The sequence below is a fragment of the Pholcus phalangioides genome, unplaced genomic scaffold, assembly GCF_987345545.1.
Source record: "Pholcus phalangioides strain wild (caught in Gottingen) unplaced genomic scaffold, Ppha-v1.0 ptg000010l_1, whole genome shotgun sequence".
Classification (NCBI taxonomy): Eukaryota; Metazoa; Arthropoda; class Arachnida; order Araneae; family Pholcidae; genus Pholcus; species Pholcus phalangioides.
The window spans coordinates 27,319,418-27,463,596 of NW_028301603.1; the positions used below are offsets into that span (position 1 = coordinate 27,319,418).

Consider the following 144,179-nt stretch of genomic DNA (forward strand, 5'->3'; position numbering starts at 1 on the left):
ACATAGATTATAACTTAATCCCTAGATACAGTGCAGAAAAAGTTTTTTCACATAATCCTTCTACCAATATTGTCATTAGCCGCGCCCCCACAGTCTGATATCTTTGCAGGTTGTTAAATAATGCTATGGAAAGATATTATTCATAATGTTTTCATCTAACCTTAGGTTCCGATAACATCACAATTGTGTTTCAAAAAAAAGAGAGGGAGGGAGATAAACTTGAAACTCTTAATAAAACAAAAAGAGAGAAAGTGTGGAAGGCATACTTTATTACACGGATTATGAAAGTACAAAGGAGGAGAGAAAAGGGAGGAAAATGCACGCACACACACACAAACAAGCGCATCAGTAGCTTTAAGCGTTCTTTCAAAAATTTCCACACAAGCAACATGGGGTGGGGGGAAAGAACAGATGAATTTCATTTCTTAGGTGCCTCCATCTGTACAGTCATCTCAACTAGATGAATGGCTAGCTTTGTAAAGCTGCACTATGCCTAGTGACATGGAAGTCTATTATTATACTCGATCATTTTTTTTAAACCTCCTTTTGTTTTTTCTTAAAATGAATTTAAGAGACAGCTTTGGTTAGCTCCGACACTTTTTTTATAGACTAGTACCCTTCTTTGTCTTCAAAATATTGCCCCTCTTTTAAATTTCGAGAAAGACTTCAATCAGCTGCAAATGTAAGGCACGAGCAGTTCCAACTTTCGGCAACGGCACTCTCGTCTGCTGCTGGGGGAAAACTGTTCGTGCTGGGTGGAACAACATAAATAAGGAAGGGCAACACAAAAAAACACACACACACAAACACTCATGATGGGACAATCAGAGATCGCTTTCTCCATACAATGCTGTTGAAAACGACATGTAATCCAGAGCACCTGGAACAGCACCAGGACCTTTGAAAGGACCCATACGTTGGATACAATATTCCGCTTGGTCTGGTGGCAATTCTCTGCGCAGTTCCTCGGCTGTTATATAAGGCTGAAAAAGTATAGTGGAAAAAAGCAAACATTAATACACACAAGCTATGCATTGTAATGATTGAATACAGTTTTTTATTTTATCTAAATGTAGTAGCCTATAATTGACGCTCGTTTTCATGAACCCTTATGGACGCAAAAACTAGTTTGTAAAATTGAAAGTTCATAAATGGGGAAGACATTTAAAGGAATAGGGGATTCTAAGATTAGTTCTCGTAAATTAGAGATTCATAAAATTGAGCGTACACTGTCTAACAAGAATGTGATTCTCGCTGTTTGGAGTGATTAATGATGCACCACCAATAAGATAATATTGAAGATACTTCTAATAAAATGTCCGTTTATAACAGAAAACTTCCTAGCTATTGTAAGCTTTTGTTATAAGACCATGTAGCTTATGACCCATGCATTACTGTAATGGTTCTCTGCCTTTAGTTATCCACGTCTTTTTTTGGTCCATAAATCATTTACTCATGACTCCCTTACCCACACTTTCAGTCACCCACACCTTTCTTATCCTATCTCCCCCTTTACCTATGGGTCCCTCAAACTTGTGGTCATGTATCTCCTCCTTGGAGCTTATATATACAGGGTGTTCTGTTAATGGACCGACAAACTCAGAGGGTTGTTGGCAGACATCACGAAGAAAAAAATTACAATGGAACATGGTGTCACAAACCACGTTAAGAGGGTGAAAATGGCGAAAAACTCATACAGGTTTCGACGTCATGTTGGAATGACAAAAAGTACAATAATAACTACAAAAATATTTATTTGATTAATTATTACAGGAGTTGTTGGAAGTGGTGGCTGCTGACGTCATTGCACAGTCTACAATGACGTAAAAATGATTCCCGGACCCGCTCGAAGATACCAGGTATGCTTTTGATCTCTGCCACAGCGACAACAATCTGCGCTATGAGATCCTCTGGTGTGTTCACAGGCGTCGCATAAACCACAGCTGGTGTGTCCCAGCGCATGAGTTTCACGACACTGCTTACATCTGATATTGTGAGTGAACCCACAAATGCATTCAGCGGTCAACTGACATCACCCTTTCGTCTTCTCTAGAGTCTGCATGCATTTTTCGCAATTTTCACCCTCTCAACGTGGTTTGTTTGACACCATGTTCCATTGCAATTTTTGTTCCTCTTGATGTCTACTAACAACTTACTGAGTTTGTCGGTCCTTTAACAGAACATCCTGTATGCTGAATGGCTCCGTGCAATGGATGGTGGCAACATTCTGCTAATAGCTCGCAAATGACATCATGGATATTTTGACATCTAGATGGTGATATGTGACGAAAGGCGTCACTCTCCCTTGTTAATATGACAGATATGGAAAACTGGCTGAGTGAGAAGATATTGTTAATTTTGATATTGATCAATCGTTTCAGGAAAGGAAAATTCCTCTCTGCCCTCATGGGGACTTGAACCTCGGCCTCTCGTCCGACAGAGAGACCAGGAGTTGAGTCCCTGTGAGGGCAAGGATGAATTTTCCTTTCCTCAGGCGTGGGAAGTGACCAAGTCCATTTAACCTTCACCTGTTTTCAAAATAAAACAACTGCACACACTGTTTTTTGTTATCAAACATCTTTTCATCAGCTTGTTTTTTGCTTTCGGTGTTTCAGGCTTTTGACACCTTGTTTGAAAGAGCGGCTGTCATAAAATTTTTCACACCAGTCTAAGATGATTTTTGCTTACTGAGGGCACTATTTGTGGTCTGGAACAGCAGCACTTCAAATGGACTAAAAATTTTCTATAAGTTTTCAATTTTTTTATACTCGGAAAGAAATTGTTGCAAAATGGAAGAATTTCAGAAGGATCAACACAATGTTTGGTGATTCAGCACTCGTTATTTTGCGAGATTAGCAATCTCACGCTCGTTGATTGACGATCTGACACTCGTTATTTGGCGATATTGGCAATTTAACACTCGTTATTCGGCAACTTTATGATTTAATGCTTGTTACTCGGCAAAGTTTCTAAATTAGCATTCATAATTTCGTGGACATGCTTTTTTTTACTCCCAGAATGAAATTTTTTTCCATGAAACATCAGGATTTGATGCAATGACGATTGACCACAGTAATTTCTGCTGCTTCCAGTGGGGACTTTTTTTTAACACGGAAACGGACTCACATTTTGCACTTTAAAGCTGAGACCATTGCAAACCATTTTCAGTTGCACGATCACCGATATTTTCGGGTTTCGCAATGGAAAGCCCGACGAGGGGCCGATAGTTTAAGTACAGTGGAATAAAATGCACTCTTCTTGGAAAAAATCGTTTCGCTGCAAGCGGGAACAAACATTTTTTGTTGTCCTTTCCGGGCATACTGAAGCAAAATTTGCTACTCTCTTGGCACAGAGAAATACAAAACTACACAATTGGAGCAGGATAACGCAAAATGTTAATTTTGCCGCAGTGCGGCGCAAAGTTCCCACCTCTGTTTTCCTGAAACATTGATATCTCCTCACTCAGCCAGTTTTCCGTAGCTGATGTATCTGTTGGTCTCCTAACTTGGCCCAGTGTTTTTCGACAGGTGTGCCATGAGAGAGTCATAGATATGCCGCGAAAAATTCTATATGACATTATTTTCTAAAGAATTCCAAAGCATAATCAGTTCAAATTTTATAACAGTAAGTACATAAACCTAAATTAGGACCCTATGCACCAACAGTAAGCCAGCCCTTTTCAGCATCTCACAAGTTCTGTGGATAAATTTCAATTCAATAAAATAGAAATGCCGCTGAATACTTTGATGTCAGGACCTTACAATGTATTTGCATTTAGTAAAGGAAACTTCTTGCAATGTATTTCTTTTTGATATAAGGGGAGAAAAATCAGGATTTTGGAAATAATACTACAGTAAAAACTCTAGTAATCCGGATCACTGAGGGAAAAAATATAAATCAGCAAAATCTGCATTTTATAAACTAGTTGATCATTTTTGTCGCACCACGGTGATTTTCTGCACACGAGGGCTAATTAGACTGGGACCTACAATTTATTGCCGATTCCGAACGGCAGGCTTGTTTTTTATACTCATCGAGAGGTTGGCGTGCTAACCCCTCGATGGGGGACTCCCTGCGATAGCAATTTTTTTTTGCTGCGGTCAAGTCGTCGTTTTTTGTTGTACCTCTGTGTCAGGAAAGTTTTCTGACAAGGACGAACCAGGTATCGAACTCGCGACACCTCTAAACATCCTTTGGTACTTTAGGCGAGCATCTTATCGACCGGGCTACCGCGCCCCTTATAAACTAGTAAAAGTGGCCACAGAATTTTAGGCCAAGGCAAGTTATCTGTGTGTTAGATGCAAATGGTGAGAAACTATCAGCAGACCCTGAAGCAAAAAATTTTACACATATGTGCAGGGCTGAAACTGGGATGGGGGGGGGGGGGCAACTGCCCTGGTGGCAACAATTTTTTAGGTTCGAACAAAAAACATAATCAAATTATCAAATTTTAAAGTTGTAAGGGCAGCAAAATAATGTATGTTTGCTCCGGGTGGCAAAAATCTTAGTTACAGCCCCGCATACAAGGACACCATGGTTGTCCAGTGCCATATGAGTAACTGTGGTAGACTTTGACCGATATTTTCAAGCAATGATACATCTTAATACAGGATGTAAGTACAGGAATTGTTTTCATAGTCTCTTTGTCACATTGCATGTTAAAGAAAAATTAATTTTTTCACCAAGAAATAACCATATATTTCATGAATTATCCAATCCAACAATTGAGATATTTGAATATCCGCATGGAGTCAGATCTTAATCTATCCGGATAATTGAAGTTCTACTGTAGTTACTTCTAAATTCTGCAGAGGAATATGGACAAGATTATATTCCTCTGCTATAATATGTCTGGTTTAGTAGCAGCAGTAATAGTAGTTCCTTTTCGAACGAGGAAAAAACTAAAAACTTTAAATGAGGTCTGTGAGTCCATGAAAACTCATGTGGTAGTCACTTGCCTAAATTACTCACACACTCTTTTTTTCACCATGCAGGCAAAGCTAAAAATCACATCAGAGTATACTTGGATGCAAAAGGTCCATTACAGATATCAATTGAATCGCTAAATGTAAAAAAGGGTCATGTCATACTTTCTTAAGTTTTCAGGAGAGGCAAAAAATGCATATCTTCTTCAATAATTTTTTTTAGTAAAAAATTTAATTGCAGTGTCTGTGGAATGTATTTAATGAAGCCCTGAGAGAGGATTTTAAATTTTTTTTACTTAAGAATAGCCACAAGAGAGTAAAAATCTGATACGGACATGACCCCTTTTTACAATTAAACATTTTAGAGCCCCAATTATCTAATGAAAAGTCTCAGGAAAACACATAAATAAACAAATGTACGCAATGAAACAAACTTTATTTAGGCTTTTTATACTGTACAAACTTTCTATTAGACGGGGATCAAAAGTACTCCTCTTTCGGTTGCCTCTAATGAGTTAATGGCACTAAAATGGTTGGTGCACTAAAAATCTGGTCCCAAAAATTGTTATACTCCATTGGGATGTATTTTTTGTTTTGTTCAAGTCATCCCTTTTACTTTGGTTATTGGAAGTTTTGTCGATGAATAAACTTTGCTTTGGATTATTATTAGTGGTACACCACGTTTTCTCAGTGGGAAGATTCATGAGCCAATACCATTGACGTATTGCGTACAGTAAACTTGGATGCATTCTGGTTGATCAAATCCACATATTGGTCCATTGTGTACAATCTCACATTCTTCTTGATAAGTATTTTTATCAGGGCAAAATCCTTATCACAGTAAAAAAGAATGCCCTCTGATGGAGAAATGAAATTTAATTTCCTCAAAACATTCAGACTCTACTAAGAACATCAAAAACCTCATCAATGTGTTATTATTCTGCCCTCTACAGTTGTCCATAAAAAGTTACACGATCTTTCCATCTTCAGCTCCATCAATATATTTTTTCAAACAGAACATAACTTTATTAGGCCCTTTGCCTCCATTTGTTTTGTCATAAACGAAACATTTCATTTTACCATTTCTTATGTTATGAATACCGAAGGTATTAACACTCAGCTGCCTAAAATAGTAGATATCTTGCACTGGAATCCGAGGTAAGGGTACAGTAGCCATATAGTCAATACACAGACAGAAAATACAGCAGTTTTCTTGGCAAAGCTCTTTAGCTTCTATGATAGCATCATAAAATGTTTTGCTCCTTTTCTGTACTAATAATTACAACATAATAACCACTGCTACGTTTAAACAAAAAACAATGAATAACAACAAAACAAAAACAATGTAAACGAAGAAAACCTTCTTATGAAGGTAACTCAGCAAGAAAACCCTGCTGCCACCTGTTAGCGGTCTTGAGAACTAAATGTAAAAAGGGGTCATATCCTGGACTTGACATCTTTTCACTTTTAACATCCATTTTTTCTCAGCATCTAGAGGCGAGACTTTTTTCCCCTTTTCTTTATTTCACTAAACTCTAATTAAATAATAGTCAAATATAAACCAACTGCAGGTTGATTCTTCTCAATATTTTGATTCACTTACCTTATCACCAGCCAATATCCTAAATGAGTCAATAATTTGTTCTGCAGTATCAGAGTCGGTACTTTCTCTTGTCATGAAATCAAGGAAAGCATCGAAATGCACATAACCAGTGTTATTTGGATCTACAACGCTCATGATTCTGCGGAAGTCAGCTTCACCCTGCAAGAAACAAATTTTTCCAAAATTAAACTTACAGCTTAAAAAACAATTTAACGACAGATATCTGTGTCAAATTATGCAATATATCCATACATAGGTTATTAAGTTTGTGTAATCACAGCATTGCATGAAGCATAAATGCTGCACTAGAGAGTGCCCGAGTGGCATGGTGGTAAGATGCTCGTCTACCATCGTGAAGGTTGTTGTCAGGGTCCCGGGTTTGAACCCAAGGGAGGAGGATATTGATAAGATATTTTCCATAACGAACTCGAGGCGACCACTGATAGACAGTGCCTTCACTTCCAACCCATCTCACTAATGGCAGTAAATTGCACTATAGCGATATGGCCAGAGTTGGTGTTTGGTGAAATAGCTGCACTAGAGAGAAAGAGGACACATTTATATTTATCATGCCTAACTCATATTTGATGAGAAATTGATAAGAAGGAAATACGTATTGCTTTGAGAGATTTGTGTTAAGAATAAATATCAGAGAAAAAACCAGCTATATTTGCTCACCTGCCTGTCATTTCGTATGTTATAGCCAAGGCTAACCAGGCAAGACCTGAATTCTTCTGGTGTTAGACGTCCTGTTCTGTGCTTATCAAAGTGATTGAACGACATTCTGAACTCGTTGAGTTGCTCGCCAGTTATGCCCTTGGAGTCTCTGGTTAGAATCTAGTGTAACAAATGGAAAATATCTTTTATATAATATTGTCTCTAAGCGATTAAACCATCTAGATGCTTCCAGAATGAGTAAAATTATGTTATATGTAAAATGAACCTAGTGAATTGGGAAAATACCATTACTCTCTAAAAAGTATTAATATACATCTCCTGTATTTCATACCTTGTTTCAGTCTATCCTAGCAAAAATAATATGAAAGTCACCAAGACATTAATGTTAACCAAAATTCTTTCCCATAAAGCACTTTAGACGAAGCTGAATAACAAAATGATGCAAGTGCATTTTAACTTGTTAAACACTGCTTTTACTGTTCTAGTCAGGAAGTGTAAAAAAGTTTGTTTTCTTTCTCTTTCAGTTGTCTCAAAAGCCACAATTTCAAAGCATCGATATAATTGTGGAGAAGGAATAAGTGTGCATTCTAACCATAGGGTACAAAAATGTAGGTACAGTTCTTTGCTTGCAATCAATCAACGAGAATAATTTTATAACGTTTTAACAGTGTTATTAAAAATTTTTTTTGTTAATACAGAGCACATGCTCTTAACCTACTGTGTTTTGATGGACTCTGTGTCAATATTATGAAGTCCATGCACCCCGGCCCCATGCCAATAAAATGCAAACCACAAATCCTTTTGCAAAATTATATTCAATATACAGCAATGTAAAAATGTTTATTTTTTAATTTTTTTTTGGACACAAGCTCCCCCACCCCAGAAATCTTTCCAGCGACCCCTCATTACAAATATCTGAGCAAAAATATACATTTTTTTTTATCTTAATGTGCTCAGATTCATCACATAGCGAAAATAAGGCATGTCAATGTGGGAGAAAAAAATATAGAAATGTACTGACATTTTTCCCGAAATTCAAATAGAAAATTAGAGGTACATACATACCTGGTTTTCAACTTCATTGATATTGCGACTAATTGATGTCAACAGCTGCTCCCAGCCAACTCTTAGAGTCTAAAAATATATAAAGTAAGAGGGAAAACTTTCTGAAACCACAAAACATACGATTGAAAGTGCCAAACAATTTGAAATTCCACACAAATTGAACTTCACAAAATCAAATGGGGGGGGGGGGGGGGGAAACCTTCATTTCTCTAAAAACTATAGCTGTCATTAAATCACCACAAAACATTGATTAATTTCTTTTTATCACAAATTTGTATCTGTCAGTAAATCAATGGAATGAATGTATATGTACAATAGAACCTCATTAAAATGGACCATAAAAAGATCATAATAATAATAAAGGGTCCTTATATTTATCTGACAAGTTTTATATTTCCAAAAAAGTGAGTAATTTAGTAATCATTTAGTCTCCACATTAGACCTAATTGCAGTTTCCAACAAAATCCCGGTTTCTCATTTTTCTGTTTTTGATGGCTGTTTTGACCACAAAATTCCCTTTTTAGATTTCTCCCTTCATCATACCATCCCTCCTTTTAAACGCGCAAAAAAACAACTTTTTAATAAGGCTAACTACCCTCTCATGCAAAACATCCTTCACACTCACTTTTCTGACTTCATCTCCTCTTCTAACGATATTCAATGTCTCTGGAGTAAATTCAAAGCTGTTATCGAAAAATGCAAAGCAACCGTCCCTACCAAATGCTCCTCATCTAAAAGTCTCTTAAACCCTTGGATCAACTGCGACATTATCCATCTGAAAAGAAGAATTCAACGCGATGTCTCTAAACTCAAACTCAATGATTCTCCTACCCTCAGAAACAAAATCTCTGTCTCCACTCGTAACCTAAGACCTCATTTCTCGTCATAAATCCAATTACCTGTCCAACTCGTTGCCTACCTATCTTAAAACAAATCCCTCAAAATTCTTGAATTTCCTCCGCCCCAAAACAGCCGGCATCTCCTCACTCAAAACTTCATCTCAGACCTAACTTCTCCCCTTGATATTGCCTCCGAATTTAACCGAGCCTTCTCTTCTGTTTTCTCCTTTGATTCCACTTCCCCCCCCCCCCCAATACTTCTTTTCTGATTCACTCCACAATTTTAGTCCCATCTCTTTCTCTAAAGCTGGTCTCCTAAATCTTCTAAAAAACTAAAACCCCACTCAACTGGCCCAGATGGATCCCAAATCATATCCCCAAATCCTGCGCAGATTAAATTAGTAATTATCATTATTTTCAACGTCTCACTGAACACATCTAACCTGCCCTCTGACTGGAAAATTAATAAGATAATTCCCATTCATAAATCAGGTTCACTGTCCCACCCTCTTAATTTTAGACCTATTTCAATCACCTCCTCTTGCTGTAAGCTCTTTGAACACATAATTGCCAAGGAAATCCTTACCCACCTCGACTCGACTAACTTTTTCTTTCCCAACATGGATTTAGATCGTTATCTGTATCTACCCAGTTAACACTACTCATACATGACTTATCAGACACCATTGACAGAAATCTTCAATCCGATATCATTTTCCTAGATTTTTATAAAGCATTTCACAAGGTGTCCCACAATAAACTTCTCTTAAAACTCTCTAACCTTGGTCTAAATGTCCAACTGCTTACATGGGTGGAGGCCTTCCTCATTGACCGTAGCCAGTTTGTCTCATTCAAGGGCCAGAACTCCTCATTTCTTCATGTCAAGTCTGGTACACCCCAGGGTTTGGTCCTCTCACCATTACTATTTCTAATTTATATCAATGACCTACCCGACTCCCTAAACTGCAGTATCAGACTCTTCGAAGATGATTATGTCATCTACAAAACAGTGTCCAACAGTGTCATTCTGACCAAGAATCTCTCTAACACAACCTCAACATTATTTCCGAGTGGTGCTCAACCTGGAATTTGCCCCTCAACTTCTCAAAAACTGTTTTTTATGAAAGTTACCTGTAAAAGAATTCCCCACAATTTCCCTTTGATAAACAATTCCTTGATCTCTGAGGTTTCCCATTATAAATACCTGGGCATAATAATCTCCTCTGATCTGCGCTGGAATCATCACATTTATTATATTTTTAATGAATGTCTCCAAAATCTCTTTCCTTTGTCGTAATCTGAAAAACTCCACCAGTCATGTCCATCACTTGTGCTACCAAACATATATCCTCCCAGCTCTCTCCTATGCCTGTGGAGCCTGGGATCCCCATACCCAAACCAACATAGACAAATTAGAATCTATCCAAAATAAGTCCACTCGCTTCATTTTTAACTGTTGGTCTTCATCTGTCTCCATATTGGAATAGAAGTGCCAACTCAATATTCAACCGCTCTCCTCCCTTAAAACTTATTTCTCGTTTAACTTTTCTTTTCAAAATCCTTCATGGGTTTTTTAATATTCACACTTCCAACATTCTAATCAAACCCTCTTATTTCTCCATTAGACTCAATCAAAATTACAGCCCATCTTTGCCTCTTCAGATTGCCACAAATCTAGCTTCTTCCCAAGAACTATTATCGACTGGAACAACCTACCATCAAATATTGTAGATTGTACTACGATTTCTGAATATTCATGCACCATCAACCGTCATTTTCATCATACAGAAAACTTCTGCATCCTCTTGTATAGGACTTGGCCAAACAATATTGAATAAATAAATAAACCAGACTTTCATTAAAATGGAAAACCTTTAGCCCCCCATTAGTCTGTTACAATGAGATTCTGCTGTACTTTTAGGAATGTTATAGGATTATTATCATTGTGGAAACTTTTTCTTATGCACCACACGAACGAGGGGCCCAGACACAAGCGGTCATAGATGGTTTCAGAATTGAAGAACATGAAGGTAAATCAGACTAGTGAATAATATAGTCTCTAGGACGGACCAAATGGATAAGAGCTGCATAGTGTATGTTTTGTCTTTTGTTCTGTTGTCTTTATTTTATTTTGTATATTATTTGTATTTTGTATTCATGTATTTATGTGCGCTGGTTTGCAATTAAAATATATATATAATTCAAAACAACTTTAATTAATCCCATGTCCTAACCAAGATTCAATCTCGTGTTTCTTTTTCCACTTTCATTAATCAAAATTGGGAACTTGCAAATGAAATTATCATTTTTCTTTCATAACATGGTCATTTTAGTGCATACAAGACTAAGACAATAAGACAAGGCTAATGAGACTAAGACCTACAGTTTATAGCCGACACATAATCGCTCTCTTTCAGGTCTTTCACCAAGAGGTTGTATATGAATTTATGGAGCAGCTGCTGAAACAGAAGAGTTATCCCGAGGCTGAGTGAGCACTCAAGGAACGAGTGACAGCTAAGTTGATTCGAGTAGTTACGGGGGGGGGGGGGGTAACATTCATTAGTTGGAAAGAATAAGTTGGCAGTGAGATTTATTTTTCCAATAAAGTTTTATTATTATTGAATAAGACCTGGAAATTAGTCGCTTTCAGTCGGGGCCCATCACTAGAGAAGCTAACAGTTTACTATAAAATGCCAATTTCATCTATAAAAAATATGCTGTGCAGTGTTGTCTTGATGCTGTTCTTTTTCCACAAACAGAAGTACTGCAACCTGCATTGAAAAATATTCTGACGAACACTGATAGGGTTTGAAATCATGAAGCATCTGAACATCTTTTAATAGGCATGATGGTATTTATAAAATGCCTCATCTACCTGGACTATGAATCGATTGACACCATCCAGTTGTATTGATATCGAGAACTTTTCGTGAAATCAAATATTTAAAAAAGTCATACCTTATGATCATTTTTGAGACACACACTCTTATTCTGGAAATCAAAAGAAAGTGATTCATTTGATGATCTGAATGAAAACTCACCTCCATGGTGTATTGTGTGTACCTGTTCTCAAATATCATAGCTTCTTGAATTTCCTAAAGTATGAAAGCAAGGTTAATAGTAAGTAAATCATACTAATCATATACAATAGAGCCTGCATAAAATTAAATCACTGTGATACAGTATAAAAACTTTGCTACATTCAATATCTGTAATAACTGACACACAGTCTGAACACAAGTTTAATTGAAATCTATACGTTACAAAGCATGATAATTACCATCTTATTCAAAATTGATTTTTTTTCGGGGGAGAATTTTAATTTGTACATAAACAAAATGCCTAAAAAACACTGAATTTCAAAATTTTGTCATAATTTTTAACTTAAAATTTTTCAATTTCCTTTAAAAAATACTTTGAAATGTCAACCATTTTTTAAAATGGTGCTATTTTTAGTCCAAACTTTTCTTCCATATCAATCATGATATGCTATAGCAGGGGTCGCATTGCCTGAGAGCCAAATGTGCCTCCCCATCTTTTGGGGGGAGGGGGGCGCACAAGCTTTTTGTTGTGACCTGCCGAATATTTTTAGGAAATGGTTGAAAACATTGAAAGAGGATTTTAATTCTCAAATAAATGAAAGAAATAATTTTGAAATTAATGAAAGTAATAATTCCTGAACACAAATTGATGGAAATTCAAAATTAATGAAAGAAATATTTCCAGAATTGATGAAAATTCAGAATTACTGAAACAAAAAATTTCAGAATTTTCGAAATACATTGTACAGTACATACATGTAGATTTGAGAATTTTTAATGAGAGAAATAATTTCGTAATTTCTGACAAATTATTTCACAACCAACAAAAGAATATTTGTATAATTATTGAAAGAAATTATATCAAGATATATTCAGAAGGAAAATAATTTCAGAATGACTGTAATAAATAACCAGAACTTTGGGGAGGCAATATATAGTGTTGGTCATGTTTTGCTGTGCTCATCTAAGTTGTCATTTTATTCATTATAGCTTTTTAATAATCAATTTATTTTTAATATACATAGTAATTTTTCTAACAATTTAATTAGTTCAGTGTCAGTACATAAATGTTAATCAGTCAAAATTTCTAAGGAAAAAAAAATGGACGGCAAAGATGCCAAAGTGCAATGAATGTGACGGGGATATTGTTGCCTTAGAGGATTCGATTCAATATACTGGAAACTGTAAATGACCATATCATTTTTACTGTGGTGGATTTACCGAGAGAACTTTTCGTGCAGGGAAGAAATGCAAAACTGTGTGTATTTAAATGCGTCAAATAGAGTTCAACAAACTCAGACGGCAAAACTGCCAAACCGCGATGCAATGGGTGATGGCTCACAAGAACTTCCACAGTCCAGTCTGTCAACTCTCATAGACAATCCACACAGCAGACATCTAAGTTTATTAAGAATGATGTTCTTCCGAGACACTTCCAAAAGCACAGTGTAAAATGTGTAAATTACAAGGTCCGATGTAAATAAGTCAAGGTGGACCAGATGGTTTTACTGCATTGCCCATTCTTTTTTTAGAGGGATTTGTGTTTGCATTTTAATGTTCAATACCAGTGTAATAATTTTTGACAAATGAAGCGCTTTAATTTCTAGCTCTTTGCTGAGCGTTGTAAATATTATTTATGCCTCTGCATGCCCCAAAAATACAGAAGACCATTGAATGCTATTGTGTGTGTGTGTGGGTAGCATAAGAATCCCCAAACCTAAAATAGACCTATGTATCCAACTGCTTTGTCATGCAAACTGTTGTTTCACCTACGCACAAAATGCATAATTTTGAATGATAAATGTTACTGTCCAAAAGACAATGAAGTAAATAAAAAATTATTTTTTCTGTCAAGACACAAAGTTTATAATGACTACTCTACATGTTGAACCCTCAAACTAAGCAAACAAAAAATTAATAAACCAAATTGTCAGCATACACCCCCACCCCCGTAAATAATATAACTTCTGCTTTGGCAGAATCATTAATTGCAATCTACAAAATTTGTAATATTTGGCAATGTATTGATGATTCCCTCCTCAATTACAATCAATTTAATGAATTTTGTTGATAGGATTTGGTAAAAAAGTAGGACAAAATCGACAAAGTAGGATATTTTACCAAAAGTAGAACAAGTGGGAGCCCTGTATTATTATTATATACATGAAATGAATTGAAACTTATTCATCTGTGATCACCAGTATGATTCCTTGGTGATTTTATTTGTTCTCTGAAATGTATATGATCTATGAATAATAAATTAAAAAAAATAATAATAATAAAAAAGTAAATAAATAAACAGAATTACTTAAAATGATTTAAGTTTTAAATTCCTCTCAGAATTAATTTAATCAGTAATTAATTAAAAACTTTTCAGAATTAGAGAAGAAAATTATTTCAGGACTAATCAAAATTGATAATTAATAAAAGATATAAGCAAAAGACTTCAATTATTTTTGACCCTGCTTAACTCAGGGCCCCATTGGCCCTCTTCTATTAAGATAACAGTAAATTACATGAGTTTGGTAACCTGCAGGCTTGGTGGGGAGTTTCAATTTGGACCACCGTGTTTGAAAGGTGAAGATCCCTGTGCTATAGTCACATTTTAGATGGGACTGCTCACCTGGTGACACTTCTCTAACTCATCCATGTGAGGTCTGTACTGAATAACAGCCTGTTCGAATTGCTTCAGTTTATTCAGCTGATCCTCGAGACTACCTTGCATGCCCATACCAATAGCAGCTACAGAATCCATATTGCGTTCGATCCAAGGACCAACAACATTTGCTTTGTCTGCAAACTTGCGTCTCAGTCTTTCGTTTGCTAAGGTTTTGAGTTAAAGAAAAAGACATTTCCAATCCAACATGATTGTAAAACTGAATCACATTCATTTAAAAAGTTGTAGGAAAGAAAGTTTTTAAATCCCTTGGAAAAATGGAAAGGGCCATTTGTCATCAGTATAAAAATTGATTGAATACAATGTACAAGTAATGTTGATAAAAATAACACTACAAATGGTAAAAATAACTCTATAAATAATACCCAGTGTTAGGTATTATTATCGGCATCAATGCACTGAGATATCCAAAAGATTTAACCCCTTCTTGGTCGGATTTCTTTTCAAATTTTCTATCCGAAAAAAAAACCCCATTTTTTTTCATTGCTGAAAATTAGTATATGTTCTATCCTGAATTCTAAAATTCAAAATATTTTTGTCAGTAAGCTGTTTTTGCTTGATCTACTGGTGGTCATACATTCACTGTGATCTCCAGTTTTTCCTGCACTGCACCCAAGTTTTAAATTAAAAAAATAGTCTGATAGTACTATATTCATCAAATAGATTTAATTTGATTAGATTAAATTTGATGAATACAGTGAATTCATCAAATATATTGCTTTCAGGCATTTAAAATAAGTATCTGCATAAAAAGAATTATTAAAAAATACATAAAAAAGTTTTGGAAAATGGTTTTACAACCTTGACATGAAAACAGCTTTACAATATAAAAAATATTAGAAAAATTAATATAAAAAATATCTTGAATTTTTTTTTCATTATACGTTCTATATAACAGATATTCACATCACACTAAAATTGAAACAAGGAGGAGCAAGCCACACTGTGTTTACTCTCATTATTTTCTGATTCACTAGACCCGTGTTTCCCGACCAGGAAGCCACGGTATTAGCTAAGGGGTGCCGTGAGATATTATGGAGATAAGCCAAAAAATATTACAGTCCACTTAAGGTCTTAAAATAAATTAAGTTGAATTAACTACTCTCAAGCGTGACAGGCTTATCAAATAAGTCACCATCTGGTGGCAGTGTTAGCAATGTGAGCTTCGGCCTGAGTTAGGTCTGGCTGTCCATGTACGGCTGTTCAGTGCACACAATCTTGTTAACGAATCCACACAAGAGGATTCGTTGGCTTTCTAATTTAATGGTCTAGGGCAGTGGTGCGCAAGCTTTTTGAAGCTCGACCTCCTTTTTGACCAAAAAAAATAAAATTATCAGCGACCCCTACATGTCGTATGTAGTATCTATGCCACTATATGTCCTGGTTTTTTGGGACATTTCTATTTTTTTCGTCAGTAAACGTGCTGTCCAGAAAGCCCTTTTCGGAAAGCTTGTTCTGGTTTTAATTAGGCGATATTGACTTCCAAAGGTATTCAATTTTTTTTTATATCATAAACATTTACTTTGTTTTTTTGATGCACTTAGTGTTACTTATGCAAGATGGAAGTGTAACAAGGTGTATGGTCCTTGGTTTTCATATGCAGGGTGATTAAGAATCATCCGATTTCAAAATGATTCTACACTTGAAATTTACCATTAACAGAAATTTTTCATAAAGCGTCGATACATCCTCCCCCCATATATTCACATATCACTTATCATTCTATTCTGTGTTTTTAATTTTTAAGAAATATACAATTTTGAAATCGGGTGATTCTCTCCAAGTCAACCCTGTCAAAATAATAACTTGATATCATCTGCCACATGCCAGAAACACGAATGTACAAATTTTCGTTTTTTTAAATAGCTGTTTGGATGTGCCTGAAATTCGAACTTGTATTCCTATTGAAACACGCGTCACAAAACATTTTAGGAAAATGACTTGCATAAAGTAACATGGGTAGAGTAATACTTAAACGTCATTCCCCATATTCCTTTTTTGGATTCGTGATTCTGGCATGACGGAACCAATGTATTGATTATTGTACAAGTAGAATTTGATAAAATTACATTCATAATTATTATAAATGGCAATTAGCTCAGCTGAATAAAGGCATTTTTTTAGTTCTAACATATTTCTAAATCATTTCGAGATATCAAAGAAACATTTTATTTTCTGGATATTATGCTGAGGTGAACTCTGAAATAAAAGTCATCCTGTCTCCGCCGGGACTCGAACCTAGGCCCTCTTGCATACCGGGCAAGCATGCTACCATCTACACCACTGGAGACATGACCCTGCCTTCCTTATTTCACGCACTGTGGCGTGAGGCGCTGAAGTAGAGGCATTAGTAGCCTCTCTTAATTTCAGGAAATGGCCCCCGGGTGGGACGGTTTAGAGTGAGATAGTAAGACCATAGTTGTAGCATCTCTTAGCAATATTCAGAAATACTTTTTTGTTACAATTTAAAAATTTTTCTCTTCGTCGCATGGCAATGCAAACCATACGAGCACAAAAAAGCCGAATGTATGACATGCGACGCCTACCTTAAGTGATCTGGGAATGTGCAGGGGGGACACTCGAGTAATCTTTAAATATGATCCCCGTCACTTAAGTTACCTGTTAATATGCTATGAATTTGCTAATGCTAAGTGGTGACGGTAGCACATCTGAGTCTGTATGAATGAGACATAGTTTTAGATACGTTATCTTTAATTATGATGCTATATAAAAGATATCATTTGCATGGTACATATATTAAGAGAGAGAAAGACGACATGGATGCATCGCGTGTAAGAGCTGGAGCTGAACTGATGTTCTCACACACATGGCCCTTTGGACCCTCCGAAGGGGCATCCGGTCACGTGATCATCTCGTGTTTCAGTACAGAATGTACTGAGATTCTCTCACGTGACCAGAGCATGCTTGTTAAGAGAGAGCCAATGTGCAAAGTACTATAATAATAATACATATAAGAATATATATTGAGGCTCTACAAATTTCTTCACTTCTCGGGAAATGTACTGTTGGTCACTTAGATGATCTGGAGTTTTGGTGTGGGTTACTTGAGTTATCTGAAGCTATGCCATGGGGATCTTACAAAATTAGGTTTGCATCGGCAAGTCATCAGATGATTTTGAGGGCTGCATTTGGCAAGTAGGCCATGGGATGAGCATGAATGCATGCTGTATGTCAATAAAGTTCGTTGAAATATTTGAGACATTTTATCAGGCTCAGAAAGGTTGAGGGGAATGCTGTGATTCACGAACTTGTGGTTAAAAGTTTTCTCTTGCTATGGGTTATACACAACTGGCTCCACGCTTTATGTGGCAAGAATTTCTCGTCAATTAAAATTTTAATTAGCTACTAAAGAGAAAAAAAAGGGCCTCCCATCAGCACATTTTAAAAATAGCAACTGGTTGCATCTTCTTCTTGTTCTTCGTTGTGTCATACGTCAATATGACGTTCTCATCAGCTTTGATAGCTGTTTCTTTGATTAGCTGACAGAATTTTCTACTCCTAGTACAAATGTATAAAGTCTGTATCAGGGACTCGTGAATCTCTCTGAATCCTGCGTTTTCTGTGGTTTAAGAAACTTGGCTTCAGATTTCGATTTGATAAGCAAATAACACACATTAAGCTTCACCTGGTATATGGTAAAAAAAAAGGTTATTTCCGACTAATTGAGGATTTCAAATTCTAAAGATGATTGAAGTAAAAAAAAAGCCAAAGACCATAAAAATGTAAATACAATGAAGTGACTGCAAAAATTTACTAAAAACTATTAAAAAACAAGATTGAATGTACAACCCATCAAAGGATACATTGTTGTCTCATCAGCTCTGTCTGTAAAACTTGATCTCTTTTGGGCACCATCTGCTTCACCTCAGCCCATTTAGTTGTTATTTCCTGAGGAGAAGTACACCATTAAAAAAAATTACATGCAGTATTTCAAAGTGTAATGAAATCGCATTAACTAAATCGCATAAAATCATGTAATTCGGTTCCAAACAAAAAAATCTACCATCAAACTAGAGGGATAAAAAATGGTTTTCTATGGATGATTTTCTGTCAAATTATTATTGAATTACAACAGAATATTTATCCATTAAAATATTTTTTCCAGAGATATTTATTCTCTGTGGAAATGTGAAGTTAGGAGCTCTTTCTAAAAACTAACTTCCCTACAAGTTACACATCTCTAGTTTTTGTCTATTTCAATCAAATGGTATTTGACTATCATCAATGACTATGAACTGTTTAGTTTATTCACCATGGCAGTCAGAGTTGTATAAGGATTCTCAATGCCTCCAGGAATCTGACACTGGGTAGCAATAGTTTGTACTTCTTGTGAAAGTGCCACAATAGATTTGTGCTCTTTATCAGCTTCACCAAGTGTCTGTTTGAACTGTTCGTGAGCATCGATAAGACCCTATGAAATAAATGAAATAGTAAATGATAATGTTGGAAATAATTTCTAAAAATCAAATAAGTGGAAAATACGATTGATTAATCCACACAACCAATGTAAAATTTTCATTCATCTATACGACTGATCTTGATAGTCATCAAACCGTTTTCCCTCCATTTCAACTTTCTTGATTTTATCATATTGACATATTGAATCAGACTATCACAAAATTTCTTATTTGATGAAGATAATGATGATGATAATAATCTCTAGTATAGCTTTTTTGCATTACAGCAGAAAACTACAATTTTTCAGGCTTTAACCAATGTAATATAGGCCTATAGGAGTATTAAAGACAGTGATTAGCATCAAGATTATGGTGCTTTTTACAATGAAAAAAACCCTCATTGAGAAAAGAAAGAAAAAACCCTTCCCTCTTAAGAAAATCCTGCATCTGATACATAAACTTGAGCATATAAACTTGGCAAAAATCTGGATTGATATACCATGGAATTAGTATATATGCACTTTGAAACATATTTTCTAAAAAGAATCACATTGAACAATCAACATTATATAAAAACTATAAGAAAAAAATTCATTGTTTTAATTGAATTTCATTTAAAATATCGTACTTGAATCTCTTCCATGGTGTGCACAATAAACATATCTACTAAATCTTCCCGAGCACCATCAAGCCAGTTATTGAAGGGCTAAAAATATATATGGATATATACTTTAAGTAAATGACTTGAAATGAAAACAAGAGAGCAAAATTGTACAACTCATTATTACAGGAAACTAATTAATCATGACACTCTTACATCAAAATACCATCAAATATACTTACACAGCAATTTCAACAAATAAAAGTACACAAGAGTTAACTAAATTATAACAACATCCAATGGACTGAAAATTGGTAGTTATAGCTGAGAAGTTGTTGAGGTTTCTAAGATAATGTTATGAAGTACATAATCTGACACTATATATAGTCATTAGTTAAACCTAATATGAGTAATGCAGAAGTAAACAAATCCTTCATCCGGCACCAACTAATTCCCTGAAGTAGACTTTGAAATGAATTACAGAAATCCCAATCAAACAAAAAACAAAGCTTACAGATATAACGAATGAGTTGAACAGCATTAAAGATCCTAATCCCTAGTGATACTTCCAGATCGATATATGAATACCAAAAAGGATATACACAGAGTGTCCTGTAAGTGCTAGCACAGCCTTTATCTTATCAACCGTCCGTCACAGAAGCATGATTCCAATTTTAAAAAATGCTCAACAGCCATTCAAAAATTACCCTGTACCAGTTTTGAGAGTGAAAATAGTGTGTAACAAAATAAGAAGTCCAAACTTTTATACGGTCTACCTATGCCATAACTTCTAATTAGAAAGTTGTTGCTATGTCTCTCTTGAGGTCAACAGAAAAAAATGTAATGTTTCTAAGTGCAATATTCACAGAGATATTCAAATTCAAAAACCGGTAAATATGGGAAAGAATAGCGTTAAATTTGGGTAAAACAGTTTTTCCGCATTAAATGCTGTTCTTTCCCACATTTCCTCCATTTTTCTAATTTGAATATCTCTATGGATATTGCACTTAGTAATATAGTTTTTTTCATTGGCATCAGGAGACAGGGCAACAACTGTCTAATTCATAGTTTCCCAACCTTTTTGTCCCATCGCTCCTTTCTTCAGAAATTTTTTTCTGCCATCGCCCCCAACATAATCTAACCCATAGGATCCTATGTTATACCCGTAGCTTCTATCACCCCCCTGGAACATCCCCATGCTATGGAATCACTGGTCTAATTGGAAGTTAGAGCACAGGGAGACCGTATAAAAATTTATATTTTATCTTGTTACACACTGTATTTTTACTCTCAAAACAGGTGCAGGGTAATTTTTGAATGGCTGTTGAGCATTTTTTAAATTGGAATCACCTCTGCAATGGATGGTTGATGAGATAAAGGCTGTGCTAGCACTTACAGGACACCCTGTATATCAACAGGGATATTCAATAGACCACAGATTTTAGGAACTTATAAAGGTTAATGGAAAGGGAACTGAATAATTATATAAATATTTATGCAACCAATCCTATTTTTCTTGTCATTATTATAAATAAAAATAGAAAAAAATTTCATCAAGGTTTTTGAGCTCAAATTATAAAACTATCTTTGAAAAACTCTGCAAAAGTGAAAGGAGGTGCTGAAAATCAGTCATTTTTTTCTAAAATCATTGCATTTAATTCTGATGTTAAAAGTGAGACTCACCAATATTATTCTCTATGACAGTGGTTTTCAAAGTGTTGGTAGCGAGAGATTTTCTCCGAAATGAAAACATTCGAACAAGAAATTTATTTTTTGCAACAAGTAAATGAAACAAACGCAAGTAAAAATATGTCAAAATTAAAAAATGCCTCAACTCATAATATACAGGAGAAAATACTCCTGTAGTTGCAAAATAATTTTGTATGATAAAGCAAGGGTGGCTGTGCCACAACCATGAAACTATTATGAATATTCAAATAATATAAAAAATCCACTAAAATTATTCTTCCTACAACAGGAACCCAAAAGTATTTTTGCACTGGGCCCTGCATTTAATAATGGTGACCCTGAGTTTGGATACCCACTTTGCACCATTAAGAGACGAGCAAGATAGGCATTCCATCCTAACTTGCAGCTCTGTTGATGACAACCTCCACAGCATTCAAATCTAAAAAACGCGGGTAGTTTGAAATTTAAAATAAAACAGTTCCGCTTACTAAATATTGAAAAACAATTTGATTTCATTACTGATTACAGCAATTAAAGCACATTCATTAACAAAAAAAAATCATGAATATACCAGAAAACATATGGCCGCACGGTGAGGGGGTTAGCAATAAAATTCTTATCAAAAGCGGGTCACGCTTCAAAAAGTTTGGGAACCACTGCTTATTGGCATAATAATCGAAGTCTTACAATAGCTGACGTTTTTATAACCAAGTTTGAATTTGAACTACGTATAACTTACAGCAGCTCGCTTTGCAAATTCTAAATGAAGCATGTCAATTTTCTCTAGTACACGCTCAGCTTCCTGAAAATAAGAATTAAAAAGAAATTAGATAAAAAACCCACTTGTATCACCATATAAGACCATATATTATATGTGCTACACATACAAATAGCATGTTTTAAAAATATATGGCTCCATGCTGTTTTTTGTGAGAAATAAGTTTACAACATGAATTTAATTGTTGAAACCCAACCTACAAGGAACTTTTTTGTGTTTTCATTTTTGAATACAGAGTTTTAAATTATTTAACAATTTTTTTTATATGAACTGCTTTGCATGCTTATTTTTAAATAAGATAAAATGCTAACTTTGTGGTCAACTACAACAAAAAAAGTGTGTTTGTGAGCTAATATTTTTACCTCAAGAGCACTCCTTCTCTTTTGAGTAAGGGTTCCCAATCTATCCCACTGATCACATATCCTTTGACATCTAGCGTTGACAGAAGCGGAATCATGATAATCTAGTGCACTGCGAATAGAAAATATAGCTTGGTTAAGAGAAGCTTTTACTTATCATAAAGCAAATGAATTGCAATCAAATCTGATCAAAATAAATGCTTTGAATGGCAAAGTAAAATGAAAAAATACATACTTAAGCTCCTGAGCAATGGCTGCGATCTGTTCTACCCTGTCTTGATGAGCTGCCAAGTCACTTTCGAAAGCCTCATGTTTCTTCTTCAAAGCCTTTCCAGAAAAATGAACAAATAAAAATTCATGTAATCATAATTGATACACATGACAACAGAATATGAAACTAAAATACTCTAAAATTACAGAATTCAATTTAACCTATCCAATTTTCTCCATTAATCTTGTTCGAAAAATAAAATATGATGAAATCTCATCATATTCTTAACTACTGATGATATGTACGACATATTTTTATATCTTACAATCGATCAGACCAGTGCTGATCCCAGGAATGAGGTGACAAAGCAGCTACCTCAGTGTGGCATGTTCAGAAGGACAGCATCACAATTGTTATTTTTGATGAATTAATATGTTTAATAATTTAGAAAACTTATGACATTATGATTTTGAAAGTTACGAGAGCATAATATTACTCATTAGTATCGGATTTCACTCTGGATGTTAGTAGAATTTAAGAAATATCTCTCATTGCTTGAAATATAACTAAAAAAAAAAGAATCCAGATTTATTTTGTATTTATTGAATACCTTGTTAAAATTTTGCCAATCAAAACAAGGGGTAAATTAAGGGCTTTACATTTAGCTTTAATTTTAAAGCTAAACTAAGCTTGATATTTTATAGAGCTTTCTTAAAGAAACAAGAAGTCATATCAAAATATAAAATATCTGTCAACAGCAGGGGAGGGGGGAGTAAATATGCGAGACATCCATTCAATTGTGAAAAAAACAAATTTTAAGTGAAATTCCTAAAATTTATTCTAAGCATTATACATTATGTAATATGAACAAATGATATGTGACATAAAATTCACTGATTTAGTTGTAAATGACGAAACAAAATTATGCATATTTTTCAATTCAAGAACTACTTAGTTTTAGAACATTGTCTACTTTTGAATTGGCAATTGGAAAGAAAAAAAAACTTTTTGAAAATACTGAAGGTAGTATCCTGAGGAGAGTAGATAAAACTACTACAGTAGAGATAAACTACTATACGAGCCTTTAACTTCTTTTTAAATGAAGTTAATTAAAAATTAATCAAACACGCAAAAATATTTTTTTTCTCTTTTCAAAAGCAAAGCACAAGTTCTATTTCTTATACATGGAGAAAATATAGTTCATACTATAAAACACAGAATGCTACTGATCAGCTTTAGCATGTGAAAATTCAGTGAGATACCTTAACATCATTAAGTTTGCAATGCCTAAAATCTTGACTTTGCAACATTTCTTCTTTGCCCTGAGTCCAGTCTTCGTGAATGTCAGCTTTGTGCTTGAATTTCTGGGCAAGATGGTCGAGCCTCTCCAATCTGCAATTTAAAATGATACATAATTTGTTCAAACTATGTAAACAAACAGTCCACACCACTTAATGTGATCACATTGGGACTCAAGGCTTCTGATAACAACAGAACGATAACTACAGTCAAACCTCGTTAATGAGTCACTCTTTCATGATTAATTAAAAAATTGGCCTACGGGGCTCCGCCATAGAATTTATGTACTTAAAAGTGCTCCGCGAGTCAAAAAAGGTAGAGAACCGCTGCCTTACACTATTGAAAGCCAAAACTTGGAAACTCCAACCAATTATATGTCCAAAGTATTCAATAACAGCTCCCAGAAAGCTGATTCGAATATTGTAATTGTCTAAAACTCTTCAAAAGAGGAGTTCAATTTTGTGCTTTACCTCATCATTTCAGAAAGAAGCCATTCTTCAAATCCTTTCTCAGCCATTTCCAAACCTTTCCATGCATTGGCAATATCCTGAAAGAGAGAAGTAAAAGATGAGAAAGGGGAAAGCATAAATATGTGCATGCAAGAAAAAAATGTATTATTGATCGCTGAGTATAAAATAAACCATAAAATTCTACAGAAGCAGAGAACTATTTAATCAATCTTTTTGGCTTATTCTTTGCCCATCCTTAATGTTAAGCAGTAACTTGATAAAAAAAATATCAAAATGCACAGTGATGCATCAGCTAATGAATACACACGCCTCCATTTCTCCACTGATGAATACAGATTCTGTAAATCTGTATTTGAAAGAAGTTGATAAGGATACATCAGCTTTTATAAAAGTGACATTGTGAGCTGAATTTTCATGTCAATTCAAAATGAATCCAATGAATAACTATCACTACAGGCAGATTAATTTATTTTCCCCTTGGAATCACTTTTCACAAATACCCTTCTTCTTTTCTTTCAAAAATATTTTAAGCAATTTTATATGAAATTAATGATTAAACTAAGAGAAAAATGTGAATTAAGAAAAAAGAAGTGGGGAGCCTAGACTTGAATTTTTTCAGTGCATACATTAAGATTCTTAACATAAAACTAAATCGTTTGGACATTCCAGGAACTTACCTTTTAAATCTGCATGTGGGTGAGAGAACTGAGTTGACTATATCACATATAGTTCACCTATTCGCCTTTAAGTTCTCCATTTAATTGTAAAGTTGTTGTTTTAACTTTTGATCATTTTTCAATTCTTTTATAGTGGTTCTTACTATTTATGGAAGTTGCTTTGAAATTTTGGGCAGTTCCTAGAACGAAGGTTTTTCATAGGTTTCTCTGAAAAATCACATTTTGGTTAATTAATGTGATTCTGGAATAAATTATCTTTGTTAGTTGGGGTATCACTGTACAATGCAATTTTTTTTTACAGGATCTAAGTTATTATCAAAGCATATAAGAAAAAATAAACAACTTTGCAAAAGGTTTAATATATGAATAGGTAAGACAATACTCACAGAAACCATTTTCCCTTCAGATGGTAAATAAGCTGGTCGATTGCTAAGCCTAAGTTTTGTCTGTAATGTGTTGAAATTCGTTTCTAACTTAGCCTTCTGTTCTACTCGAGGAGGCTTGTGAGTTCTCCTGTAGCTGCGAAACTCCTCTAGCTTCTTATGAACACCAGCCAATGTATTGTCTGTAGTGCGATTCTCCAACCATGGGGTTGTACGACGAATCCAGTCCAATAACTACAAAAGTGAAGGACATTAGATACTGCAGATATAAAAACAGCAAATCTGTTTTTATCAAGTACATTACATTTAAGGTTTTTTGCTTTTTTCATCGCCCTTATACATCAGAGAGAAAAATATTTTTTACACAGGAAATGAAAATACCAATTACTTACATCACTTGCCAATCTCTCATATTCTTCCATGAGTCTTTCATTTTCTTGATTAACTTTCAGTACTTTGCAGATACGATTGGCTGCAGTTTCTGCCTGCATAAGAAAGAAGTATAATGCATTAAAAATGAACTTAAATACAACATAATGAAAGTTAAAGGAATAATGCATGTGTAATATTATAAAAAAAATGTTAACAGCTTCTAATTTACAAAACACAATGATTACAACTGATAAAAATTCTTGCATTCCTCACCTTTTTTACGTGAAAAAAGATAGTTTGTGTTTATAATTTAAAAATATAAAATGGTGTTATGCCAAAAAAATTACTCATGCAATTATGAAACAACAATATTAAATTAAGTAGATCAACTTAGTAATTTTCAAAATTAATTTCATTTTTATAGTAATTAAACACAGTCATAATATTTGACATGCATAAGAATGAAATAGTGGGCTTTTATTAATTTTAATAGAAATTATAAATTCATAAAATTTAAATGTTTTTTACCATTTGCTGGATTTATATATTGTCTTCCATCAACTCAATAGCTTACAGAAGTAAGATCTACTGAAGGATAATTTCTCATAAATATAAGAAGGTTCTTTAGGTGGAAAAGAAAAGAAACTGATGAATATAAACATTACGTTACTCGGTTTTCCATGTATCACATAGCTTTTACTATATTTGTCTTTTTTTAATATTAAAATATTAAATTCTCTACAAATGAAAGTTGTGATAATCAGGGCTGATTTCCACTGAAGAACGGTATCCAGGAGGTACTAGATGTCAGAATTTGAAGAAGGAGAGACAGCATAGTTGAAGAAAGAAAAACTGTTTTGTCATGGCACTTGTCATGAGGTTTTGTACTGGACTAAAATGTTTTGTGTGTGTTTCCTTTCATATAGTTGTTTGATCGAATAATGAATTAATATTTATTTGATATAAAATTATAATATAATAATAAACTATATTCAATATAATTAATATAAATTAATATTCAATTTAAATGTCTTTGTAACACCGCTATGGTGTATACTACCATTGGGTGCTATACTGAAATGATTTATCCTATGTACTATGAAAACAACTCATGAAATTCACCTCAAATTAAACAGAATTTTAAAGTTTATCTGATGTTATGAAAAATTCATCTGACGGTGTTTCTTAGTAAGATACACACATATCAAATGATACAACTAATCATCGGATCAGTTTATTCTCAAGGCCAAGGGAAATTATGGAGCAAAGAAAAGAGAAACATATATTTTACCTGTTTTGCTCCAGAGAACGTATGGTAATACGAAGACACGTATGTCATGACAGCTCGTTCATCAGGCATGGGAGTATTGTTGATGTCTGTAGAAATTCATATGATAGAAACAATGCTACACAAAGCAAATAAAAATCAACAGTATCAGATAATCAATTTACCTGCTGAGCCCCTTGAAAAGCATGGTAGTAACAAGAAACATAAGTCATTACTGCCCGCTCATCTGGCTTCGGAGTGTTGACCATGTCTGCAGAAGACATATATAGATACGACCACCATTAACTTATCTGTTCTTTTTTTTTATTTGATTATTGATTAGTTTCAAAACCCATGCAGGAGCGGGAGCAGGAAAAACAGAACAAGAGTTTAGCACTTGGATGAGATAGACCGCTGACAAATAAAAAAACGTAAAAAATGAAGATAGAACAACGAATTCAATATCTGCAACATATATAAAGTTTCAAAGTGGAAATTTTTTTAGAAATAATTGCTGGATAAAAAAACCAGTTTGCATAAACTGATGTCAAAGAATTCTGGAATATTTTCAATCTACTGAAAACAGAAATGAAATACTAGTTTATGAAAATGGGTGACAACCATGGAATAAAACTTGGTTGAAAACAAAACAATAGTAATCTAATCCCCTGGTGCTCAATAAGTTTTTACAAACTTCATTACATGCTTAACTTTTGATCAAAATCATCGCTATTGTAATAATTTCCTTAAATCAGTATCAGTGATGCATAACCTTCTTCATATGCAGGCCAGTAAAAACTGGTATACTTGCGTGTTATGCAGATTGATATTTTTTATGTACACTTTTCATGAATCGGATAGAACCCCTTTGTATGCCAAATATGGCCCGATGGATGAAGGTTGTGTGAACCTAAACCAACTGAAACATCACAAAACACAGACCTATGCAATGCAAGATCTCCATAGATCATAGAATGCACCATAATTAAATGAAAGAGACTGCCTTTGATAATTATGTCCTAAACATCCTGAATGTGCAAACTGTCTTTCTATGCTAATAAGCATTTATCAATGCATGATAAAACTTTCGCAAACAGTTTGCATTATTTGGATAAGAAAAACATAAAATTATGTATTGGAGTTACCACAGTATCGGAAAAATGTGAAAAGCATAGAACTCTCTTCAAAACAAAAAACAAATCTCCTGATCACAAATTTTATAATCCAAGTGCTAAAAACTAATAAAAACTTTTCATGCACTGAAATGCATATTATCTGTTCATAACAAGTGGATCAATTTTTCTTTTTTTTTGAATCCCTAAAAATTAACATAACTGACTCTTTGCTCAGTGATTTTCCTCATTTATATTTGAGCTTTTCACTCTTAATATGCACTTAGCTCAGGCATCTTTAGCCTATTGCACGCAAGCACCAAATAAACAACGTTTGGGAATCATTGGTTCACAGAAGCAATACCTTTTGCTATATCGAATGTTACAATTTATTTTTTCAAATAGTCCCTACCCCTTGCGTAGCAAACATGTAAATCTACAATGTAGGTGTAAGATTAATTAAAGGATTTTCAACCTATTAATGTTCTAATTTTCAGTAAGAAATTATGATCCTAATGAGAAAATAACATGAAAGTTAAATGAGAAAGAGTACGTACTCATATATATTATGTGTTTTACGTTTAAATTTTACCAGCACAAAAACATACAACCATAATGGGCAAGATGCATGATACAATGATTATCCGTGTATATTATGATTTTTTAAGACAAAATTTTCTCAAGAACTGCATAACTATAATTAAAATGGCATCCCTTAATATAGTTACACCTTCAATAAAAATTAAGTAATTTTTTTTAAACAAAAATAAACTTGCCAATAATTTATATCCAATAGCTAGAATTAAATGAGCTGAATCCTGATGAATTAAATTGAAAATATCATTTAAATTGAACAAATAACATTTTTTTATTGTATTAATTTACACAAAGTATGGTTTCTTAATTTATTTTCTTTTATCAATGAGAAAAGCCACAGCAAACAATTTAGTTACAAACTCCATGCAGTTATGAGAATAAAACATGTTAATTACAGTTTATGAAATACATAACCTAGTCAAAAAAGACTGAAAATGAATTTATTTTCAAAAACACAGGTGATATACAACAGTGAACTTTACTGCTTTGATAATAGCAATACTATCTGCTTGGGAAAAAATTAAAGTAAATCTGACAATGCATTTGGCTGGAATAAAACACAAATGCATAAGATGTTCTTTTTTGCCGATAGAAAATTGAGTCTGTTCGTAATGAACAAATACAGCCTTGAAATTTTGCATTTGTTGGCAGTAATCTGCTACAGAAGCATACAAAATGATACAGTAAGCATGATAAAAATGTACCAGAATCAAAAGCATTTTTGTAATTCAAACACTTTAAGAAAGGATATGATTCTATTTTCAAAGTAAAGAAGTTTGAATATCCTTGCTAGACAAGCAAACAGCATCATATTAATCGAAGATCATCAATGAATGGACTGGCAGAGATGCTACACCTTTCTCATGGCAGCACATTCACTACTCTCGGCCAATCCATCTACTAAAACTCTTTGATCAAACAATCAGCAGCAGCTGTGTTTATTATGTCATTCAGTATGCAGGTAAAAGCACTCAAACCACTTTGCTTTCAAAATGAAAATTTCAAACGTGTGAAATGTTGGTGATTATGGTAAAACACCTTCACCATATGCTTGTAGCAGCATTGCATATGCTTCTGTAATGACGTTCATGGGTGAAAAAAAGAAATAAAAAAATTTATGTATTTCATTACAGCCAAATTAATTGGAGCTTTACTATTTTTACTAATTATTTAATTACAAAGCAAAGCTTCACTTCGCAGAAGTACTTCATCTCCATTTTTCAAAGTTAATTTGTTCTCAATCTTTTTTGACCAGTCCTTGCATATAATAAGCAAATATACATACCATCAGCATCTAACATTCTAGGAATATTCAAATATTTTTCAGCTACATCAAATGCCAAATTCAGATTATGTAGAGGGTTATCCTATGAATTAAAAAAAAATAATTGAATTCGAGATTTTGATATTGGGAAAAAAGAAAACTTTTAAAATCAACATCCCATATGGCTCTCAATACCTAAGTGGAGGATAAGCACTTAGGATAAACCCTATATAGATTATCCCATATCAAATCGTCCAGCCATAAAACTCATGAGCTCAGATTTCAATGATTTTTTCATTTGTTGCTTTCACCATCCTTATTACTCATGTAAAATATTATTTTCATATCTCTGAAACTTTTTGAGAAAGAATGTCAAATTTTATTTTAAAAAATGACATAGATGACGTTTGCAAGATTCACTTTTTAAGTGCCATTGTTTGAGAAAATAAATTATAACTTTTTTCAATTTTAAAAGCAAAATTTTCACTAAAGTGTTGACAAAAGCATGCAGCATATGAATAAAAATAAATTATACATGAAAGATTGAAATTCATGCAAAAAAAAAAAAAAAAACATGTAAACTGTTTTTGTGGAATTTTTTGAGAAAAAATTTTTTTTTTTTTTTTAAATTCCTCCAAAATATATAGAGTAAAAGTCTGGAGAGAAAATAATGACTTTTGACTGCCAATATATTTATTCTGGCTTGCAACACAAAATTCATTGCAATAAAATAGGGGGTTGCCCCTATTTCAAATCATTCAACTAAATACTGAAATGAAACCTATCATCCCAGATTTCAATTTTCACACAGCTCTACAGAAAAAAATTGTTTGGTGCCTGGAATTTTTTAACTGATTTTGACTATCTTTGGTATGTTGGTTTCAAATATGAAAACAGTTTTTTCTATCAGTTCTACTTTTTGAGATTCAATGAAGCTACATTATGAGCAATATTTGACTATACAACTTAATGAGTACTGGTTGAGTTTTATACGTGGATTGGTTCCTGCTTTTTTCCCTTCTTCTTGGTACTACAATCAGCCAATTGTATGAGGCCATATTTGGTGACATAACCTAGTGTTTACATTTGACACAACTTATAAAGTTCTTTGTTTTCTTTCAAACCAAGTACAACTCTGGCCTATTGCAGGCCTAGAAGAGAAAATTTGGAAAAAAAGTAGGAAAAATAGGAAAAAAATAGGAGGGGGAAAAATGGAATTCCTGAATTATTATGGCATTTAAAAGTTTTGTAGCCATTGAGATTCACACTTTATATACTTTAATTATAGTATTATCTATAAATATTTTAAGAAACTCAAGTTCTAATGAATTTAAAAATCTTTCATTTCCACAGAATGTGCGGTATCGAAAACAATGTAAAGGCAAAACTAAAAAGAAATTAATCAAATTTCTACTGTTACTTGAAAAGTCCAACTATTGATCGTGATCCATTTTTCCCCTGTGCTTTCCAAAGAAAGAAAAAAAACCAGTCTAGGTGCCATAGAAATGTAACCCATGCATGCTTAACCAATTGCCCATGGGCAGAATGTGGCCCCAGAGTCATCTGTTGTGGCTCACAACTTCAAATCTTATTTTGTAAAAATGAACCAAGCAACACTTCTACATCGTTCAAGAGACCCTGCAGCACAGTTTCAGGTCATTCAAGTGGCTCGCACCACATTTACAGATCACCACGGCACAGTTCCAGATTACTCAACTCAGCTGCTGTTCCACTTAAGTGACCCGTGGCACATTCCTAGATCACTTAAGTGACTCACTGCAAAGTTCCAGACCACTCAAGTACCCGCAGTGCATTTGCATGTCATTCAAGTGACCCGCAGCACATTCCCTGATCAGTAAATATGTCGCAGCATATTTACAGATCGCCGCGGCACAGTTCCAGAGCACTCACATATGTTCATGAATGTCATCTTTTTTTTTTCAAAGACAACAGCAGTCATCAATAGCATACACACAAACCCCTAGTATGCCTTAAAACACACATGCTAACCAATGGCCCTCAGAGTTATCTTATGTGGCCCAGGACAAATAATAAAACCACACAAGTGGTTCAAGAACGATCATCAAATCATTTAAGTAGGACTCATTTCCAGATTAATTCAATAGCTTGCGGCACATTTCCAGATCATTTATGCTGCCAACAGCATATATCCAGATCACCTAAGTGACCCCAAGCACATTTCCAGATCACTTGAGTGACCCGAGGCAAACCCTCAGTTAACTCACGTGGCTCGTAGTTCAGTTGCAGATTACTGTAAGTTGCTGGAGGCACATTCACAGATCATTTGAGTGGCTCGCGGCACGCTTCGAGATCGCTTGAGTGGCTCGCCGCACACAAAATTATTTTAGTGGCGTAGTGGCGTTCTTGACACATTTCCACTCAAGTGGTCTGCTGCACACTTTCAGATCATCCAAGTGACTTGAGGCACATTTACAGATGATTCAAGCGGCCCGCGGCACACTTTCAGATCACCTGAATGACTCGTGGCACATTACAACTTAACTCAACCTTATGAAGAGTGTGGGGGCCACTGAATTAAGTGATCTCGAACAGCACCGCAGATTTATTTGTGTCATCTGGAAATGTGCCACAGGCCACTTAATTGAAGTAAGAATGCACAGGGAGCCACTTGAGTGATCTGGAAATATGCCGCTGGTCATTTAAATGAGGTAAGTATGTGCCACGAGCCACTTAATTCATTTGTAAGTGTACCGAGGCCACTTGAGGCACGTAATATTTAGGCCATGGGTTTAGCACATGCTTAAAATAAGGGACCGTTCAAGTATTACGTCAGCAAATTTTTAGCGATTTTTGTCCCATTCTTCCCCCCTTGTTAGAAATCAGCAAAACTCTTACCCTCCCCTTTCAGCAAAATTTCGTCAGCGCTCTGCCCCCCCCCCCACCTCCTAACGCCTAGTGGTTGGATCAGAGACGTACGTGGGAAGGGATCTTGGTTGGGGGCTCGTGGTCGTTCTACCCCTCCTCCCCAATGTATATATATGGACAATCAAAAATATATTTTTTAATCAAAATTTTTTTTTCAGAATTAAAATTTCGAAAGAAAATATCTTATTATAATGTGAAAATTTCTGTTAATTTCAATACTATTTGAAGGCTAAGAATTCAAAATTTCTTTTTAAGAAATTCATTGCGACCCTACCTCTAAGCCCATAGATAATCCTTGACCCACGGTAAACACTTGGTCGGTGCGGACCAAATGTGGCCTGTCCCTCTCAAACCTAATTTTGTAAAAATGACCCAAGCGGCACATTCACAGATAAGTGACCTGCGACACAGTTCCAGACCATTTAAACGATCCGTGGCACATTTAGAGATCCCTTGAGTGACATGTGGCACAGTTTTAGGGCACTGGTGCGGCCACCAGTGCGGTTCTACATCACTCTAAGTTACCCGCGGAAAACTCTAAGATGACTTAAGTGATCCATGGAATAATTACGGATCACATGAGTGATGCGTGGCACAGTTCCGGAGCACTTAAGCGGCCCGGACCAGCACCTCCTAGAGATAGGCCTCTGCACTGTTTGCTATAAACGCGGCACAGGTCCAGAGCACCTAGATCCACTAAGTATTTAGAGATCATTAAAGTGGCTCTGTAGGGAACTCGATAAGGAGAATGTTAGTTCAGGTGCCCACAAACTAGCGAAAAGTTTTTCTCGTTTTTGGCGCAACGAGTAAGATGCCATTAAGAATACTGTATTTCACATTTTTATAAAGGGTGGGTGATGAAGTAATCATCCTAACACCCCTCCCCCGTCATCAAAAATCAGCAAATCAGAAACCCCTCCCCCCACCACCATCATCCGGGTAAAGCCGGGTTTTCCTAGGAGCAGGTTTTCTATGTCACGCGCAACATGAATCACCTAGCGCGACACGCCGTCCACTCACCAATACGAAAAGCAGTACTACAGAGCGGAATATGGCTCACGACAGAGCTTTATGTCGGGCGTGATAGGCGGACTGCTTCTGGGGGAGTTAAATGTGTCGTGTGCCGCGCGTTCCACCGATCTTTTCTTCATTTTTGCTGTGTTCTCTTTCCTTTCCTTTGAAACCGGAGCATGCGGCCGATAGAGTAGCTGAATCCAGGGCCATATACTATAATATACTGATCTGATGCGCCATGCTTGGGAAACACAAATGCGTGATTATGTAGCACATTACAGCTGAAGCGAAATGATCCAGTTCGGTTCACGTGGCGCAAAATGCCTACTTGGAAAACCTGGTTTCGAACGCTCCTTACGAGATACGGGGAGAAACCTATAGTCTCTTGTGTTTGGACAGAGCCTGTCCCTACTCCCTTTTTTTGCCTTCTTATTTACGGCAACCGATCTCCCAAACAGGTTCGCTTTCTCCACTGGACTTCAGTTTTAGCACTTTGATTATACGGCGCTGGGGCGAAAAGATACGATTCAAAAGGGATGGAAAACAGTGACATTTTGCGGTTTCTCGGAATTTTCGTAATGAGATATTGGCTGTAAAAAAAAGGGAGGGATAAAATAGGAATAGTAGGAGAGAATTGGAATAAAATAGGACAACTGCGACGAAAGTAGGAAAATAGGAGGGCATTTCTAAAAAATAGGAAAAGTAGGAAAAATAGGAGCACTGCGAGGTCTGCTATTGTCATGGGCAATTTACTACTGAATGAGTTGTACTGGAAGTGGTTCTCTGTTTTGAAGTTTGATGAAAAGAAAGAATAACATCCAGTCGAAGAAGTTGTGTTAATCATCTTGATGTATTTTGCTACACTTGGTGGTGAGTATACTTTAAAAAAAGAACAAAAAGCCATTCTTGACTTCCATAAAAGTGCTAACCTTAAAGACTTTGGTGTTAGACTTGTTGTGACCAAGATAAAGTTTGGACTACACACATTGTGTATGAAGCTTGTATAAAACGCCTAAGACAGTGAACTAAGGGGAAGAGAAGGAGTCTAAAACTTGTTCTAATGGTGTGAAGGGAACCCTAATTTAGATGACTGTTATTTTTGAATAGCGAATATTACTGGCATAAAACAAAATAACCACATGTTAACATATCCTGATTCAGCCTCTCTAATACCAATAGCTCACTCAACCAAAATGAAAGAATATGATGCTCTAGTTTTGGTCATGGAGAAGATTAGGTTTCTTGAACATCAATGGATAACTTGTGTGGACTTCAAAATGATTAAATTTCTCCTTGTCAGCAAGGAGGCTACATGAAATATTCTTACTTCTTGTGCCTATGGGATAGCAGAGCCAAACCATACTACTAGATAAGAAAAGAATGGCCTACGAGAGAGAACATGTCTCTGTTGGAGAAAGAAATTTCATTCGTGAACCCTCTGTCAAACGAGACTGAATCATCTTGCCTCCGCTGCATATGAAGAGCTTGAATTGATGAAACAGTTCATGAAAGCCCTTTGTTTGCGTGCATAGGACAAAAAATGCCTGGAATAAGTACAGGAAAACTTGAAGCTAGAATTTTTGATGGTCCCCAAATCAAAAAGCTCATAAACGATCCTCATTTCATGGATTTAGAGCAAAAGCAAGGATCTCATTTGTTCATTACTTGCACAGCCGTTTCCGAGATTCTTGGAAATACCAGTGAAAAACAAGGTGAATGATTTCACCTTTAGGACATGAAGACAATGGAGGACTGATACCAGGACAGATGGGATACTCATATGATGCCAGATGGTGCAGGGGTGGAAAATGAAAATTTGATTTTTGTAGCAGCATTTATAAGTTTTTTAACATTTTAAAATTTTGGCAATAAATAAAATACACAGTTTTATATATATACATACAGTAGCATACAAAGGATTACTTTTTACTTTAAAAAAAAACTGTTATCTCAGCTCAGAAGAAGGGGGTGCTCGCCCAAGGTACAAAATACATAGAGATTTCCTCTAGAAGAAATATATATTTTTTCATTTTTAAATCATACAAAAATTTTAAGAAACTTCCTGATATTTATATATTTTTACATTCTCTACAATATCAACACAAATGAGAGGCTTTTAAAATCCCATTTCAACATAGGTATTTAAGATTTCAAAAATAATTTAAAATGAGTTTTTTTAGATTTAGCTTGTAGACTTGGTAATCCCGAATTTTTTAAAAAAAAAATCACTACAGGAGAGACTTGAAACACTTGTTAGAAAAGTAATTATTTTTCTTGTTTTTGCCATTCATGAAAGTATGCTTTTGTACTTTTCAGTTTCAAGCATTTTTGAACACTTGATCTTGCTTCTTTTACTAGAATTTAGATTAATTTTAATTATAATTAAATTTAAAAAATTTAATAATTTAATAGCGTGATTAAAAACTATGGACTTAAATTATTTTTTCAACTTAAGCTACAGAAATAAAAACTATAGAATAATGATTAAACTATTAGAAATTTAATAGAATGATTCTATTTTCACAAAAAATTCAATCCAAGTGCATCTGTTTTCTCACTCCCTATTTTTTCCTTATTTCATGACCTTTTTCTCATTTCATTACTTTTTCTAGGATTTTGTCACTTTTCCATGATCGTAGACACCCTGAATTTAATGATGGCTTTTGCGTCGCAACTACTGATGGTGAAGACGGATTCGTCATTGCTGTTTTTCCAGTGCAATAAATACGTCCTTTCATTAACTTTCCCGTTTTGTTAAAGGATACATGAATATTTCGTCAAGTACAGCCAGTCAGGGAAAATCAATGCAATTTAAAAAATAATTAATGTAAGGAATGCATAAATCAAAGGAGTCAACTTTTTTTCATAAAAAAATAGCAGAAAGCAGCAATTCAAGAATTTTTTCTGTTATTCTGCAGATGAGCGCCAATTTTCATAGTTAGACCCCATTTTATACATTGTCAGAAGCCTGAGCACCGAATCGTGGGGAGGGGGCCCCCCCCCCAAGCTAATTCCATTTGTGGCCCCAATCAATAAAATTGCAGGGAGCACAAATGATGTTATCGAAAAGTCAGCTTCCATTGTGATGCAACTCCAGAGTTTCTTAAGAGAAAATTTTGTTTCTGGCACAATATGGAACAGAATTTAAAAATTTCACAGTTTTCGTAACCGAATGTAGCAAATGCCGGATATTGTAGCAAAATGGAGCAGACGTCAGAAAATGTAGCAGCTTGTAGCAATTGCAGCAGATTTTTCACCTCTACTGTTGGAATCTGCCAAGAGACTGAGGAAATAAAGTTCACTCAAGAATTTCAAACAAAAGAATCTTTCGGAGTAGAACAGAATAACATTTTCATTGGTTTTTATTTGATTCCTCTCATTTCTAATTTTAAATTAAGCTGTTGTAGGTTTACAGGAATGTTGATGTGTTCTTCAATTAAAATGTTTTACAAATTACTTTATTCTTAAAGAAATTTTTTTTTAATTTAACGCCTATACTGTAAGCCTAACTGCCTAATTTGATTTGATGTGTTAACATATATAATGAGATACTGTAATATCTCACAAACAAGAGCTGATGGGCAAACACTAATGCCATATTTGTTTTCAGCACATGGAATTCATATAGAATCAGTTAAAAAAACCGACACCAAATTATGTGTTGCCCTGCATTTATTGCTTTTACCATCCTTGTTGACCATGCAGAATTTTATATACGTCTCAGAAACCTTTTGAGGAAAATGTTTCTAATGAAAAAACATTCATGCTATTAGAAAAAAAAATTCTAATGGCATGAATGATGTTTCTAAGGCTGACCATTTAAGCAATATTGTTTATGAAAATAAAATCCCAAATTTCAATTTTTTCAATAAATTCTAATGAAAATTTGGTATATGACTGGAAAGAATTTATATCTATGCATTGACATTAAATTTAAAAAAATCATTTAAACTTCATTTTTATGAATTATTTTGCAATAAAATTGTTCAAATTTTTTTTAGACACATGGCACGAGTGTCATATATGCCATTTTTTTTAATAAGCGAACATTTTTTTTGCAAAAAGTTTTAGAGTTACGCAAATAGTATTTTGCATGGTTAATACGGATGGCAAAAGCAACAAATAAAAAAAAAAATCATTCAAATCTGAGACTATGGATTTCATTTTGGCATTTTGCTGGATGATTTATTTTTCGACATAATCCCTGAAAATGAATAATGGCAAAAACAAAGCAAAGAGAAGGGCAAGAAACTAAGACTACGATTTTAAAACAAATAGCAGAAGGTGAAGGATCCACAGCTCTTGGTAAAGAATTTGGATTAGGTGAATCCACTATAAGAGGCATACAAAAACGTTTTGTATGTGCAAAATAATTACATATGTAAATAAAATATTTAAACATGTTCACATGTGTATTTTCTAAATCAGATTCCAAAAGTTTGATCATTTTTGTCGCACCATGGTCATTTTCTGCACGCGAGGGCTAATTAGACCGGGACCTACAATTTATTGTCGATTCCGAACGGCAGGCTTGTATTTTATACTCGTCAAGAGGTTGGTGCGCTAACCCCTCGATGGGGAACTCACTGCGGTAGCAATTTTTTTTTGCTGCGGTCAAGTCGCCATTTTGTTTGTTGTACCCCTGTGTCAGGAAAGTTTTCTGACAAGGACGAACTGGGTATCGAACTTGCGACACCTCTAAACATCCTTTGGTACTTCAGGCGAGTATCTTATCGACCGGGCTACCGCGCCCAGATTCCAAAAGGTTTGGCGAGATTCCAAGTATCTGTCAAGCAGGGCTGCAACTAGGGGGAGTGCAGGTGGGTCTGGTGCCCCGGGCACTGTACTAGAGGGGGCACAAATTTCACTCTTTAATCTCTCCTTCAATATTATGAGGGGGCGCTAAAATGCATTTTGTTGCCCCGGCTGACCAAGCATCTAGTTGCGGCCCTGCTGCCAAGCCTCGTGCCCCGAATTCATTTAAAAAAGCAATTCCTAGATATGTCATAAGGTTTTGAGTTATTTTCTACGTGAAACTTTTTTTATGCGGTCCCTATCCACCGCATAAAAAAAGTATTTTTTAAATGTGTTGCGAAAAATATTTTTTATAGCTACTCGTGAAGTTTGTGCGATTTTTTTTATGTGGCCCCTATCCACCGCACAAAAACAGGCTTGAGTGTATTTATTTTATTATTAAAATAAATAGAAATAATGGACCAATATGGCAAAAAAAAGGGTTTGATTGACAAGTAACAATAAAAATAAAACTATAGGAAGAATGTATAATGAACAGAATGAAATTATAGTCAAACCCAAATTTAATTACTTAGATGAGACAGATATTATTCATTAAAATGAGAAGAACTGCTAAATCAGGGTGAAGATTAACACTACTACTACATACACAGAGACTTGAAAAAAAAATTAATAATTCAGGGTTCAATTGTACCAAACCATTCAATTGCAATTGAAAGGAAGAAAAAACTAACTTTGGTGAGTTTACTGTAGTCAAGTAGATCTGGACGATGACGATGAATAAGGGCACAAAAGGCAAGACCATCTTTCCAACTGGAAATTGAAAATAAAAGAAAAAAATTAAAACCTAGGAATTGAAATTAGTGTAAGCAATCAATGCATGTCAATTTAGCCATTATTGAATGCATTTGATGACATCTGACAAACCTGAGATGAAAATTCTGTACATTCACATTTTTGTATGGAGCAGTTTTCCTTTGGCACCATAACAGCAAACCTTCTTTGGCAGTCATTTCTGAAAGTAACAATTAAGCATCAATTCAAAACCTTAGAAATCATAGGAATAGTATGATATGGATGACAAAAAAATCATTTTTAAAATTTAAATGCAATTCAGCATATATTGTTTCTCATTTGTGATGACAAATAGCAAGAAATTGTATTAAGTCATCAGAGCAAGTACATTAGTCACTTCAAGAATGTAGATGAAAGTCAGGATGCTGTTTCTAATTATTCCTATCTATTTAAAGAATGTTATTGCTAAATAAATAGTCTTCTTAGTATACAATGATAATTCTCTTTAGGATTAGGCAAGAAGCAAATGGTATTGAAGAGTTGATTTTAATTTATCCCCAGAACATCGGTATCATTAATTATCAAGATTCTTTTGAGTTTGACATTCTTGTCGTGTTTATAGTGTGCAATCAGTTTGACATTTACACATAAAAATAATATTACTGTAATAAATATAGTATTAACGTAATAAATATTGGTAACATAAGTAAACCAATTGATCATTATATAGGTGCTTTCATTTAAATATTTCATTACTGTGAAACTTTTCCAAAAAAAGAATAACCTCTTCACACATTTATTCCTCTCTATCAAAGGGTCACTTCTCTGCTCCTTAAAGCTGGTTACTTAAGGAATGAGTCAACGTTATTGCAGAGGTTTCATAATATATCAATTTATATAAATTCAGTATGTTACGGCTCTAACCAATTTATTGCATCACGAAATGATAAGAAATCAATAACAAAATTTAAGTATGCCAGGGCAAGCACCCAAAGTGGCAATCAAGAGGGCGTCAAAATTATGCTTGCCCCCCCCCCCCCCCCACCGAGAAAATTGGTTTAGCTTACAGCCTTTAGTACTTACATAGCTTTAACTTACATTTAACTTACATAGCTTTAGTTACAGCCCTGGGGTAGGCTAACCAATTTATTGCATCATGAAATGCTAAGAAATCAATAACAAAATTTAAGTAAGCTAGGGCAAGCACCGAAAGTGGAAATCAAAATCTCAGAGGGAGTCAAAATTTAGGGGAAACAGAAAGCACTGTTATAAAATCACTCACTTCTTTAGTGAAGGAGGCTGCAAAATTATGCTTGCTCTCCCCCCCCCCCCCCCCACCGAGAAAATTGTAGTTACAGCCCTGGGGTAGGCTGCCGTGAAACAACCCTAAAAAAAGTAAACACAGTAGACATCACTTAATGATAACATGGTCTGGTGACCATGTTATCATTTTTATTTATTGAATTGATTTCTTTTCAGTTTCTTGGAGTCACAGAGTGATGTTCCTAATTTATGTTTATTTTTATGGATGGTATGTATTTTTGTTCTGTGCTACTTTTTTTTACTTTTAAACCGTACACCACCCAGGCTCTGTCGACATTCCTCAATTTCAGCCCTCGTCAAGGGGCTGAGTGGTGTCAGGGAAGTTGTGTTACTGCATTTGTCTTTTTGTACTAATTTGTCATGTCGTTGTTGCAATAAAAAAAATTGATGTCTTTAATTTAAAATAGATTTTTGCTCATGGCCCCCTTAGAATATTCCACAATCAGTATATGGCTTCTCTCAGGTTGAGAACCATTTGTATATATGGTACATAAATACATTTTATACAGTTACTTATCTTTAACCATTTAAAGGCCAATGTTCCATAAATGGAACATAGTTTTTATTTGCAAAAATATCAAATAAAAATTAATTCAAACATTTCCGGTTTTTTATCATATATAGAGAGGAGTTCAAAGTATTCTTGAATTCAAAGACTTCAAGTTAATATAAACTATTTTGACAGAATTTTGAAATTTGTCATTTTTCCCCATTTTGATTAAAATTTGCCAAAATTTCAATTTTGAAGTAAATTGAAAATTATTTTGTGTTTCTACCACTTAATATATCAATCAAAGTAAATCAATTAGTTTTTTTGTATTGTTACATATGAACAAGCTACATGAGTTAAAAAATTCATGTTCCATTTATGAAACATTGTTTCAATTTTCTTGTTCAAACCAAAGGGTGTTGTCATCATTTGATACATGTTTAGGAGTGGATTTCGGGTAATATGACACAGAGAAATGTACTTTTTGGCGTGGATTGTTTATATTAGGTATTTTTATTCTTGCATTCTTAGAAATACATGTTTTATGAACTGCAAACTAATCAAACCGAGACTAACAATCACACACATAGTCTTTTTATGTTCAGCTGTGCATGACCATGTTATAGAGATATCTCACATTAGAAGAAGTTGTAAGATATTTAGAAACTCTTACAGATTCCGAATTAGAGGACATAGATGTATGCAAATTACCTGCTAATGAACCTGAGAACATCATGAATGAAAAGGACATTGTTGAAAAATACAACAGTTCCAATGTATGTAGAATGGTAGATACATTTTGCAACAACGAGAATGAGGTGTTAGAAACTCCAGAAGCGTGTTATTCAAAAGATGTACGGCAGAAAAAGAAACAAAACATAAGTTCAACACACACATGTGAAAACTTCAAGAAAAGGTAAGAAGGTTTTGAGAAATCTGAAAAAAAAAAACTATTGCATGGGAGAAAAAAAAATTATTTCAAGAACCTTATCAAAACCACAGCTGTCGAACCATTCGAAAAAGATTTGCCATATGGCCATTATAGACCATATATGGCCATTATATCATGTTGGGTAATTCATTCAGAGTTGAGAAAAGAGGATCACATTTCGCATTTAGAATTCCAAAGAGAAGTGACAATGAATCTTCTATGAATGAAGGACAGGTGAATCATTCATCTAGGTCCCCATTGTCCACTGAAAAAAGATGCCAGATTATCTGATGGCCATCATAGCGATGCAAGGACGGTGTGCAAGTTCACCAAAAAAAAAGCAACTAAGTATAAATGCTACCAATGGGACATACAGGTCCATCAAAGAGAGATATTTTCCTTCTTTTATCATGAACATAAGAAAAAAAAGTGAATTTTCTGCTCACATTTTTGAGTTAAAAACCTGGTATGCGTTGTGAATTAATTTGAATTTGTAGTAGAAAATAGAAAATTTTGTGTGCCAACTTTACTCCAGAAATAAATAATTGTCAAAATATAGGTTAAACTAGTTTCTGCCTTCACCTCTCCCCAAGTGCCAGTGTTACATTTATGGACCATCGTGAAAAACGAAGAAAATTATTTTCTCAAGTTTCAAAGTTGATCTATACATATATAGGCATGTAAAAGGACCTTGAATTCCATATTTCAAAACAATAAGTGACTTCGTTCATAGTTTGGCCCTTAAACGGTTAAAAACACATAATTCTGCAAAATCAACCTAGAGAGAGCAGAAAGAGTCTAGTAGGAAAATGTTCACCATGTCAATTAAGATTGATTCCAAATGTCATTAAGATTGATATAGGATTCACCACCAACATCAAATATTTTGCTATATGTTGTTGTCATATATCTATATGTTGGTCATTCATGAGTTGGGAAATGGCTGGCTATCAATCTGTTACTTTTATCAAAAACCCTGTATCCTCGACATGATCACATAAAGTGGCATGCACAGTATCCAAACTTTTACTTTTCACAATCTTCAAACTAATAACACAGTGGTACATGACTGATAACACAGTGGTACATGACTGATAACACAGTGGTACATGACTGATAACACAGTAATACAACGTCATTAATTAATGAAAAACATTCCTAGCAGGTTAATGGTCTATAAATATTTAAATGGTATAACATTGAAAAAAAGAGGTTGCAAGAAAGCCTAATTGCATAACAAATGCCTCACTCAAACTCCTCGTTTTCAAGGTGATAAATTTGTGCTCCCAGTTATAATTTTGCATGCACAGTATCTATAAAGTATCATTAAAAAAATTATAAGCATAAACTATGTTTTTTATGACCCTAAACTCATCATAAAAAAGTTTACTTACCTTCTACAGAAATGTCTTGAATAGCAAATCTTAGAATAATGGTCCATATGAGTCCTAATGTCATTTTAACATTTCCATCAACTATTTCTACACAATACAAATGTAAACATGAATGAATATAAAAATGTACAAAAAATAAAATTTACAGAAAAATAACATTCTCTGCAACACTATTTTTTTTTTATTTAGTGTGTTTATATACAGTAGAACTGCTCTATCCCAAAACTGATAGGAGTAAAAGAAATTGAGATAGTTTCAAGAAATAGTTTTCATGTAAAAAATGGTAAAATATGACCGGAAAACCAAAGGTTTCTTTGAGAAAACTGAAATACTATATTCTACCACATACCCCCCCCCCCCAAAGTTATATGATACGACTATAACCATGCAAGTTTGTGTATAATTTTGCACATATGAATATTAATTGGGACCAAAATTTTGTAAACACCCGCTTTTTTAATGAGAATTGTAACCGAAACTGCAGTATTTTCTGCACAATTTATCGAAGATTATTTTGATATCATTGGCTTCATAAAACCAGGGCTTGACAAATCCCAGGTGACAGGTCACAATATGGTGACTTAAAAAAAAGGCATTGCCACCTAATATGTTCTAGATGTGGTTACTAAATAAAGGTTTGAGTACAATGCAAAATTTTCAAAATTTATATCAGTGTGTCTCTCAACATGAAAAAGAAGTAATCAAGTCCTGGAAAAGTCTAAAAAATTAGATTAGATTATTAAATTTGATTATTTTGGAGCATTTTTTTCTCAAAAAAATTTGTCGCTCCTAATTTAATTTGGATGGCTCTCCCTAATTTTCTTTAATTTTAATTCATCAAGCCCTGCATAAAATGCTTGAAAAATGGTCCAATACTTTACACAAAGTACTCACTGACTTTTGTCGCTTTTAGCTATTTAAAGAGTACCATTGTTGCATCAATAGATGATGGGAGCAATCCAGTATGCTATACATCATTTTCCCAAAGTGAGAAATATATCAGGAGGGAGGTAGAAGTTGTTGGTTTAGTATAGAATCCTATGGGTTATATTGAGTAGGGCGATGAGAACAAAAGATTTTTGAAGAAGCAGGCGATGGAACAAAAAGTTTGGCAAACTATGCAAAAGACTTTCATTGAAAAATTTAAAAACTAAAGTACTAAATTATGATCTGAATTTTTTTTCTGATGACTAACCAATGAAGAAATTAAAAAAACACCTCAATAAATACAAAAACAAGGAACATCATTGAATTACCTTCAGCTCCTATGGAAACAAGTTTGACTCCTTTGCTTGCAATGAAATCAAGAGCCTTGTTAACATTGGCAATGTGATGAAACCTCATTTTACCTCGGTCGGGTTTTGGCAGGGTTTCGCTTGATATGACTTCGAGGAGAAGCATGAGTTTCAAACCATTTCGGAAATCTTCTTCAATATTTTCGATTTGAGTCCCAGCTTTTCTCAAATGAGAATTGCACCATGCTGTGAACGTCTGCAGAAATACAATGAGCAGCACTGATGTAGTACGTATAATGTTTTCAGTTTTCAACATCTTTTATTTAACAACATCAGATAGAAGTATTACCAGTAAAAAAAAAAAAAAGAATATATTCTTTAGATGTAGATGTTTAAGTTGCTTTGGTGCCTGAACCAAGAAAATAAAATTATTGAAATTGAATAATATTCATCTTTACTAAATTTACTAAATGTTTTAAATATTTTACTAAAGAGGATGCATTTAATTTTTATTATAAAGGATTTATCAACCCTTCGACAGTCACACATATTCAGATAAATCCTATGAAAATGGGCAAGGCCTGTTCAGGAAAGGCGATGCTTTCCCCCTATTCTCACCAACAGGGAGCCAGATTTTCTGTGATTGGTGATCCTCCCATTACAACAATAAGTCAACGACATGAATAGGCCTATTGTACGCTAGCCACAATGGCCTCACCGAGTGGTTAAATGTTTATGAAACCTAGGAAATCAGTTTCCCCCGATTTCCTGGAGAAAAATGAGAAAAATTATCATTTTCACCAATTTCTGTCTATTTTTTGGATTCATACTAAAAGGTTGTAATTTTAATAAAGAGATATGAATCAATATTATTACATGAAAATCTCGATCATCAACGTTTTTACATTCACAACAGAGTATTAGATTGAAAATAATGAAATTATATATAGGCTTGCAATATCACATGGAAATATCTAGTAAAGCTTCTTTGCAAAAAAAATATACAGCAATTTTCCATAATAAAGTCGTGACTTATATAACTTTCAACGTAAATCATTAGCTCTTACTGCAGATCCAAAGTCAGTCTGTCTGATAACATTTAACATTTTTTTTAAATGTGTTCTAACTTCAAGAATTCTAATAAATTCTATACATTTTCACTCCAGGAAAACGTTTAATGTTTACTTACTTATTTAATTTTTTTTTAATCAGTAATGGTGAAAAAATTACTAAAGAAACCACAGAACGTGAATGAAATGTATGAAAGTTGCAATAAATTTTTTTTTAATTATTTGACAAAAATTATGTGTTCCTTTACTGGAATTTACGATGATTGAACCGAAAGTTTCTTGAATGATCAATATAAAATCAATTTCTATTGTGGACATTCCATATTTACTGGATAAATGTCACAGTCTATTAACTTATCTGTTGGTACTCAGTATGCGATGCTACGAATATTCATATATATATATGTACGTTAAATTTCAATACATTTTACTGAAGTTTAAGAAAAATATTGATAATTAGCACTTGATTAGTTACCATACAAATGAAATAATTTTTTCGTGGATAATTCTATGTTCAACAAAGTTTCATGGAATATTTGCCCCAATTATCTTTAATATGCAAGTTAGTTTTCATGAACTCTTTATACAGGGTGTCCTGTTAGCAGGGCCTGAACTAGAGGGGGGCAAAATTTAGGGGGCGGAAGTTTTAGGTGGGAACACAGAGCACTGTTACAAAATTATCAAATTTTAAAGTTGTGGGTGTGGCAAAATAATGTTGTCCTCGTGCGGCTGAACCATGTTTGCCCCAGGGCCGTCATTTCAACTTTTTCCAGGAGGGCAAAGAACATGTACTCAATGTATGTATGTATGTATGTATGTATATACACTATTTTTAGCGTATTTTCAAAAGCGGGGGGGGGGGGGAGGCGGCGCAACGGCTCCCCTAACCCCCCCCCCCTGGTTTGCCCCGGGTGGCTAAAATCCTAGTTACGGTCCTGCCTGTAAGTGCTAGCTCTGCCTTTATCTCATCAACCATCCATAGCAGAAGTATCATTTCAATTTAAAAAATGCTCAACAGGCATTCAAAAATTCCCCTGTACCTGTTTCTAAGTGCTATATTCACAGAGATATTTGAATTCGGAATACAGAAGAAATCTGGGAAAGAACAGCATTAAATGTAGAATAACAGTTTTACATGCTTGTTCTTTCCCTAATTTCCTCCGTTTTTTGAATTTGAATATTGTTGTGAATATAGCACCTAGAAACTTGGAATTTTTTTTTTGTGGATTGTTCTTGTTTGACCAATACGCTATCCTTGATTTTGGTACTACATTATTTTGTTAAATATACTCTGTAGCAAAGTCATTGGTCTATGTTACAATGTTTTCAATAACTTATTCATTAAGAAAAAAAAGTGGAAATAGTTCAATGAATTTGAAACGTTGTACAGTGGGACCTGTATGCCTGGGGTGCCACTAAAGTAGAATTGAGGTGGTGGTGGAGGTTTCGTTACATCCAGTCTGCACCAGTCTCTTAATTTGCCCATCGCTCTCTGAACTTGATGTTAACTTCTCTCATCGAATTTATCTTCACTCAATAGAGTCATCATAAATGTACTTATGGGGTTTGCTTTTACTCACCTGTCAAATAGTATGAATGTTACACTGAATCATCAAAAATCATTGTGAAACACACATGGCTCAAAAATAAGAAAAGAGCTATGAGAAAGGAAAGTAGGTGGGGTTTATTTCTGTTCACCTCTGGTTGTGGCTATAACAAGCCGCCTTATACTAATGGGTGGATACAGATGACTTGACGGGCACAAAATGAGAAATTCCTGTCTCTTTCTTTCATGAAATCCTTCCTCTTACTAGAATTTAGTTGTGCCTCGTTATGATCAGCTCTGGCCAATACAGTAGTACCAATTTTCTTTGAATGAACTGCTTGCTTTCTTCCATGGGTGCCTGCAAAACCTACCTTTGGGGAGGGGATAAAAAGACACACTGGTGGGATTGAAAAGAGAATGTTCACAAAATCTCTTCCAAAAAAATTGAGTAAACTCTCTAATCCCTACTGATATGTAGTCTGGTCACATTTTTCAAGCTGTTTTATCTTTCAAACTTAGGCCCTAAGAGTTGAAGGTAAAAAAATGTTTTTCTGCATTTTATTTAAATGCATAACACCTTGTATAGTTCTATGTGTATAACCTTATAATCTTTACACATCAGCATAAACACCTTTCCAGATCAATCGGATTTCCTATTCATGTGTGACATCATCAGGGTAAAAAAATTTGTAAATACGATGACAAAGCCTAATGCTATATGGTTGCTGCTAGCTGGTGAGACTTCAAAAATTTTCCCCCCATGGGACAGGATAAATACGACAGATCACCAATGATCTTTACTGAATAGATACAGGATGTGAACGTTTTTTGCTTTGTGGAAGCTTTCTTCACTTTTTAGAATGCAGTGATACAGTAGAAAAACATTAAGAGAATAAAATAATGCGAGGAAAGAAGAATAGTTTTTACTTTTCATTCTGTGTAGTACTTACTATGAGGAAAGAACAGATCTCTGACAAGAGATCGGGAATTGATCGGATGATTTGGTATTCAATATTCTGTCCAAAGTATATGCACCTGTTTCTTGGGCATTGTAAAATGTATTGAGCATTGGAAGACAGAACTTTCCAATGAACTGCATTGTATATGCAACCCATGTAAGTGGGCATTCTGTGATCCACGCAGTTTCAGTACAAGAACACTTTTCTGAACACAACATTGACATTTGTCAATCATGGAAAGAACAGGCAAGATTATGTAGTACGTGTAAGCATAGGCAGGATTTTCTCTGAGGGGGGAGAGGTGTTTCAAAATTTAATATTTTCTGGGTGGGGGGGGGGTGAAGTTTTTTCCTGAAAAATATATACCACTATTATATTGGCCCATGGGCATGGTTAGACCCCTCCCTTTCGCGTAAGCTCAGGAATGTGATAAATTCGGATTGGAGGATTGTGCAGGCTTGGAAAAGTGTGTCACTTTAAAAACTTCAAAGAACTGACTGCAATGTAGGGCCTAAAGTTTCACAAGTTTAAAATAACTATAGCAATATTCAAATTTGATGTTCGCACAGAACGTGAAAGATGCACAATGGATACTAAAATTTTTATGTTTTTGGAATGCATCAGCAGTGTAATAAACTTGTTTTACAGAGTGTGAGGTTATAGAGTGTGTGCACATAGATAATGACAAGAGATGGTAGTTGAAAAAAAAATCAACACATGGTAAACTCAACTGAAAATTTCAAATGTGATTAACAATCAATCAATTAACTAACCTGATTAATTGGACCAGACTTATTTATAAACAAATCGTCTTGAACTTGTCTTGTTTTTGCTCAAACAAGTATAAATGTTTTATACAAAATAGAGGAGAGCATGTCTGCACCAATTGAAGACAATTTCTGGTTCAAAAACTTAAGATATTAGTACTTATATTTTTTGTAAGAAAGCAGTGGCTTATACTTTAAAAGTTAAGTTTTAGCTGCTCTTAATGCTAAAAAAAAATCAAAGTCAGCCTTTTCAATAAATTTCTTTGCTGATATGATTTCAAAGGATTCTCATGAATTTTCATAAATATTCTTTCATGCATTTCTTATCGATACAATTGAAAATAATTATTTTTACCAGGAAAATGTCAAGTGCTTTTTAATTAGAATTATTAAAAAACTCTCAAAATAAACTTAAAAGATCAAAAATTTTTCAGTCAAATGTACAAAATTTGATTTTCTTAAAATATTAGCATTCTTTTTCCCTTATTGAATGGAAATTACAAAGCATGACATTTCTTTCGCAATGAACAGGAAATTTTACACTTTCATGAAATGGCTTCATTTATATTTTTCTCTATGTTCACAGAAACAAAATACTGTAAATTCTGAGCGTTAATCTTTAAATGTCTCATGCATGCAGGCTTCCGATGAGGACAAGTAAAAAATTTACCTTAAACATGATTACCTTGAATTTATATTTCAGCCATAAGTAAGCATTATGTTTACATGCAATCTCAATTTTGGGATGCCAGACTGGTTCTAGAAACTCTTAAATATCAGGAATTTCAACAGAGTTAGTACAGTATCATGCTTTGATAGTCTGGGCATAGGTGCTGGAGGCTGAGGCTATTTGAGTCCCCCTCAGTAAATTTTGTAAGGGGAATGAGCCCCCACCCCAATAATTAATGAATTTACAAAATACAACACACCCTTCCTGCATACAGGTTCAAGTCCTGTATATACGGGATGACTGGCACCTCCAACGGGGCCATCTTAAGAGCACTATGGGTCCCAGGCTAAGTGATTTTTCTCAGGCTCTACCTGGAAAATTCTCAAAAATTTCACAGAGTTCTCGTTTTTGTGAGGCTTCTCTTCTTTTCAGGCCCACGGGCTATGCCTAGGTGGGCCCATGCGTTAAAATGGCACTGACCTCGTAGTCCACCCTCAATATTTTCTTCATGTTGATGCATCTGACTCTGTACATGAGAAAATTAAGGTGACCTGCTTACATCCCACAAGGGACAGAGAGGGGGGCCATGTTTGATGTTTGTGTACATGAAAAAAAGTTCTGCATTTCTTGTCAGAAACATGAAAATTACTTGGGAATTTCATAATTGCATCATAGCTCTTTGCAAAAAAAATGATCTTTTGTAATACAAGATCTAGGTACACTCGTGTGCAAAATTAAGAGAATTAGCACATTATGTCGAATTTCTGAAAAACTAGTGGACAGATTTCAATGAAATTTGGTATGAATACACAGTTATAACAGAGAAAGATATGTACGATACAAAAGTCATAGTACGCACGCATGATTGTCAGTAGAGCTCATCATTGCAGGAATGTCCAAAATCTACGTTGTGAGATCGAACCGAAAATGAGTCTAATATGGGGTACGGTCCCCTCTCACAGTCAGACAGGTCGCACAGTGCAACACAGTTTTTGGTTCCGGGATGGTTCTCGGAGGGGGGATGGAGGGATGCAATTACCCTCCCAAGAGCGTCCCAGACATGTTCTATAAGGTTTAGGTCAGGAGATCTGGCTGGCCAATCCATACGCCGAATATCCTCACTTTCCAGATAATCGTGGACCAGGTGAGCCTGATGCGGATGAGCATTGTCCAGCGGTCCAACATGATGCCTGCTCAGACCATGACACCTCCACCACCACCATAGTGGTCCATTTCCCTGATGTGGGAGGGATGGTATCGGGTACAAGGCTCTTTCCAGATGAGTGTACATCGAGAATCAGTGTCCAGGATGAATCTCGACTCATCTGTGAAGAGCACAGTGCTCCACTAAAGTCTGGTCCAAGGCTGATGTTGTCTGCCCATGCTAAACGCGCTCTCTTGTGTGCTGCAGTTAGCGGGATGCAAACAACGTGTCTTCTGGCATAAAGCCGTCTCTCATGAAGTCTTCGGGCAACAGTAAACCATGAAACTCGAGTTCCAGTGGCAGCATGCAACTCACGTGAGAGCTGTGATGCAGCAGCAGTCCTGTAGTGCCGCGTTGAAAGTGCCAAATAACAATCCTCATTGGTTGTCATGGGTATTCGACGACCTTGTCCAGGTCTTCTAGATATGGATCCAGTGTCCTGAAACTGTTTCAACAAATTGCAGATGACACTGGGCATAACAAAAGCTCTGTAGCCATCTGCACTTGCAATTGCCCTGCCTCCAATCTACCGACGATTCTCCATCTCATTCCATCATCCATACGTTTGTGGCTACTCATTTTACCTGATAGCTTATAAAATTTACCAAACTCTTGTGAGAAACACAGTGAATGTCACAGAGGAGTACAAGCACATGAATTGTGGAAAATGCCTTGTGCCCTTATCATTCCCTATGTGGTCACAGCCCGCCCCACAAACACGCATACACTTACGTATTCAACACTGAATATTTGCATACTTCTGTGGCATTATAAGTGCCTTTGTTTCAGTACTTTTCTTGAAAATAGACACAATGTGCAAATTCTCTTGATTTTGCCCATGTGTATTTGCATAATTAAAAATAGAAACAATTGGAAAACATTTATTTAAATTTATTATGTTTCACTTATAGACATTTGTACCTCTGCATGCCAACACATCTATGTGATGAAATTAAAAATAAAATTTTAGAACAATGCTCACATACAAAGGTATTTTCTAACTTGAATCTTATCTTATCAATCCCTCTATTATTTATAGGAGATCAAGTAGTGAATTTGAAAGGAATGAGAGAGCAAATTTTTCCCCCTTCTTTTTTTCAGTCAAAATAAAATGCCACATACATTTTTTTTTCAATTTGTTGTGCTTAAAAATATATTCTCTCACTGATTTATACTTAAGTTGTAATACAGTATTTTATACAATATATTATTATATATTATTTATACAATAAAAATTGAAAATTCTATTCTGCAAGTCATTTTTCCAAAGTTAGGTATTACATTTTCTTTCCCTAATCTGACACCGAGTTTACCGATTTTGGCGCTGTATCGCCACCGTCGCCAACCTTCTTCCCCAAAGAAGCTGATCGTGCTATGGAGTAGTAGGTAAATATCATTAATCCATAGCTCCTACAAGGATGGGCAGACAGGGCTCCGGGCCTTTCATTTTTGGTCTTTTTGAGTCATCATTTTTTGTTCTTTCCGCGGTATAAAGGAGCCCATGAAAGTCTGGACTGGGGGCCCGAAAAAAATCTTAGAATAGAAGCATGGCCCCCACATCCTGGAGCGGGGCCCCTAGGCTAGGATCTTTTGCGGGGCCCCCGGTTAGACTTTTCATGGGCCCCCTCTGTAGTTAATTTATATCGTGAAAAAGCAAAAAATGATGAGAACTGTCCCGGGCCCCAGGGCTAGAGCCCTGCCAGCCCCCCCTTTGTGGGGGCCATGGCTCCAAGATATGGAGGTCGCGTATAAATCATACCGTTAAAATAAATTTCGTCATTTTCCGGCTCCCCAAGCAAGCTGATTCAGATACGGTATATATAATTAGTTCTGTTTCATCCCATTAAAAATATATTTTTTCCAATAGCTTTGCGTTGATAGCGGCACTATTACAATCAATAGCATTTCGACCTCACGATATGTATAGAAAAAGTGAACACACTTTACAGCTCAAGTCACACCTTAGGGTGGAGTTAGAATAAATTTTCTATTGCAATTTTCCGTCCCTTCTTAAGAGTAGGAATTCACATTGTTTCCAACGCCGTACATCTCGAAAATGAGGCAATGGGTGGGGCATGTAAAAGAATAAATAAATAAATAGAGGATGTCTTCACACTTTACTGAATTTCATCTTTCTCAACACAAATGAAAGTATTCCAAGTATATTTATGTATAAATGATTTTGAATGCGGATGTAATTTCAGAACTTTTCCAGCACTGACTGTTCCTAGGGGTCCTATCACACGGAGCGGATGCTGTTCCGGAAGAAATTTTAGCTATTGGTACATACGGAGAGACTTTCAGACGATGCGGAATGCGCCCGCAACTTGGAAGTGTTCGTGCGGGTCCGGATGGCGTCCGCATGTGCCAAAACCTAAGTGCGGGCTCTGCATCCGCACCTACAGGTTTTGTACATTAGGTTATATGGAGATATTCACACGACGCGGGTCCGGGTCGTCCAGCATCTTTGGCTACTTTTAAAGATGATTTTGAATGGAATTTGTTTAATTACTTGCCGTAAATACCCTTAAAAACACTATATGAAGGTCCCTGCTCATCAATAGGATGTACCCACATACGTGTCTACCCATCCGTTTTCTTCTGAGATAAAGGATAAAGCAACTTTAGGATGACTTTGTACCACACACATTTTGAGACTTTTCCTTGATATCTTCCCTTATGCTTTGCCTAGGCCGCTTTATTTTACTAAAGGTAGCCTCACATCTCAGCTTTCGATTTCTGGTTTAAAAAAATATTATGATTACAAGGAGAAAGGACGGTGAATTTTTTTTGGCAATGCACATGGGGAAGTGACTATGCGCCATCACTTTTTCTCGCCTGTCACACCCATTTTTATTGAATTCCGGTTGTTAACTTTACTTGGAACCCTTTGAAAAAATTATTTCTGTCCAAAATTAGGCCATTTCTGAATTTTTAAATAAAATAATCTCCGAAACGTAAAAAAATAGTTTATTGATATTTTTAAGTAAACAAAGCATTTATTTTGACTTTTTTGGAGCATTTTAATTCCCTGAAACATTAACAAAAATATAGAAGACTTAAAACTCCAAAATATGGCTCTTCTTAAAAAATAACACACTATAAATATAACATTAATTTCTTCGAATCCACTACAAACTTCTTGTCCCTGACAATTGGTCTGGGTTTCTTGATTTTCATTATGATTCGGCACCTGGTATACCTAATTTCGTCGCTGGGTCAGGCCATGAGTAAAATTTGCCAACTTTCTTCACGGCCATGACACACGCCTCCCCAATATGATCAAAAATGGTGAATATCTGTTTTCTTATCACACTAAGAGCCTCTTCAAGTGTTTTATTAAATTGCGGTAGGATCGACTACCCAGCTTCCACACATACTTGCGAACAATTGCCGAGACAATAACAAACTAGTGAAAAAAGGGGGGGGGAAAAAGGTGGCACAAAGTCACCACCTGAATTCCCTTTTTTTTCTTTTTTTTTTTTGTTTATGCGTTATATTTCTGCCAAAATACAGTATTTTTAAAAATTCAAATGGGCATTTCTTATCGTAAGTAACTTCTACATAGAAATATTAACTTACATAGCTTCTACGAAACACACACTGTCTGCACCAGGAGAGGTTTACACGCACTTGAAAAATTTCGTGTAAATCACAATATAACCCAAAAAATTCTTTAGACAACAGCTGACAGCAGATGATGCAATAAATGCTGTCAGTGAATCACCTATAGCTCCTGAATCCTTAAAAATTTTGAAACCGATTGTTCATCCATACACTTCCAGGAAGCGTTTGCGTCCTAAAATCCATGACTGACAAACCAGTCACGGCCCAGACTCTGTCCCTCCAGGGACAGGCTGATCCATGACTGGCACATAGTTGGAACCTTGGCACAAAGTCACCCCAGACACAGATTATCAAGACATTTAAATGAGTGATGGTTGAAAAAATGTTCTTTATGTAACAAAAAACTTAGTTTTGAGAAAAAAAAATTAGCATGTGTAATGCTTGCCAGCAATTTATATCAAAATATTTTTTAAGAATATTTTTAGTACAAGTAGAACCTTCCTTTTGTCCAAACTTCACAATTTTATTCTTATAAATAATAAAAGAAAACTTAAAAAAAAAATTAAATACTATATAAAAAGAAAGCGCCATCCATGAATAGCGTTCACTAGGTGAGAAAAAAATGAGTCTAAAGATGTGCTGATGTGAAAAGGCATGCGGTTCCGGACCCGCGTGTGCTCCGTGTGTAGGGGGGGGGGGGTCTAAACATTGTCACCGTGATGCAATGGTCCAAGGCACATAAACCGAATCACCGAACATTCACTCGAATGGACTGGAAATATATAGCAGCTACCGTTCTTCCTTCCACATTTTATCAAAAAGTCAACTCTGAACACAACTGAGCAGGGAAACAGTTATGGGGAAAATAAAAATGAATGATGACACCCACGTTTTTTTCCACTGCACGATCGTCAAAACATTCCTAAGCATGTGACGCGTTTGAAAAAAAAAAAAAAAAACCCTGGGCAAAATACCACATATACTATATAAGCAGTTTCTAGGTTAAAAGAACGACCTTGAAAGCCCTTTTAAACCCTTATTTGAAAAAAAGTGTATACACAAATATATTCCTAGTTGGCGACGTTCTGAAGGGAAAAGTGCCGTTATACGGAAGAGAGGAGCAACCCTAAGGAGAGAAAGTTCTTTACCCTACGGATCCTTGTTATTATTACGAGGATCAGCAACATGCACGTATTCATACATGATGCATAGATGGATATTGTAAGGAAGGAAATGATGGTTGAGTCAGCTAGACGTAACAAGAACGAATCCACGAGTAAAAGGGGAGGGGAAAAAGACGTTTTCAGCTGAATCTAAATTTAGAGCAGAGGGTATCCCGTGGCAAATCCCCAACAAGAAGAACACCGAGAAGTCTTTTTATTCACGAAAAAAGAGCCTGCTCGAACTCCTCGGTTCCCGGGCTCCAAAAAAGGACACACGCACCCCATCATTTGGGAGAAGAGACAGAGAGGCATCAACCTATTTCCACGGCACGACATTGCAGTGATTTCCGCAGTGAAAAGCTGATCAGGAATGTCAGCTCCGAGCTATAATCTTCAAACTGATTCATGCGAGTCTGAATGTTAATGCGTCTGTCGCCCATCGATGGGAATCTTCATCCGAAACTGAACGTCGTGAAATTCATCACAATATCATTTCAGGCCGGAAAAATTTTATAAAGTTGATGAATAAATCGACAAAGACGCAAGAAACAGTAGTAAAAAACAAATTGTCGAGAAATTATTTATTACTAAAATATATTTTTTTCGCAGAACCAATTATTTTTTCCCTACGACGACGACGCATTTCTACTACTACCTTAGATTAAAGGGACATAGCCATGCAAATAGCTCTGCAATGGTGGCAAATTATGAACATTTATTATGAACGTATGAGCTGAATTCAGCCGAGCTTCGCGTTTTCAGATAGCATTTCATGAGTACGGAATGTCTGACACTCATTAATTAACTTTCAAAATAATTTAAGAACAAAAAGCAGATACCGTTTATTCAAATCCAATCACGCACACTCATCGTAGATAAATTATTCCGTTTTGTGTCATTTAATTGATACTACAAAACATTTTTTTTTCAGACTTTTTTCTGCGAGTCTGGCCAGACTCGACTACAACAAACACGATGAGATGGCTAATTTATTACCAGAACAATACGCACACAGTGCGTTTCCTCCACTCGGAAATTTATAATTCTTAATTTAAATATGCATGTAGTAAGTTACACTGAATTTTTATCTGACGGCTTTGGATATTTTTTTTCTCTCTCTTCAAGGTCTATAAGATATTTTAAGAGTCTTATTTTAAACTTGGTCATGCTTACATATCAAACACGGCTAATATAACCACACAGACAAACGATAAAACAGCTAAGTTTGTGCCGTGTCAAGAGCCCAAAAAAAAAAAATAAAAAAATAAATAAATAACATAAAATAAAAAAATAAAACCACGCCCTAAGAGTGTCACTTAGCCCCCAAAGTACTCTCTAGCAGAGGCAGATTAAGGTCGGTTGAGGCCCCGGGCACAGAAGAAAACATTGGGCACTTTAAATTATAAAAAAGTGTAAAATTCGGTTTTTGAGCAGCCATTCAGAAGTTGGGGCCCAGCGCGCCCGCCGTTAAATCCGCCTCTGCTCTTTAGTGTTGCTTTTCTTTAGTCGCAAATTAATTTCATGCCTTGATGGAATTGAGAAATCTGATTGAAATTCGCTCTCTCGGGCGCGGTAGCCAAGGTCGATATGATGCTCGTCTAAAGTAACGAAGGATGTTTAGAGGTGTCGCGAGTTCGATACCCGGTTCGTCCTTGTCAGAAACTTTCCTGACACAGGGGTACAACAGAAACGGCGAAATGACCGCAGAAAAAAATTGCTACCGCAGGGAGTCCCACATCGAGAGGTTAGCGCACCAACCCCCTCGATGAGTATAAAAACAAGCCTGCTGTTCGGAATCGGCAATAAATTTATTATAGGTCCCGGTCTAATTAGCCCTCGTGTGCAGGAAATGACCGTGGTGTGACAAAAATGATCAAATATCGCTCTCACTCACCGGAAAAAGTCGACTAAAAATCAGGGCTGGGAATCGATTAAAACTTAACTGGGGTTGATCAAAATTTTTTAATAGATTAATCGACTGGTTAGTCGAGTTTTACTCGAATATGTTTCGTAACTCAATGATTTAATTGATACTACAAAAATATTTTTATTCATTTCAAGCACCTATTCGCCAGATGCAAATAAATGTAGGAATAGATTAAGAAATTAAGGTTACCCACTTGAAGCAATTTAATATGGTAATATGCTCATATATATATTTTGTCAGAAAATGCGGAATTTCTTTACTTGGATCTTGCCCCGTGGTTTTTTTTGAATCAGTTATTTTAGGTTAGTCATTGCCTTTGGAACTACTTTCGATCATACTGTAGCTAGCTTTCATAGAAACCTCTCCCAAGTGGTACTTGTTAGGAGATTAACTGATGCTTCCAAGAATACGAAAAACTGCCGTATACAGTGGCGACAGCAAATTTTGGTCGTCTTCTAAAACTCTCATCAAACTCCATTCGAAACTGAAATCACCAGTTTTCGTTGAGTTGGACTTATATTCTCTCATGCCGAAAAATTTGATCAAAATATCGATTCAAATATTTTTAAATATGGTCACATATATCCAAAATTTTACATAGGTACATAATTTAAGGTATCTAATCGGTTTCGTTAAACAAATTACGTTAAATTTAACTCTTACGCAAATTTTAATCGGAATGATCGAGTCGATCTGAAGTTTTAACTGCGATTAACAATCAATCGAGAGAGTTACGGCAGTATTCGATCGACAAGGATCGGTTAAATTCAGGTTTTTAACCAATCTATGTTGATCTCTTATCCGAAAATTGTGACTACAGTTTAAACCATATCAGTGAATACGGCCCTAAACCGACCCGATTAATCGGACCAGCCCTAATAAAAATGAATGTTGTTATAATACTGTACTGCTATGTGAAAAAAAAAATAGGCATAACATATTCGCAAAATACTATTTTCTGGCGTGACAGAATTTTAGCAATAAGTTTAATGTGCTACAACGTTTCCTGTCAATTTTTTTCACCCGCGTGCAGTGACTAATATTGTAAAAAATGCCCCTTTGACCATGCATAGTCATTCACGCGCACAGTTTGGATAGAACATCGGTGTGACATAGCATTGAAAAAGGATTTAAAAGATAAAATTCTTGACTGAAGTTTGAGATACATATATTCTGACAAAAAACCCACAATTCTGCCGTTTAAAAATACATTACTCCTATAACGAAACTGTTTGCGATCGTTGGGAAATATAAGTCGATTGACACGTGCGAACACGCGAAAATGTCACATGGCCGTTCTCTTCCAGAAATAACATAACTAACGTCGCACAAATCCATAATCTCATTCTAGCAATGTAAACGAGGACAGTTGTGGCACGAAGGAGGATCTGGGTTACGGAGTCGGCACCTTTAACACTCGTTATGAAAATGACTGCAGTGGTGAGGTTAAGAACGAGTTCGACCGTTGTATATACAACGATGATTCGACGCAATTTTTTGTAAAATTCGACGAACACGAACACCGAATAAATCACGATGCAAGAATGCAAATGAGTCTTTTTTTTTTTTCTGCGCTCTTGTTTCAGACTAGATGTCCGGTCAAGATAAGTAACCGGAGGAGGAGTTGTGTGGGGAGGAGGAGAACAACTGCACCACTGACCTTTACGGCAATTAACAGACATAATGATAATAGATCGATGGGGAAAAAAAGACGAAAAATGGATCTTGGCTTGATTTGTCAGTGCGTGACCTGCATAAGTTATCGGGCGCACAAGATATCCAAACCCCTCGAACTCTACGCACTGAGCTTGCGGGAAGTGCTCCGCGGAAGGTTGTAGGGCTCTTACAGGACACTGATAATGCAAGATAGAATGCAAATAAAATTTTTGACTGGCGATACAGTCAAGAAAAAATCGTGTTTCGAAATTTTTATAATCCGTCAAATTTCTGTCTGAACACCGCTTTTTTCCGGATTAGCGTCACCCGTTTCCCATCTTCCGAAAGCCTCCTTGCATAGAAAAACATTCTATAATCATATATCAACTCAATGACATTTTCTCCACTCTGCCTAAAACTCACAGAAAAAGAAATGATTTAAAAGAAGCACACACACACACAAAAAGCAGGAACCCGTGGAAAATTGCGAAGAGGACGCGTGCAAATGACACGTTAGGAGTTTCTGTTGAAACCGACTGATGACGGCACTCGGACGATGGCACTTTTCATACGTCACTTTTTTTTTCATTTCTAATACATATTCGCCACGATGTTAATAGCATGATGTCGCCACTTCCATTTACGGTGGCGAAGCCAACGTTGGAACCCAGAGAGAAGAAAAAAATCAGTCTTCCCGGGAGTAAAACTAACGGAGGGGAAAGGGGGAAAAACCGCTGATGATGCTTCTACAACAAACTGAATTACATCCGCCGCTGGTCGAGTGATTTTTTACGCGCTGATTGCAAAATCCGCTGTAGTTCCCGTCCATATAACCAACAAACTGTCTATGACTGGGAGGGAGAAACACAACTTTGAATTTTCGAACAAAATTAGTAAAATTAAAGTGATGCCAACAATGAAAGTAGCACCCCCCCCCCCCCCCACCCCGACGCTAGGCTTTACTAGGTACTTAATCATCAGGGAAAGCTCGAGACAAAATTCTCACCCGTGCAAGACATTTGGGCGCCCCTCCAGTACTTAAGCTGCACCATTAAAATGATCCAGAAAACTTGCAGCTATGATCCCAACGAAAGTTTTCTCACACACACAGCGTTGTCCAACACACTCTTTTTTTTTTAAATAGACAAAAACACATCTTCATTTTAAATTTTTCTGCAATTATTTTCTCGTTGCCCCATGATTTGGAGCACCTCCTGAAACGGCACTCAACACGACCTAACCCCTGCCAATCATCACGACAAACGAGAATTGATAATAATTTGTTCTGAACGTTGATCGTGGGGTTTTCAATAATATCGAATCCTCACTAATATTATTGGTACGAATTTTCTTGAAGGTCCCACAAATTCAACTTTCGTGGAATAAAGATTTCTCCAATGGCTTTGTTATCACAGCTGAACCTTGTCAAAGTGAACCCGACTTAAAGAAAAAGAAAACCATCTCTGGAAACATCGGACGAAATTTTTAGTCTCGGCATATTTCCTACAGTAATTTTGCACGGCTATACGCTATAACGAATACTAGAAGTATAAGAATCGGCTATAACAAACTTTATCGACGTCTTCGACTGAAATTTCTTGATATTCCTCATATTTTTTCCTGGTCCTAAACTCTAAAAATATATTATTAAATATTTGTGTGCCTTATAATATTAAATTTAATATTTTTAGCCACTTATTATTTGTCAATTTAATATGCATAAAACACGATCATTTATAATTATTCGTATTTTAGACGAGAAGCCGTATTTTTTGAGGAAAGTGCCAGAACTGCTATGTTTAGCCAACTAATAATGCACGTTAGTTAAGTTTTGTAACTTGAACTGATATTAATTTCCTGATGCACTTCGAGATATCGACATTGGACTGGATACGGTGAAACCGAGGAAGATAAAAAAACAAGGATAATTGCAATCGACCAACTAATGTAAATCGATTTTTTTTCCTCTCTTTAAAATTACTGTACATTATCATTCATTTGGAGACAACATGATAACATACATTCGTAGACATAGCTTGTGCTATTTTTCATGATTTTTTTGCGAAATGATCCATTCTCTGACATTGCACATCGAAAATACCGAGCCAAATATATTTGAAATTTGTTATAGCGGGGTTTGACTACATTTCTTCCTTCCAATATTAATTACAATTATATTTGTCGAGATCCCAAAAAAAATATTTTACAACGCTTTTGTAACAATCCTTCCACTTTGAACCGTTTTGAAATCTGCTAGAAAATTCGCGAATGATGTAAGTACATTTCTCAACTAAAGAATACGCATTGAATGTAAAGAACATGCTTTGCTGTTGACACTTTATTATACAAACCCTATTAATACACGCATAAGATTGTAGGTAATTGTAGACCAACTTCCGGATATGCAAACGGGTTAATATTGACAATTTTTTACACTCTTTTTCAAGGTATATACCTCCTTTACCTCCAAAGCAGGGTTTAAGCTGGATAAAAAATTCCTTTCGCAAAAAATCGAAAATGGGGGGAAAAGCTTTAGCAAAATGCTACGATGCTAAGGGGCCATTCAAGTATTACGTCAGCAGATTTTTAGCCATTTTTGACCCCCTCCCCCTGTCAGCAAAACACTGACCCCCTCCACCCCTTGTCAGCAAAATTTAGTCAATCAGCTTAGAATATTTCATATCTTCAAAAAGGGTGGTTGATGACGTAAGCAACCTGCAACCCCCCCCCCCCCCGTCATCAAAAGTCAGCAAATCTGAAACCCCCCCCCAATGCTGACGTAATACTTGAATGACCCCTAATGTAATGATTGATGGTTGGATGTCTACTCGTTGCGTACCTCCTGTACGCATTTTTGCGAAAGTGGATACTACTTTTTTAGCATTCTACGATTTTCTTTCGCGTTTTGCGAAAAATGCGGCCGTAGCTTAAACCCTGCTCCAAAGGCGTGCGCAGGAGGGGTGATCATAGCGGGCTTTTGTGTCTCGCCCCCAAGGCGATCAAAAGTTAAACATATTATTAAATATTTTTGTAAAAAAATTAAAATATCAAAAGAAAATAGCTGTATATGCTATAACAATCAATTTCTGTCAATTTAGGCCCCTTACACACGGAGCGGATGCGGGTCCGGAAGAAGTTTTAACAATTGGTATATACTGAGCCTTTCAGACGAGCCGAAATTCGCCCGCATCTTCGAAGTGTTCGTGCGGGTCCGGACGTCGTACGCATGTGTCAAAACCTAAGTGCGGGCTCCGCATCCGCACATACAAGTTTTGACAATTAAGTTAGTTTGAAGCTCTAAGCACTTGAATAGTTTTGGTGGTCGGGATTACGCTATAAAGTTTCATAAAAGATCTTTTATAAAAGTTGAAAATTCAGCCAATAGGCGCATCGATACGCATATCGATCGATCTAGCGAGAATCCGGCTTTCGAAAATTCTTCCAGCCCTTCATTCAAATGTTCCTAAAACTTCAGAACTTTTCTGCGTAGTTAAGGCTGTAGAGCAGTGTTTCTCAACCGATGTGCCCCGGCACCCTAGGCTGCCGCGAGATATTATGGAGATAAATTAAAAAAATATTACAGTCCACTTAAGGTCTTTGAGGTAAAATAAAAATAAATTAAGTGAAATTGATTACTTTTATGCACGATAGACTCGTCAGATAAATCGCCATCTGGTGGCAGTGTCAACAATGCGAGGTTTGGTCTGAGTTAGGTCTGGCCGTCCACATGTACGGCTCCGTTCAGATAACACCATCTATAGCAGAAAGAATCCGCGCGAAGCTCGTGACGTCACTGAAGAAGTCCATTTCCCCTATAATCATTGGTTATACTGCAAAAAAAGATAGAGATATCGTATGCGTCGGCCTGCTATTGCTATATCCAATGGCTACAGGTGAAATGGACTTCTTCAATGACATCACGAGAATTAATGCACTTTTGCCCTTTCCAACATCATATCTATGCGACCAAGCCTTCTGCTATGGCGATAATAAAATACAAAGCAAGAAATAGACTACTATTACTCAAGCGTACATGCAGCTCGTACAAATTCCTCTTCGGAATTTCTAACGAATTGGTACATGCCGGAATGTGCGTGTATGTGTTGTGAATCTAACGTGAAGTTTATTTCTGTGTAACGTTTAGCGCTGCCATCCGCCAAGAAATAGACTGCAAGACTTTGAGGCCAATTTGCGTGTTTCGTTGCCATCTGTGAGGCTTGATTTCAAGTATATGTGCTCTGAGCATTAATCACAAGATTCATATTAATGACTAATCGCACAAAACTTTATTGATATATTTTTACTCGGCGATTTTTGTTGTAGCAAACTGTACTTCGTGTGTATTCAAGGAAGGGTGCCCCAGGTTTCTAACGTTATTTCCGAGGGTGCCACGAACTCCAAAAGGTTGGGAAACACTGCTGTAGAGTTTTCAGAATACGCAAATCTTAATCAAAGATATCATAAATTTTAAGGACTGAAGCTAATACGGAGGCTTAAAAATTTTTTCGTTAATTTATTTTTTTACATGACCATGAATGATACTACGTGCATTCATAAATGATACCATAAAAATGAAAAACGCACTCAATATTAATCTTGGCACAATCGCATGTTGCAAAACACGAAGTTACGCTATTTGCCGTGTTTTGAAATTGAACAAATACTTTTTTTTTTCGATGATTCACACATACCACAACCAAACAACACAATGAAAAACGAAGAGCTGTTTCCATCAAAAAAAAAAAGTTCAATAACATGGTGTAAGCCTATGAAGTAAATATATTTCACCATTTTTCAATAAACAATTAAAGCAGACAAGATAGAAAAAAAATTACCAAACAAAAGTTCTTTTTTCATTGATTGAAAGAGAAAAGAATCGTCGATTCCAGTAAGAAGTCTAGGTTACAGGTTCGAATAAAACCGAAACAAGAGCGGTATGAATGAATGTAGGTGATGTTTGCGGAAAAAGTCCTCGTTCATTTGCGAAAGGGACACATCATGTCAAATCGGACAACACCGCAGACAATGAGGTCAATGGTTCCGCGAACGCGTTCTCGAAAAGAAGTTGGTGTTTTTGTCTCCTCCTCCCCCTTCAAAACAGTACATACTGAGCTAAAAAAATCGTCTGGAAATAAGAATAAAATAATATACTGACGACGATGTTTTCGTTTGAACGTGTTTAACACATGCGAGCTAAGATGCCAATGACTATGAAAGTATGCAAAGAACAGCAAGCTGACAAAAGAAGAAAATAGATCGACTCCAAACTCTTATGCATCTCAAATTGACGTTGCATGTGATTGAATAAAAAAATATATACAAGCATACTTATTGATGATATATATTTTTTTTAAAAACACCTGTGAATAATTCTAATTCAATCGTCACGTTTAAGGGAATAAATACAAAATTCAAGTTTTTGAGAAATCGAGAAAAAAAAACTGTTTAAGTGGTAGGGTTTGCATTCAATAACCACCAACTTTTTGGTCCTACGTCTGCCTTTTAGGGGTCGGATTTTGTTTCTTTTCTTACCACTGTATAAAACGAAGCTTTGAGATACTTTATAGAGAAGTGTTTCTCAACCTTTCTATGCCCACGAACCAGTAACTTCCATATTTTCAGGTATTTTTAGCCGTTTTGAGTTCCTTCATACAATTGTCTAGTTCTTTCAAAGCGAAGCTCATTTAGATTCATAATCTTTACTGAAATCATGGAGATAATTTTCATAACTTAATAAAATTATATTACAATAATTATAGTTATAATTTATGAACCCATCGATATTTTTCATTTTACCAACAATTGATTTTGCCGAGTTATGGCAACCATTTTGGTGACAATTGGCGATGTCATCGTCCCCTTTTTTTAAAGATTCCTATTTTCAGCATTTCTTTCAATGAAACATGGTCACCATGTCATGATGACAATTTTTTACACAAAAATGCATTTTCGTTTACTTTGATTCGTTGTAGTCCTTTATTTCCCCATGCTTTAGCAATAATTAGCAAAGTTTTAAAAAATTGCATTTTTGGCTAATTGGTATTGGAATTCTAATTCAGATAACTATTGTTAATAAATTATTTATCTATCACAAGGCCAGTCTTTACTAGCACACTTTCCCCACTGAAACCGTTCTTTCTTCTTTTTTGAAAAGCCTACGATTAATTGCAAACAAATGTTTGCACGAATCAAATTTTAGGATGAGTCGTGCCACATTCCTTCCCCTTATGCACCAATCTACTCGATCGCTATTCAATCACCTCAATTTAAATAGCACTATATATATATATATATATATATATATATATATATAGTGATTGATGTTTTGTTTCTTTCCTCTCACATCATGGTGTAGAAACATCATTATGTAAAATAAAATTTAAGGAAAAAAAAACACGCATCCTAGAGTTAAGCTCAAGTGCACATTTTCTTCTTGTCTGGAGAGACTACAACATAAAAACACCCACGTTCTTTTCCACGGGCCGACGCCCATTCTATTGCAAATCTGAACTACCCTCTCAATTTTTTTCCCCTTCACTTGAACAATGGATGCTTTTGAGCTAAGAGCCGTCTTTTATTTTTCAACTCCCAGCTCCAGAAATACTAAGATCGAAGTTGTTATTCTTGAAGTTAAATATGAAAGATCTGGTGGGGCACACCGCGTTTTTCTCAAAATACTGTAAACAATGTCTATCACTAACTTCTGAAGTTTATCCCTTAATCAAATTGATCACGCTACTATTTTTAAAGCATGCCATAACTTCAAGTAATAGCAGGGACTATAGACTATAAGAGTTTTGTTATCGTTTCAACGATTTAGCACGAATTTATTCGACTGATCACGAGTCCTATTCTTGATTACTCTTTTGGTAGAAGAGTCAGACGTTAAGAATCTCCAAATCGATAAAAATATGAGCATCGTTTGCATAACATGGTCGCCGCACGCATCCCAAGATTCGTCAACTAAAGTTTTTTGTGTTTTTTAAATTCATTTTTCACCTTCCCCACGCAGTATGAGGTAAAAGCTGATGAAATAAAAATATGTATACTTGTAAACACGTCACGAGGCGCGCAAAGGGTTAACGAACCGCTGCGACTCTTCAAGTGAAGGATCGCCGGTGAATGCATGAAAAGAAGCTTATAACTTTATTATCTACACGTCCGGACCAAAGCCAAAAATTGAAAGAAAACAGAGAAAAAAGAACACGACGTCGACTACACCTTCTTTCAGTAGGAGAAGAGACAAGAATATAAAACGGGCTTACAATTACTCTAGTTTTAAAATTCAGTAAAAACCACTACTTTTAATTACTGAAGTAAAAACATGTATTTCTAACAAGGGATCAATTGATTTTTTCTGACAATTTTGATTTGATTTTTATTAGATCGAATGTTCCTTTTCAGATTAGATCTAACCGAAAGCCAGTCTATAGTAGTACAGAAAATCTACTAAATGCCAATTTAATTTTTTTTAATTGTTTTTGTCTTCACCTATTTAAAAAAACTTTTTTCCAATAGGCCTAGATCCTAGAAAATGATATTTGATGCTTTTGATAGATCTCTCAACATTTATGTCAATCAGAGGTTAATAATTGTATTTTGGAATAAAATGAAAAATTTGAGTAACAAATGCCCCCAGGAATATTCACTTCACACAGCAAAATGGATGGCGAATGGTTCCACTCCTGTCAGGCATTCCCCAAAGCAGAATATTTTGCATTGCTCTGCAAGAAAACCCTCAGCTGGCTGGAAATTTTCTGCAGTAAAAGTTCCTATAATGGTGTTTCCTGCACTTTCTAAAAATTCTCCCAAATTGTTCTGCGACGTGCATCACAGATTTCTGCATATTCTGCTTTGGGGCAGATATTCATGTTAGGGGCCATTCAAGTATTACGTAAGCAGATTTTCAGCCATTTTTAACCCCTCTCCCCCTTTGTCAGCAAAACACTGAAACCCCCCCCCCCGGTCAGCAACTTAGAATATTTCATATCTTCAAAAAGGGGTGGCTGATGACATATGCAATCTTCAAACCCCCTCCCCCCCCCATGATGACGTAATACTTGAATGACCCCTTACTGGTTTTATTAAATGTAAGGATATAAGTGCATGAAGCAAAAAAAAAATGTTGGAGCATAGTTTTAGTGTATTGCTCGGCCCGGGGGGGGGGGGGGGAGGCAAAAAGCTCAGATTGAATTCTTTCTCCTCAAAAATTGACTCATGTATATCATATTGCCCCCCCCCCCCCAATATAGGAATAAATTTTCTGTGGTCTGTCCAGACTTTTTGAAGAGGGTCCTGTTTTTTGTGAAAATGGTCATTAATGGTCCATGGAAGTTTAGGCACTAAAAATGGTCAAAATAGGCAGGCAAAAAAAAGCACTAAAAATATCTAAAATAGGAATTAAAAAAAAGGCATTTATAATTAATGAAACAAAGCAAAAGTAACTAAAAGCTACCATATCAAGGGTTCAAAAATTGGCTAAAATCTTGAGTGCACTCTGAATCTTTTGTTTCAATAATTAATATAATAATTTCATTATGAGTCAAATTAATTTGATGCTATCATGTCAAAGAACGTGTTTGTGGTCCCTCAAAATTAGGAAAATTAGGTCAGAGATTGATTCGATCGAATACTTAAAATATAATTAGCTAACATACAAAAATATAGAGCTAGCTGAAATTAATAATACCAAAATTATAATGTTTTCACATATGGAGTTATTTAAAAAATATTTTTATGGTAATATATTTTCTCAAAATTTTCAAATATTGAGTTATGTATTTGATTGGTTTGCATCGATCTTAAAAAAAGATCTCTCAAATTCGGGAGGTGATTTTTCCACATCTAAAATAACTGATTGTTTGCACTGCATTTATTTTGTGTAAAAAAAATGAAATTGAAATAACATGAGATCCTGGGCTAGAGCGCTATCAGCTCCCACCCCCATACTATAGTGTAGCCACGAAGTCAACCAATGGGCTATTGTTGCTTTCGTGTCTAAAACTCACAATCTTGATGCAAATTTGACGGTAGGTTGATTTTTATCTGAAAGCTACGTATGGCAGAGGTGAAAAGTCTGTCACTTCTATGCCCAACATAGATTTTCCTATCATTCATGCATTTATGTCTATTTAAATTTAAATAAAGTCAGGCAAGAAAGGCTTTCTGATAAAAATTAATACAGAGTGTTGAAGATTTTGGAATGAGAAATTTTTTTCAAATTCTCAAAGCTAAAAATATCTAAGTTCTACAGAATATGGACAATGAAATTCAAGAACAACCTTAAAATAATGTTAAAAGGCATTTATGGCAGGAAAAATTGAAAATGGGAATTTTCACAAAAAACAGTTTGAAAATAGACAAAAAAAAGACACTTATGGCATTTTGCCTGAACTTCTAGTCATTAGGCTAATTTTGTGAAAAGTAAGTAACTTTGTGGAAAGTTAGTAAATTTGTAGGAAGCTGAACAATTTAATTTATGCATCACAAAAGAAATGAAATGCTAAATTTATTACTTCATATATTATGAATGGACCATTTTTCAGAAACGGAATTTTGTGAAGGGTTCAGGAAATGGAACCAAATTTAGGCTGGACAGACACCTGATTTTTTAACAAAAGAACTTGGCTAATACAAAAGTGCTCATACATTATATCGTGGTGCTCCGATAAACTAAAGTAAAGATAAAATGTGACTATCAGCTCAAAAACAAGAGAAAAAATGGTTTAAAAATTTTGCGTTATGTTCACTTGCATCTTAAAAAAATTGGTAATTACCAATTATTATCAACTTCGTACTTCCAAAAAGGCATATATAGCAATAGCCTATACGTATATATTAATGGATCAGCTCTTAAAAACAATTATTTCAATTATTATTATCTTCTGTACTCAAAATTGATGAGCTGCCTGCAGCCATAACTACCCATCAGATGAATTCAAAACTTTGGGAACACACCATTCCCAAAGTTTCAAATCCTTCTGAAAGGATGGGAAAGAAACCAAGAACAAACAAAAAGTCCAGACATTCACCACTCGAGAGCATTTTCCATGTGAATTGTAAATGCCAATTGTTTCCAAACATGTCACCATTAAACAGCTGAAACATTATGGAAAGGTATCTAAACATCTTCAGCAGGCACCATTTCTATTTTCATTTCTTCATTAATAAAGAGCATGATGTTGAATTCACAACGTATTCTGCCAGTTAATTTCTTTTACGAACACAGTGATTCCACACCAAAAGCTATGCGGAGATTTTCAGTCACACATTCGGGAGTCATGTAAAATTCTTCCCATCCTTTCAAACCGTTCCTGAAGTTTTGTAATTTTTCTATGGGTAGTTGAGGTAGTAGACAGCTCAGAACATGCCAACTTTAATTATAGACACTCTGTATCTTAAATATATACTTTACAAGGTGCATAAAACCAACATAGAAAAAGTGAAATTCTCTGAAATATTTATTTTTTTGCCAGCGATTTTTTTATGCTTTTCAAATACAAATATCAAGGATGGAGAAGATATCTGGGGCTCCAGGCAAGGGCAGCAAAGACTGGAAGAAACAGAAAAAAAACAAGACAAGACACTCTATTCTATAAATAAAGTGGTAGACAGGGGTAGTGATATCATCACTGAAAGTACTACATATAAGTGAAGCAAAGCACAAACAGATAAGAGAAAGAAAAGGCAGCAAAAATCTGCAGCAGAATAAAATTTATAAAAAAAAAAGGTAAAACTCATTTTCATTTCAAAAAAAAGAAATGAGAAAAACTTTACTTTAACAGGCTGAATTGATCTTCATAATTGATTTCGTGCTTTAACTGTCCAAAAATCATTTGGCCTATTTTAGCTGGGATTTTGAGAATAAATACAAAACACATTTATTGAGAAATCTGACTGGGAATCGTGTACAGCATTTTACCTTGAGCTTCCCAAGAGGAATCGAATCACAATACATATTTTTTTAAAAGAAATTACATTACTTGTTTTCTTGAAAATTTAATTTTTATCAAGACAAACACAATCAAGCAGTTCAAGGGTTAAAGCCAACAAAAACTCTTCAACGCAAATAAAGTTGAGAAGCGGTCTTGTGCACACCTGGCAATTGAAACACACAATGGGCCCAATAAAACCCAAAATATCTGAAGATAATGGGTTACAAAAATTTATGATGGAAAAATACTTCAAATTTTTTTGGAACATAGAGATTTTTTGCAATACCTGTCAATTCAGTATTTGTCGGTTATTGCGATGATCATTGGAACAACTTTTTTAATTGACATGATTTAGGTCAATTTTTACGGTAGCCTGGCATTCTAAACTTCTACACTTTGATGCATTGCATCTCGCCGGGAAAACACACAGACAATCAGATATGGGTGATTCTCACGAAATTGCCTTAAATTGTGTCTCCAGCAGTTAACATTGGATATATTTAACACAGAACTTTTTTTGTCTCTTTCTATTTATATTCAAATTTCTTGAAAGTCACCACTCTTTTTTTAATTTTTTCATCAATAGATTTTTTTTTAATTTGCTTGAACGCATTTTCATTTATTAAGAAAATGTCCTTCTCCTGGCTCTTCCCAGCACATTTTTCTCATTTTAAAATGATAATTTTTCTATCCTAAAACAAAAATATATTATTTTTTTCAATACCACATATATTTTTAGGACCAGTGTACTTTCATATTTCATCTTTTTTAAAATTTTAAAAGATTTGCAACCATAGTTTGCAGCCAAATTACAGCTTTTTTTTTTCATTTGCGACATCTAGAAAAAAATTGATTCAAATCTTCCAATACCAGTTGCCACCTATCAAATTTTGTGTTGAGAAGGTCAAGAAGAATGCAGACATTAATTGAACCTCTTTTAATTGAAAAAACAATTCTAATTGATTTTTCTCAAAATCAATTAGAATTGTAAATTAATTCACAAATTAAGTTTATTCAGGAAAAAAGAGGCACGTTTTTAATTATTTTAATTAAATATCCTTCTCTTGGCTATATGTATTTTTTTGGAGAAATATATAATTGAAAATTAATTGAAAATAATTTTAACTTTACCGCATGTTTCAGTTCAGAAACATCCATTATTTCTGAAAAGCACATGTTTTCAACATGCTTAGTTTTTTATCAGTGTTGCAAAACATGTAAAGGTATCTTTCTACTCGCATCAGACAACCAGAAAGGAGGTTTGATCATAAGGGGCTGTTCAAGTATTATGTAAGCAAATTTTTAGCCATTTTTGACCCCCTCTCATCTGCAAAATTTCGTCATCAGCTCTGTCCCTATGAATCCTAATGTATACTGGTGGGATCAGAAGCGTACGGGGGGGGGGGCATAGGAGGCTCGTGCTCCCCCACGATCAAAAAGTAATTTTTTAATTGAAATTTCAAAAGAAAATACCTTTATATGTTATTATAATCAATTTCTGTTAATTTCATTTCTGTGAACTCAAAGAATTTATCTTTAATAAATTCATTGCGACACCCTCTATAAGCCATATAATGATAAATCGCATAAAGGCCCTTGGCCCGCAGACCAAATATGGCCCTGGGAGTTCTGATGTGGCCTGCCCTCCTCAAACCTAATTTTGTAAAAATGAACTAAGCGGCACATTTACATATTGCTTGTGTCCCATGGTACAATTCCAGAATATTTAAGCAGCGTGCCACATTTTCAGATCACTTAAATGACCCGGGATACAGTTCCAGAACACTTAAGCGATCCGTGCCATATTTAGAGATTACTTGAGTGGCATGTGATATAGTTTTAGAGCACTGAAGTGGCCCCCAGCGCGGTTCTACATCACTCAAGTTACCCGCGGCACATTCTCAGATTATTTAAGTGAACCATGGCATATAATTACAGATCACTTGAGTGATGCCTGGCTCAAGTGCCCAAAAACTATTGAAAAGTTTTTCTTGTTTCTGGCTCACCGAGTAAGATACCATTAAGAATATTTCATATTTTCATAAAGGGTGGTTGCTGACGTAAGCATTATCCAAACCCCTCTCCCCCCCCCTGTCATCAAATCGGAAACACCCCCCCCCCCATCGATGATGACATAATACTTGAACGGCCCTAAATTGAGAGGGGAGAAAAGTAAAAAATCTAAATTTCTTGGTTACAATGAAGCTGCAGTAATGTTTCATCTAAATACTTTGCTTTGAGAATGTAACTCGTGCTCTAGCAAAACAGAAATAAATTAGAAACTGTTGTCCACATAAAATTGACGGAAAAAAAGCAAGAAAAACAAATAAAAAAAGAAATAAAAATTCAATGGACAAAAACATTGTTCAGAGTATCAGTGCTTGTCCAAGTTGAAAATGGCTACTAAAATAAATACACTCATGTCTATAAATTAAGGATAATGCCAGCTCCGGCAAATAAAGGTTCAGAAACAAAACAAACGTCGCTTATTCATAAAGCCCATTTATTAAACAAAAGATAAAGAACAAAAACGATGGTGATGTATGATACCATTCATAAAAACTACGATTTTTGCTCCCTGGAGCAATTGTAAAAAATATCTCCTTTACAAAAACTTACTATTACATGGTTGGTATGATGGTTAATACATTGTATGTCTCCCATGCGATGAAATACAGTCCGTACAACGCCTAGGCATGCTGAGTATCAAATTATCGATCTGATCTTGGGGAAGATCACTCCACTCAGCAAGCAATGCTCTCCGAAGTTCCGGTACACATGTAGGAGGTGGTTGACGGGCTGCAACTCGTCGGCCAAGCATGTCCCACACATGCTCTATCGGATTCAAGTCAGGTGAGAATGCTGGCCATTCCATACGGGTTATATCCTCAGATTCAAGGCATTCGTTTACGATGTTTGCTCGGTGAGGACGGGCGTTGTCATCCATAAACACAAATTCTGCGCCCATGGCACCCCTAAACAAACGTACATGTTGTTCCAGAATGATGTCCCGATAAGTTTATGCTTTCATGGTTCCGGTTTGAACATGCAGATCTGTTCTGGAACCCAGCTTAATTCCACCCCAAACGAGCAATGCTGCACCACCGTAACGGTGTCGTTCAATGATGTTGTCTTGGTGGCAACGGGTACCTTGCGTTCTCCATATGAAAGCCCGACGTGAATCAGACTGCAAGCTAAACCTGGACTCGTCGGAAAACAACACACAAGCCCACTGTGGCGATGTCCACATTGCATGTTCTCTACTCCAGGCTAATCGCTGCCAACAGTGAGTTGCCGTGAGCGGAACACATCTGCCAGGCCTGCGAGCATATAGACCAATATCTCCCAAACGTCTGTACACGGTTTGCCTTGAAACTGTGGTACCCGTGGCTGCAGATAGCTGACGAGACAGGTCGGCTGCTGTGCTCCGTCTGCTTCTTTTGGCAGTTACTGCCAAATACCGGTCTTCATTCGGCGTTGTAAATCGGGGGCGACCTGTACTGTAACGTCTACTGACATTTCCGTTATCTTGGAATCGTTGCCAAAGCCTAGACAGAGATGACACTTTGGGCAATTCCAAGTTCCTCGGATACTTCCATCTGAGTACGCCCACATTCCAGGCGACTGATAATTCTACCACTTAAAAAATCATCCACATGTGTCCTCTGTGTCATAACTATTCGCTTATGGCACTGTGCGCCTTACAGAACTCTTGTGAACAATTTCACTTCTTTGCTACCATTCCTTATATACCCACCTCTTACACTTTCATCTCCTTTCCTGAAATTTGCATATCGTTCTTGCAGATGTGTGTGATAATTCTACAGGTGAAATTTTTACTTTAGATTTCGATTTCCGTGTGATTCTGAATTATCCTTAATTTATGGACATGAGTGTATTTAAATATTCTTATACCACTCCCGTACGCTACTCATACATATGTTGAACTACTTTCCTCTTTTGTAAAGCAGCCCATTTTGTAAATGCCCACGAAGAAAAGAAAAAAATAATTCTATTATAAATTTAGTAATTTTTTGTAGAAATGCTCCTTTTTGAAAAGTATACATATGTCTCAAGAAATTAGTTGTTGAAACATGCAAAATGTCTTGGCGAATTTGAATTTTTTTTCACGATGAATTTTTTACAAACTTCATTGCTGACTATATTTTATTTATTAGGAAGTAAAGTGCCCCTAAGAATTTTTTTGGTTGACTTTTTTTTTTTATAACTTTTTTCTCATTTTTTGTCCAACATCATGAGAATGACCCATGTTTGTTAGTATAGCAGGTGAAGAAGTGAGAGAGAATATAAGCCCAAGGTAAAAGCTTAAATGATTGAATTTTTGCTGTAATCTTCAGGAATGGCTCCTGAATAGGGTGAGAAAGCATTCACCTCCCTAAAGAATTTTATGTCATTGATATAATTTGTCAAATTGATCCGATACCAAATCAATGCCATTGAATAACATTAAATAAAATTGATAAAATTATAAATATATAAATATTTTTCAGAGCAATAATGTAAAAAAACTTGTCCCATAAAATACAGGTCATATGGTCACCTTATATCATAGCTGCCAACTTTGGTGAAACAAAGTTAGGGAATTTTCGCTCAGATCCAAATTCCATAAAAAACTGTACCTTGACAAAAGAGATTGTCGTAAAGAAAGTAAGGATTTTTCCATGGATGAAAATAAAACCATAGGGGTCATTCAAGTATTACGTCAGAATCGAGGGGGGGGGAGAGGGTTTCGGATTTGCTGACTTTTGATGACAAGGGGGGGAGGGGGTTTGAAGGTTGCTTACGTCATCAACCCCCCCCCCCCTTTTTGAAGATATGAAATATTCTAAGCTGCTGACAAAATTTTGCGGGGGGGGGGGTGTCAGTGTTTTGCTGACAAGGTAGAGGGGGTCAAAAATGGCTGAAAATCTGCTTACGTAATACTTGAATGTCCCCCATAGGGATATTTTACCTTTGGAAAAACATGACATAGTGCTAGCCATCATCAATTGAACCAAGAGTCGCCCAAACAGAGGTTAAATTATGTGTCATTATCAAACACCAACTAGTAGGGCTTGAAAAATCCCAGATACCAGGTCACTGTAGCAACTAGAAAATTGGTATTGGCGCCTAAAATTTTCTACATGTGGTTGCTAAATTGAAGTCCGAGGATAAAACAAAATTTTCTGGTTTTATTGCAGCATGTCTTTCAACATATGAAGGGGCCATTAAGTGCTAACTTTTTCAGAGTGAATTCTTATAGTAATAATTTTCTGCCCACAAAGTGGTTTTGTGGTTAAAATTCAGGATATTTAAAAAAAATTCAGGAGTCGTGGAGATGGAGTATAAATTTAGAAGCCTTCTAAAATATGGAAGACTTGGTAGCTATGCCACATGCAGAATCGTGCCTGAGGGTCAAGCGCAGAACAGGAGAGTTGGTGTATTTAGAACATGGGAAGAGAAAGAGGATGGTTGGTTGCACAGGTTGTTATACTCTTCCTGGGTATACTCCGGTGAAATTATAATATATTAAAAGAGCATGTTTTCTGATGGTATTTTTGTATGGCATAGATATACGGATAATGTAAAAAATAAATTTTACATTATCAAAATTACACATACAAAAATGATAGATTACCCCATATCATAATAAAATAATAAATGATTTATAGACCCCTCTTTCTCCTCCCCCTTTGATTTTCAGTGACGAGCCGCCACTGGTTATCTTTCATGATATTATGCATGATATACACAAATCTGCAGGTTTTCAGTTGATTTTGTTTTTGTGTGGCTTGTACCAGAAGGGTACCAAAAATATGTCAGGAGCAGCTCTTGGGCAGTGGAACCATGTGTGGCTTCATGGGATGCCACTCTAGGAGGGGTGCCAAATCAGAGTTGAAATGGCGAAAAAAACTTCATCAAATATAAAAACATGGGTCGGGGCGTGGGTAGAGATTTTTCCTTCAATGACATTTTTGATCTGATAAGATTTTTCCTGATGAGAATTTTGTCTCAAACCAACCCTGAGTGGGAAAGTTTTTTGTTCAAATGATTCTGAGTTTTTCAAATTACTCTACACGGGAAGAGGAGGGGCGAGGGAGTTCTCTGGTGTTGACAGACATGTTCATCATAAAAAGGCTCAGATTTTTCTGTTTTTCATTGAGAACTTGATGAGAAATGCGAAACCAACAAATTGTAGGAATTGAGAGATGCTTTTTCTTCTATTTTGTTTCTCAACGAACTTGAATTTCTTTTCATTTTTCGTATTATCCTATGCTTTGCAGAGTTTTGTTTTCGAAAAACCCCTGATATGAATTCTAAAATTCTGTTAGCAGACGGAAATGTTTAAATTTAACACATAGAAAATATTTGGCACCGATACCAATCTAGTATTTTTAGCCACGGCTATGGGAGTTGAATAGTCACAGTGACGGACTCACATCGCGAGGAACCGGTTTCAAACCTCACAGCCACCCACAGTGGTGGTCGGCTGAAGTTGGTTTTCTGTGGTTCCCAACTTTAAGGTGTAAATGTGAGCCAATCTCCCTATAGTCTCGTCACAGAGAGCAACAGGCCTACATTGGTACAATTTACAATGGGCCATGGTGTGGTTAAGAGGAGGAGGTATTACCCAGAAATAAAACTGGCAAAATCAAGGGATACCAATTTCTTAACTGATAAAAAAAAAATCATATAAAGATTTAGAGTAGGCTATACTAATAACATTGACTTTGTCAATTTTCATTAAAAACCAGGGAATTAAAAAATTTTAAGGTATTCGACTACGTTGAAAACATCATTTTGGAAGAAAATATGGATTTTCATTTTTTTATGAAAGCCCTATTTGTTGTGATTTATATGATGCTTAGAATCAAAGTTACGTTAACTTTAGTGTTGCGTTTTTACATACAAGTAATACTAAACGTGTTTTACGGAGAATGCTATTTTTGACATTTTACTTGACTTTGTGACATGATTTGTAAAAATTGATTCATTGCATCCTTACAAAATTTTAATGTGATATTTTGCTATATATTGTTGAGGTTATGAACCACAATCTAAGGTCTATCACATATATTTTTTGAATTACAGTGTTTTATAGACAAAATGTAGGATGAAATTTCAAAAAATTCACACGTACTTAAACATATTTTGGTGTAACTTATGAACATATCGTGCAATCCTTTAAATTTTGGTTCATAACTTGCAACATTACTAGCTGAAAATCACAAAGCATTTCATTAATAAATTTTTTTGCAATCGTGTTTCGAATATCACATGAATTTTGCCTAAAATTTAACATAAAAACGACTTTCTCATAGAAAATATAATAGATAGACCAAAATTTGTCACTGTTTTCACCATTTCGAGACACTTTCTATCAAAAAATATATTTAAAGTTCACTCCAGAACCATTTTAAAGAAAAGTGACAAGAAAGGTAGTCGGATACCTTAAATGAACAATTATACAAGTTTTACATTATTACATGTGCTACATTTAGCATTGAAAGTGAACAAACGCAGAAAATTCACATCAGAAAAATCACATAGTTTGTGAAGAAAAGTTTTAACAGTGGTTTACCTTTCGTTGTTGCTTTTCCCATGCCGGATCTAGTAAACCTTCTCGCTCCCATTCTTCTTCTTGCTCCATGTATCCACCATCAATCATTTTGGACACACTTATATTCCTGCGTACAAAATATGGCAATTTATTAGACTTTCATAACTAATAGTTACCAAAGAAAAAAAAATAGGTTACAGCAATCCAGACTGAAACTCATCTTCAGCGGAATCTAAAGATAGTGGTAATTAAATCTAAAGATTAGTGCTTTGATGTGGGGGGGGGGGGGCTGCAAGGGACCGAAACAGAAAATTGTTTCTGCCTTTCAAAATATTCATTTCATACAGATATCACTGTATTTTTAGGACACTTGGGACTGTATTCACCGACATGGTTTAAACTATAGTCACAATTTTGTGATAAGAGATCAACATGGATATTGATTAAATTCAGGTTTTTAACCAATCAATGTTGATCTCTTATCCAAAAATTGTGACTACAGTGTAAACCATGTCTGTGAATACAGCCCTTAAAAAGTTCATATACTGTCTTTTAGTGCACACGTCATTTTGCACCAAATCATACAGTATATGATTTAGAGCAAAACAATGTTTACAGTATTTTTATGAATGGGGGGGGGGGGGGGAGATAAACCAAAATTTGCCAGAATGACAAGGAAATGACTAGAGTGGATCCCACTTATAACGTTTTTCACAAAAACCATCATGTAAAAATGTTGTAAGCAGGAAAGCACTTCAAACAGAAAACCTTATTGAGAGTTGGGACCATGAAAATAAACTATACCAAGCAAGAACATTTTTTAAGACTTTTCTCTCAGAAAATAGGGCAAGTCTTACACACTGGCTGAATCAAGAGTTTTCAGGGATACTGTATGTTTAATATTCCCTCTATTTTTGTCCAAATCTCTCCCAACACACATAATGACTTAATTGGGGAGTGGAAAATTCTGATCATTACTGAGTAAAGATATAACTTGTGATACATGAATTCTCATGTACCCTTTTCTAAAACTGAAATTTTACTGAGATATAAACACAGAATGGTTAGCATAATTGGTGGCATAGGCTCTTTATAGCGAATTTATGCAGTTGGATCTCTGCAAATGAACACCAGCTGAAGTAGATTATATTTTTTATTGTCCTGTCCAGATAGTAATGAAAATTGGATCTAAGTGGATATTGATGAAACTGCTTGCTAATTTTCACCAGGAAATCTTCAATAATGATGTCAATAACACTCCCTAAATATGCAAGAATTTTTCTGACATTTTCCTCGTCCATTTGTTTCTGGGAATCTTGAACAAGGGTCTTTAGTGACCTATTATGTTACCTCTCAGTTTTTAGACTATTTCCTGCACTGCAAGTCAAAGATATAACATAATACAATAATGCTATTCACTTTTACAGCTCTATCACTTATGAGTATTTTTTCCTTCTCCCCCGACACATAAGTGAGAGATCACAGTAACTCATTGTTTTTGCATTGTTATATAGTGAATATTATTTGGTCAGTGCATAAGCAGATACAGGCTACAGACTCTTCAAATGGGAAAAGAGGGAATCGCTGAGGGTGTGTATAGTGAACGGGACAAATATATACCTCTGCCTATGCAAATAACATAATCTTTTTCTGAACAGGAAAGGGGGATTGCTCTCCACACTTGTCCCCTGTATCCACCTGCAGGTTAGTGGCAGACACAGTGATACGAAAAAAATTAAAGAGGGGCTGAGAGTTTAGTCATGCCATACATGAATCAAGTGCATAAGTGGGAGGGTTGCTCATGCCTTAATTATTGAGAGTGGCTGATCCCGCCCCTCTAAAAAAATTTATTGAAAAAGAGCTCAAATAGCCTCAGCCAGGATGTTTCTTGCATGAGCAAATGGGACACATGCCCAGGGCCCAAAAATTTTTGGAGCCCATTAAGATGCCAAAATCGGAATCTTCTTTTGGTACTTTGATTTTTCAGGAAAATATTACAGAATTTTCTTTATCGTCTCGGGGAAGGGACATACTACTCCTCCCCTTTGCCTCTATACCCCTGCCTCTGCCTAGAATGTATATAGGGCCCCAATAAGTTATGTCTGCCTAGGGTCCGAACTTAGGAGCAGGCCCTGGCCTGTCCCGGGTTCCAGCACCTGCATCATATCATTTGTGCTAATCGTCCTTACAACAAAAATGATCTACAACACATGATCCATTTGTTCGTAATAGAAATTTACACGTAAAATCTACACATATATATATAATTTTCTAACGAATAAAAGGCTAAACAAATTCAACGAAGCAATTTCACTGTACTTCATGCGAGTTATCTGATCAAGTTTTTTTTTGAAAGAATCATCACTACTATGATTTAATAGTTATCCACCGAATACTGTCAAACACGAATTATCTTTTAAGGTGACATCAATGAATGTCACGTTATCTTTTTTTAACGCGACATCAATCGTCGTTATCTCTATACCGGGGACGTGCAATTTAGGAGATAAAAAGAAACTTCACATTTGATAACTCTCCCAATTTCACAAACGAGATCGTTTCACACGGCCATCAAACATCTATAAATCCAAAAAAAACCAACGTCACCGTAGAATGGTGTTAAGATTCGAATAACGGGTGAATAAAACACACAACTTTATCAGCGAAGCTTAAAAAGATCTCCATAATCACACATAGGCCAGAGAGAAAAAAAGAGCGCCACACACTGATCAGCACTCAAAAACAAAAATTATGGCATGACAGAATCAAAAGGAATATATAACACTAAATATAATTTCTCTTCGCAAAATCATTACCTTTGGCACGTAAAAAAAAAACCAGGCGATCACACAAGGGGGATTTTTAAAAACACAACAAAACACAACCAACCACACACACCAGCAGCAGCGAGCGAACAAGCAGCGCAAAAGGAACGCACCTTTTGGTATCGAGGACGTTTCTCGTCGGGCCCGTATCACATTCCGGAGGGGCATACGCCTCGCCCACACGGATCTCGACAGCAAATGAGGCAGTGAGGAGGGGCCATGACGTAATCCTGACGAATTATGAATCGCAAAAAAAAAAAATACTAAGTAAATAAAAATGTCACCGCAAAAGAGTTTTTTTTTCGTTTTGCAGACGATATATTAATCGTGTCGCATCACAAATACAGAAAAATTTGTTCTTGCCCGATTACTCAAAAGAAAAATATGTAAACAAAACGCGCCACATTTTTGGAGAAATTATAATTGCAGTCGAAGTGTAACAGGTTTGTATTTATAATATTGAATATGAGATGGCACTACGGTCTCGAGGATTTCAGGAAGGAATATACGAAAATTTTATGTGAGGAAAAAAAATATATATCAAGGTCGAGTTACCAGATTCCAAAATCACGGAAATGAGGACGCATGTGCGCGCATCCGTTGGTAAGAAACTCACGATTGTTCGCAATAGATGACGCTACTATATTATCACAGAAAAATCAAACTTCTAAAGTGTAATAATACCGGCCTAAGGCTGGCATTACACTATAAAAGTTTGATAAATGTTTTCATACCCAAACACCAAACAGAGAAAGAACCGACAAGAAAGGATAGCACTAAAATCTCGGACCCCCCCCCCCCAGGTCCCTTTCACATGGAGCGGACGCGGGTTCGGAAGAAGTTTTAACTATTTAACTGTACATACGGAGAGACTTTCAGACGATGCGGAATGCGCCCCAACTTGGAAGTGTTCGTGCGGGTCCGGATGGCGTCCGCATGTGTCAGAACCTAAGTGCGGGCTCTGCATCCACTCCTACAGGTTTTGTACATTAGGTTACATGGAGCTATTCACACGACGCGGGTCCGGGTCGCACCAAAGCCTCCTAGATACTACTTCTTCAGATACGTACTTCTAGGAGGTTTTGGTCGAACTCGCCAGCATCTTTGGCTACTTTTAAAGATGATTTTGCATGGAATTTGGTTAATTACTTGCCGTAAATACCCTTAAAAACACTATATGAAGGTCCCTGCTCATCAATAGGATGTACCCGCATACGTGTCTACCCATCCGTTTTCTTCTGAGATAAAGGATAAAGCAACTTTAACGGCCTGAGATATAGCAACGTTACGTAGCTGCCTACGTAATGCATACTTAATACTACGTGATAACACGTGGATTTTTTAATAAAATTATTAAAAAAAATTTATGGTACAAAATATGGATAAATTTTGGTGATTTTTAAAAAAGTTGCACATTGTTAAAGTTAAAATTCAATAAAAAAAATAACTATCAATTAAAATCCTAAAAGCTCGTGTTAAATCATCGTATACTACTTATAGGATGACTTTGTACCACACACGCTTTGCCTAGGCCGCTTTATTTTACTAAAGGTAGCCTCACATCTCAGCTTTCGATTTCTGCTTTAAAAAAATATTATGATTAAAAGGAGAAAGGACGGTGAATTGTTTTTGGCAATGCACATGGGGGAGTGACTATGTGCCATCACTTTTTCTCGCCTGCCACACCCATTTTTATTGAATTCCGGTTGTTAACTTTACTTGGAACCCTTTGAAAAAATTATTTCTGTCCAAAATTAGGCCATTTCTGAATTTTTAAATAAAATAATCTCCGAAATGTTAAAAAATAGTTTATTGATATTTTTAAGTAAACAAAGCATTTATTTTGACTTTTTTGGAGCGTTTTAATTCCCTGAAACATTAACAAAAATATAGTAGACTTAAAACTCCAAAATATAAGGATCTTCTTAAAAAATAACACACTATAAATATAACATTAATTTCTTCGAATCCACTACAAACTTCTCGTCCCTGACAATTGGTCTGGGTTTCTTGATTTTCATTATGATTCGGCACCTCGGATACCAAATTTCGTCGCAGGGCCAGGCCATGAGTAAAATTTGCCAACTTTTTTCACGGCTATGACACACGCCTCCCCAATATGATCAAAAATGGTGAACATCTGTTTTCTTATTACACTAAGAGCCTCTTCAAGTGTGTTATTAAATTGCGGTAGGATCGACTACCCAGCTTCCACACATACTTGCGAACAATTGCCGAGACAATAACAAACTAGTGAAAAAAGGGCGAAACTCTGAAAAACTGAATTCCTTTATTTATTTTTTTATTTTTTTTTTTTTTGTTATATTGCTGCCAAAATGCAGTATTTTTACAATTCAAATGGGTATTTCTTATCGTTAGTAACTTCTACATAGAAATATTAAATGATGCAATAAATGCTGTCAGTGAGTCACCTACAGCTCCTGTATCCTGAAAAATTTTGAAACCGATTGTTTATTCATATGCTCGCAAGAAGCGCTTGCGTCCTAAAATCCGTGAATGGCACATAGTTGGAAGCTTGGCACAAAGTCACCCCAGACACGTAGAGTATCAAGACATTTGAATGAGTGATGTTTGAAAAAATGTTCCTTATCTAACAAAAAACTTAATTTTGAGAAAGAAGCATTTTAGTGAAAAACATTAGCATGTGTAATGCCTGACAGCAGTTTATATTTAAATATTTTAAGAGTACTTTTAGTACAGCTAGAACCTTTCTTTTGCCCATACTTCACAATTTAGCAGACCAGAATAGAATGTAGAGCCGATTCCCGTGAAACTAGGACGATTGTAATAAAAAGAAGAGAGAAAAATGGTCAAAATCAACTGACAGGCTAAACAAATTTATGCCAGAGAGTAATGCCACCACACAACACAATTTCATTCTTAAATAATAAAATATGCGGACCCGTGTCCGCATCCGCTCCGTGTGTTATTGGCACTGAGCTATAAGTGGCTTTACTTACAGCTCAGTGGTTATTGGTAACTTATTACTGGTAAGACGCCTTCATATATTAAGGAGTTCTAATTATTTGGACCTTATTGGTAACGTCACTTAAATCACAACAGATGGTGCCAAGATATTGTCACGGAAAACAATTTTTTCAAACCGAAACAGCGTACCAGTTTCATCAGAAAAAAAACCATTTCCAAGAGTAATTTCACTCCTCTTCAAAATTTTAACGGGCAGTTTTGTATAAAGAGGTATTTTTTTTAATGAAAAACAGTGAAATAACTCTATATATTCAGAAAAAATTACCTAAAATTTGAAAAAATATTGAAACGAAATTCGGGGGAAGTAAAATTGAATTTTGATGCCATGCATATTGCCAGATACGAGTCGACACACCGTCCAACCTGTGGCGTCACGTATCGTGGTTGCTGGAAAAGGGAAAAGTTTTAAAATGTTCCTTTTTTAAAATTTGACTTAATTTTTTGTGACACCGGGAAAGGTACAATTTAATTTTTATGGGATTTCTGAAAACTCTCAATGAAGCCAATAGTGGAAAATGAGTGGCATGCGTTGAATAAACATATTTCTTCGAGAAAAATACGAGAATTTATGATCTTAAATCGGGTTTTCCTAGGAGCAGTTTTTTCTGCTCCGAGTTAACCGAATAGGACCATTTCGCGTTGACTGAGACGTGTAACTTTACCACGCTACGCGGGTCAGTTTGCCTAGCGTTGCTCACCACTTGTTTTGTCGTCTGCATATCCACGTATTTGTGCCATTTTGCACAAGGGAAAGAAAACGCAACAAAAGTGAAGAGAAGATCGGCAAAACGCGTGGTGAACAGTGGCGTTGGCCAGGTTTTGGTCAGTGGGGGAGCGGAAAAGCGCCATTTTTTTGTTCCTGCTTTAGGCGCAAACAAAATTATGCATTAGTAGAAAGAATTTGAAATTTTTAATTAAAAAAATCAAATTAAATTTATTTTCTGTTTTCAGTTGATGTTATTTTTCAAATTAAGTAACGACTTTCCAATTGATTAATTTATTTTAATTTTTTGATTAATTTTAAAAAATGTGAATTCTATTTAATGTTTTGTGTACTTTTACAAATGCAAACACCAAAAACAACTGGGAAATCGCCTTAAAAGGTGCTTGGAAGAAATTTATATTAAAATATAAAAAATGATAAGGGGAATAAAATAAAAATAAAAATATATATTCTCTCTTTTTTTCCAAAATTAATCCAAGATATGCTTCCATTTTCATCATGTTACACTCTTATCGTAAGCACATATCACATGTACACTACTGCTACTCAATCGTACCTGTACTTCCAAGATTCCATTCCATTCTCTTATAGACTCTGTCTCTGTACTTCCATTCTCTTATAGAATTTCGAACAAATTGGTACATGCTGGAAAGTTCTTTCTTATATTATGCGTGACCATAACGTATCTATGATCTCATAGTTATGCGTGGTTAGTGTTCGACAAGTTTTGCCATCTGTTTTCCTATGAAGCTATCACATACAGACGCACAAACAGAAGATGCCATGAATCCAAAAAGGTTTGGGAACCACTGCTTCAAACAAATTCGTGTGTGCCGGAAATTTTCGTATATGTCCATAATATATTTAAGTATGTCTGAGGCATGTTTGAAATGCCACTGCTCATCTTCCTAATCGGAGTGAAAGTGGCAGGTGTATGAATCGATTGAAATAATTGTTTGATGGTCTACCGGTTTCATTTGAAGAAACTGTTTAAAGGGTAGTTCTGCTCGAAATTGAAAAAATTAAGCAGGGATTGTGTACAGTATATGTATTTCTAGTGAAATGAATTCATGGGGTGTGTTTTATAACAAATTAGAGAAGAATTAAAATATATCGAGTGATGAATGGTACAGACTAGCGCAGGGGTTCTCAAAATGTTTTCATCCGCGGCGACGCCCTAATCAATGCTTATCCACTGCTGCTCAGAGCAGTTTAACAAAGAATCTCTTTGATAAACCTTCGGGTTGCTCCGCGGTGCCCCGACAAATGTTAGTGGTGCATAGTTTGAGAACCCCTGGACTAGGGAGTTCTTGGTTTTTCCTAGTCGTTAACCAGAGGGCCTTCGGGTTAAGTGTTGGCAAACGGCACGACGGCAAAGTCCATATTAGTAAGCCCTCGGATAAGTGCTAATTGAAAAACACCAGATAATCTTTTAAGAGTAAACTCAACATTTCGCGGGCACTTTTTGTTTTTCCTGAAACAGTATACGTATGTATCTTCACAGTTACTTTTAAACTTTCCACGTAATACATGGGTAATTCCAAGCCCTGTCCAGATGCCTCAATGCAGAAGGAACTGCATGAGAGAGAGACAGAGAGAGAGAGAGAGAGAAGATGCAGTTTAGTTAAAATTTTCGAGAGTAAACTGTTTAGGCTGGCATTTCGAAACAGGTGGTGGGGGGGAGCTTCAGAAAAATCTCTTTGGCTCATAAGACGACCCTGCGTAGACCACCAATGTGTTGCTGAGAGAAATAAAAAACACAAACAAATAGGGGTCATTCAAGTATTACGTCAGCATCGGGGGGGGGGGCGGAGGGGGTTTCAGATTTGCTGACAAGGGGTGGGGGTTGAAGGTTGCTAACGTCATCAACCACCCCTCTTTGAAGATATGAAATATTCTAAGCTGCTGACGAGATTTTGCTGACAAGGGGGAGGGGTCAGTGTCTTGCTGACTTTTGCTGACAGGGGGGGGGGAGGTCAAAAATGGCTGAAAATCTGCTTACGTAATACTTGAATGGCCCCTGTATTACGAACGACGAACACCGCCGTTATATACGGAGAACGCAAAGGTTTCAATTATAACGAAAAACGTTTATTAATGAGATGAAGCTAAGGTACGACTGACTCGAGCCGATACAAAATAACATCTGCCTCAAAAGGCGGGAAAAATAACATAGATAATAATTGTGTAAGCGGTGTCATCTAGTGGCGATACAGAGAAAAAGAATAATATGAAATACTACAGCTACACGCAAACAGCCCCATAACGCCTGGAATTGTGATTTAAAATGCGGGGAGTATATATAGTGCATTTATATTATTTTATTTCAGAAATATTCAACGGATTATCAAAGTGTGCGTCGTGGCTCATCTCCAACTTGTGAGAGGCGTCGCAACGCTTGCGTTGGTGTATCGATGCGCGCTCATTCAGTTCTTTGAAGTGGTTCTTTTTTAACATTAGGCCAGAGATTCTCAAAATATGCGCCGCGACGCCCTGGTACACCTCCAACCTTTTCCAGGGCGCCACAGAGCGGTGACGCAGACAAAGGTTTTTCGAATTTTTTTTTTTTGTTAAACTGCTTTAGGGAGCCGGCAGAGCTCGCGGATAAGTATTGAATAGAGGAAAGGGGCACCTCGAGTGGAAAAAGTTTGAGAACCCCTGCGTTAGGCATTCTGGGCAGCCGCAGATAAATGATGACGAAGTCGGGGGCCATCGACGCTGAATACGAACGACGAACGCGCTGTTATATACAGAGAACGAAAGATTTCAGTTATAATTATTAGAAATAATAGTGTTGTGTGAATATCACTATTTTTAAATATAAACTAAGGAGATATTCCTCATATTTTGGTCGCTTCCCCCCACCCCCCCACATCTTTTCCCGCGGCAGTTGAGTGCGATCACTTCGCGAAAGATCAATGTTTTCTACTAAATTTATGAGTAAAAAGTTGACAAAAATATCAAGTTTATCAAACCCCCTCCCCACCACCGTTTAAGTTGGCGGAAGGGTAGAAGTAGAAAAAATCCCCCCCCCCCAATAGCTTTATTTGTAGAAATATTTGTTGGTTTCATTGTTTCATTTTGTTTTACACAAGCTTGTGTAAGAAACGTAATTATTGACACCAAAAAATCCAGCATAAAAAACATTCGGTACGCTTCCAGTATGGAAATATTGACGGTACACAGAAAATAAACAAACAAATAAAACTTGCCAATTTTTCCACAGAAATATACATGATTTTTAATTCAGACCACTCAAATACATGTAGGAACTATCCTGTAAATATTTTAGAGAAGTCAAAGCCGTCCGGATGTAATATTTTTCCTCGTTGTGTAGGGGAGAAGAAAACAAACAGTGGTTAGAAAACAAGCTGAGGCACTCACACTCTTCCCCGCAAGATATCGGGCTGTTAATTAAGGCCACGTGCTCTAGTGGTTTGGTGATAAATTGTTTTCTATATATTTTTTTTTTCTTTCTTTCTCGCTTCAAAGTGAATTTTTACATAGTTAACGTTCCGAAAACAAGACCCACAAGGTAACCCACAAATTGCGAAGGAGCTCTTAAAAATTGAGAATATATTTGATATTCCGGTTAAACCTTTCTTTCTTACGGATTCCATCTCATCTAAGTTTGTGCTCAATAATGTGCCTCAGTGAAAAGGGTTCATTGTTATCTTGTTTAAACTTGTTTCCCCCCCCCCCTTCTCAGTTTGGGTTATTTTCAACAGATGTATTTTTTTTCCTCTTTTTATTAATATTTATATATATATTACTTATTTCTCCTGATTGCTTCTAATGAATTATGAGACAGCAGTATTAAGGTTCTCTCATTGAATGTAAGGTGCATCTCATTTAAATATTTATTGTTGTATTTTGTTTCTTTATTTTCGTAGTGTTCCGGCTAACGCTTCACTTGAATGCGTACTACTTTTTCTTTTGTTACTTTTTTTGCATTTGTATATGTGTATATATATATATATATATATTTTTTTTTTTTTCTCCCTCCCTCTCTAATTATTTCCATACTTGTAACTTTGTACTGTTATAATTTTTTCTTTTCAGTATCTGTGACCATAAGGCATTATTAATGCTTTTGTTATTGTCATTGTTTGTGAAAATGCTTTATTTATTGTTCATGTTATGATCGAGCATCTTCTTTCCTGTCAATTTTTCTCATGATCAGGGTATGGTCTTAGTAGCTGAGAGCCCTGTATAATTATTATTGTATTGTGTATTGTTGTGTTGGGGAGAAGTCAAAGCCGTTGATATGACGCTTGTTTTTTTGTTGTGGTTTTTGGCACGTTGTTGCTCGCGTGTGTTATGTCCGTGCCGTGCGTTTGTAGTGATTTCGTGGTTTGTTTTTGTTAATTAAAGAAAATTAAATAGATTATTCCATTGTCAATCACTACAACTGGTGACCTATATTGTGAAGAGGACAGGCAACCAAAGGATTTAAGCAGAAGAAAATGACAGATCAAAATGCAACTGGTTCGGCAGAAATCACCCATGTTTCTGTAAAAGGTCCACTGTTTTGACGAGCAAATCCGCAGATCTGGTTTAGGCAGATGGAAAGTCAGTTTCTACTGGCAGGAGTGACAGCCGAGGTGACAAAGTATCATCATATCGTATCTGCCTTGCAACCCGAGGAGCTGTCTGTTGTCGGGGACATTATCACCAGCCCACCCACCGCACCATCTTACGCTACGGTAAAACACCGTTTGTGCACGCAGTATGTGGACTCGGAGGAACAGCGGTTGCGCGACCTAATTTCTGGATTGCAACTGGGTGATAGGAAACCATCACGCCTTCTCCTGGAAATGCGAAGTAAAGCTGGGCAACGGGTGAGTGATGATATTTTCAAGTCTCTTTTCCTCCAGCGGCTGCCTACAAATGTTCAGCAAATATTAGCAATATCCAATGATAGTCTAGATAAATTGGCAGAAATGGCCGATGCCATACTTGCCGCCGCGGAAAGCTCCACTGTAGTTCATGCCGTGTCAACTGAAGCTTCACAAATGCAGACCATTCTAATGGATATTTCTTCCCATTTGGAGCGTCTCGAAACGCGTGCTCGATCCCAATCAAGAAATCGCAGCGGATCTCGCCAGCGTTCCAGAAGTCATAACAGAAACTACCAGCACTGTTGGTATCACTGGCGTTTCAAAGAAAAAGCAACCAAATGTGTCCAGCCTTGCAGTTTCAACCCGCAGGGGAAACTAGCTGGCCCGTCACTCGATGCTCAGAGTGACGGCAAACTCGAGTGCTTCCGTCTATATCTTTCTGACCAATCATCTTCCGTGAAGTTCCTCATTGATACAGGCGCGGATGTCTCTGTAATTCCTGCCACAACTGCAGAATCAAGTCGTCAGCCTGGAAAGTTGCAGCTTTTTGCAGCAAATGGAACTGTCATTAGAACCTTTGGCCAACGCCTGCTTAAGTTGAGCCTAGGACTACGAAGGACATTTCACTGGCCATTTATTGTTGCTACAATTTCGCCACCCATCATTGGGGCAGATTTTCTACGTCACTTTGGCCTGTTAGTTGATGTTCGACAAGGATGTCTGGTTGATCCTTTAACACAACTTCGATCAAAAGGTCAAATCTCAACTGCACCACAAATTCAAGTGAAGTCCATGGATGGAAACTCGATCTTTCACCGCCTGCTAGCAGAATTCCCAATACTACCAGAAGCTTCCGTGGGTCCCCGACAAGTTCAACACGATGTGCAACACTTCATCGAGACGAAGGGGCCACCGGTCTATGCGAAGCCAAGGCGATTATCTGCAGACAAGCTGAAGGCTGCTAAACAAGAATTTGAATATCTTGTGGAGCTTGGAATATGCAGACCATCAAAAAGCAGTTGGGCCTCACCACTTCACAACATGGTGAAGAAAAGCAATGGTGACTGGCGCCCATGTGGCGATTATCGATGCTCAATAGTGTAACGGTGCCGGACAGGTATCCAGTCCCACACATTCAAGACTGTGTACAAATGTTGGACGGCAAACAGATATTCTCCACGCTTGACTTAGCCAAGGCATTCCACCAAATTCTAGTAAAAGAGCAGGATATCCCAAAGACTGCTGTGACAACACCATTTGGACTTTTTGAGTTTGTATTCATGCCTTTCGGTCTATTCAAGGAGGCTGCAACCTTTCAACGGTTTATACATTATGTTCTCAGAGGATAGAACTTTTGTATACCATATTTTGATGATGTCTTAGTGGCCTCAGAAAGTGAAAGTCAGCATGTTGACCATCTCAAACAAGTTTTCCAGAGGTTTCAAGAATTTGGTGTTCTCGTCAACGCTTCCAAGTGCGTTCTTGGTCAAGCCTCTGTGAAATTTCTGGGTCATACTGTAGATGCAAAAGGCATTTTACCTCTGCCTGACAAAGTCTCAGCAATCATAAACTTTCCTAAACCAGATACCTTGAAGGAACTGCGTCGATTTCTGGCCATCAATAATTTCTATAGGCGTTTCATTCCTCATGCTGCACAATCTCAAGCAGTACTGAATAATTACCTGAAGGGTACCACAAAGAATGATAAAAGGCCTATCGAGTGGTCAGATGAGTCCACCAAAGCATTCCAAAAGTGAAGGGGGGAAACTAAAGTTCGGCAACTGATAAGAGAAACCGTTTCCCGAAAACCAGCACGCATATTGTTGTAGAAGCCCTCACACGAAGAAATTAGCGTCTTGGTGACGAAATATCGAACGCGACTCAATTACTTGGCGACTGGCATGCTAGTCGCCGCCAACTTTTGTTGAAGAAACTAGAAACTGCCTTATAGCATTCCTTCATATTTTCGTCATGCGAGTTTGGACCCGAATTGAAAAGCAATCCAGAGTATAGATATATATAATAAATTATCAGTTGAAATTATATAATGAAATTTCTACAGAATTTCAGTTTACAGGTAAATACACGATTTCTATATTTAAATTGATATTATTTTGAAATTATAATGAAATCAGGGGCGTGGGAATTGTTTCGAAACTGTGGGTGCTCGTCTTTAGTTTTATATCGGAAAGTTTAATTTCTTAATCAATTCTGGGGTGCTCGGATCCATGCCACAAATTACCGTGGGTGCTTGAGCTTGCACCCCTGGCTCCTCTGACGCCTCTGAATGAAATGGTAAACCAGGACTGTCATTTAAACTTTTTTCGGGGGGGGGGGGAAGCAAAGAACATATATTCACTGTATGTACATATATATACTGTTTCTAGTGTACTGTGTGATGACGGGTCTGTGGTATACACATGGGCCCACCTGGGCACTCCCCGGGGGCGATTTCAAAAGAAGATGGAGCGTCACGAAAATTAGATCTGGTAAAAAATTTCAGGAATAACCAAATGAATTTGCCAATTAGGGGTTCAGAAAAAAAAATACATGGCTGGGTGCCCCATGATGCTCTTAAGACGGCCCTGGATAAGAACCTCCAGAAAATTTCAAAACACTGTCTACTTTTACTTGTACCTAAACAAGCACGTGTTCCATAGGGATGGTCCCTGATTTTCCCCCTTGCTTGGAATGTCTAATCTATATAGGTCACGTACACGCACATCTGTGTGTGGGAGTATTTGGGGAAAATCATTCCCTGAAACATAAACAACAATTCATGTGTTGTTTGTCTCTAGTTTTGTGCCTATAGTTTATTTTTTGCCTCTCGGAACCAGCTTTCGTCGTTTCATTTCATGAAACTATTTAAAATTCTGCGTGACAATATTTTAACTAATAAAAAAATAAAAATATGTATTAATAAAATATGTAATCCAACATATATAGGTACTGAAAGGCATATTTATAGAGGAAAAACACGATTTTTTTTTCCAAATGAAACGAAATTATACTAAAACATTATCTAATTTTTACCATTTTATTGTCATTTCAAAATGATATCAATTTAAATAATGAAATTTTGTATTTACCTGTGAACTGAAATTCTGTGTAGCAAGTTCACGTATAATAGAAATTATTTTTCTTAACCCGGCTAACAAGATAGATCCGGAAGATAAGAAGGAAAACTATAGACTGTGCTGTTTTTACTCAGTTTCCCGGGCTTTGAATATTTTTTCAGTAGCGCCGTGTGAGGGAGAACGGGCAACTCGACTCGTTCTAGTCAACTCAACTCTCAAGTTGAAGCAACTCGAGCTAGATTTTAGTTTCCCCGTGTGAGGAGGGCCTAAGGATGACCTAGCTGAAACAACCACATTATACCATCAGTCACCTACAGCTGCCTTAGCTATTGTGGTTGATGCATCTAACACCGCTGTGGGAGCTGCGCTTCAGCAACAGGTAGAAAAGATTGGCAACCATTGGCATTTTACTCCAAGACGTTATCTCCGGCCCAGCGAAAGTACAGTGCATATGATAGAGAGCTGTTGGCAGCATACATGGCAATCAAATATTTCCGCCATATGGTGGAAGGCCGCTATTTCGTGCTTTTTTCTGATCACCGGTCACTTTCCTATGCATTTACACAAAAAGAGGACAAGTGCTCTCCACGCCAACTGAGACACTTGGACTACATTAGCCAATTTACTACGGACATCAGATATCTCAAGGGCACAGACAATGTAGTGGCTGATGCACTATCAAGAGTGCACATATCATCAATTAATACACCATCAATGTTCGACTTCAAGGAAATGGCACAACAGCAAGCAAAAGATGAGAAACTCCAACAGTTGATATCTGGCGTCATTCCATCCTCTTTGACATTTCAAGCCATCCCAGTGGGCGACCCTCCATTGGATCTTTTTTGTGACACATCTACCGGCCATATCCGTCCAGTCGTCCCACGCAACTTTCGTCGACCGATATTTGAAAAGCTGCACGGTCTCTCTCATCCTGGTGTTAAAGCCTCAATCAAGCTAGTACAACAACGGTATGTGTGGCCCTCGTTGAGAAGTGATATTTCTTCTTGGGCTCGCAAATGCATCAATTGCCAGAGGTCAAAAGTCTTCAGACACACCAAGAGCAAGCCAGGCATTTTTCAGCCATGTAGTTCCAGGTTTGAGCATGTACATATTGACCTGGTAGGACCGCTTCCTCCCTCCGAAGGGTTCCGGTACTGTCTCACTATGATCGACCGTTTTTCGAAATGGCCAGAAGCTGTACCTCTGGTGGACAGTTCCGCCAACACAGTGGCAGAAGGTTTTTACGCCAGCTGGGTTGCTCGTTTTGGCCCTCCTCTTCGGTTAACATCAGACCAAGGAGTCCAGTTCGAATCATCGCTCTTCTCTGCTCTGGTCCCCTGGCTTGGTACTATCCGTCATCGCACATCTCCTTATCACCCGGCTGCTAATGGGCAGGTGGAAAGATTTCACAGGCAACTAAAATCTGCAATCATGGCCCATGCTACAAGCAGCTGGAGTAAAATTCTCCCTTCCATTCTGCTAGGCTGCCGTGCTGCTTGGAAAGAAGATATCCAGGCTACAGCAGCAGAAATGCTATATGGGGTTCCGATTCGCCTGCCTGGAGAATTTTTGACACCTCTCAGTGACAGTCCAGATCCAGCGACTTTCATTGGCAAGTTGCGACAAACTGTGCAGAACTTGTGTCCTACTTCAAATCAGGTGCATGGATCAACAACAATCTTCGTCAGCAAAGACCTAAAGACATGCTCACATGTCTTCTTGTGGACTGATGCTCTTCTTCGAAGCCTTCAGCCTCCATATACTGGTCCACATCAAGTTGTCTCTCGTGGGGATAAAGTTTTCAAAATTATTGTACGAGGTCGTACGGTGACAGTGAATATTGATCGTGTCAAGCCTGCATATGTGATGAAAGACACTGATCTGCCAACCGCTACCTCATCTCCAACAGCTGACTGTACTCCTGCCAAGGACTTATCAAGTGATTCCAATGTGAAATCTCAAGTGGTGACTAGACGATCTGGGCGCAAAGTAAAATTTAACTTGAAGTATCAAAATTGATACACTTTGTGTAGCAATCATCTCGCTGCGCTAGCGGGGGGCTACTGTAGGGACTATCCTGTAAATATTTTAGAGAAGTCAAAGCCGTCCGGATGTAATATTTTTCCTCGTTGTGTTGGGGAGAAGTCAAAGCTGTTGATATGACGCTTGTTTTTTTGTTGTGGTTTTTGGCACGTTGTTGCTCGCGTGTGTTATGTCCGTGCCGTGCGTTTGTAGTGATTTCGTGGTTTGTTTTTGTTAATTAAAGTAAATTAAATATTGTCAATCACTACATACATTTACCCACACACGGTGCATGATAAACTAGCTTAAAACTCAAAACAAAAATATTATTAACTCAAAATATAAATCATTTTCGGTTTGGTTAAGCACGTGCACACGAAAAAAGTTTGACGGGAAATATATGAAAATTATATTCGGTACTTGCTGTTTTCATTTGGTCGTCCACACCATTTTGAAGTACGACGAGAACTTAACATCAACGATTCTGGTGACATTTTCTGAAGATTTTTTAACAGGGAAAACAAGCCCTTCGACAGCCATCTTGAAGCTACACACAAGGGAGCAGAACGACGAAAACAAAATATCTTGAATGCGCTGCTCTTATCGCTTGTGGCGGAATTCCCGCTCTGCTGCGATGCGCCCCACTATACACAGGCGCATTGGAATCAGTGTGTTTGATTTCGCTGCTCGAATCTCTTCTCTCATCGTCGCTGTGCTCTTCGTTTCACTATGTGTTCAGCCTTAGACATGAGCAAGGAGAAAATGTACGACTGACTCGAGCCGCTACAAAAAACATCTGCCTCAAAAGGCGGGAAAAGTAACATAGATAATAATTGCGTAAGCGGTGCCATCTAGTGGCGATACAAAGAAAAAGAATATAATTCAAAGTAAGAGTTGTATACACATGCTCAAACATACTTCCATTATATCAAGAATATATGCATGGTGTCATATTATTCTTGATGCATGGGTAGAACACATATTTTAGCAATTGATTAACAAATTAGCAATTTCTTTTGAAAATACCCCTTGCAGTTCAAATGGTGACTACTCGAACATAACATCTCTACTTAGATTAATTTTATGGTACTATCAATATAAATATGCTTAGCAGCACCTGCACGTGAACGAAGTCGTTGAAGGGCTGCATTAAATGCACTGGCTTTCGGGGCGAAACATGCAAAGACAGCGATATATCTCATTGTCGGAAGAGATCTGCGACCTCTGTGTTGTTTTATGTTGACAGGCCCTGCAAACATTCCTCCTACCCGAAAGATACCATCACCACATCTTTCAACGGATGCATTTTCAGAAGAGACATCCCAAGAAATATGTTCAATTGGTTCCAATGAATTAGAACGCCACTTTCTGAAATGAAAACCCATGCTTTTTGAAAACATCGATAAGCTGTGGCTGCGAACAAATGCTTATAGCGCTTGTCAAATTATCACAGCCAGATAATATACCGTCAACATACATGTCGTTATTAATGACGTGTCAGCAACAGCTGATAAGCTCTCCTCACAGTTCAAGGCCATCTGATGCAATGATCTAATAGCGAGGAAGGGGGCTGATGATGTCCCGTAATTTACCGTGCACAGTTGATATTCTTTTGTCTCTGCACTCTTATAACCTCCCCACAGTGCCGTCTTAACGCACGGGCCCACCTGGGCGCAGCCCGGGGGCCTCAGAAAAATGAGAATTGGTTGAATTTTTCGAATATTTGCCAGGTAGGGTCTCAAAAAAATCACTTAGCCCGGGGGCCCATGATGCTCTCAAGACGGTCCTGCCTCTCCAAACTATTCGTTGATAGAAAAGGGAAAATGTCATGTTGCGTAATGCTTCCTATACGGAGAATAGCATTCAAAGATGCCGATGTGGATGGCTGACAAGAGTTATCAAAGACTACTCTTAATTTAATAGTGGGGCTTGAAGGTTTCAGTTCATCATGATGAGGCAGGTAAAAAATCTTTGTACTATCTGCAGCAGGATCTCTCGAAGATACCTCCACCACATGCCCCAAAGCTTCATATTCCTCCATAAAATGTTTATATTGAATACCCATACCTGGATTTTTCTCAAGCTTCCTTTCTATACTCAATGAACGAGATATCGCTGGTGGTTGGGAGATATCAAAAGTATCTGGAGCATTGGCGTACGCAAAGGAGAGGGGATTGGGGTTCTAAACTCCCCCTCAAGCCGAGATTATAGTGTTATTTTGCTGGAAAAACGTAAACCCCCCCCCCCCTCCTGAGAAGAAACAAAAATTGAACCCCCTTTGAGAAAATTTTGCGTACACCTATGATCTGAAGAATTCTTTAATGGTAATTTTATCACAAATCTACCATGTTCGCTAATACGATAACTGTCCTGAAAATGTCTCTCACAAAATTCCTCTTCAGGGGAGAGACAGTTCTCATGAGACATTGAAGGAATCTCATCAGAAAATCCCAAGTTTTTCGGTGTTTCATCGATATCCAATTCAGAATGCAGACATATCAAATTAGCATTAGACTGACAGTTATTATTCACTTCATTATATTTTGTAGGAATGTTTCCTGACTTCTCTTCCAACCAATCAATGTATTTTTGGCGATGAGTGCACTACTGTTATCTCGTATTTGCCCTGGCCGTATCAAAGAGAAAAAATGCTCAGCTCCAATAATAATATCAAGATTTTTACACTTATCAAAGTAAACATCAGCTAATTTAAGCGAATCAGCATAAGAATTCAGTTCATCCAAACGGACAAACACAGTAGGCAATGGAGCTGTTAACTTTCTCAAGATATACGAATCAATGTCAATATAATCTCAACGGTAATGTCAACGGTAAATCATTCAACCATAACACTTCACTCATAGTTAGTAAAATTGGGGGCAGATGGCAGCACTACACATAACAAGCATTACACAGAAACAAACTTTACGTCAGGTTGCACTACACGTACACGCACATTCCCGCATGTACCGATTCGTTGGGGGGTTCCGCGGGGGGAGGGGTGCATGTGTGGTGTAGCAGTTGTAGGTAGGGGCTCGGGGATCCATGATGTTCTTAAGTCAGCCACCTCGTTGGGCAATATGCCTGTTGTGGCGTTGTATTTGTATTGTATTGTATTAATGATTATAATCATAAGTAGATTTTTAAAATTTTAAGTTCACTAACCCTCTAGTGGTACCGGCATCCACAGCTGCCACTCCTTTCACAGTAAAGCGAGCATTTTCGTGAGGAATGCTCAATGCTTGGACACATGCTTCACTAATAAAGGAACACTGAGAGCCCGAGTCGAGAAGTGCACGGATAATGTGACGATTAAGGTCTGGACACACATATCCGCACCGTGCCAGGACCGTAGCTCGGGCGTCAGTTGGCCGCGGCTCGGCTCGTTCCTCTTCAGACCACACCTTTCCGTGTGTTGCCCGTGTCGCTGCCGTATGCTGACTACGAAGCTGTGTCGATTGCTTCAAGTCTTTAACGCAGCCGGTTCGGTGTAATCAAAATGTTCAGTAAATTAATTAACAAGAGTGATTTGGATATAATAACCCTAGCGTAAATTAACAATAATTAATTGTTCTAAACATTTCTGTAAATAATCTATACATGTATATAAATTTTTTATTTTGGATTGATCTCCGATAGATTTTTTGTATGTGACAAACCCGCAAAAAAGGACAGGATCTTTAAATGCAGCTGGAAATAAAAAGACGGCCATTTGCTTAGTTTGACTATATGCATTCTTGTTCATAGTTTGGAGAGAGGAGATTATTTACAGAGTGATAAAAGGGGAGAGAGAAAAAAAAAGTCATATAGAAATTAAAACAATCTGTGGGGGAGAGGGGTACTCTCTCTTCCTCACCTACACACTCGTTTTTTTTTATTCAGAGTCAACGGCCATCATAAATATAATCATCTGTAGGGGCAGGTGGTGTCAAATTCCGATAACACCTCGGAGAAGTGTATCTCAGCTCAGTAGGAGTATATTGTACGAAAGAGCGAGCATATCTTTTACTCTGTGTGTGTGTGTGTTCGCGGAATCTTCTAAACTGAAAATTGGCTCCTCTGCAGATGGCAAATGGATATTAAAATCAATAATAATTGGGGTGTTTAGTTTGCCGGGGCTTGATTCAATGATAAAGCCTCACCAGTATTCGATAGTAATTTAAAGCACTCGTTGCCAAAGTCCCAGTCGCTGAAACACCTTTGTCAGATATTTAGCACAAAGGTGCTCGACTTTTTGGAAGGTGTGGGCCACTTCATTGTTTTGAAATATTTCGCGGGCTTCTTAAGTTATCCAGAAATGAGTCTCGATCCTCCAAAATTATCTAAAAAGAAGTGGCACGTGCCGCTTAAGTGATCTGCAAGCGTGCCGCGGGCCACTCGAGAGATCTGGAAATGTGCCACTAACCACTCAAATAGGATAATCTGCAAATGTATCACGATCCACTTAAGTGAACTGGAGGTGTGCCGTTAGTCGCTCAAGTGATTTTGAAATGTGCTTGAGACCACTCGAGAGCCTTGTTTTGTTTTTTGTTGTCACGGGCCACATCAAATGCTTCCGAGGGCCGCATTTGGAGCACAGGACATGGGTTAAGCATTTATGGCTTAACATGTTGCATCTGATGTGAGTACCAAATTTAAAATGTCTCCTATATTTTCCCATAAAAAAAAACCCAAAAATTTTCGAATCGTTTTCTATTTATATATATAATTTATGTTAAAACCAAAACAATGATTCATTTATAGAGCATCGGAAATTAAACCCAGCTACTTTTCCAAGTTTACATTATTATTTTAACGAAAATCCCCCCGGCAAAATTTCTTTATGTGCAATGAAACATAATTTTAAACTTTGTTTTCCCATCAAAGTTGTGAAAATGTTTATCCATATGTTTTCTACATATTACGCTAGTGCCACAGAACCGGGGCCAGGTGCGTCTAAACAATTTCGGGGCACGAAAAATGTTTAGGACACCCCCCTCTCTTTAACAAGATTTCATATATTTTGTGGGAAGAGGGAATCGGCATACTGAATATACACGAACGCTAAGAAATACCCCCCATACAAAAAAAATAATAACTACACAAATGTGAATTAACACAAAAATTAATGGAGGTAATTTTAAACTAATGTGAGAAACCGTTTCCGAAATTAAGGAAAACTTTAGAATCGATGGATTAAAAATATTTAGGAGAAATAATTTCAGTACCAATGAAAATTCAGAATTAATAAAAGAAATAATTTCGGAATAGATTAAAATTTAGAATTAACGGAAGAAATAATTCCAGAACTATTGAAAATTCAGAATTAATAAAAGTAATAATGCAGAAATTGATTGAAATCAAGAAATAAATGGAATTAATAATTCAGCAATTGATGAAAATTGAGAAGCGACATAAAATAAATGAGCGCTCTCTCCTCTTTTATAAAAAAAATCTGCGCTCTCTCTCTCTCCCGAGCCCGCACCGTCACCGTAAAAATATAAAATAAACTAGTTGGTGACGGTGCGGTGACGGTGCTCGGCTACGGTGCGGATATGTGTGAACGGCTGCATTGCTTAGCAAAGAATTATTCTTTGACCGTGTGATGACCTACACTCGGCCGACGCACGTGTCGGGCACGGTGCGGATATGTGTGTCCAGACCTTTACCTGACGTATCCAAGACGCACACTTGAGCCGTAGACAAAAGCGCACAGAAAGAAATATTAATGGAAACATTTGATCGCATGCACCTTAGACTCGGTAGATACAGGCATATCTGATAACGCAGCGGTAATACTAATGGAAACAATTTCGTGCGAAGTTGAATGATGGCGCAGTATGAGCTTTATTGGCTAAATTTTTCAAGTTTTATGAAAAGGATTTTATCAAACTTTTACAGTGTAATCAAGGCCGAGATTACATAAAAAGTTTGTAAAAGCTCTTTGATGAAACTCGAAAAATTTAATCAATCAGATCACCGGTTGCATTTGCTCGAATGTAACCAATGCACTTATTGGTTGAATTTTTCCAGTTTTATAAAAGATCTTTTATCAAAATTTTATTAAGTAATCCTGGCCTAAGGCCGGCATTACAATAAAAGATATTGAATATAACTTGAAAAATGCAACCAATAGGCGGATCAGTTAAGTTCGCTCGAATGTAACAGATGTGCTTATTGGTTACATTTTTCAAGTTTTATAAAAGAATTTTATCAAACTTTTATAGTGTAATACCAGCCTAAAACCGCTTCTGCTATTGATGAGTGAACGGCGTGTCGCGCTGAGCTGTTGACGTTGCACGCGGTGCAGTAACCTGCTCCTAGGCCATAGTCTCCCAAACTTTTTGTTCCATCGTCCCCTTCATCAGAAATTTTTTCCTCTCATCGCCCCCCAACGCAAGTAAACCTATAGGATCCTATGTTAAATCAGTAGGTTCTATCACCTCCTTGGACCATTCCATCGCCCACCAGGGGGCGATATTGCCCACTTTGGGAAACACTGTCCTAGGCGAACCCAGTTTGAGGGAAAGAAAACAACAAAAATGAAGAGAAGAGCGGCGAGACGCGCAGCGTTTGACGCAAAGCACTGGCATGAGGTGCTCTGTATTGCGCTCTGTAGGAAAACAGGCATACTGCTTTTCCTATTGGTGAATGAATGGTGCGTTGCAGTTCATGAGAAAAACGTTGAACATCATAAATTTTTGAAAAAATGTTTTGGAATTTGATTCATATTTTACTTTAAAAGAATATGGTCAGCATATGGTGTGAAGGTTATTCTAGGAATTAAAACAGCTAACGCCATCTGCAAAGAAAGTAATCACGCATGAATTACAAGTCTTTGTTTACATAAAGTTAGAAGAGCAATACTACGAGCGCTTCCTAAATCGAGAAGGTGTGGTTCTAATGTTTTTGTAATTGTTGTGTTTAAGATCAGTTTTGAATCGGCGTAGCGCAATAATAACTCGTCAATTTAGTGAGTGGAGAGAAAATTTGGCCGATGGAATCGCACGCCCCGAGTCTAACCGAGAACGTTTCTACTGTGACTGAGAGCGACGGTTTCCCGAGTAAAAACGTAAGGAGGAGAAGCAATGGCTGGTTGCCCAATGGTATCACCAAGTATCAAGAGGAGGTGATAAGCGCTTTCGCAATTTCCTATTTAACCTATATTGTTTCCTATATTGTTTATTCCTATATTGTTTATTTGTTATTCCTATATTGTTATTTATTCCTATATTCCTATATTGTTTGCATTCGAACGCCTCGGTAATGTATTTAGCGTTTGAGTTCGGGATTATTTCGAGCCTCAGTAATTTTATTCATCCATTGTATGCAGAGATGGATTCTTGGTTTTACCGCCTTTACCCCTCCCCATTCTAATCTAATTTTCTTGACCTGTTATTCCCGAAATTTGCCGCTATAGCGCCCTCTCTCTCTCTCTCTCTCTTCACACCTTTTTCTACAAATCTCTCCTCTGCCTCAAAGAACACTGTTTATAACGGACCCAAACTTATGAGAAACGGGGCCTGCTTACTCATCTTGTAGATCAGTATTTTCCAAAGTGGGCAATGAAAATGGTCCTGGGAAGGGAGAGATAGAAACTAAAGATTTAACATATAATTATGGGTTCACTTGAGTTACGGCGATGAGAGAGAGAAAAAAATTCTGATGATAGGCAATGAAACAAAAATTTTTGGAAACTATGCACTAGATCAGTTTTGGCCACTCCTATAATGTGCACACTCTTTCACTTCTACTCGCTCAAACCTGATCGATCTCTGTATATCACTCTTTTAGTCTTGCCCATGCTTGCATACTCTCTAAGTCACTTTTTTGTTCACCCAATGCGTAAACACTCTTTAAGTTACTTACATGTTAGCATAGTCTTTTGGTTGCTAACTGAACTAATCCCTCTGTATATGTTACTATTTTAGTTTTTCACATGCTTGCATGCAGATCTGATTCTATGTCACTCTTTTAGTTGCCCCCCCCCCCCCCCAATGCTTGCTTGCACACTCTTTAAATTAATATTTTTGTCACTTATATGCTCTTTTGGTTGCTTACTGACCTGATCCCTGTCTATATGTCACTCTTGTGGTCATTCCTATGCGTTGTACGAAGCTATTGAGCAGCTGCTGAAAAGAAAGAGGTGTATCGTGACTTTGTAGGGTACGCAAAAATTAAACAGTTAGACAGTAGAATTGATTGATGTAGGAATGGCATAGGAAGCAGCAGTATTGAGATTACGCAGTTTGAATGTACAAAGTTTAATAAAGTCAGTTTTATTATCGTTTGAGTAAAAGCCCGGAATATTTTGCTTGCAGACGCAACCATTCCTTAGGTAGCTAACAGCTTTCACACTTTCACTCTTTCAGATGCTCATTGACCTAGTCCTCCTTCATCTCTTGGCAGAAGCAGATTTATGGTTTTGCTTGCTTCTCCTATTCCGCACTGATTTTCTTGACCACTCATCGCTGAAATTCGCTGCCTCCCTCCAAAATTGCCACCCACAGGGCAGCTCGATCGAAATCTATACTAAAGTGCACAGGTCGCACCCCTTGAGAACTGTCGTAGGCTATAGCTTTCCTATGAATACCCCATTGAATGTATGGTATTTTTATTTATTCATATGTTTGTTTTTTACATGTGCATGCGTTGCATGATGTGTTATTCAAATGAGTGAGAAACATTGCTTTGTCTCATGTGTATATATATATATATTATATATTGAACAGTGTGAAACAAGAAATCGTAGGTCTATGAGAGATTCGTTTGCCGCAGCTCTGGACACGGTTGAATCAAGAACCGATCAGTCTTCACGAGCATCATCCACAGACTCGTTCTCTAAGGATCAAGGAAAAACCTTACTACATTGTGATAAGAAGAATCTATATTTGAATGACGCCTGTCAATTAAATAGAAATTGCAGCGAAACTAATGATAATGATGAAGCCGAGCACAAGGTGATTTACTATATATTATGCATATATTTCATATTCTTACTATGTATAATGTGTATTACTGTGCACTACCTTGTATAGTACAAATATTTTGATCAATTTCTAATAGCCCATGATCTTTTGCTGTCTTGTTTGGCCATAGTTCCTGCAACTAATTCGATTGGATAGGGTCTTTGATGAGTATTTGGGCCAGGTTTTCTCTATAGTAAATATAATGTATATGGGTCATTCTCATGAAATTGGCCTAAATTGTGTCCCCAACAGTTTACAGTAAATATATTTGACATATAACAATTTTTTTTTCACTACTTTCTATTTATATTCGAATTACTGAAAAGTTCACTCTGTTTCTAATTTTTTCATCAATAGATTTTTAAAATTTTTCTTGAACAAATTTTCATTTGTTAAGGAGATGTCCTTGTCCACGCTGTCCCCAGCATGTTTTTAAAATTTTTAAATGATAACTTTCTATGCTAAAACAAAAATATACATTTTTTCAATAACATTTTTAGGACCAGTATACTTCCTTATTTCATCTTTTTCATGATTTTTAATATCTTTTATGAATAACCAAATGAAAATTTTCTTCAGTTTTTGTTTTCTATTTGTGACATTTCGGAAACATCGGTTCAACCCTGCAACACCAGTTGACACCTATCAAATTTTGTGTTGACAAGGTCAATATAAAAATGTAGCCATCACTTGACCTTTCTTTTAAATTAATTAGAAATGTAAATTAATTCACAAATTAAGTTTATTCAGGAAAAAAGAGGCAAGTTCTTTATTAAATATCCTTCTCCTGGCTATATATATATTTTTTGGAGAAATATATATAATTAATTTGTGAGAATGACCCACATACATATGTGTAAAAAATAATAGGATTCATCTCTGCCACCCTTGCTGGAACCATGTCAACCCCTATGTGGGAGCCACTAAGAAATACGGATTTTTTTAATGAATTATCAGTGGATTAATCGATTAATCTGCAGGAAATTATGTTGGATTAAAGAGCATAATTTTATTGTAGTATAAATTCATATATATATTTGTACAAAATTCAGATTCTTTTTTTTTATATGTTCTGAAATCGTGTAGGTTGTCCAGAAATGCAAACCTTGGAACAACAAAGAAGATTTTGAAGATGTTCCTCTTTTAATCTCCATGTCGATATATTTATGTTATATAGTGCTAAATGTTTTTGGTTATCTGAGAGACTTTCTCCGTAAAACAGGCATAGAAAAAAATAATATGGCTCAGGAAAAGAATAGAGAGGTTGGTGATTTGTTTTTTTAAATGTAATTAAGTATTTGTACTGATTGTGAAAAAAACACTTGTTGCAGTGTGTGAGTGCTTGCCTAATTTTATTTTCATTTATTAACAATAACCCCAGAAGGCATGAAATGCATTTATACTGGAAAAGTAATGAAATAAAATAATAAAAAATAAAAATCAGAAATATTGGTCATAAGGATAAGACGATCCGCTCACATGCTAGCTGTTCCTTTGGTAAAGGACCTCTGTGGCTTTTTAATGAATGCTTGCCATCTTGTTTATTGTATATTACTAGGGATATGTAAATTTCGCAAAAAAAAAAAAAATTTAAATCAGAAATTTCGCATTTATTTCGCAAAAAAAAATTCAGATTAGAAATTTTGCATTTATTGACAATAACAAATTCCAAATGAAAAATTTCACTTTCTTTCACACACACATAAAAAAAAACAACAACTCGAATAAGTGAAACGGTTTAAATCAAAAATTTTGCATTTAAAAAAAAAATGTATCTCTATTTTCTATTAATTTAACCTCATTTTTCAAATGCTTTCTATAGCATTTTCCGAAATTCAAAAACCTTACATATACAGTCGGGTACACTTATAACATAACCGGTGAATAAAAAATACGATTGTGAAATCCTTAAAATTTCTCCCATTCACATCTATACATTTTTATCTCTGTTATAACATACCCTGCTTAAAACATACACTGTGGATATAACAAGCCAAAAAAAGTAGGCATAACCAAAAAAATAATCCAGATATAACCCTGCAAAAAAAAACAACCCAGGAAAATATATAGTCAAAAACAGCCTTTTATGGACAGCATTCCTTGTATACGAGCGATATCTTAGCCCTAAATTTTTTCAATAAACGCGAAAATACATGGATGGAATAGTTACACCTCCTAATCAACAGATAGCACTAAATATTATAAATAACAGATTTTAGCGCCACCTGTCGATAATAAATGTAACTATTTTGGCAATAAAATTTTTGATATTTAAAATCCTATCTTCCTGTGCAAAACTGTATAGTCTATGCTTTTCGGAATTATGGAATTTTTATTTGTTTTTACAACTTTTTATTGGTGGTCTCAATTGAAGTTGAGATTGGTGGCTAATTCAAGTGTATTATTAATTGGTGAATTCATGAACATCAGTGGGATTATTTTTTCTGAATTTTTTAATTGTACAATACTGTCAACTTCAAAGGGAAAAACTATTAGCATAAACTCAAAAAAATCATTAACATTTCATGATAAACTGGTGAACATAAGTATTCACCCACATTATTGTTTATTATAAGTTATTGCAAGGCGCACTACTGCTACAGGAATCGGCAGAGTTATGATGAAGGGGGTTTGATAGGTTATCACTACCCGGTGGAACTCTGTATCACTAATTATGGTTTTCGAGGTTCAAGAACTTTTTTTGCACATTTTGAAACTAAGGTTTAACCAAACCCAGTTTATTCTCTATAAATTATCGTTATCAGGATGCAAGACCATGTAGGAGGATAAAGTGTTATCTTCCCCCACCTCCTTGTTGACAAACCTTTATGTACTTAATGTTGTAATGGTAGGCAGTATAAAGTTTGAGTCTTTGCTGGGAATCAACTCAGTCCTCTTGCAGTCCAAGCAAGTGCACTACCTAATATGCCACAGAGACAAAACTCTTCTCTTTCCTTACCACGGAGAATAATGTGACTTATGAATAAAGATTAGTAGCCTTCTTGGTAATCTGTTATAAGACACAGTGAGATCTTGTCATGCTACTCTACATGTTAAGAAAAGAGAATTTTTGTGGCATGGCATATGCAAATCAGATGCACCTTTTTTGGAAAATTTTATGGGGCTGTAGTCCACCTGCATATAGTCAACCATAAAGTAACGTGTCTACCTCGCTCTTTCTTATAATTTCCATATCTCTGCAGGTTATGCTGATGCCTTTTTTCAACTTTAAATGTTATGTATTCTACTAATTCATTTTAATATTCGCGTTTAATCGTTAATCGTTTAAAATATTGTCTGAGGCTTTCATGGCCGGCGTTAAATGACTTGCAAGTGGTATCTGAGACAGAAGAGAGGCGTGATAAAGACACTGGTAAACCGTGCTAACCGTATCTGTGAGCCGCAACATCTCGACACAGAACTGTTCCATCTACGGAAGGCCTTCAAACGGTTATTCGGTAAAAGAGTTTCAAAGAGCCATACGACCGCGCCTGGAAAACAACAACAATAGTAACGAAGGAAATCGGGAACCCCGAGCCAAAGCCTATTTACCTTACATCCGGAAGGTCACCGATCGAATCAGTAAAGTTTTGGAAAAGTTCAACATCAAGCCCATTTTCAAACCCACCAGAAACTTAGCACAATCGCTACGCTTGGCAAAAGATCCGAGAGACCCGCTGTGCATGGCAGGTGTCTACAGGATTCCATGCTTGTGTGAAAAAGTATACATAGGAACAACAAAAAGAAGTACTGCTACAAGAATAAAGGAACACCAGAGGAGCTGCCGCCTGGGTAAAACAGAAAGTTCAGCCATTGCAGAACATATGTGGGAAACCGGCCACAAAATTAAATTTGAAAAGACCGAGGTAATATCGTCGGAGGTGCACTACCATGCTCGTCTTCATAGAGAAGCCATTGAAATATTCAAGCACCACAACATGAATCGAAAGGAGGAGACGATGAAGGTGCATCCCACTTGGGTCCCGGTACTTCAGCGGCGCAGAGAGTCGAGATGTGCCCCTGATGAAATGCCAGAGAGAAAATGACCTCGACAGCCAATCGTCGCCAGACACCACTTGCAGCCAATCGGCGCACAACACATCCACACAAGCCAACCAATGCGGTTCTTCTGCTGCCGATCAAGTCTCAGAAATGCATATAGAGAACAAGTCGATGACAGTAGATGTACGAAGCCTTTCTCGCTTGCCGCGGAGACTTATGTCCAAATAACCTCAGATGATGCCTGCCACAGATGTGGGCGAAACGTCAGGAAGAAAATCTCCTAGACCATGGCCTAATAACCCGGAAACTGTTTGCAAGTCGTTAATCGTTTAATAAATTGTTGTTGATCCTTCAAGTTCATTCTTTGAATACATTCAGATGTTCCACCCACCAGAGGTTTGTGTCTGTAACATATTGGATATAGCACTTACCCAGAGTGCAAAAGGACAGTAGTTCAGTTCCTGTGAGAGACAGTTGACTTTTATGTCAAAGTTCATAGTGGAATTAATACACAGAAAGCGTCTTTCTCCTCGATGTATAGCGAGCTGAGGAAAAGGCTATCTCTCTTTCTCGCTCCAAAGACTATGTTGACTACATTTTTTTATACTAGAGGTTTGGTGCACCATCAATATATTCTTGAAGGACAAAGACCAACTTGCCAGATTTGGTTAGTTAATTAAGAGTGACCTACATAGTGAGGGACCAGGTAAGTGAGTGACCTAGAGAGTTTGCCTGCACACGAGTGATCAAAAGACTGACATTGATGTCATGCTATTTTATCATGCGTGCAAACTGGTTTTTTTTGGAAATTTTTAAAAAAATTAAGTATTAGAGATGTGTAAAATTTTGCACTGGCATAGGATAGCATACGCAATCAAATATATAAGGTAAAAATGTGAAATAAATCATTGGATAAATAATATTTCTACATGAGAGTTTCTTACCATGCTAAAATGTAGACCCCCCATTAATTCAATCTTTTTAATAACAAATACTATGAAAAAAATCTTGTACCTACCCTGGATAAAGAGCCATTAATTTTGAGTTTGTCATCACAGGTTTTAGACTTGTAAACTTTTGGACTTGCAATGTAAACTGCTCATTTAGCAGTTTATATATTGCAAGGTAAGAATGTGAAGTGGCCTCCTTCCACTTACATTTAAAAAAGTATGTCTGTAGAGACAAGGATGTTTGCAAAACATGAAAATTCTGGGGTCTTCGATTTTTACCTCAAAATATAGCAGCCAGATTGCAGCACCAGTATAATGCAAAACAAGAGCATAGCTCTGACAACATAAATGGGCTATTCTCATGAAATTGGACAAAAAATGAAAAAAAAAAAAGTCAACCAAAAATAAAAGAAAAATTAGGAGCACTTTACCTGTTAATAAATGAAATATAGTCAACAATGAAGTTCATTAAAAATTCGTGATGGAAAAAATTAATTTAAATTGAAACATTTTAAGAAATGGACAAATCTGACGAGGTATTTTGCCTGTTTCAGCACTTAATTTGATATTTATGCATGAAGATCGCAACATGTTCCATATATTTTCGTAGCTCATTTTCAACTGGGACAAGCACTGATACTCTGAATAATGTTTTTGTCGATTGTGTTTTTTATTTGTGTTCTCACTTCTTTTTTTCATTAATTTTATGGGAACAACTGATCTCTAACTTGTGTCTGCTTTGCTAGAGCACGAGTTGTTTCAGTTCAGAGACATCAATTATTTCTGAAACACGCATGTTTTCAACATGCTTAATTTTTTTATCAGTGTTGTGTGTGTGCAAGCTATGTAATAGCGTCTTTCTCCTGGCATTGGGTAACCAGAAGGAAGGTTCAACCATAAGTTCGGGGGGGTGGGGGGAAGATTTTTTCTATTAAGTTTTTCAGTTGTAACATCAAGCTGCAGTCATGTTACAACTGAAAACTTAGATTTGAGTTGCATTCTCAAAGCAAAGTCTTCAGTTGAAACATGACTGCAGCTTGATGTTACAACTGAAAAACTTAATAGAAAAAATCTCCCCTCCCCCCCCCGAACTTATGGTTGAACCTTCCTTCTGGTTACCTAATGCCAGGAGAAAGACACTATTACATAGCTTTCAACACTGATAAAAAATTAAGCATGTTGAAAACATGTGTCTTTCAGAAATAATCGATGTCTCTGAAGTGAAACATGTGGTTAAAGTTTAAATGATTTTCAATTACAGTTCAATCCCGTTTTAATGAATACCGATATAGCGAATATCTCGTTTTAACGAACACTTTTTTTTAATCCCCCAGATAAGCTAAGATAGGAACAATGCATAAAGTTTGAATTCCTTTATAACAAAATGTTGTTATAGCAAAGTCATTTCTCTGGTCTCTTGGAGTTCGTTATAACAGGATTCGACTGTATATATTTCTCCAAAAAAAAAAAAAAAAAATATATATCCAGGAGAGGAAGGACATTTAATAAAAACTCACCTCATTTTTCCTGAATAAACCCAATTTGGGAATTAATTTACAGTTTTAATTGATTTAAAAAGAGGTTCAATCAATGGCTACATTCTTCTCTTGACCTTTTCAACACAAAATTTGATAGGAGGCAACTGGTGTTGGAGGATTTGAATCAATGTTTTCCAGATGTCGCAAATGAAAAAAAAAAAAGCTGTCATTTGGCTGCAAACTATTATTGAAAATCATTCAAAATTGTAAAAAAGATGAAATATGAAAGTACACTGGTCCTAAACAATATGTGGTATTAAAAAAAAAATATTTTTGTTTTAGGATAGAAAAATTATCATTTTAAAATGAGAAAAATGTGCCGGGGAGAGCCAGGAGCACATTTTCTTAATAAATGAAAAATTTGTTCAAACAAATTTTAAAAATCTATTGATGAAAAAATTAAAAAAACAGTGACAACTTTTCAGTAATTCAAATATGAATATAAAATGAAAAAAAATATATTTGTGTCAAATATATTCAATGTAAACATCTGGGTACACAATTTAGGCCAATTTCATGAGAATGACCCAATTAAGTTTGGGCCACGCATACACAAATAACATATTCATTCCTTCTTGTACAAAATTCATTAGAAATTTCCCAGAGGAATGCTCACAAAGTGCATGTATAGTTAAGTAGTTGTAGTTTACATCACATTAAAGTAAATGTGAGTGCAGTGATGTATACTTATGTATGACTTGTTTTCGAGCAGTCTTGGACTAGTGATGGGCAATTTATGGCCTGCTTAGAGGTTTCACCTGGCCCGCTGGAGATATAAAAATAATAGAGAATTTTTTAATTTCACTGTTGTGAAAATAAAGCTCATTTTAGAGGGTGTTCTTTTTTTGCATATGGAAAATATAGAGTGAGAATTTGAATAGAAATTTATTTTTTTATAAAAACTTTTTCATACGCGAAAAGTGAAACAGATATGCAATAAATATGCATGAAGTTAAAAAAAAATATACTTATTTTTATTTTCACAGTTGTAAAGAATAAACCATTGCGTCTCAGTTGCAATGAAACCATGGCAGTCTTCAAAGTATACAACATATCCCGTCAATTCATTTCTAAGTATAAAAATTCCAGTTATGGATCAACGTCAGAATATTTCCAGCCTCCAAATTTTTTTGTTTTTTTTGTCCCGCTTCTAAAAATGTTTGCCTATCACTGTCTTAGACAATGCCACAGATACCATGTTTTGCTCATACTTTGTCGATATTGAATATATTTCTTTTTTATCAGGGTTATGTGCCGTTATATCAAAGCTTCGAAAGCTTCTATACTCGCAACGTTTATCGCCGCATACGAGACTGTTGGAACATGCCAATATGTAGTGTGCCTGGACCAGTAATTAAGCTGAAAGATAGAATATCACGGGATTATAATTTGAGCTTCGAGTGAGTCTATTATTAATTGTAACATATTTTATCATACCGCTTTTTACAAAAAAAAAAAAGGTATGTAGATAAAAAAACATTATAATAATATAAATATACAAAGGCCACAAGGCAAATTGCCCATCGAGGTGGCTGGACAAAAGATGCTCTTAAAAGATATGTGGATGTCAACTATAACCAAAATACAGCAACCCAATATAAAAGCACATATCATAAAAGATAAAACAATAAACAAATGTACAGTACACTGCCCATAAAAATTACTATGGTTGCCTTCCACCATTATAGAGCAAATGTTCCATATAATTTGTTTTTTCTTCCTGTTTCTGTGTGTTCATAATTTTATCCTCTTTTTGTGCTCTTAATTTCACTGCTCAACTCTAATTTAACGAGTAACTGAGGGGGGGGGGTTGATACTATAGAACCTCTTCAGACTGTCACCCTCTTAAACCATCATTCCGTTCATGCTGCCGTTATGTCACTAGTTTCATGTTTTACTCTGATATGCTGGCTTCCAAAAGTTTCGCATGTGATGGTAAAACAAGCGAATATTGAAAATTAAAGCTTTTGATTAACACCAAATTGCACATGAAGGTATCAAATGCATCAAATAAAACAAGAATTATGTTTGAAGCCAGATGCTAGCAATAGCCATTTCTTCATTAGGACTGTTTTAAACTCTCTGAGACTAGTTTGAGATAGTAAACAAGCAGAGACATCAGGCCTGAGGACATCCCAAAGATATTAAGGTCACAGAGGGATGCACCAGCCACCCCATACAAGAAATTTCCAGGTGCTCGGCACCGATGTTGGCTAATATATTCCTGAAGGATGAAGACTACCTTGGCAAATTTGTATACTTAATAATGTACAAATTTGCTAAAAAAACAAATTTGCCCATTACTTACATTAAATAATATCAAAAATTACAGATATCATAAAAATAATTCAGCATTTAAAATGCGCACCTCAAATCCGTCACAATGCTGGTGTCTTCAACAACGGCCTAATTGGCATATGTCTGCACAGTCAGTCATGATTGGCTGTAACGTACAATATTTGCATAGTCATCTACATCCACAGCAATTTTCAGCCATTCAAATTCAATAACACTTTTGAAAATTGCTAATTTGAATTGCATGCTTCACTTTGGGAAGCCAATGTATAAAATAACTTTCATGTTAAAAACCTTTTTTTTCTCCTCCTATTAAATCATTAAACGATCCCGTTTAACTGAAATCTTTTCTACATTTTGACTCTTTGGGAAGACAGCCAGATTTGTGACTTTTTATTTTTCTATTTCATTGTATTTGCAGGTACACGGGTAAAGTGAAGGATGCCATAAATATGGGTTCATACAACTATCTTGGTTTTGCAGAAAATTCAGGAAAATGTGCTGACAGTGTTGCGGAGGCCATACAAAAATATGGTTCCTCAACATGTAGCACAAGGCACGAACTGGGTAAGATAAGTGTTATGTGATATATTATGCATATTTACCTTGCATAGGCAATCAGTAAAATGATTCCATTTTTTTTAATTGTATAGATGAAATCATTTGAATCTGAATTAAAGATTAAAAGCCAAGTAATTTTTTCGGTTGTACACATATATATTTAAAATAATGATTTTTTTTGTTTTTTGAAAAATGGTTTGGTATAATTAGCCATGTTTTTTTATAGCTCGAGGCATGAAATGGGTAAGACTTTTTTTACGTCATTTATGTGAAATGATTGCATTTTCTATTGCAGTATAATACCAATTCACTTTAATCTGAATGCAATATTTCTTGCTCTATCAGTCGACATATGAAGAAATGTAAGGTACATACTCCAGGTAATTCCTAAATATGATGATTGAATGATGATGTATGAGAGATGTTTGAATAATAACTGTCATATATACCCTGTCTGTTGTCTCATGCCATACAACCCTTGAGCATGGCCCCCACAAGTGTTTGGATGACGGTGCTCCAATATGTGATTCTTAATTTTTTTTTTTGCTTTTTCGCACCATAAATTTGCTATAGAGGGGCTCGTGAAAAGTTTGGTCTGAGGACACTATAGATTCCAGCCTAAGAACCCTGCTGCAGGATATAAGGGCCATAACCCTGAGATTTAGTTTCTAAATTGTGACGAAGTTTCATGTTCAACAGTTTCTCCATCTTGACTAGACAATTCCCGCTTGATTTTATCACCTTATAATCTCTACCATCTCAGCAATTTTTCCATGATTATGTTTGAATTCAAGAGATTTTAATTTTTCACAAGAAATTGTGTAACACTGTTTTATCACAAGTCTAAGTATCAGTGCAATTGATATGTTATTTCTGAATATATTCAGTAATCTTTGATAAACCTCTTTTTTCTATCATACGGGAAAAGGACCAAGCACAGCATTCAGAAATCTTGTGTGCCTCCCCCCCCTCCCAAATTGACTGCCAACTAATGCCACAAGAAATTCGCAACCTGAAATTTTTTACAATATATTTTTATTAACAAAAAATAAAAACTATTGAAAAATTTGTGTGTGTATAAATTTGAAAACATTTATCAAGAGTACGATAAGAAATCAAGCCTAAGAAGAAATCAGCATAGAACTTTATTAATTCTAAAACACCTTCCCCCCCCCCCCCTCGGTCAATCCGGAGGCAGAAGATGATAATATCTTTTTGTTCTGTGCCGGATAGAAATTTGAAAATTTTTTTTTACATAGAACGATATTCCACCCTAATGTCCATGCTTAAATATTCTCATTCAATAATTAAGCATTAGGCTAATTTGTCATTACCAATTTTTTAGTGCCCAGTTGTTTGACATTTTTTACTAATACAATATTCGTAAATAACACTCTCATTTTAGAAAATCCATTTTTTCACTCTTCTGAAATAAATTCCAGTAAATCTAGCTAACGATTTCTCAAAGTTTTTTGTCGGCCACTGTTGCACATTCAAGTTATCAAGATTTGACTATATAAATTTTACTTTGATAGGTGTTTTTATTGTAACCTTAAATTCAGTTATATTACAGATGATCCCTATAGCGAATCACTAACATTTTATGAAACATCAACGTTTGATCCTTTTTTTTAATTATAAATATAAAAGTGAGCTAATGGAAAAATAATGTAATCATGCATGTTGCTAATATTGCTTTGTTGCATGTACATTTATAAAAGTTGTATGTGGATCTCGAAATTTAATTATAAATAAAAGTGTCTGTGCTCGTAGCAACTTCACTACTGGTAGTTATGTTCAATTATTAAATTATTAAATGAGTAATGTACAGTAGAACCTCGATTATAAGGGCTAATTTTGGGGAAGGTGAGCATGGATAATTTAAAAATACTCTCAACTGCCAGGACTAAAAATAATTATTTAAAATAAAAAATTGGATAAAAAGGGTATGTATTTTACCTGTTTAAAATGACTACTCACTGTAGTATATTTATATTATCCATGTGAATTAAAAGATTACACGTCTTATTGAAGGATATCCACACTACTAATATACAGGGTGTCCTAGCATGGTCTTTATCTCAACCATCCGTTGTAGAGGTATGATTACCAGGGCCAGTCTTAAAAATTCTGCTGTCTGAGGTGAACAATATTTTGCCTTCCTTTAGATATGACTGTTTGAAAAGAGTTTTCTTTTTTCACCTCTCTTACCTTGATACAGTGGTTCCCAAAGTGTTGGTCACAACCCCCTTGGGGGGGGGGCGTGTGTAATGATGATTTAAGATGTCACGAGAAAATTTCCTAAATAAAAACATTCTGATGGAGTAAATATAGCAAATCAATATAATTCTTTGAAGGGGGAAGGTAGTCCCATAGTGGGCACACATGTTTACATTTTTTCCTATGGGTTTTGGAAAATATATCTGCCCTTCAAAGGATATTAATTGAGCTATTTAGCACATATATGTCATATAATGCATTAAAATTCTACTTAAAATTTACTAAAAATCAGGGCCGTCATTTCAACTTTTTCCAGGGGTGGCAAAGCATGTGTACTCAATGTATGTATATATATTTGTATATATATACCATTTTTAGTGTATTTTCAAAAGCCCCTCCACCTAAATGATGGGCCTGCTAAAAATAATATGAATGAAGAATTAATTCAATCAAGTATCACAGTTTTTGTGCATTTTTTGGAGAAAACATGAAAAATGAAAAATTAATGTATTTATTCTGAATCAAAAGATAAAGATGCATTTATTGAAAATCCAAGAAACACCCTCATCTCTTAATTCTTAAAATCGTGATTCTTCGTGTTATGTTGCTTACATGTTGTTAAGTTGCGTAGCAAAAAGGGTAAGTGTTTTTCCTACTTTTTTAATTATGCATTGCAGCAAAATATATTCTAGCAAAGTAACAGCCCTGAGTTCATACGTTTGTGACCAGAGGCATAGTATGCAGGAGAGAATATGGAGGCAGGTGCCCTCCCCAAGACGATCAAAAATTAAAAATATTTCCAAATATTTCAGTAAAAAATTAAAATATCAAAAGAAAATACCTTTTACATAGTATGTTATCGTTATCAATTTCTGTTAATTTAAGATGCTTTTTGAAGGTTAGTAACTCAAAATTTCCCTGGGAGAGATTCCTTGTACTCTCCGAACCCAATGTGTACCCTCTAAAGGTTGATCTTGCATATGCCAATGCTCGTGATGAGGACGCAGGGTATTGTAATGTGGTAGATCTCATGGTGCAACCTGGTAATGCAAATTCTACCATAAGTCGTACCGCTTAGTCATTGTTTGGCACAGCATAACCTTGATGGTTCTTGCACCTATAAAAAAACTTCAATTCAATTTGAATGTGCATATCCCACTGTGGTGGTCAAGTGGTTATAGTGACAGACTCGCGATGCAAGGATCCGGGTTCAAACCCCACAGTGGTGGTCGGCTGAAGTTCGTTTTCTGTGGTTCCCAACTTCAAGGCGCAAATGCGAGCCGATCTCCCCGTTAAAAAGTCTCGCCACAGAGAGCAACAGTCCTACCACGATAAATCATTCAATCATAACACTTCACTCATAGTTAGAAAAACTGGTGGCAGATGGCAGCACTACACATAACAAGCATTACAGAGAAACAAAAAGACTTCACGTCAGGTTTCACTACACGTACACGCACATTCCCGCATGTACCAATTCGTTGGGGGTTCCGCGCGGAGGGGGTGTGCATGTGTGGTGTAGCAGTAGTAGGTAGGGCCTCCAGAAAATGGCTCGGGATCCATGATGTTCTTAAGTCAGCCACCTCGTTGGGCAATTTGCCTGTTGTGGCGTTGTATTTGTATATGCACCCTTGAATAGTACTTATCGCAGCAAATCCATCGGAAAAAATCAGCAAATCGTTCTCCATAAACACCCTCTACCCCTTTCGTATTGTGATCCAACAGCACATTCTATGATCAAAAATGCTTGTTTAAGTGTCTTATATCACCTCTTAAAGTTTGTCCCATGAATTTAGAATCACCCTATATTTTTGTAGAGTGAGAAAGACATCAATGAACTAGAACCACTTACGCCACCTATCAAATAAAACTGTTACAATTCTTCAATTGAAATTGGCAACCAGATTTTGATTAATGTGCCATATAAAAAAAGCAATATGATATATTAGATAATATTTTATAAGCAATGATATTAGTTAAATTATGAAGTTTGCAGCGAAATTTTAACAGTTATTTGTGCATGGTAAAACACTGTTAGTAAAACTCGCAAAGTGTAGCTATCGTAGGCTTTCTGTGACTACAATCAAAAACAATATGAAAGCCAAGGATGGCTTCAGTTTGCTAGTTTTATTAACGTTGTTTCACCGCTGACAAATAACAACTGTTAAAATTTAGAAGCAAACTTAATCATTTAAAATATTATAAATTATTATATTATATATTCGTACATTCTCTTACGTATATTTTGCATAGTAATGTATTTTACATTATTTTAATTTCCAGTTAACGCTTCTCATTTTCCTATTTTTAAGTATTATTATTATCTAGCTTTAGCAATAGTGTTAGTATGCCTCGACCTTGACTAGTGTTGTGTAGAGCTTGCGACAGGAGGTTTCCCTGGTCTAGGGGTATAGTAGCTGATAGTTTCAATTGTAAAGGGTGCTTGGATAGGAAAAGGCTGGAACTCGAGGTCGAAGATTTACGGGAAAAAGTTAGGGTGCTAGAGGGTCCGGTTATAACGGAGCCTCTGGTCGTCGAGCCACCTGCTGATGAAGAAGCAATCTCCACGAACAACGACAGTTTAGAGGGCGAATGGGTGGTCGTGGATGAGGTAGAGGGGGATAGTGATAGGGGTTTAATCATCTGCGATTCTATGGTTAGGGAACTTGAGAACCGAGTGTGTAGAGATTTTCGGGGTTTCGAGAGCTGTTGTCTTCCTGGGGGGAAGATTGGCAACGTGGGAGACGTTTTTCATCGCCGAAAGTTGCCCTTGCGGGTGATTCTGTGGGTGGGAACAAATCAGGTAGGAGCGAATAATAGTGAGTCTCTGTCAGAGTACCGGGATTTACTATTATCCGCTAGGGAGGGGGGTTCAGATGTGGCAGTGATTCCAGTGCTGCCAAGGGGTAGTAGGGGATATAGGAGTAGGATCCACACCAATTCAATATAGGCATGAAGGACATTTGCTCCTCAGTTGGGGTCACGTTCTTGGAGCTTCCCGCATTTACCGATAGGTGGCTTCGTTCGGATGGGATCCATCTAAATAAGAGGGGGGGGGGTCTGGGAGGTTTACGATAGTCTTAGGTCAGGTTTTTTACTCCCATACCACGTAGTCGAGAATGCGGGTTAGTTAATGATAATCACAACAGTACTGACGGGGAATTACCCACCTCTGACTTGGATGGCTTCTCGATTGACACTAAATCAAATGTGTGTTAATAAATGCCAGGAGCTTGGGTAATAAGAAAGATTTTTTAGAAACTATGATAGTTGTGGAGGTCTTGGATCTTATAGCCATTACAGAATCTTGGGCAAACGATGGGGATGAATCTTTCTTACACATCTCAGGATACGATACTTTTTTGAGAAATAGATCTGATAGGAAAGGGGGTGGAGTGTTGATATACGGGAAATCTTGTTTGAAGGCTAGAGAGTGTAACGTGCAGAGAAGTGATATTGAAACCATATGGATTGAACTTGAGAACAAAAGACGTCATAAACTTATTGTTGGGGTTTGTTACAATCCACCGAATAGGGATCAAAACTACATCGCCAAATTGCATGATGAAATTTCCTACATGTGTAAGCGAAAGAGGGTTCTCATACTAGGGGATTTCAATTACCCAGGTATTGATTGGGAGAACCTTTCATCTGGAAATCAGTATGAAAGAGACTTTCTTAAGTTGGTGCTCGAAAAGTTTTTGTATCAGCATGTATCAGAAGCCACTATCGGTACTGCTATTTTGGATTTAGTTCTTACTAGTTCTGAGGATCTAGTTGAACATGTTTTGGTGGGGGAAGAGTTTTCTTCCAGTGATCATAGTATCGTCAGATTTCACTAACTTTTCCTCGGGTAAGGTTGATAACAAAAGACTGGTTCCTTGTTTTCGGAGAACTAACTTTGATGTTTTGAGAAGAAGGTTAGCGGAAGTTTTCAAAACCCGGTTGGAATCAGTAGGGGTGGTAAGTCAATGGGAAGAATTTAGTACGAAGCTGTCCTCTGTTTTGCACGACATCATACCCTTTGTTCGAAAAAAGTGTGTTTGTACATCACACCCTCTATGGTTCACGGATAGCGTGCGGAACCTTTATCTTGAAAAGAAGAGAGAGCATTCACAGAGTAGAAAAGGGGACGAGGTGACCTATCATTGTTTTCTGATAAAAGAAGACTTGAAGAAAGCGATAAGGGATAGTAAAAAGGAAGTTGAATCTAGGTTGGCAGATAACATTGGCTCTGACCCAAAATCATTTTTTCGATATGTCAATAATGGATGTAAGGGGACAGTTGGCCCCCTCTCAATAGGAGGCTCTAGGGTAGAGAGCAATGTAGGCATGTGTAGTGCTTTCAATAACTTCGCGTCGGTTTTTAATGAAGATAATGATATTCGATATACAGGTGTTGCATGGGGTAATAAAACCCTCAACGATATTCAAGTAGAAGACGTGGAGGTCCTAAATCTTCTAAGAAATGTATGCGCAAGCAAAGCACCAGGACCAGATGATATCTATCCCAGGGTTCTCAGGGAATGTGCTAATGAATTGTTGGGGCCAGTCGCACAGATATACAGGAGTAGTGTTGCTAAGGGTATCGTCCCAAGAGATTGGAAACTTGCTAACGTTGTTCCGATATTTAAGAAGGGTAGTAGAGAAGCTGTGTCCAATTATCGTCCAATGAGTTTGACGAGCTCCCTCTCGAAAATTTTGGAAATTATCATCAAAAGGCAGTTTGTGAAGTGGATAGACGAGAATAATGTATTGTCGGATAATCAGCATGGGTTCAGGAAGGGGAAGTCATGTGTAACTAACCTCCTTTGCTTCTATGATTACGTGACTAAGGCTTTGGGTAAGAGCGAAAATGTCGACGTTGTTTACCTTGATTTCCAGAAGGCATTCGATCGGGTCCAACATGGCAAGCTCTTGAAGCATTTACACAAGATTGGAATAGGGGGCAACTTGCTGAATTGGATAGAATCGTGGTTAAGAGATAGGTCGCAACGAGTTATGGTGAACGGGGAATGTTCTGGTTGGACAGACGTCACAAGTGGAGTTCCTCAGGGAAGTGTCCTTGGCCCCATACTTTTTTCAATTTTTATCGACAAACTCGATCAGGGTATCGATGGGATTACTAGCAAATTCACAGATGATGTGAAGCTAATGGGGGTAATCGGGAATGAAAGCGATAGGGAGTTGCTCCAGACCAACTTAAACAGGATTGCAGCATGGGCAAATGAATGGAGCATGATGTTTAGCGTAGATAAGTGCATGGTCACTCATTTTAGTTCGAACAACCCACGGTTCTCTTACGAGTTGAATGGTGTCACTATCCCGGATGCAACTAGAGTCACTGATTTGGGGATTCTCATTGACGAGCGACTTAGGTTTTCTGAACATTGTTCAGCGGTGGTCAAAAAATCGAATAGAATGCTTTGTCTCATTTTCAAAAAAGGTCTCTTCGCGTTCTCCTAAAGTCATTCCTCCGCTTTTTCGAGGCTTAGTTCGTCCTGGACTGGAGTATGCTGTAAGGTTTTGGAGACCATACCTACAGAGGGGCATAGACTTGGTTGAAGGGGTACAGAGAAGAGCTACGCATGTCCTTATTGGCACACAGGGCTTGAGTTATGAAGAGAGACTTCATTTTTTGAATATGTTTACATTGGATGAACGCGGGTGTCGAGGAGATATGATCGAAGTGTTCAAAATTTTCAATGGGATGGATAGGATGGACCATGAACTTTTAGTACACCGCCAATCGACTGCTTTTACAAGGGGACACCAGTATCGATTGGTGAGGTACAATGCAAGGCTATGGTGTCTCAGGGAATTTTTCTCTAATAGGGTTGTTAATAAATGGAATAGCTTACCCCCGGAGGTAGTAAATGGTAACACAATTGACACGTTTAAAAAGAAGTACGATAAACATGTTGGGGTAAATCAAGATTATTATAATCTCTTAAATCTGGGGATTTAGCAGCAGTAACTAATCTAACAGCTATGCCAGACACTTGTTGTGTTATATAGGCGCTGCCGACCGCAGCGCCGTACTCTGATTGGTTCCATGTCTCTTTATTTGCATACGCATGCCTGTACCAGTTTTTTTTTGGCTCTTCAGTTTATATACTAATTTCAATCGAAGAATTGTAAGTTTTATTTGATAGGCGACGGGGAAGGGGCTCTAGTTCATTGATGCATTTCTCACATGTAAATACTATAATACTGTATTGTGTAATTGTTTTCAGTATTTTCTAGAAGGCATATTTTTGATGAATTTTTATTTTTACCCGTTTATTGCTTATGGACAAAAGTGACATTTTTTTCATGGTTAATAGGTTTACAAAATATGGCCATTTAGAGTCTGAGAATGCTTACATGTACACAGTTTTTTGGTGTGCAGAAAAAAATTCCCTATATTGTATAAGGCAGCATGTTAATTTATTGAAGTTTTTTGGAAAACGTATTGGTTGACAACACAGTGTCAATGTTTACAAACGTACAGTTTCCAAGCACTGAAAGTAAACTTATAAATTAAGTGTTTTATCAGCAGATAATCAAAAATAACAGCACAGGAAGCTTCAGGATTGTAAGAATGGTAATTATGTTCAAATAATATAATATGACTATTAAAAATTAATAAAAATAAATGAATAAAGTCTAGCTAGACAACAAAGCAATAGGAGAATCGGAGTCGCTAAAATTCTTAAACCAAGAACTGAATATATATATATATATATATATATATATATATATATACAATTTTTTTTATTCGGAAAAAAATGAGATGAATGGATCACGTAGAAAATGTAACAACAAAGTTGAAGACGTGAAAATTTTTTTCTTATGTATAGTGTGTAAACAATATATACCCCATTTATGCTGAATGCAATGAATCTGCATTTAGGAGAATGGCAAAAGATAAAAGAAGCAAATTCACATGAAAACTGAAAATAAACAAGATGAAGGAGCCACAGTGGTGAATGATAAATAGCAAGACAATTTACCGCACACCAAGCACTTGGTTTACCAAGTGCTGATCATCCTAGGACAATGTCCAGTTCTTATGTGTGCTGCTGTTTCAACACATTTATTTATTTTTATTTATTTATTTATTTATAAATTGTTAATTGTATAAATTATTATAAATCCACATTGACATGGGAGTTTTGAGAATGGAAGGGGGGGGGGCGCTTCTGTAAAAGAATGAAGAAAATTCAGTTCTACGAAAAAGACTCAAACTTAAAAAGTCCCTCCAATTTAAAGTGTGGATTATTACGAATGAATAGAAGATTTCATTATTTGTTCTTGGTTTGTTTTCATCACAACCTTCACAAAATCTTACATAAGAATGAAAAAAAAGAGGTAGGGAAGAGCTAAACATGAAATTTTCATAGCATGGATAATCGAGGTTCTACTGTAGTTTGAAATTCATTAGAATTCAAAGCTCGAGTATTACTTGTATTCAGTGCTTCTTATGTTTTGTTACTTTGAATGTAATGCTTCATGATGTATTGAAACTTTGGTTGCCAGGTACACTGGATATTCTCCTTGAACTAGAGAAACTAGTTGCTGAGTTTCTTGGTACTGAAGATAGCATTGTTGTGGGTATGGGTTTCGGTACAAATTCAACGAATATTCCGACGCTCGTATCAAAAGGATGTTTGATTTTGAGTGATGAATTGAACCATGCTTCACTCGTGCTTGGGTGTCGACTGTCGGGAGCCAAAGTTATGGTTTTCAAGCATAACAGTAATGTCATATTTCTTTTTATCATATATGCTTAATGAAATTCAATTCGTTATTACTCTCACCTCGCATTAGTTTTTTTCCTAACACTGAATAAGATCCAATTTGTTAGCATCTCCCCTCCCCTGAATTGTTACAACTTCATGTTTAAAAATGAGCAAAATGTGTTTCTTAGATCCATTGATAGCTGAAAGTATCTGCAGTTAAATTAGTGGTTCCATATAATGGCTAATTTTTAACCAGTGTATTACATTAAAATGGAAAGTATAAATAATTATTATATTAATATATGCGATATAAAACATATTTCTAGGTATGCCACAGAATTTTTGCTATGCTCTTAGGTATGTATGTAACGAGATGATAAAGATATAGAAAATCACTGCCATAGGGTACGAAATTCTTTTGTGACAGTATGTTGAGTATGGAAAGTATGAGTTAAGCCTTTTATTTAGTTTAGAAGGTACCAAACACTGGAAACGTTATCGTTTATGCAATGTAAAATTTCAAAAATACTGTGAGAAGTCCTGATCATCTGAATTTAAAAAATCATTCCAATCTAAAGTGTGGATTTTACAAACGAGTTGAAGTTTCCATTATTTGGTTTCAAACACAATCACAATAAACGATTGCTGTAAATGTTTTTTTAAAATTGTGCTGACTGTAGGAATACAATTTTTTAAATACAATACAATTTAATCGTGTATCAGTTTTGAATACAGTAATGCCCTAATGTACGCCACTCTAGAAATCTTGTCCTAAATTTTTTTTTTTCAATTAGACACAATTTGAGAAAAGCATGGAAGGTTTTGACATCTTAGGAAACAAAGGTTCCTTTTCTATGAGTCACATTGAAGAGATTAAAAAATAAGGCTATTATCTGATCTGTATTTTACAGGACATCCCTGTTTTTCTAGCAATGCTTACTCAAATCTATAATCTCATCTGAAATTGTACGTGAAGATAATTTTTGTTGCTTATAAATTGCATTATGATAATTATGACCCAGGCCATAACTAGGATTTTTGTGAATGACATGAACATAATTTTGTTGCTCCCTCCACATTAAAATTTGATAATTTTATAACAAAATTTATTCCCCCTTTTAAAATTTGTCACTGTCAGAAATATTTGCTGCTCTGGGCAGTTGCCCTCTGATTATGGCTATACCGATACTATCCCATGCGTATCATAATTAATGTGGTTTTTTCTAATGAAAGTTTTTAACTTAAATTTATTTTTGCATACTTGCAGTAGTCTTTTCCTTCCCACTCCGAGGCAATTTCAACCACAATCCGTAATTATTTCAACATTTGGCAGTTTTTTAAATATGATTAATACAGTCCTAAATAGGTGAATTCATAAAATTCAAAATAGCTATGCCTACAGATTATGGTCATTACATTTTGAAACTTGGTTGTCTCATTATTTATACAGTCAGACTCCAATAAAACAGACCCCTGATTTAACGAATTCCTTGATTTAACTAATGTTTTTAGAATTTTCTTTGCTTATGCAGGGATATCTTGGCTAACAAATGACTGCTTCCGAATTTTAAGGCTAAGGAAGATTTTTTTTCATGATATTTCTGCTTTGTCTAATGAACGTTTTTGATATAGACGTGCTAACATAAAACACCTTATTATGAGCTGAATTTCAGGGCCAGTTATCATCAGAATTAGCTGAAAAACTAGCTTTTAAGATTCAGCTGAATCTTTCATTTTACTTTATTTAGTAGCTAGCTATAGAAAACGCATTGAAAAAAATAACTATTTTTCTGAAGAACTTGTTCTTTCAGTGCAAGACTCATAGCATCAAACTGAACAGTCTGGAAGCTCATGTTTTCCATCTGCATGTATCAGACAGAAATAAGCTGATCAAATCGCAAATGGATGGGGACACTTATGAACTCGATTGAACACAACCAGCTTTAGCTTGATTGCGTTCATAGTGTAAAATGAAAAGATCTTTAGTATTTTTTCTTCATGTATATCCTTATTTATCCAATTTCTAAGCTGCTAATTTTAGCCTTCTGCCAGTTTTTTTTGTTTTTTTTTTATAGCTTTCGTTGTTCTTTTAAAAAACTTATCTACAAATTTTGGACAAAATCTGGAATGAATTAAATGATTTTCCATAGAAACCTAATGACTAACGAATGTGATTCCCGAATGAATTGTCTTCGTTAGCCAAGGTACCACTGCATTTGTGTTGATCTCAGCTCGGGTATAATGATTTTCCTCAATTTAACAAATAAAAATGTCTGATTTAATTGATTCATTGAATCAGGGTTCAACTTATATCAGTACAAAAATTTATCTCAACACTTACGTAATTACATTCAAATTGTTATGCTGCTTATATTTAACTCAATATATATATATGTATTTTTTAAACTGAGTAAGTTGAAATAGTTGTGCTCTGTTATTAAAACACCTGAGCCATAACCACTGTTGTGCTGTTTAACCTCTCAATTTTGCTTTTTTAACATTACCTGTGTCAATGCAAATGACTGACTTTAGCAACTAGGTGTTTGTCACTAAAAAAAAATCGTATAAATTCCCAAGTTCATCAGAAAAGAACAAAGTTTTCCATAGCAAAATAATAATGTTGATATAATTACTGAAAAAAATTTTCATACTTTTTACTCCTTTGTTACGTTACTACTGTCAAGATAAAAAAAGTGTTCAACTTTTTTGTACCTGCTGATAAGTGGCCAAAGAAAAAAGAGAAGGATTAATTTGCAGACATTTATTGTTGCTATGATAGAAATTTAAAGAAAGAGCGGCGGTGAGAATCACATGCTATAAAACTTGAAAATGGAAATTGCATTAGATGTAGTGGATACAATAACACTAGGCGAAATTTTTAAACATTTTTGGCATCCTGAATGAAAACATTCAATTTCTAAGAAGTTTTGTGTGCTGAACACAGATTTAACAGTAAAAAGGCTGGACTGGCTAGTTTTCTTTGTAATTGCACATTTAATACATAAATAGTAGTGCAATACAAATGCATTTTTAGTGATGTGTGTGCTTGTGGATGTCTCGTTAGTTTGGAAATAGACTGAGTCATGACTCTATTTTCTTTTTTAACTTATTTAATGTTTAGAAATAGAAAAAAAAGATTTTGTTACATGTTGGTCGACGGTTGGAGCCAGACTGAACTCTGATGCAAAGAAAATAATAGATAATGCCTAGTTGTTAGGTTGCATAAAAAACATTATCAAAATATAAAAATTGCATTAGACAAGCAGCACCACCACAGCGCTACTCTCCCACAAGTCTGAAGGAGGACATAGGGCACATTGTGAAAAAAATATGACAGTATAGTTACACAATAAATATAGCATTAATGACATTGGCAAAAAAAATTGAAAATATCTAGAAATATGCAATACAAAATGCTTTCAAAAGTAATGAAATATTCATGTGCACAAATTGATAGACAAGCAAAAAATAAATTGCAAATAACAGAAAATTAATAAATGCACATTTATGCAAAAACAATTACTAAAATAGATAACATACATATAAGAAAATTGAAGAATGAAAATTTTGCAAAAAAAATAATAGTTTTCAAAAAATACGCAAATAATGATATCAAGGAATTCTTATGCTAACAATATGCCGGATCAAGTTATATAAGGCTGTTTTGATTCAGCGAATAGTGATTGCTCATTAAAAAACAATCAAGAAAAAATGATGGTTTTAATCTGTTGATTGAAATATTTGTTACCTTGCCTTTCATGTTCACTGTATACACCTTCGAAGATCGTTTGATCACTTCACATGGCCCCAAATACAGTTTTTGAGGTCACTTCCGCACCGTGTTCAGCTGCACAAAACATGGGAGAAAACAGCAAGTTCTTTATGAACAAAAACATTGTGAGTCTCAATAACATTTCATCTTTAGGTCATAAAAATTCGAGCCCTAGTAATCATCATACCACTTTTACAAGTTTCACTTTAAAAGGCATGTCCTTTCACTAGCATGAAAGCATGCTGAAATGCATTCACTATTGTAAAATATTTAACATCTGCACTCTTGGTTCAAACACACAGTGCTATTGATACTGTTGTGATAGAGGGTGAAGTCTCCATCACTGCGCAGGTTCGTGCATTGAAAAAGATTTATTATCAAAGATTGGTGTTGTTAATGGAGTGAGGGAAGTATTTCAATTTTTGTGGCACTGATAATGATAATTTTTTACTCTGCTGCGAGTAAAGAAGTTTCTTTTCAAAAATAGTATAGCCAGTATTTTGGTTTTTATAAAAAAATTAAAAAAAATTATTTGAGATTAGATATTTGAGATTTGTTTAGCAGCCCTTGTTTCAGAAAATTTGATATAAACCTATGTGACATTGTTTCTAGGATACAAATAGCACTGCGCTATCTTTCTTCTCCCCCCCCCCCCCTCCATATTTGATTTTTATCACTAATGTGGTTAGACAAACAATTAGGAGTTCAAAAGCATGTTTTCTAGTTTCTCTATCAAAAGGTGTTAATTGTTTTGTGACAAATTTGTACCCTATAGGAATTTATTGATTTCGTATTTCTTGCAAGTATACATTAAGCCTAATATTTTGATTCATACAGCTTTCTTTCTAATTAATAAAAAATATATTAACTGTGCATTTATTTGCTCTAAGGCATATGATATCCTGCACAATTCATTTACAATAAGTTCCATGCAATTTTATTTTTCTTCCACACACCAGACATGCAAAATTTGGAATCACTAATTAGATCATCAATCGTGAATGGTCAGCCTCGAACTCACCGACCATGGAAAAAAATTCTGGTCATCGTTGAGGGCGTGTATAGGTGAGTATACCAAAATAAATAAAAACTTTCAATTTTTCTACCTTGACGTTTAAAACTTTCCTTTGTGGTATGATATTCACACTTTAAGCTATTATAATACTCCCCGGCACTAGGTCGTATACCCTTGCTTTATTTTAACCATTTATTTATTCTGAAACACATCTTGGGAGCTCTTGAGTTCGGTGTCCCATCTTTTGAATGCTGCTGTGTAAATAGATTTAATTTACTGCTTGTGTGTTCAGATTAGATATATAATGTTCATTTGAATATATCACATCAAGAATATATTGTTCATTTTCTAAAAGTTTTTTTTCCCTTTCAGCATGGAGGGGACCATCGTCAATTTACCTGATTTAGTAGAGCTAAAGAAGAAATATAAATTTTATTTGTATATAGATGAAGCTCATAGCATTGGAGCTATAGGTCCACATGGTCGCGGTGTTTGTGATTACTTTGGTATCAACCCAGGAGAGGTTGATATACTTATGGGGACCTTCTCTAAAAGCTTCGGAGCTGCTGGCGGTTACATAGCAGGCTCTAAAGTGTGTATTTTACATAATATTTTTTTCACTTTTAATGACAGATTTATACATTGTGTAGGTGCTATGTAGTTATTATATTTTATCCTTCCCCCCCCCCCCCCCGAAATGACTTGTTAAATAGAGAGAGCTAGCATTTTCTTTATGTATTTGATGCATTATGTGTTAGCTTATTGCCTGTCTATGCCTGGTAGTAAAGTTAGTGGCTAAATTTTGAACTTGTTAGTTTAATATGGAAAGTTACAATACAAATACAAGGCCAAAACAGGCAAAATGTCCAACAATGTTGCTGAAAAAAATGCCCATAACAAATTAATATAGATGTCATATATTTTTAAAATACGGCAACCCAATTGAAAGTTCAATTATAAAAACTATACATACATGATAAAATATAATAAATACTCTGTCCATAAAAAATATTTATTTTTGTCTTTTTTTAATAATGGACAGCTTCTTGATTTACCCCCACTATGTTTATTGTATTATATTCAATGCATCGCCATGTGACACTAGAGTTCCAATGATTAAAAAACGGAAGAATTATTTTTGTATTAAAGCATTTGAATAAAGCCCTGATTGCTGAAGTAAACTATAACGTAATAATAGATGTTGCATGAACATATCACTGGGCTTTCGACTTTACTTTTTGTATTAAAATTTTGTGTTTGCTTGTTTTTTTACCAAAACTCATTAAATCTGTGAAAGAATCGTAAATGTATAAACTATTAAGCAACATCATGCAAGTCAGAAACACATCCATTCATTATGTCAAAAACAATCTTGCCAATAGAATTTGTTTTATTTAGTTGATGCTGAATGGTCCTTTGGTTGTACATCGAGGGAATTGACATGTCTTCACCAGATGTCTGATAATGAGATGCCACCACTCATTCACTTTAATATGGGGGGGGGTGTGTTTCATGAATAAAAACACTTTTCTCTACAAAAAAATATTAATCCGTGAAGTTAATTTGGGCCTAACAACCTTTCATGTTACAGAAACACAGGTTTTTGGTGTTTATATTTTTTGCTTGTAGTTCGTTTGTAGTTTATTCATTAATGCTTAATTAAATTTTAGCGATTAGGAGGAAAAAGCAGTTAGGCAATGAAAATATGCATTCTTAGTAATTAACAAGATTTATTTTAATCAGTAAGTAGTCAGTAAATTTTAATCAAAAACTGATTTAAATAAAAATTCGATTTTTTTAAAAAAATGATGATTTTTTCATACCCTGCATTCTGCATGAAATATATATATCTCTACTATGGTATTGGATGGACAGCTTTGCTGTGTGTCCTTCGAATTACACTGAAACCAGATTTGCGTTATACATATTTTTATTATGTGAGTTACCTTCCTCAATTTGAATATCAATATTTCAGTTTGAAGACGTGTGAGTCTGGTGTGACATGGAATGCCACCAACTTGCAATATCGAAATTCAGAAATGAATGCTTCTCTGTTTTCGCAAAGATAATCATCTAGAACTTTTTGGTCAACGCCACAGTATGAATCTGACTATCAAATATGACACATTTTACCCTTTGAAATTATTTAGTTCTGCTTAATCAATTTAAGTTTCAAGATGCTATTGTGAGTTGGCACCCACTTTGAAAAAATTTTGGCACACTGAGCAGAAATGCTAAATATGCATTCAGATGCAAATACTAAGACCACAAAAGGCCACTTGCCCAATGAAATGAGGGGGGAGGGAATGCCCATAACAAACTTTAAGAGCAATTTGTGTGTTTGAAAAAACAGTATGACTAGAACACAATAAACTACTTTTGTCACTAGAAATAATCAATGCAAATATTCTGTTAATCAGGAAGCCTACTATTGAAAATAATAGCTGAAATAATGATCAGAAAATCAATTTGATACACATTTTAACTTGTCGTGAACTGCACAAAATCACCTCATGGGCCTGCTGTTGGCCACCCCCTGGTCTGACATAAATTTTTTTTTTCCTAAATGGTTTGTTTTATCAAATACTAGCTATAATACCCGGCATTGCCCGGGTATTCTTCAATGAGGCTTTTTTGGATCACGTGATATCTCCCTGTTTCTTTGAGGGACATGCAAACCGTGTCCAAGTTCACCAATATGGTAACTTCCTGCACAACTCATGAAAGAAACAAATCTAGATTTAAAGAAATGTAAAAATAAATATATATATTTTTCTTTTTTTAAAGGATGCTAGGTATTTCGATTCCCCCCTTTGAACTTCCAGTTATGTATCTCTCTGCCTGTTTCTGCTTCAAAAAATGCTTAATTAAAGCTGTGGAATTTTTTCGATGTACTTTTTACGGGCCCATAATTAATTTTAAAGCAACCTAAACTATATGAATTTATGCAGTTGAATATCAAAAGACAATACGGAGACATTAATTTTCATGCTTGAGGAGATATAAATAAAAAGTTGAAATCAATGTTATTGCATGGATATCCAACTCAAAAGTAGATCCGGCTAATTACTTCATATTTACTCTCCTGGTCTTTGTATATCTCTAAGCGAACTCAATATTTCAAAAATCGGGTATTTAATCCACTTTTTTTTATTAAACTATTGATGTGACAGAAAACCCCACCAAATTTCCGCATTTCTACATTAAAATCGGCAATTTTAACACTGATTTCTATGAGGATCACCCTTTTCCTGACCATCAAAGCGATGCTGATGATGATTACGACGTCAAAAAACCTCATTACTGGGAGTATTGAAAATGTGGCAAACCATTATAAAGGCATAAATATTATACATATACTGACAGCGTTGAAGAAGTGACAAACCATTGTAAAGGCATATACATGTCTTAAACACATTGCTAGGGAACCACGATAACCAAAGTAAACATTCGGAAAGTGATTGTTGAGGCCCAAAAACCATTGTTGCCCGACAGTTTTTTGCCCATTTGGGGCATTTGCCCTGCTGTGACGAACTTTTAAAGTAGTCTATCATTCAAGTCGGGTCCCATTTGGTATATATGCAAAATTTGGCGACAATCGATCTAAAATTGTAGATTTGTATAGAGAACATACACACACAGACATACAGAAAATCAATTTTATGTATATAGATATAGGGTGGATTATAATTGAAGTTCCCATACTCTGAGTAGTTTTTCTGAAAAAATACTTATCCGAATACGCCAAATTTTCAGGATGTTTTAATGAGACCATGAGGAAGATAAAAAAAAGTTCAATTTTTGGCCACCCGGTGAAAAGTTGGCGCTTTTTATTGCATTTTTTTCCCATGGTCCATATAACTTATATATCAAATTTCAGTGGAATACGTCCACCAGAACAACTGCCACAAAGGTTTGATTCGTATCAGTATACTGATGGGTGCTACATTGGTCTGAGCAGTGTCAGAATATTGAAGCTACTCAGGCCTATGTAGACTTATTTAGTGGGCGTATTCCATTGAAACTTAGTATATATGCTGTATGGACCATGTAAGAAAAGGAAATGCAATAAAAACGCTCCAACTTTTCACCTGGTGGTCAAAAATTGAACAATTTTCTATTTTTTATTGTGTAAATCTCTCGCATGATCTCATCAAGATATCTTAAAAAATTGGCTGTATTTTTTGTAGTTTTTGAGAAAAACTACTCATCCAAATGGAAAATTTAATTATAATCACTCTGTATATTTTGGTTATCTAAGTTTGTTCCAGCATGTGGAAATTCTAATTTTTTATATGCAGTCAAATTTTGTTATAACAAACTTAAAGGGACCACAGATTTGGCTTGCTATATCTAATCCAATAAAATAATATCATACGGGATGGGTCGGAAATTTTAGTTTGTTATATCCAGAGGTTTGTTACCAGCTGCATTCACATAGTATGGTTTAACTATAGTATAAAGAAAACGTATGATTTTTCATGTGCAATAAAGATGTGTGTTGCTTCTATTCTGTTTTAGGCAGTAATAAATCACATGCGAAGGTATTCGCATAGTTTTTGCTATGGAACAAGCATGACTGCATGTATTGCGCAGCAGATAATAACTTCAATGAAAATTATATTGGGCAAAGATGGATCTGATGAAGGTATACTTGTTTTTAATGTTTGGCTTTGATTTTGTAGTTATATGAATTCTGAAGATTAATCTGTTTTATGTGCTTGCATGAGAGTCAACAATGAAATTGTGGTTAAAGAAATTATTCATCGATGATTAAAATTCAGTGCGATCATCACATTGTATCATCATATGATAATTCTGTCTTCGAGAAAAACAAGATATATATATAAAGGGAAAAATATGACGTTGTCTGATGAGTTCAAATTATTTGCATGTGTTTGTGCACTCTCAATACCAACAAACGATTCATTGTCTATGGTCCACAGATATGATTACACTGCTCAAAAGAAGAAAAAAAATTGGGTTTTTGAGAAAGTTTAAACTGTTTAGTGGTATTCTTGGGCTGCTGATTTAAAAACTGGTGTTTTGGCTCTAGTTTTTTGAAAATAATACATATTCTTCCCTATTTCAATGTAGTCTGAAACCACTAATTGATACAACTTTTCATTTTTTTACATTCTATTCACCTTATCTCAAAAACTAGAGCCAATCTGACAAAACCAATGTCAGATTTGAATTCAGCACTCCAAAATCACCCGATAATCACTGAACTATTTCTGAGAACAAAATCAGTGTTAAACAGTGTCGTCATGATACTATTTGAAATTAGCGTTTCATCTGTATTTATACAGCTGTTTGACTTAAAATAGTGTTGGTGGACTCATTCATCATTATGTGTATGTGTGAATTTTTTTTTTTGTCATTCTTTAAATGGATTGCAAAAACAAAAATACTCTGCAGGAATCAAGCGCATCAAGCAATTGAAAAGAAACTCTCGCTACTTCCGAAAAAAGCTGAAACAGAAAGGATTTATCATTTATGGCGATGATGATTCTCCTGTTGTTCCATTGATGTTGTACTTCCCTTCCAAAATTGCGTAAGTTGACTGATCTTATACATTAAAATTTAGAATTTCTTTTTTTAAAAAATGAAATCTGATTAAAAATCTTTGGCTCGAATGATTGTAATAACGAAACTTCCAACCTAAAAACGTATGCATGAAATAATGTATTCTGAGCAAGTATGATTTTTGCAATAGGTGAACAGTTTTTACAGATGATTGACATTGTCAGTTAAATGTGATCGTGTAGAAATTTTTCTATTGAGTTTTTGGAGTGTGATTGAAGTTTTAGAGGTATTCTTTAAACTTGAACATCGGGGCCCACTCAAGTGTTTCTGTCTATCATCATGTGTATGACAAAGAATGTAAACAGTAAATTGATAAGAGTGAGAAAAAAGTTTGAAATGTGTCAATATGTCTTTCTGTAGCATGTTTCTTCGGATGCTGTTGAAGCGAGGTATTGCAACAGTGGGCGTCGGGTTTCCAGCTACTTCCTTGACAACAGCCAGAGCTCGTTTTTGCATCTCCTCCTCTCACACAAAGGAAATGTTGGATGAGGTGAAATAATTATTTCTCTTTTCTTTTCAACACGCGATCAAAAAGTTTTAATAGTTGAATGTATAACACTGTAAAATGCTATTATCAGGTTTTTGTTAGCTTATGAATCACCTTCAGAATTGTTAACTAGTTTGTGCCAGTTAAAAAAGAAATAGAAAATAGAGGGAATATTTAAAATTATTTTCGGATGTATTTAAAATTGATAGTTTGGAATATTTAAATTTGTTATTTTGGATTTAACTATGTTGAGCTGTAGGTCTCCGGGTGCCGATAAAACAGGCAACAGTAACCGATATACTATAGTACAGCAAACATATACTGTATATACTTGTGTATAAGCCGAGTTTTTTGTGGAAAAATTCGTTCCTCAGGGGGGGGGGGGTAATTCTGCTTATACTCAGGTCAGTTTTTGATGAGAAAACATCAACCCCCCACAATCAGTGGTCATTTTTGTAGCAGTGTTCAAGAAACCGGCATTATTGGTATGGGATATGTTCACACCCCTCAGAATGGATAATGTCAAAGCCAAGGCAAAGAAATCGAAAACATCATTGACTTTGATACCAGGTGGGCTAACATCAATTGTACAGCCTTTCAATGTGAGCATCAACAAGCCTTTCAAAGACTGTTTGAGGAATTTGTCGATTGAATGGATGAGTTCCGATGATGAAGAAACTACAAAAAGTGGTGCCTTGAAAGAACCTGACATTGGCCTAGTGTGCCAATGGGTACATGAGGTGTGGAATTCTGTTTCCACCGAAATTATCATCCGAATTTTCAAAAAGTGTTGTATCAGCGATGCAATAGATGGAACTGAAGATGATATCCTTTTTGAAAATGACAATTGTGATGACAGCCCAGATGAAGATGAAAACGAAGATGCTGCACCCTATGATGATCTGATGGATTCGATTATGATGAGCTTGGGGACTTATAGAAGAAACAGATTAAAAAGTTTGAATCATTTTCTATTGTAAATTTCCGTAACCTGTTCATTTTGCATTAAAATATAAGAATTTTTTTTCTCTGAAATGCACGGATATTTTTGGGTGAGCTTATACATGGGTTTTCAATTTATTGCGATTTTGGTGGTCCTGAAGGGGGAGGGGAGGGGAGTGGTCGGCTTATACACAAGCATATATGGTAATTAAATAATAGGAATGTAAATAAGAATGGCTGTCTAGGGAAGGCAGACGTGTTTCTTGACGGTTTAAAGTAAGTGGCATCATGTCGATGAAGGAAGCTTTGTCCAAGCCGGTTGGAACATAGTCCCAATTAAAACAAATACAATCACAGACCGATGTAAGTAGATGGGGCAGTCACCCCACACACACACATTCAATAGGAAATCCCTTAGTTACCGTAACAAAGCATCTGGTCAATTGTATTCCAAGGGTGCCCTGGGAAAGAAAGATCATCCAAAGAGAAAGAAGGATCTTCTAAACTTTATATTGGAGAAAAAGTGTAGAATCGTAGAAATAAAGGGGACCAACGAATGAAAGACAAATTTCAAGATTGAGAATAGCTGATGGCCATTTAAGTAGAAATATAAAATATTTCTACTTAAATGGCCATCATCTATTATCAATCTAGCTATTATACTTATTAGCTAATTGTTCGAAAAAAAATATACAGTTGCACCCCCAGTAATACAATGCCGAAAATACTTCGTATACTAACTGAAAAAACAATTATTTTATTCTAAAAATAGATATGAAACAGGTAGTGTAGTTAAATCAGCTATGGAATGATTCTGAGAGAGATGAATGAAAATTAGGGAAATTCTTGTGTAGATATGAATTTGATACAAAATCCTTAGACAGAAATATGGTGGGATTTTTGCAAAGTATGAACCCTCATCCCATCTCAAGTGTAATGATAATCGAAAATTCTGATTGCGATCTGAAACTGCATCAAAATAAATATTGGAAAAACCTGATGCAAAAAAAAACATTTGAAAGATAGCTGAAAAAATAAGCTGGGAGAATGTTAAGAAAAAAAAAAACTGGAACATATGGCAACCATCGCTGATTATTATTGACATATAGTTGGTTAAATTATGTATCATTAATACACTCAACCAAAATGACCAAATAAAAAAAACCGTTGAGGCAAAAAAAAACAGAGCACAACTGTATGAATCGGGATGTGTGGTCATCAGACACACAAATCCTGTCGATTCGACTGTTGAATGGTTGAATCGGCATGCAGCTTTTTGGCCAATTTTATCTTTCCTTACGACATCTAAGTCTAGGATTTCTACTCCATCTCTTGGATTACAAAAAAATTATTTTTTCTCCCGAATTTCAACCACAATTGGAAAAAAATCCTTACTTTTGGGTAAAAAATATTCCTAAAAAGTTACCCAAAAAACTTACCCCCTGCCCCCGAAATGATGTTGCAAATTTAATGTGAATTGACAAAAAAAAATTTTTTTCTTAGGGGAAAAGCCAAAATTCGCCAAACAGTTTGCTTTAATTCGGACTTTCGATTTCTGAAATTCGTGACATGACATATGCAATTTAACCATATGATCCGTTACATCTGTATGCATTGTTTCCTGGCCAATGAATTTCTTTGTTAGTGTGATTCGATTTGAGAGTAGTAAAGACAGGTACATAATTTAACCTACTGATTGGCAATGATCGGTGCTAATCGGTGCGATACCTTGCATGATGTCAGGTTTATGCAAAGAGGAAATATCCGTTTATAATTTTCTTTTATTAATGAAGAATCTCTACATTGTTTTCCAAAAATCTCTTATAGTTATTTTTGTGCAGAATTCGATGCCGCATAAAAACCTCCCTAATTCCCACTCTCCAAAGTTTGCAGCTATGTTATGATGCAATGGCAAGAATTAGCGTTAAACATGTGACGTTGTCTTGGGGGGAAAACAGAAAGTTAACAGACCTGGAGGAAATTCTTTGTCAAAAGTGTTTTTCCCCCTAAAGGTAGGAATATTTTTGCAAAAAAGCAAAAATTTGTTGCAAATAAGAATTTTTTCAGGAATCCTTGAGACAAGGCAAAAATTCAGTAGATTTGGCAGCTATGCCATTGCGTGTGCTTTTTGAAATTAAAAACATATCACGATTTACATAATTAAGATATGCATGAATTTAAGGGAAATCATTTGTTATTTTTAAAAGTGGACACAAGCTGTGCATTATGTAAAGTAAAAAAATGCTTCATTTATCTTGTTTCCTATAGGCAATAGCAGTTATTGAAGATGTCGGCAAATACATCATGGTAGATTATTCAAGAAAGCCCAGGACTTCAGAAGAGGTGATCTATTAGCTGCCCCTCTTGAAGTTCCTGGATATCTACTGTACAGAAATGAGCACAAAGTGCCTTAGAGCCTTCAAGTGTTCACTCAGCAACTTTTCATGATTCCTCACGTGCGCTCGTGTGTGTGTGTGTAGGAAAAAGAATTCATATTACTTCAACTATATATATCTACATAAATTTACTATTTTTTTTTAAACGTGCCTTCACTTTAAAGATTATGTCTGATGAGATGGGTGTTGTTGCATTCCTCCCCTCTTCCTTTTTGCCATAGACTGCCAAGATTTACAATACTTTAGTTTTAGAAATGTGTCATTAATTTCTCATTTCTCCCGTTCATTATGCAGAAATTATTAGAATTTTATTATTGCTGATTTGAAATTTGTTTTTCCATATGTGTGTTCACATTATATTTATACATCGTCAGATCAATCATTGATTCCTTCTTGTTTTCGATATACAGCAGAACCTTAATATTCTGCTGCATTGGATATATCTAGTCCATTATGTGCTCCCTCATTATTTTACTAATTTTATAAAAACCAATTTTATATAGGTTACAATATGAAGTTTTAATCATGCCCCTGTCTATCTTACGTCATCTGATCTCGAGAATTGAAAATTACCTTTCCCCGTTTCTTGTAGGAAGAGTGTTGAAAATGCCACTTGCTGACTTGTTTTATTTTTCATTAACATCTTGGGATCCCTATCAAAATTGTTAATTTCAATGGGAGCCCTTGTGGCACTTCCAAGAGATCTCGCAGCAATGGGATGTGTCTGAGGTAAAGTTCTGGCGTTCCTTCAGAGGCAGATTTATGGCTTTGCTGCTTGCGGACTACTTAAATTTTTCTGCCCTTCTCCAGTTCAATTTTAATGTTATCTGCTAATTACTTAAATTGGCTTCCCTGGCCTATAGCCTGCTAATAGCCCCCTGTAAACATACAAGTGCTCATACCCATGCCTTAAGAAGGTCTTGACATGAGAGTATAGAGAAAGATCATGATACTCGTAGTTAAGGGACCATTATTTTGTTATATAACTTGATCAATTCGCTCCAACCCAAATGCACTGCCTAACTAGTGTTTGTCTACGATACATGCAAAATAGCTTAGCTGAGAAGAAAAGCTATTAGAGCATTTGATGTGATTGAAATGTATGGTCACTTCCCAACTTATGAGCATGTCATATTCCAAACATCTGGTCATGAGTTATGGCAATTTTAGATATTGTGCCTGTGGGAAAACCCTGGTCCAGTTTAAGATGTCTTGTTTCATTTATCTCTCGAAATCACTCATATCGTGATATAAACTTTCTGATCTCAAGTAATCGAGATCTCTTTAATTTGTTCTGTGTGTACATAATATTACAGTAGACTCTCGCTAATCCGTCACATATCAGACCAAGTTGTACTGGATTACCGAAATCAATGAATTAGGGGAAGTTAATTGAAAAATCCTACTTAAAGTGTATAAACTTATGCGTACAGACACAAAGTGACGTTTTCCTTTTCTAAGCTCAAGGAAAAACCGCCTGAAAGCACGGGCCAGATTAGCGAGAGTATACTGTGCAGTAATTTCCAATAAATAAGCTGAGGAAAAAAAAATTTTCGTAGAAACATCTCAGTTTTTCACATGCCATAGCTTCGTACATAACTTTAATTCAAGAACTAAAAAAATTTTTTGAATAAAACTCAATTTTGGGTCTTTCATTTACCTTCAGTTTAATTTTTGAAATAACTGAATAAACATCAGTTACCCTATAGTTGAAATGTTCATAAAAATTCATTAGAATCCATAGAGAAAAGTTACAATGCCAGGAATAAAAAAAACATTGAGTAAGCAGTGAATTAATTGCAAGAGTTAAAATTTAACACTTTTATAGCTATAATAAGCTGTGGCTTCATTACGGAAAATTACGGTAACACAGTAGACTCTATAAACCAGCCAAGCGCTAGTCTGGCCCATCCAGTAATCTAGCATTTCGTGCTGGCTTCACTCATGTGTGGAAGAGAAAAACATGTAAGTGTGTGTGTCCACAGCCTCGACTTTAATATGGCGGAAGGGGTGGGGGGGGGGGGCTTGCAACTAACATGGAAAGGAAGAGTCCCAAGGCATCATCCTCCAAAAAATTATAGAAAAATTTAAGTACATTCATTTCACCCAGAAACACAAAAAAAAAAATTAGTGGCAAAATGCAATTATTAAAGCCATAAAAAATTATTAAAATCATAACAGTTACTCATTGCCTCTTGTGCTTCTTGGCGATACGTAAAAAAACCCTTTCCTTTCTTTCCTCCATCTTCTCTGTTCTAGAAACTCTAGTCAATTGCTCTTTTTTTCTCTTTCTTTGTCTAAGTATTATGTAAGCAGTTTTTAGCCATTTTTGAAATCCCTACCCCCCCTCAGCAAAAGTCAGCAAAACACTGACACCCCCCCCCCCCCTTGTGAGCTAAATTTCGTCAGCAGCTTAGAATATTTCATATCTTCAAAAAGGATGGTTGATGACATAAGCAATCTTCAAACCCCCGCTCACCCCCTTGTCATCAAAAGTCAGCAAATCCGAAACCCCTTCGATGCTGACGTAATACTTGAATGACCCCTATACTGTACTTGACCATGTGTTGCTTGAATGAAACAAAACACTCTTAACACTCTAGGGTTGCAGGATTTTTGAAATCATAAAATTTTTTTTGGCTGACTTATAATGCTCCCAGATTTTTTTACATTTTTGTGCATTTTTAAATGAGTAGAATCAGTGAGGTAATTTTTTCAAAACTTTTTGAAGATGTCACCTTGGGACATGTTTCATAAGTCAGTGAATACATGTTTAAATTATGGAGCTCTGGGCAAATGCCCTACTTGTCCATATGAAAATCGGGCCTTGTGTGTGTGTCTATGCACAGAAGTTTAAATTATTTTAAATGTTTTTTCAATTGCCTTCCAGCAATATGGCATAATCCTGTCTGATATGTGCCAGATTAGTCAGTCGACTGTACTTGTTCAAAAATAAGCTATCATCATTCTGTGCAGAATGAAAGCTGTATCATTTATGTTGATAGTTCTCAACCTGGACCCATATGATCCTCTCATGGTTCCAGGGAAGGGGGGTTAAAATCAAATGATAGGTAGTCACAGAGAGCAGTGAAAAAAATTAGACTGTTAGGAAATGAAGCTTTTAAGTGAAATACGGTGGGGGAAAAATTGTCTACTTTGAGAATCCAGTAGAATTGTCCATAGAACCTAGACAAATCTTAATGCATGGGTCCATTGGGCATAATAGTGCTGGGAAGGGGCTGCTCCTGTCCATAGGCCTACATGACGAGCTCTGATACTATGATCTTCATAAGTGTTCAAAGTTGATACTTCCAGCTAAGGTATGGGCCCCAAAACATCTGTTTGCTTGAGGACCCATGATGTTGAGATGGCCCTGCACAGAACCCAAAGGGTCATTGCATCATCCCTTATTTTATGGGACTGACCAATTTTTACCATAAAATTTGGCTCTTGGGAGGGAATGATTGCCCTTCACTTCTGGATAACCTAACTGAGAGGTTCAGAGCTCGACCTCATTTATAAATTTCTTGTCCCTAAATTTAGTTTTGACTAAATTCCATTAAATAAGTAGGAAAGGGTTTTGTTCCTAGGTGAGATAGGAGACTGCAAGAAGAAAATATGGTTTGGAGAGCATGATTTATAAAAGGCTAAGAAACACTGATTTACACTGATTGCACATGCTGAACACAGTACAGTTCGACAATTGCTTTCAGCTTCTAAGCAGTAGAGGTTTTTAATGCTGGAGCAATCGAACTTCTCGTCTCACGCTTGCAGCCAAATGATTTTTTTTTTTGCCATTAATTTTGGATTATTCACTTATAACCCAAGCTACCACTGTATGTTATTTTTTAAAGTCGCAAATGTGTTCTCCAATAAATGCATCTACTGCCAATCCTTTTACGACCTGAAGGTGGTTCTTGTTCAGTTCAACTGCCAGACACAAAATGCAAAATTTCCCTGCAGGAATTTGACACAATATTTATAATGTAATTTTGGTCTGCCGTAATTCTGTACTTGCTATTGATATGACACCAAACAACTTCCTATGCATAATCACTGTATAGATTGATTCGACACAACTACAAGCTGTTATTTTTTTATAGTTCATCGTAATTTTCCCCATCTCAATAATGCTAATAAATTTCAACTATTTTTGCTACTTCCACTGAACCAACTGTATACATTTTGCTTAGAACTACAGATGGCCGTAAGTTGGAGAGTGCCTGTACATTGAATGTATATTAGTGATTTGTTTGTACTTCTCAATGCTGGCTCAAACTTGTGTTCAATGTCAATATTCAAAGCAAATGCTATATATTTATACACATTTTTTTTTTTTTTTTTTGGGAATTATGGGTGGTATATCCTGTTCCGCCAGATAAAATGGGATCAATAGTTCATCTTTTTTTTTTCAATCGCAAATTCATCAAGATCAAAATACTGACCATTATCGGCAGTCATCTTTTATGTATATAGATATGTTGGTGAAATATTTAGCGGAAATGGTTATTTATATACTTTTGAAACACTTAAAAGAGTTTGATTTCAATCATTCTTTTTGAAATGAAGAATCCCAATTACTTTTGTTGAAGCCCTCGAATTTCTTTCTCTAGCAGAAATTTGTAGTTTTCAAATTCCCAAATGAAATTGCGAGAAACAAATGATGGCTGCTACAGCAAATAGTTGGCCAGGCAGGCTTGCACATGTTAATCGAGCTATACGAGGTTTGTTCAAAATATTAGACCTTTATTCATTAAAAATGCTCATATTCTGATACAACAATCTTAGACTAATCTCCTCTAAATTAGTCCTCTTGGGCTGCAGCACACTTCTACCACTGTTGGCAGCAGCGCTGGAATGCCCCTTTTGAAATGATGCACAGCTGGTCTGTCGAATTCTGCATGAACATTTTTGTTGCACCAGTCATTTTCTGCACACAAGGGCTAATAGGACTGGGACTTACAATTTATTGTCAATTGCAAATGGAGGCTTGTTTTTTATACTCATCAAGAGGTAGGTGCGCTAACCCCTTGATGGGGGATTCCCTGCAGTAACAATTTTTTGCTGCAGTCAAGTCGCTGTTTTTTGTTGTACCCCTGTGTCAGGAAAGTTTTCTGACAAGGACAAACTGGGTATTGAACTCGAGACACCTCTAAACATCCTTTGGTACTTTAGGCAAGTATCTTACCGACTGGGCTACAGCACCCGAATTCTGCATGATGTCTTCTCTGGACTGAAATTATCAGAAGTCACACAAAACCATGTCAAGAAAGTAGGGAGCATGACGAAGCACAAATGGGTATGTTTAGTCAGGAAACTGTGTATCAAATAGGAAGAATGGGTGGGTGTGTTATTGTGATGGAGCTGGTGATTTCCCACAGATCCAGCCATTGGCATCTCACAGCATGAGGAAAGCAATGCAGAACTTTTAGGAAGTACTCCTCTGTGTTGGTTGTGCCATGTGGTGCATATTTGTGATGAACCACGCCAATGGAGTTAAAAAAGATGGTCATTATGATTTTGCTGCGGACCTGCCTTGTTTTTTTTTGGGGAGAATGGCAACTTCATTCTGGATTGTACCCATAAACCCAGGACTCATCGCCAGTGATCACTGTGTTGAGGAAGTTGAGCTCACTATTCAGTCTCCTGCATGTCCTGTGTTGTCTCCAGAAGGAGTTGCTTCTGCTCGATCATTAGCAGCTTTGGCATAAACTTCGCTGAGATTCTCCAGAAACCTGAATCCTCAGTCACAATGGAATAAATGAATCCATGCAGTCTCCTGCATGTCCTGTGTGATCTCCAGAAGGAGTTGCTTCTGCTCGATCATTAGCAGCTTTGGCATGAACTTCGCTGAGATTCTCCAGAAGCCTGAATCCTCAGTCACAATGAAATGAATGAATCCAATGCTGATTCTCGACTCATCTGCAAGTTGGATCAGGATTCAATGATCTTGCATCACCAGGGTCTTCACTTGGTCGATGACGATCTCATTTGTGGATGTTGACGGCCTGCCAGAACGTGTTCCAGCCTTTACTGGATGTGTGGCCATCTTTGAAGCAGTTGTACCACTCCTTCATTTGTGTGGTGTCTATTGCTTCATCCCCGAAAGCCTGTTGAATCTTGCAGATCGGTTCCATTTGGGCACCGCCATGCATTACACAAAATTTAATGCAATGCAGCAATATATTCAAGTTTTTCCGTCACTTTGTGAAAATTGAAAATCTGATGGCATTTACCCTCACTCATTGGCAGTCTGCCAGCTACTGACAGCTTCTGTAGGCAGGAAAAAATTCAAGCATGCGCATTAAAATTGCCTACATATGTGCATCAAACCACGCCCTCCTAGCTTTATTTGTTTATGCATGAGGGCCCAGCTGGATCTTGAATTACACGGCTGCAGAAGGTGCCAACTGAACAGGGCTAATTTTTTAAGGCGCCAACCGAAGGGGTAGGGACAATTTTTTTAATGCCAAAATATTATTCGCTTACAAAAAAAAGTTTACAAATCATTTCCGAGACCTTATAATTTTTTTTTACATAATTTCTGAGCAGTCTGGTAGTAATTTTAATTGTTTTTTTTCTAATTCTTCATTTAATTCTCTGTCTTATGACATTTCTTAATTAGTTTCAGGTGGTATCTAATTTTTTTTTTAAATCATTGTTTGAAGCAAAACGTCAAAATCTTTGTGTCTTGGCTTCAAAAAAGTGTTAAACAAAGAGATTTGGTGCAAACCTGGAATTTTTTTTCAATAAACATCAAATCACATTTCATATGTGTGCCATAGATGAATAAAACTGACAAAATTTTGAAAAACTATTTTTTTGTTCACGTCCCAAAATTTTTCCCATTTTAAAATGTCCGCTCTGTTATGGTCATTTAGGAAATATATTTTTATTCCAGATTAAATCTAACACTTTTGAGCTCATTGAAAGGTTCAGTTTTAATGCTTAATAAAAAATTTTGAATTTGACTTTTGCGAAACGACTCGACCCTTTTATAGCAGCAATCCCAAGATATCTCGTCAAACTTGATCTGCTTTATTTCA

General features: G+C 36.0%; 2 protein-coding genes across 3 annotated transcripts; one reads left to right on the plus strand and one right to left on the minus strand.

The window, feature by feature from the left end:
- Positions 1–247: 247 nt before the first annotated feature.
- Positions 248–81,160, minus strand: Actn (alpha actinin). 2 transcript variants are annotated; one of them, XM_089237972.1, is made up of 24 exons: positions 81,010–81,160; positions 78,215–78,320; positions 45,191–45,425; positions 43,935–44,021; positions 39,929–40,016; positions 39,736–39,814; positions 30,347–30,428; positions 27,377–27,462; positions 26,106–26,198; positions 25,717–25,947; positions 24,654–24,730; positions 24,147–24,276; positions 22,909–23,000; positions 22,677–22,785; positions 22,276–22,338; positions 19,875–19,952; positions 19,102–19,260; positions 18,653–18,737; positions 14,775–14,974; positions 12,152–12,205; positions 8,272–8,340; positions 7,207–7,365; positions 6,529–6,687; positions 248–983 (listed from the first exon to the last, which is right to left on the minus strand). In XM_089237972.1, the coding sequence occupies exons 2-24, from the start codon at positions 78,299–78,301 to the stop codon at positions 825–827; spliced, it is 2,661 nt and encodes an 886-aa protein (XP_089094098.1). In that variant the 5' UTR covers positions 78,302–78,320; positions 81,010–81,160; the 3' UTR covers positions 248–824. The 2 variants fall into 2 exon arrangements, with proteins under 2 accessions (XP_089094098.1, XP_089094097.1); XM_089237971.1 differs by lacking the exon at positions 27,377–27,462 and adding an exon at positions 27,538–27,623.
- A 20,394-nt stretch (positions 81,161–101,554) lies between these two features.
- Positions 101,555–139,243, plus strand: lace (serine palmitoyltransferase long chain base subunit). Its single transcript, XM_089237973.1, has 12 exons — positions 101,555–101,802; positions 103,406–103,633; positions 104,729–104,905; positions 111,378–111,532; positions 112,849–112,994; positions 122,730–122,948; positions 127,664–127,769; positions 128,092–128,311; positions 132,241–132,367; positions 133,141–133,276; positions 133,669–133,798; positions 137,006–139,243. The coding sequence occupies exons 1-12, from the start codon at positions 101,671–101,673 to the stop codon at positions 137,090–137,092; spliced, it is 1,863 nt and encodes a 620-aa protein (XP_089094099.1). The 5' UTR covers positions 101,555–101,670; the 3' UTR covers positions 137,093–139,243.
- The last annotated feature ends 4,936 nt before the right edge of the window (positions 139,244–144,179 follow it).

Coding starts and splice junctions, on each gene's coding strand:
- Actn (XM_089237972.1), bottom strand. CDS start 78,301: ATGATTGATGGTGGATACATGGAGCAAGAAGAAGAATGGGAGCGAGAA. Junction 44,022..45,190: donor TGTTTCCATAGGAGCTGAAG/GTAATTCAATGA, acceptor TGTATTGTGTAG/AAATAGTTGATGGAAATGTT. Junction 24,731..25,716: donor CTGAAGGGAAAATGGTTTCT/GTGAGTATTGTC, acceptor TCTCTCTTTCAG/GATATTGCCAATGCATGGAA.
- lace (XM_089237973.1), top strand. CDS start 101,671: ATGGAATCGCACGCCCCGAGTCTAACCGAGAACGTTTCTACTGTGACT. Junction 101,803..103,405: donor TCACCAAGTATCAAGAGGAG/GTGATAAGCGCT, acceptor TATATTGAACAG/TGTGAAACAAGAAATCGTAG. Junction 122,949..127,663: donor TATGGTTTTCAAGCATAACA/GTAATGTCATAT, acceptor TCCACACACCAG/ACATGCAAAATTTGGAATCA.